Below are 144,179 nucleotides of genomic sequence, written 5' to 3'. Positions count from 1 at the left end.
CAGAGATAAATAAAGAGCAGCTATTGTCCAACAGATGTACTCTGAGATAAGCCTCTATCAATCCAATCATCATTGCATTAATGAAGTGGGATAAAGAGATTGCCCTGAAAAAAGTGACATAAGTCACTTTTCCCATTCCCTAACAATTTCCTTCCTTGGTTTTCTTTTATTGCGGTGTCCCTATTATTGGATGCCAAAAGTTCAGAGGATTTGGCAGACTGCTGCTATCATGTGGCAGCCCCCTTTGGGGCACAGTAGATACCTTGTGGGTTTACATTGTGTATGTCCTTTCCACATGCTTGAGTCAGGGTACTCTTTTTATCCTGTGCAGTGCTGAAACACGGACACAAAACTGCAGCTGGAGCTGTAAAGAACACCATCAGCTTGAAGGCCAGCACTCAGAGCAACTTTATTGGGCAACAAGGCAAGATTTTACAAAGGAAGGAACCAAAAAGGCAAGAAGCATAGCAGGCTTTTTGATTCCATTTATCAAAAGTGGAGTTTTCCAGTAGGGTTGCAGATTTCACTTACCAGTGGGCTTTATTATTCTGCCAATGGTAAGCACCTGAAATACCTCTGATGTGACTATTAAAAGTTCTATTCAGAATATGTCAGATGCTATTATTGTAAGAGAAGATGAAATCAGCTCTTTTCCAGACCCTGCTTGAAGGGATGATTTGACTGTTTGCAGCAAAGTGACAAATCACATCCATTAACTGTAATACCTTCATGTGAGGGATTTTCCATCTTATAACATATCTATTAAAAAAAAAAGAGGAAACTAATAAAGGAGACCATTAGGAAAATTATAAAAACCCATTCTTACATTTAGTAATATAAGTACTTAAAAAGCTGAGGGCAGCAGGGTGTATAAATCCTTCTCTGAAAGACAATGTATTTATACTTTAAATGAGGTTGGTAGACAAATCCAGCTGTGGGCATGGATAGATTCTCATTTTTTCTATTATAATCTAGAGAATAAGATACTTTGTGTCAGAATTAATTTCATGTATGACTGGAATCCTCTATTTTCATCTCTACAGTTATTATGAATTTAATCTTTCTTAAGATTAAAAATAATTCTGTCTGCAGCTTTGTTGTACTGAAAGAGGAGTTTTGAAAAAGTGATTTTTACCTAAATTAAAGATTTGCTTGTCCTTACCATGTCCTTACATCTCTTCAGTCTTGTTCTCATCATATCTGAGTAAATTCAGTTTCCCATAGGCATGAAATCTATTAATGAGTTGGCTGCAGCACAGTCAGGCAATTGCATTCTCTGAGATTCTCTGTGTCTGGAAGAAACAGCAATTAAAGGCAGACTGCAAACTTGAATACAGGCTGAAGGTGTACAAAGTCAGATTTTAAGGGGAAAAGTATAAATTAAAATACAATGCTATAATTTCTATAATAAAAATTATAACATGATGCGAAAAATTATTTCTGGATGCTCCCAGTGATTGAATCAACTTGACTCAGCAAAATTTTCAGTGTCAAAGCAAGCATTTGACACTGGCAAATATTTCTGCAGCAGAAGTTATTATGTCAGATCTATTTTTGAGGTGCTCATGTCACAGAACTCAACTGTACCTCCATAAACGTTCTGTAAAGAAAATACCATTGCAGGTAAATACTGAACACCCTTAATTTTGTCTGATTTTTTTCTGAATCCTGTTTATGCTGAGGACACACAGAACTTACTGCTTTACAATCTTTTACAAAATATTCTGTTTTAAATTCTATCACAGCTAAAATATGGTCAAATTTTATGAGTAAATGTTTCTAGTTTTCCTTTAAATAAAAATGAATTGAAGAGGCCATGCCTGCAATGTAGCCTTCAACTCTCTCTGAAGTCGAGAGAAGTCTCACTTTGAAGGAGTGGAGTCAGAATAGCTGAATATAAGCTCTGGAAGAACAGTCTAGGAAGATGATGGACTTCAACCTTAATTAGACTAGTGTTGTCCTTTACAGAGTCATGACTGAGATCAGAGTCTGACCTGCAGACTAAGGACAACACTGTCTCTCATGGTGGGAGCTGCTTGACTGGAGGCAAGTTGTCAATACTGGCAATAAAAGGCAAAAGACATGTCATTGCCAGGATTAAAAAGATTTAAGAAGCATTAAAAAGGTTTTAGAAAAGCCCATGGGGTAGAGAAACACCAAGATAAAGCCTCAGTGTATCCTCCTAGAATATGAGATAATGGGGTCTAGAGTCTGACTAGAGGTGTGCCTGAAGAAGCTGGACTTGAAACACTCATATTCACACAGAGGGAGAGGATCCCACCCAAGAAGGAGAACTCTGGGTTTTCCTTCCTTCTTCTCAGTTACCATCATCGAGATTCAAAGGATGATGTGACCCTTCTTCTCCTCACACCCAGAAGGACCTTGTGTTTGTGGTGGACACATAAGTGAAAGTGGATTTTCTTCTTCCTGGAGAAGATTGTGGAGTAGCCTCCAAACTGATGAAAGAATTGCAGATTGCTGTTTACAGAAAAGCTGAAGAACATCAGGTTATCACCTGCAGAATACTGAACTACAAGAATACTTTAAAAATGCTGAAGGAGATGTGGAGGCACTTTTCAAAGGGATCATCTTTTATTTTTCTTCTGCTTTAGGAAAAGAAAGAGCTTAATACTCCAGGCTTCTAGATTCCCTCTCTTCAAGCCACTCTAAGAGTCCCAGTCTTGTGGCTAACCTGGACTACCTGTAGGAAAGGGAGGTGCAGGATTGTGGGGTGGCCAAACCCAGTATTTAACAATTATGGATCATGTTGGGGAAAAAAAAAAGAAAAATTAATTAAGATACAATGGAGGTTTAAGGAGACCAGCAAGAACTGAGTGCATGACCCAATATGTTCCTTACCTTCACCCAAGTCACCAACAGAAGAACAAAGTTTATATTTTCAGCACTAACAAATGCTGATTTTAGAGATTTTATCTTCTAAAAACTTTAGTTCACCTTAAGAGTAAGTTAAACACAGAGAACTGCATTATGAAAGTCAAGAAAAAAACCACAAAATGATAGAATTGTTTGCTCTGTGAAGTGCACTGTAGCAGATGAATAGGAGAATATCTATCTGTGAATCTATCAAAGCCCTTCAAAGACCCCATAATAAAGAGCCAGCCTAAACAATTTCTGCAAATTGAAATTCCTTTGTATCTGATTTGCCATCTGACTACAGAAGTTCAGCCAGAATAAAAGTAGATTCTGATGTTCATGTCGTGTGGTGTCTCTTTGAGTTCACTATGAATTAGTTCTCATTTTTTTACATTCAATGCAAGCTTAGATGGTAATGTGAAACATATTGAGGGTAAAATCTTCATGAACTGAACAAGCATAGGAGCTATCTAGAAGCTTGGAGCCCAGAATTATCGTTAGTATTATTTATTTGAAAGTTTAACTGTGTGCTTGCTATTGCAGAAAATATAAATTGAATATTAGGCAGAGATGTGACACTGATAATGCACTTCCTAATTATTTCCTAATGTTATGTTGTTTTGTTATTTGAAATAGTCATTATTTTTATATCTTTGGAAAGGACATACCTCAGCAATACTACAGGTAAGGAACTAATGTTGTATTTTGGTTTTTGGTGGCAATAGCCACCAAATTTTCCATGGATGCTTGCTGGTAATTTCATCATTGTGTATTCTGTCATCTCATTCACAAGGCTACTGTTTTTAAAATGCCAAATTACAGAATTGTGGAGGTAAAAATTTCACTAATCATCTATTTATAGAAACATTAGCAGAGAATTAATTTGAAATAGGGATTTTCTGGACCTAAATGGTAGAAGGAAGAGTCTAGAGTCTTGAGTGCTGGAGTAAGGGAGTTTGGGAACAAACTGTGAGACAGAACCAGTAGTTGAGGATGAAATAAAGGAGATGAAGGAGAGAGAGAAGGACTGGAGAAGGAATTTCTCAGAGCAAAGCTGGAAGGAAGATAGTTGGAATAGTAGAAAATGACTGGGAGTCTTGCCATTGTTCTTCAGTCAGCCCTTCAACAAGATGGTCCCAATAAAGCCCCTCCTGAAGATCATCAAGAGGTAGACACAGAAGATCTCCAACCAAATAAAATCTCTCTCAAACTGTCAATCTGGAAGGTGGCTGTAAGTCACAGGTGTGTTCCAGAGTGATCCTCAGGATGGATCTTGTTCATTTTGTGTCAAAATCCAGTCTGATCCCCTTGAATTCACCAGGACATTTCTGCCTTCAGGTTTTGAAGACACTGAGTGAGAACAGCAATTGCTTTGGATTTGTCTCCTTGGGCACTGCTGGGCACAGAGATATCCAAAAGGAGACCATTTTGTTTTGTGATCTTGCCAGAGCTGCTTCCTTGAGTTCACTCACCCTCCTCTTCACAGCTGCCCTGGCTGCCCCTCCTGGAGTGGGGAGCTTGTGGAGTGTGGCAACCAAATGCACACAGAGCACAACATATGCAAAGCCATGTAATTCCTCAGTGTAACCTCCCTGAAAAAATATAATAATCTCAGTAAATATTTTAGGTCAAATCCTGGTCTTGCTGAAAAGACACAATCCCTGGTGAATTCATGAAAACAGAACTTTTCATCCTTGTGTTCCCTTATGGGTGCATTATATAAGGACAATTAATTAACTGCCATAGAGTTCAGAGTAGGTCTCTGTATGATTTGAGTTAAAATTATTGAAAGAAAGAGAAAGGAATTCTTCCCTTTTTTCCCCCCTTATATTTTTAACTGATCTGGCAATTTAATAAGCCAGATCATTTTGATTTAAAAAAAGAATCTGCTTTAAATAACAACTCATCTCATTTTTTAATAATAGACAGGGTAATTTACCATCTGAAGACACTAAAAATACACTGCAAAGTCTGTCAAATGGAATGACCCAAACCTCCAGAAGTCTGGAAACTCTTGTTAGCGTGCAAAGCTTTGTTCATGAGAGTATTTTTTCATACTTGCCTGGAGTTTTAGTATATGTAATACTCATCTGTGGAACAATAAAGAATTAAGTTAACAATTAGTGTTAAATTGAAACAACGTGTATTTTAAAAAACTTGCTTACTCACTAAGAAATACAGCCATCCACTTTCAAAAACTTGTATTTCAGTCATACCTGGAGTTTAAAGTTTGGAACCTGTTTTGGGGGTCTTGTCTGCAATGCTGCTCTTTGCTAATAGTTTGGCTCTGTTTCACTGTAGCAGATCTGCTCAGGATGAAGAACTGATTGCATTACCTGTGGTAAACATGAAGCAAGGGGGTGCTGAACGTGAACAGCTTTCAGCAGAATCAGATCAGTATTTGAAAACCAGCTAGGGTGAAATGTATGGGAGCTTTTGTTACTGTGTGCAGCCTATTTTGCTGTTTCATTTTAGTCAGCTGTACATCCTTTTTCACTTTTCTTTGAAAGACTTGGTATAAAACACAAATAAACAAGGCTATCTCTGATTTAAAAAATAAGGCCTTGAAACAGAATAATTAAAAGACACCTGAGAACATAAAAGAGTAAAAAGGAAAGTTGTCAGGGTAGATCAAACGGTGTTGCATTTTGCTTCTTGTAAAAGATCTGTGTCCTGTTCAGTGAGAGCTGCTGTCTTTCAAGTTACAGCCTGCTGTTATCCTATCCCTCACACAGGTTTTGGTTCATAACTAAACTCTTCAGACACAGGCAAACACTAGTAATACATAATTATTATTATTTTCTCTTGCTAACAATAGCACTTGCTAGCTTGACATCTCATTGACTCTGGCCTATAATGATATTTACATATATTTCTCCATAGTGTGTAAGTAAATATCAAACCACTGAGACAAGTGAATATCTCAAGAGCTGCACATCTGACTTGCAAGACACAATCAATTGCTTCTGCCATACCATCATCTCCCATGCTTTAAAATCTGTTTCAGAACAGTTTCTTTTCTTCCACAAAAACGCAATGATAACACTGATAACAAGAAATAGGAATTCTCGTGATATACTCTTGGCTCACCTTTTCTGTATCTTTTGACAACAATGAAGTCTTGCAGTAGAAGCATAAATAGTGTTTGTCACCTTTGCATATGCCGTTAGAGCTGAATAATTTCAGACAAGAACAGAAGATAATCTAAATCTGTCAGAGGAATGAAAGACTGAATGACATGACAGCTGTGAAGTTCAGTAAGCACCATGAAAATAAACTGTTCTCAGGGAGTACTAACTACTGTTTCCAGAAATTAGTACTATTATACTATACCAACATACCAATCTAAATTCATTTAGGTCATGAATAAAAAGAGACTCTAGAATAAATCAAAATAATGCCAGCAGAACAGAAGCTGATGTCACCACAAGCAGAACTGCCTGCATTTCTTAGAAACTGTAGAGATTAGTGAAAGCTGGGGACAAGAAGGACAGTTTCTTGGAAATGGCAACAGCAAAGACAGCTACAGCCAAGAGTCAGTAGATTTGGTAAACTATCAGAAAAGGGAATCTGCTCTGTCCCCTGATTTTCTTTGCAAGCTGGATTACAGGGTAATGGATCAAAGTGTCTGTTGCACTGTAGCTTCACTCAACCAGAAACATGAAGGGCACTTCTATGCCAGTACCAGTTCCAGCTACTGCAGAGCCAAGAGCTGCTCTTTAGCCTGACAACTTGCAAAAGCTTTTCAGGAGCCAGGCTGGCTGCAGCAAAACATGCCTTCTTCTCTGTGGAACAGTGTGTGTCCAGCTGTGTGATCAAGCTCAGACTGCAATTTGGTAAGTTAAATAAAGTTTGGAAAGGGCATCAATTTTTCTGAGCACCCAGACAGCTTTACTACACTAAAGGATTGCATTAGTGAATGAGTGAATGCAGAGCAATGATGGAAGGAAATAACACTTCCTTCAGCACACACATGCCTCTCATATCAAAAGAGGCAAGCTCATTTTTGTTCATGTCTGCATATCTTGGATTTCCACACTTTTTTCACTAAAAATTTAAATATTATACACGTTTTAATAATTTTCAGCTAGAGGGTTAAAAAATGTTTCCACTTTTCTGCTGTAACTCTACTAGCATATACAAGTTGCTTTGACAGCCCTGAAGACTGAATTCTGATCATCTCCTGAACAGGTACAGCACAGTCAGAAATGACACATTTTTTTCCACATTGCTGCAACAATAATTTTCAGCTGCTGTTGAAACAGAGTACTTCTAGGAACATAAGGACAGTTTAACCTCCATGTTCATTCAGTTTTTGGCCTCTGTAAAGAGACTGCCAAAAAAGTTGCCAATTAGTGCTAATTGCCGAGAAGGTTTTTGTGATGTGCGATGTGCAATGTGCACCCTTCTCCACTGAAAATTGGATTACAACCATCAAACTCATTTCCTGTGCTGCTGATATATTTTATTTAGGTCACCAGCATTTCTGCCGTTAGCCTTTTTAAAAGTAATGCCTGATCAGACACAAAGAGAACAGAGGTTGAAAACTCATCTTTATATCTAACTCTCTATTCTCTCAATGTGTTGGATGCATTTGGGGAGGTTATGTTAGTTGAATTTCCTCAACCACAATACACAAAAATACAAAATAAGACTTCAAGAGTCTTTTGGTTCTCATGTGGTTATGTAATAATAACATTAATAGAAAAGATTTCCATTTTTAAACATCAAGCCTCTGACAGATGTTTTTGGATCTAGTTGCATTTAGTTAGTCTTCATTATTATGGCACACTTTGATCTGGAGAATTCCTTGTCTGTGATCAAATGTAAAATGAATTTAGATTCATTCCCTTTCATCTCATGTGAGCAAGATGTGTGAACCATTTACTTAGCCCTGCGACTCTGTATGATGAGTATTGTCTTTTTCACTGGTTCCTGGTGAGATTTTTTTCTTTTTCTGGTAGATGAACCAGCTCTTTTATATGATCTTACAAAAGACACAGGCAGAATGTCACTTCACATTTGTCAAGAGCAAGCCCCACAATCTCTTTAACAAGTGATGTTTTACAATGTCTTGCAGGAGATTTTTACAAACTGATGTTAATTAGCCTAGAAAAAAAAAAAAGATAGCAATTAAGGCATCAAAATTGTCTTTAGAAAATCTGAGAGGTTTTACTCAACCTTGGAGAGGTAGATATTATGAAGGCTAACATGACAAAAGACCCCTTAACTCGTCTCCTTATAACTAAGCATTGCAGCAATCAGACAAGAAAGTTTACCCTTGTTTAGGAGCCTTTGCTGACACTATTAAGGCTCTACAGAGAGTGCTGAAAGAGTTTTTCAGTAATATTAGTTTATTTGTTTTCACAGGTTAGCACCATCTCATTATCACAGATTGTGTGCATTTCCTATACCTAAATATTATTATTACAAGGAATATGGAAAAGGTGAAACAAAAGTGCTTTTCCCCTCATACTTTTACCATCAGTAGTTTAAAATGAAGTTTTACTATATGTCAACCATTTAAATTCTGAACTCTCAATTTGCCCATAATATTATCTTTAACGTATTAGAAAAACTAATGCTCATAGAAGCTTTGCAGAAAGAGTTCTTACATATTTATTTTGTACATATGATTTTTGTTACCCATTTATTTGCAAACTATATTACAATGGAGACTTGTGCCTTAGGCCAACATCTTTAAAAGTGAGATAATCTCATGGACTAAAATCCTCCAAGCATTTAAGCATACACATAATCCATAGATTTAAATTGCCCCCTACACAACAGAAGAGGTGCATGTACAGCCCTCGCAGGAGAGACACCTTTAGACAGAACAGGATGGGTTCAAATGTGTGGGCCTAGGTGCTGTAAGCAGTTCTGCTTCAGCTGAGATTGATTTCAGTAGCCCAAAATGAGCCTGGCACTGCTCAACACCTCTGTCATTGTGGATTTCAGAAGAGGGTTTAGTTATATTCTTTCTGTGTTTGTCTTGCTTACAAGGTCCTCAGCTTCCTTCAGCATGGGGTGTCAGCTCAGTTCTCAACTCTGCAGTGCTGCCTGGAAATCAGCATCTCTGCCAAACCTGTTGAGTGTCAACAGCAAGAGTAAGGGCCCTCACATCCACCCATCCCCAGGCACCCCCATGCCTCTGGTTCATGCTCACAAGGTGGATGACTCCCCATTTGAGCTGAAACTCAAAGTGAGCTTTAGATTACCATAGATTGTTAGAACTGTATTTTGCACTTCTGGGTTTGAGCTATGACAATATGCCAAATGTCGGGACCAAAATGGAGTATAATTTCAACTTGAAGATATATTTTTTGCCCAAATTCTTAACCCTTAATTTGGAAGTATCAAATTAAAAGGATTACCTTCATGATAACAGCAGCTATTTACTTGAACATCTGTACAATGTTTTAGCTTTAATCTCAACCCATGTTTATGATATCTTTGCTTGTTTTTAATGTCAGTTTAGTGTATTTGAAATACTTAAAGAAAGCTACTTCTGCCACATATTGTAGGTTAGGAAGGAGAAGTAAAGTTTATTAAATTCTTAAAAAGGTCTGTGAAATCAATAATTGCTGAATTGACCCAGTAGTATAAGCCTGTGGAAGGCTAACTTCATCTTTTTGGCCCCTTTATATCTGTGTGGGGCCTGCTTCTGGAGGAACAGAGATATTGCTGGACAGGCTTTTAGAGTGAAGAGATTTAGAAAGCAATTGTCACAGCTGACTGGACTGCACAAGCAGAGGCCAGGGGTGCATTGTGAGGTGAAGGAGCAGTTTCTGAAAATACATTACTAAATAGCAAAAGGTGAGTTTCATTTCACAAGCAGAAAGATAAAAAAATTATAAGCTCTCTGTTGCTGTCCTTTTGGTTGACCAGAAAGTGCAAACAAACTTCCAGTCTGAGCGAGAAGGGACAATAAGTATGGAAAATTCTGTAAACTTTTAAAATTCTGTTGTTTTTGAGAGTAAATGGCTAAAAATACAACATGAAGGAGCTGATAAAATCACCATATTGTCTGAGACAGCCCAAGAAAGCACCCACAGCATATTGTTGTTGCTGAGCTTACATGGAATTATATCAAGCCATGGTATCTGAGACCCTTGCAAATGCATGGGATTCCAGTACCTGTCCAAGGCAAAGCTGTATTTTCTCTTTCTTACTACTTTATAAAACTTTTTCTGTTTTGGAAGGAATTCAACTCAGTGAGTCCTTCTCCCCAAGCTAAAGTTTCAGCAGCACACATTATACATAGGGTAATATGCAGCTATTACTAAAGGCAATACTTAAATGTAAAGGAATAAAACGACATGTGTGGTACGTATAACCTGAAGCCTATTGGCACATGATTGAAATATCTTTCATAGGTTCTTTTTACTTAATTTATGTGCGCTGCTAAAATCTTAATATCAAACCACCTTAATCCTATCATTGCCTTTTTAGCCATTTTCTGTTGGAATAAAAATTAAATATGTCAAACACATTCCATTATTTCTATTTGCTTTCTGATTGGCTGAAAAGCCTTACCCAATTTTTTCTTAAGGCAGACATTTTTTGTCTCTAATGTGTTGTTCACAAGTAATTGTTATTAATATTAATGTTGGGTAATTGACTAATTCCTCTGGATGGCAGTAAAGAGGCTGATGTTAGGGGAGTTTTTTCACATGGGATATTTGTAAGCCACATTGTGTTGAACATTACGTCAGGCACTTTGAATTCCCAAATGTTGCAGTTCTGGGATAATAGGAAGGCAGGGAATCTCAGTCTTAAACTGAAATGTTCCAGTCTTCAAGAAATATTTCTGGCCCAAAGTTTCTCCTGATAAATCACAACCTTTCTGGCTTGCACATAATTCTGTAGGTTATGGCCAAAAAATTTAATGCCACTTGAAATCACTTAAATGTCATGCATGCTTTCCCAGCACATGTACAGAATAAATTGAAACAATCTGAAAATTAGCCCCTGAAATGCTGGATATGTCTGCTATATCTTATTGCTTAGGTTACTGATGGGCTATTTCAACAGTCAATGGCCCAAAAGATCAATCATTTAAAAAATTAATTCTGCATTTTGAGTAGCATTACATCCTGGAGAAATGAATACACAAAGGCTACTTTGCAGCTGTGGAAAAGATTGCAAATAGTTTTGTTCTGCCAGCAACTGCCAGCCAGAAAGGGCATGCAGTGTTACGGGTTCTTGTTCTGCATGGCCGTGGTGACATTTTTTGTGCATAACAATAAAGCGTTATGCTTGTAGACAAATTTCATTCAAAATAGTAGGGCCCACAGAGGGCCCATAGTTTCATCTCATAAAGGGGGATAGCAAGAACTGTGGGGCAGGCAGACAAGGAGCCTTTTGGTACTCATGAGCACATTGGATTAGTTCACTATTTTCTTTCAGTTGCAGGATGTTGGGATTTCCCCTTCCTTGCATTTTATGGGGAAGAAGGAAGTTCAGTGACTGTCAAAAGTTATCATCTTAAGCAAAGAGGCCCCCAGAGAGCATCAGGGCTGTTGTGTTGAGCCTAGAAACAGTGTTGTCTGCAGCTTCTCCAGAGATACCTGCAAGAAGCAGTGTCAAAGGCCTCTTGGGGATCCTGCTAAGCTTGAAGAGAGAGTTGTAGCAGGCAGGCATCTTATATTTCAATGGTATAAATCTCTAACAGCAAACATCTGTTCCCAAAGGAAAGCGTGATGCATCAGTTACTGCCAGTGAGTAATCATCCAATGACATCAGCCATCCATGCATCCACTGCACTGCACAGTGCAGGGATCCAAGAGGCAGTTTGGGATCTTGCTCAGTGTTGGCATTGGAGTAATTCCTATGCAGGAGAAACTACTGGAGAGTTTGAATTCTTCCTAAGAGCATATCTCAGAGAAATCTCAAAATTCATACAAATAATATCCTGTCTTCTACTTAGAATTACAGCTAGGCAACCCTTCATTTCTTCTGTCACTTGGCTTGGGAGAGCTTGCCTTTTAGAGGAAACCCCAATCAGACTGGGGAGAGATACATGCAAATTGATGAAAATCTCTGACACTCATTTTTGCATATCTGTTTATGTTACTGTGTAATCCCGGCAGTCATTCTTCAGACTCTTGCTAGGAAGGTCCTATGGAAGAAGGTTATTTTCTCTATCTTTAGGCCTGGTCTGGTTTCAGTTGTGATGTATGTATATGTATGTACATATGTATGTATGCAGTCACACATAAAACTTTCTAGCTGGGCTGTTTTTAATGGGATATAGCAAGCAGGTTTTCTACAGTCACCCGTGAAGATTGGTGCATCAGTTGTCAGTGTCTGCATGTAGAAAAATTTAGGAAATGGTTTTGTCTGTTTACTCAACAATGTACAAATCTATCAATATCAGCTTCTGACACAATTTCCAGAATGACTTTTTTTTTTCATAAAAATTGAGAGTGAATTAAATGCCTACAGACATCTTCAGTATGGCACCTTTCTGAGCTTATTTGCTGGTCCTGGTTCCTTCTGCAAACATTGACAGGAAAGGTATCTCTTAAGTGCTGTTGGAGTGGGATGACTGCCTATGATTCAATATAGTATTCTTTGGCTGTTCCATTTCATTTTTCTGCTGCCACAATATGGGCAGCATTATCTCTCTTATATAGATGCCTCATGACAAGGAGGGGAAAAATGAACATATGCCAGTGTATCCTTTTCAGTCACTTAAAATAATGGTGTAGAAAAGGTGCAACAAGTTATCTCGTGCTTAAATAGGCAAGCCTGTTTATACTACTGCTGTTAGAAAAATGTGGAAATTCTACCAGTGTTCCAAGTACTTTCCCAATGTTTTAGTCTTCAGCATTTCAGTCCTCAGCTTTTCAGGGCCTCTTAAGGTTTTCCCTTTCCTAATGGAAGCAGCTACTTAGAAAAGTAACAGCTAATCAGAGAGAGAAGGCTTTGGGGTGATCTAATTGCAGCCTCCCAGTACCTGAAGGGAGCCTATAAGAAAGAGGAAGAGAGACAATTTACAAGAGCAACTTGTGACAGCACCAGGGGCCAATGGCTTCAAACTGAAAAGAGTAAGTTTAGATCAGTTATTAGGGGAAAATTCTTTACCATGAGGGTGGGGAGGTACAGATTTACAGAATTACACAGAATTACAACCATACAAATCAGGGGTTTGGATCTCACTGAAGCACATTCCTCCCATCATGCATGCCCCACACAACCTGTAGTGCATTCAAAGAGGGTGTGAAGGTGGTCTTGCTCAGGCTAGAAGTACAAATTAATGTATCTCTCTAAAGAATGCAAAGCCTCATACCTCACTCCCTCTTCACTTTAACACCATTTCTGAGATACATGCATACTGTGGTAAGTGATATAATAACAAGGTGTTGATTATTTAGCTAAAGACATTTGTGGGAAAGGTATGTTCCTCTTATGTTCAAACAAAGTCTTCAACTCTGTGAACAGTGTTTTCCTGCAGGCCACATAGCATACAAATGGTAGGACTTCAAAATGGGGGTTTAAATTAAGTTTGAAGTTCTGGACAAAGATCAAATGCAAAAGCATGTTGCATTTAAAGTGTAAGACTTTGAACTGACGGTTTAAAATGTGAAGTCCTCATATCTAGACACCTTTCATGGCTCTGCCACAGTTTTCTTGAGTGAAGCTAAGCATTCAAAGTCATTCAAATCATGAAGTGTTACAGTGTTTTGATCTCTGAAATGAGGATAATGACACCTGCTCATCAGGAAGGCTGTGATGATTAACATTTCACTGAATCGTTTTGGAATCTCTAGATGGAACTTGATATATAAATATGCAGTGATCACTGTTGTAACTGGGTAATTTATTTACTCTCAGGGGATGCTACAGTTATAGTTTAGATACTACTTTATACCTTTTGTCTGTCTTTGCAGTGGCTCTTCCTGACTATCTTGGACTGCAAACCCTATCTACCGTAACAAGGAAGTTTGAAGGAATGCTGCTCAGCTGTTATCAAAATTTAAAAAAACTAAATTCTCTCAGCTGCTAAAGAAATTGAGCAGGAGTATTTGGCACTTGGTTTCTAGTATGTATGTGCAGTAACTGCTACCATGAACTGCTGCTTTGTTAAAGATAGTTTAAGATCCAAATTTAGTTGTCTTTTTCATAAGAAGTTTATTCTCCTTACAAGAGAAAACAAGAGTTGTTCAAGTCTTTTTTTTGCTTGTATTCAAAAGCTGCTTCCACATCACAAGCTAAAACAAGATAAGTTTGCTCACTAGCATGGTCTTTTTTTCTTATATCCTCCATCTACTCTGTTGTTTGGTGAGGCCTTAACAGAGGAAGGTCAGTCCCAGCAGTCAGACTGATATAGAAGCTTTTCAGTGTCTTGTTCTTGACAGATCAAATCAGTCTTTTGGTTTGTGAAGATAAAAAAAAGAGACAGGTCTGACCTTTATGCTCTTTCATAAGAAGTGGAAAAGAACCAGCTAGCACAAGTTTAAGAAAAAAATACAGAGAGCCATGTATTTTTTTTTCTTTTTCCCTAGAGCTTCTGTCAGTCTAAAGTTCCAAAGTATCAAATATTTATTTACTTACTTTCTAGAAATATACACAGTGTGGTAGGTAGACCTTCTATGATTACTTAGTATTGAGACTGTACAAGGCAACTTTTGCAGGATTCTGTTGTCATTATTAACTTTACCAGACTTTATATTTTAAAAATTTCAAATAAAACATTGTAGCCATCTCTGATACTTTGATTATGAAAACAATAAGTTGTTTTTCACCTACTGACAAAGTGCTGCTCACCTAAAAGAAACTTTCTTGGAGCAAAGAAATTTGATATAGCATAGTGGATTTGCCTTTCCATTCTCCCAGATTTTGACAAATTAGAAACTTCTGAAAATTCAGACTGCACTAGACTTCCACAATATACAAGCTAGATCCTTTACAGGCTTTTGCCAAATTAAATTTGCTTTATTTCTTTGTAGCTTCTGTGCTGATTAAATTGCAAGTACACCTCACTTTTCCTAAAAGGATACTAGATAACTCCTTCTAGAATTTGGTTTACTAACAATGCAAAGTAAGTTGGAAAAAGCTTTTCAGCCTTTTTCTTTTTAACTTTTTTTCAGCAGAAAAAAAACCCTGGGTCTGTTAAGAACTATCAATTCAAACTGGAATGGCTGTAAGGAATGCTCTCCACAACATAGGGAGATTCTAGTCAGGCTCATGTGGGCTGAGGCTGTTCAGGTCTGCTCTCTGCAGCGAGCAGTGGCTGGATCAGTATTTATCTAGCAAAAGGATTCATTCAAGCTGAGGAGTTGTGTCCTCTGTCACAGGTGTCAGCAGCCTCTCTCTAGCATGGTCCTCTTGCATGAGCACAGGGATGGGGAATGCTGCCTGATCCTTGTTTCTACCACCTCTTTCTGATGATTTAAAGACAACAGCAGTCTCTGACAGCCCCTTGACAAACTTCAGTATCCAGTGCAGAGCTCCCACACTCTCAGCTGAAGGCACCAATGAAAATGCCTAGGAGTGCCAGGGATTATAAGAAGCAGCCACAGTCGCCCTTGCCTGTGTTAGGGAGTCTGAAACCAGACTTTGGAGCATAGAAGACAGTGGCTCTGAGGTGCTAGGGGAGCAGTCCCCTGATGGCAGAGGGTCCCCACAGCTTCTGGCAGTGTCTGATGCAGGAACTTCTGTCTATCTGGCTCTGCTCTGAGACACTCCCTTCATCATCTTTCTTCTTTTGCCCTTTCCCAAGACACGAGTGAACTTCCTTCCTTCCTTCCTTCCTTCCTTCCTTCCTTCCTTCCTTCCTTCCTTCCTTCCTTCCTTCCTTCCTTCCTTCCTTCCTTCCTTCCTTCCTTCCTTCCTTCCTTCCTTCCTTCCTTCCTTCCTTCCTTCCTTCCTTCCTTCCTTCCTTCCTTCCTTCCTTCCTTCCTTCCTTCCTTCCTTCCTTCCTTCCTTCCTTCCTTCCTTCCTTCCTTCCTTCCTTCCTTCCTTCCTTCCTTCCTTCCTTCCTTCCTTCCTTCCTTCCTTCCTTCCTTCCTTCCTTCCTTCCTTCCTTCCTTCCTTCCTTCCTTCCTTCCTTCCTTCCTTCCTTCCTTCCTTCCTTCCTTCCTTCCTTCCTTCCTTCCTTCCTTCCTTCCTTCCTTCCTTCCTTCCTTCCTTCCTTCCTTCCTTCCTTCCTTCCTTCCTTCCTTCCTTCCTTCCTTCCTTCCTTCCTTCCTTCCTTCCTTCCTTCCTTCCTTCCTTCCTTCCTTCCTTTCCTTCCTTCCTTCCTTCCTTCCTTCCTTCCTTCCTTCCTTCCTTCCTTCCTTCCTTCCTTCCTTCCTTTTAGGCAGCAAAATTTAATTTTGCTTAAAAATTGTAGAAATCTTTCAGATGTTTTGTTCCAGAAGAACAGGAAAATAAATAAATTAATAGGATTAGAATAAAGAATTTTTCACTAATTAAATACTTAGTCACATTTTAAAAAACAGAATAATCGTAATGAATGCTGTTATGTATTTATCTCCCTATATTTCATAGTTGTTTATGAAAACTAGCTTTAGTATATTGGATGGTCAATTAAAAATAAAAGGTTTTATAATTTAATCTTTTCTACAGTGCTGCAAGTAATTTTGTGTCTTACACATGCTTTTTTACAAAATGACAACAAATAGGTCCTTTAAAATAAGATATATTCGTCAATAATCAAGTTTTAGCAGCTTTGGAAGCACATTTTAAGCAAGTGCAAAGTTATGTTCTGGTGTTTCTTCAGGACACTTTCTTCTTGACAGTGTTTTATTTTACAGAAGCATAGAAGTGACAGGTTATTGTGTATGCAATCATGGCTAATTTTTAACTTCAAACACTCGTCTGTGATCTTAAAAGCTTTTCATTTGTTCATAGGCACAGGTTTGTACAAGCCCTGTGTAACATCTGTATGCTGTTTTAATAAATAGCTATAGTGGTGGCTCTCACTACCAAAAAGTTTAATTAGATCTGAAAAGTAATTTAAGCTCTTACACGACTTTAACATGGATGAACACCATCACCAATGTTCCCACTTTAAATTGGGAGGTGCAAGGTGCTATGACTTTCGCAGAAAAGTGTTGCATCCCCAAATCCTGCTGAGATAGGTTTCAAGGTAAACAGCATTTCAGAAGATGTGGTCAGATTGAACCGAGAGCGTCTGGGAACCTGGAAATCTAAGCCCCTCATGCAGTCTGGTGCACATGGTGAATTTTGTGCTCAAATACTTAGCTGATATTTCAATGATATTCAGTCAGTAAGAATAGAGTAAATTTTTAAACAGTAATGAAAAATTACTGCTTCAGTGAAACTATACCTATTTATGTAAACTGGTAAATTTGAAACTAATTCTGTCCAAGCAAAAATGCATTATCACTCTGAAAAACATGTGAGTGTTTTTAGGATTCTTTCCCACTTAATTCAATCCCATAGTCCATGATGTTAGTTGTAGAACTGCTGCTCCTGTGCCAGGAGCAGCACCGAGCCCATAAAATTCCTTTTTGTGTGGTTTCTCTTGTGGATCTGTCCCACTGCCCAAAGCACAGGACAAGGGATGAGGCTTACAGTAATACCTATTTATAGCTGCTGCTTGCTCTGTGAGAGAGCAAGCAGGGAGTGAAATGGGATACATCTGTCCAGTTTGGTGGTTGTAACCTTTAGAGGAGACAAAAAGTGAGCATAGGCTGGGCTGCTGAGAAAGGGACATAGTGCTTGAGTCTCCAGCAGACCGCCTGAAATGAGGTGGGGACACTTTCAGTCCACCCCCACTCCCCACTGCCACTTATGTTTCACATTTAATCAGTCTTGCTTTTGCATTGGTTAGTGGATGGCAGTTTTTGATAAAATGTTTCATTTCCAAGTTTCATCTTCCATCTCCTCCTATCAAAGTGCTTTTTGATACATCCCCAAAGGAGCAGTCTTAACTTGCAGTTCAGATTTTGTTACAGATGAGCCACTACCAAAGGTACAACAGCTGCGATAATCCCTCTCCCTGCACTAAAAAGACTAGGTATAAACAAATATTCATAAAGCAGCTGCTTAATGTCTATTTTATGTGGTAAGGCTCTCTTAATTGATTGAAAGTCTATCATTAAAAAAACCTAGCAGTGATGTAGGAAAATGTACTTATTCACTCTACATGGAGATCACCTCATCAATATTTCTTCCTAGCTGCTGAGACAAGTCTGCTGTCATTGCTCCAGAAGTGCTGCAGAGTATCTGAGGGAACTGTGAGCACGTTCTCTAGCTGTGCTGTGAGTCATGATGCGATGCACCAACCTAAAACTGACTTGATTAAACAACATATCCCCTTCTGGCAGGATCTCAGGGCTGTTGCTCACTGTCACTGCTTTAGGTTGGCACTACAGCTTACTGTCTGTCATGCCTTTCTGTGCACTGAGAGGAACAGGCCATGCTGCAATCCTTCTGGCTGCTGCTCTTTTTGGTGGCACCAGACTGCTGATCCCCCAGCATGAGTGTTTTCCCCCTCCATTTTTGTGTACACAGGGGGATTTTTGAGAGGAGAACAAAGTCCTTTAGTTTGGCATAATGGTTGGAATTAACTGCTCCCAGTAGAGACAGTTTCATGCCACTCCTCTATCTTGATATCTAAAGAGAGAACTTTCAAAGCACCAGCAAGAGTTTTGCAGGGCAAAAATAACTCTGAGTATTTTTGTTGATTGCTGCTTCACTTTGCACAAAGGATTTCACCACAAGAGACTTACCTTTCTGCATATTTCCCTGCAGCAAATCAAGGAAGCTCCAAATGAGAAAAAGTGCACACATTGATTTCAAGAATCTGACAATTTGGAAGGAAATATTCACTGCATGCAGCCTGCCCTGCCTTCTAATAAGGGCAAGAACAGTATGCTGTCATCCCTCCTGGCCTCCTGCCCTCTCATTTCTGACATGGATGGCTCTGTGCCTGATTTTCACCTCCACCCTGATGCCAATCCACCTTACCAGCCTTCTGTCAGGTCACGGGGGTAACTGCTGATCCCTCTAATCTCCTGCCAGGCTATTTGGTTGGCAAGAACCCATATTGGATACATAACATTTGGTCTACTTTTACTTTTAGACTGCTTGTAAAAGGACACTGCTTTCCAATTCTCTAATTTTAGGACCTTTCTGTTTCATTCAAATTTGAATCTTTCTGCTGCAACCTACATTTTATTACACCCACTTATATAAGAAGTACATTAACTGAGGTCCAGAGCATTTAATACAATAATGCTACCTAGGAAATACTCTTGTCTAAAAAAAAAAAAAAAAGAAAAAACCACATAATTTATTTTTTCATAAAGTTTTTGTTTTATTTTATATTTTGATGTGTTACACAAGTCTAAATACATTAAGATATAAAAAAATAGATATATACATGGAGGATATATATGTGGATATCAAAATGGGTATGCAAATGGATATATTAAAAAGGGGTGATTGCAACTTGCCAGTGTATAGGCAGAGGCATTTTCAGAAACTGGAAGATTTTGTGACAGAAAGTGGAAAACTACAGGAAATAAGCTAAGCAAAGCTGAAGCAGCATGATCCCTGATACTGTACTGCTATGTGTATGATAAACAGTTCTCATTGATAATTACTACACCATAAGAGATCTACCCAATATATACAGATTTAGTAGTTCAAGGATGTATCTGCTGCCCTGTAGATTTTTCCCCATGGTTAGAGAGATCACATTCTAGCTATTTTATTGCTTACTGAAAGGAATGACCCAAGTGAGGTAGATTTCTGATTGTCTAACAGTCCGTCACAGTCAGTCTTGGCAGCTTATAGTTTCCACCTCTAAGACACTGTAATAAGGTTATAGGTAATTATATTTAAGTGTTCCTCTGCCAAGTATCAGATGATAGATCTGTCTGTAAATGAAAATTATATCAGACAAAGGTTGCTGAGCTCACTAGGTAAGTATGGTGCAATTCACAGAAAGGTTTAGTCCTGGATGCTCTCTAAATGTGGAAGGAAATAATTATTTTCCAAATTGGAATAAGATGCAGTAATAATAGTAGTATTATGCAAGTAACAGAGTTTAGTTTCTATTTCCAGACAGATAATGAGCTTGCCATGTTCCTGAGTCTTTTACTACACCTGAAATATTATATAATTCATTACAGACTGAAGACAAGAGCATGTTGTTAGGGTATTTGCTAATGTAAGCTCTGTCCAAGCAGAGTGCTAAAATCTCTAGAAGATGTTTCCATATATTATCAAAACTGATCTTTTAGCAAATAGAGAACATAATTCTCCATAGTATGCTTTTGAGAAAATTAGATGCAAAATGTTTCAAAAACCAGAATGACTGTAACTACGAGCCATGATTTATGAGTAAAAGAAAATCAAGTGCTAAACATAATATACAGCCTTGAGTCAACTATTAGAACAATGTGTGTGTGTACTTGCTAAAAAAACAATAAAATCAGCAAAATCCTTTAGAAACAGAAGTTTAAAGAAAATTCATTATTGAAAATGGAGTTACATTTTTTGGAAAATACATTATATATAAAAAAATCATTGAGGTATATCTATTGCATTTTTAAAATCTGTTTATTTGTATGCTTACTGAATATATAAGTACATGACCAGCAAAAAAGGAGAAAAAATTTAAATAAATATAAACAAAATACTATAAGTAAAAAGATTCTTTAGAAATTGGGGATTACAGAGCAGTTGACATTATGTCATTAATGAAATATGATTGGATATTTTAAAATAAAATTATCTTGTTGCAATGCATATAGGAAGAGGAGAGTTACCAGCATGGTCCTTCATGGCAATCTGAGAGCAGAGAAATTTGCAGGCACAGATGGTGTGTACACACAGATTCACTAAGTCTAATGAGAGAACAATCTCAGGGCAATGGTCATTAGGCAGACTTTATACTAATTTTAAAGAGCAAATAATAGTTTGAATATTAGAAAAAAGCCCTAAGGAAAGCAGCTAAACAACACTCATATGTATAGTGATAACTATGAATTTAAAGATTACTTGTATAATTTGAGCCACCTTAGCTAGTTGAATTATTTCTGAAATTACTTGCAAAAATTTTATTTTTCTCTGGTAAACTTTCTGATGAGGACAATTTGCTTTTATGAAAAGCCTGACTGATGCCACCACCTGCTAGCTTGGGATCATTGTATCAGATGATTTCCTTCTACCACCTGCTGTATGGAATAGAGATGGAATCCAGCTGATGTTTTGACTTTCTGATGACAATATTGTAACTGTTTCTGTAGCCTGTGTTTTAATCTAGGCATTTCCCCTGGATTATTCTGCTAATTTTAATTAGTTAAAAGTTCTGCAATTATTAATTTAATAAAATGGAGCCTGGTGGCTCTGGTTTTAAGAATTATGCTTTTCTTACTTATAATTCAGGTTGGTTCCACATCCAAATACCAAAGTTACTTTAGATCTTTTACTTTTTTACTCAATTTGTGCTTGGTTTAGTATAGGGTTAATTACCAATAAAATGCCAAGCCATGGAAAATGGCATAGTATCTGTAATACCACCTCATTATGTACGAATTAGGATGTAGAATGTCCATGCCTTCTAGAAACAGAAAGAAGCAGCCATTCAGAAATGACCATTACTATTACTATTTTTGCCTGAATAGTTTCAAAGGAATGCAAGCATGACAGAACCATGTGTAATTTCTCCCTGTGAGCCCTGATTTGACATGGCCAGTTTTAAAGAATGGCTAATTTCTAGGTAAATCACTATATACACTTACCTACAGTTTCTTGCCTTATAGCAGCACTTTTCAGGAGGAAATGTGCATGTGAGAAAAGTACACATACTCCCCTCAGAGGTCTGACAACCACTTATGTCCCTTTGAAGCCTCTAGGTTATTCTGTGTCTGGGGAACAGTCCTACAATTGTATTAAGTACCAAATAAAAGTGCTCATTGTTGCCTCAAAGTGTAATGTGAGAGCTTATCTTTATGCATGTGTGGGAAACATGTTAAAATTACAGAGGAACTAAGGGTTTCTCATCCTTTAGTAATAAATGCATTATTGAGAACAGAAGTTTAATACTTCTCTGGTTTTAGAAATGAAAATGCTTAAAAGAAGAGGGAATTAGTCTCGGGAAGAAAAAAGAGGGAATGAAACTGTCTTGTTGCCTCAAATTCAAAGTATTTTTGTTTAAATTACTGTTATTTTAATATTGTCCATCTCGTGATTCTCCAGGGTCTGAAATCAAATGACCACATGATTTTGCTTCAGTGTTCAGCAAACAGAGTCTGCAACACAACACCCTTTGCTTGGCAGGAAAGTCTTAGAGTTGTTAATAATGGTTATTTGAATTTTGCTGGTAACATTAAACTTTGTGTCCTAGGTTACAGAAAACACACATTCTCTTTCAATACTGGTTTTAGACAAATACCTCTGTTTTGTACCTCTCACTGGCTGGAAGTCACTGTATGGGTCTTACATAAAGGGAAACAGTGGCATCTCAGGAAAGCACTGCAAATGTATTAAATCAGTTTTTAAAGCACTAAGGAAAGTATCCTTGTACTGCTATACTAAATTCCCACAACTTCTAAATTACTTGGTGACTTGTCCACTCAGCAGTATGAACTTCAAATCTGTTCAGAACAGTAAGTATTCATAACATACATTTTAGGTCCTGCTTGACACTATATAAAGTTATTACTTCCTTTTTCCCAGTAACTGAACCAATTTTTTATTTTGGTTCCTTTGTTCAAACTAAATATAAAGTTTTTGTCCTCAAAATGTTTGACTGGAGAATAAAAAAGAATTGGAAAAGCTTTCAGCTTGATGCCATTTCTTTCAAGCTCATGAAAAAGAAGTTTTGCCCAATAACTCTGACTTAGAGACCTCAAGAAGAATAATGTGGGATCCTTGCATTCATTTCTTTCATTGTCTTAATGAGATATGAAACCATGCAACAGAAATCAAATCTAATTGCTACACACCATATATCTGTTATACAGATTTTCTGATAGTGAAATGTTGAGTTTTTAGTGTATGAGGAACATCATCAAGAAAATTAGCAACAAGCATGCCCAGTTTACTCTATTAAACAGTTAATGGAAACACAAGATCAAATTTCCTTTGGAAGAAACAGAATTAAACATAGATTTTCTCCTGAATGAACTCTGTAACTGCTGGATGGGATAAAACAACTCTCCTTATTTTGGTTTTTGTAAACCTAAAACTAAAGTCAGATGACATAATCTTCTGAATTTGTATTTATTTTTCAGAATGACAATTTCAATTAACAATAGGGTAGTGATGCCCTATCTACACAAAAGAAATGGTGCAAATTTCTGCAATGTCAGCATTTTCAAGTTGCCTATCAGGAGATAGTATTTCTGAATTACTAAAGATGGAAACACAATGTAGCTCTTTACACACAGCTTTGTATTGCTTTGCCATGGAAGCCCTTATCCATCCAATGTCTTGATGACCAGTTTGGTATTTTTCTTGTGAGTCTCCCAGCTGGGAAAAATAGTGTCTAAAGGAAGGAAAAAATATCCCATATTTGAGAAAAACCCATAATGAAGATGGTAGTTTCTGGTATGCTAATGCAGTGACCATCAGCTGGCAGAGAGCTGACTACTCTTTTCCTAGAAGTCTCTTGCAAGACACGAAGCATATACTCTCTCCAGGAAAGCCTGTTAGCACTATGCATGATTTTCCTCTCCTTTTTTCTTCAGCAATTTCATAGTCAGAGTTACGAGTTCTAACACAAGAATAGTGTTCTAACAATGAATAACAATATTTGGTCCAGTAAGATACTGCAATGATCCATGAATTTGTGATGTTCCCACATTTGTGTCATATGACTATAATGTCAGAACAGTGAAATTAATGCAAAACAAGCTCACATCTCCTTTTGAAACACAGCACTGGGATATGAGGAAGTCTTATGTTGTGCTCTAAGTAATCCTTTCCATCATGCTATAGAACCACACCTAGCAGAGTGTTTGGAGTTCAGATGCCTCTGGATCTTCCTGGTCTTAGTGCAGTTCACCACATGGACATATATTTTAATGCAAATCTCTGGTTTTGAGAAGTCTAGTTCCAGCTAAAGCCAGCATTTCTGACTGGCACCACCAGCATTTCTGGTGTACCACTGGACAAACACAGGTTTGGGTTAGCACAATAAGGAATCATTTCACTTGCTATTAAAAATGTGATGCCCAACATTATGACTGCTGTTAGTGTCTTGGAATGTTAAATTTATGTTCTCTTGTAGACTCATTTTAGGTACTAACCAGAGTCCAGATTGGGACTCTGAAAAAGGCTGGTAGCTAGGAGAGTGCTATGTGAGCCAAACTATCCTTGGCATAACTAACAGCGTTGATATGAGAGATGAATTGGACCCTGTGTCTCTTTACTTTCACTCCAGCCACTCCAGCCAGAGTAACAGCTGCAGTGTGCTTGTGACTTTAAAAAAAACAAAAAAAAAAAGCATATTTTTGGCAGTAAGCGCACATGCCTTTGCCTTCACACTACAGTAATTCTTATTTTTCTGAATTACTTGTATGGAATCACTTGTACATGTCAGGTTAGAGGTTTTTGTTTTTTCTTGTGCATGCTTCTCTAGGAGTTTGTGGTGACCTACATTTGCCACTCCTTGAAATTCTCACACCCAGTACAGCAGGTGCTCTGTATTGATGGAGCACAAAGATAGGGTGAAGCTTGGAGCAGGATTCCTGACCCAGGGTTAGCAGAAGGCACAAATCAGTCTGCTTCTGTCCTGGATCCCTGAGCCCCAGTACATCCTTGGTACTTGCTTGCACAGTGCTGGGTGCAATACTCTGTAGCTGGCATATGCCTCTTGGCTTTCCCTCTTGGGGAATTTCTGATGATATCAAAGTGCTTGTCTTCACTTGCTAACACAAAGAAATAATATTAATCAATTATAAGCTTCTAAAATTAGTTGTTATGCCTACCTAGTATATATCTCTTTGTGAATAATACTTTTTACCAGTAAGTTAATATTTAATAGACAATGCTACAAAATGATTAATATAAAAATTATTCAGGATCTCAATAAAACTAAGTGAGACAAGTTTAAATTACATGGTATGGTATTGAGTATTTTTCACTCTCTATGTAAACCTATATTTCACAGGATAAAACTTGACAACTTCACATTAAATAATATAAAAGTTATGAAATTTCTGTCACTTTTGATTAAGGAAAAAGTAAATTTAAGGACATTAACCTTATAGTAAGTCACTGCTGTTGAAAAACTACTATAATGTGAATGCAGGTAGTAGCAGAAATGTATACATACTGTGGAGAAAAAAAATAACATTTTTTTCTCCAGCAGTATGTATCAAAATCACATGTCCAGTCATGCAGGCACAGCCCAGCTGCCAACACACAGAGAATACTGACTGACCCAGGCAGACAGCTCCCTCCACCACGCCCAGATCCCGTGGTTCTCTACAGATGGAATTGTGGAGGAGGCATGGTGGGGCACAGATGGGAAGGGCCATGGGACAGGCAGCAAGCCAGGCTCACTGCAAGGCTCAGCGTCTGGACAAGGCCAGCCTGCTCCTGACAACAGCAGCCTTGGGACCAAGGGACTTGGGCCACTCTTGGCCCTGTGCTAGAAGTCAGGTAGTCAGGTGGCTCCATGGGGGGTGTATATATATATATATATATATATATATATATATATATATATATATATATATACATATATACTATATATATATATATATATATATATAGTATTAATATCTCAGGGTAAGTGTGAGATAAGTGGATGAATAAGAGAAGTGACTGCGATCTGAGAAGATTTGTGCAATGTGCTTAGTGTCCTGTCAAGAAAAGTAAATGAGAGCCTGAAAGTCTGATTTAAATTGTATTCCACAAAACAGAAAAATGCCAAGATATATTAATAAAGAAGTAAAATGTATTATTCATAAAGTCTCCTTTTTAAAATAAAATTTGTTCATCTTATTTTTTTAACAATTCCACTTACTTGTGGAATGTTGTCTTTGCCTTTTCTGAGTGACTGACGTTTATAACTCTATTTTCCACTTTGTGATTTTCAGCCAAAACCACTTATAAAAGACCACTTAAATAAAAAAATTGAGCCAAAAACAGGTGAAAGGATTTAATAGCTAATCTGTGGTTCTAAGGAGGAAATGTATTATTTTTTTCAGGATGCATTTTTACAAATCCTACTGTTTTATCTGGTAAGCCTAATCTACTGCAGAATTTCAAATGCACAATACAAATATTTGAACAATCATGACCTAATTGCAATTCATTTTGTCCGTGAAATCCTAGAGAAACCCCAGGGAGGACAAGTTATTTCAGCAAGCACAGACTATCCTTCTGTTTCATTGACTTGCAAAGTAACTGGTGCAACATACTTCAAACATATCAACTGAAAGAGAAAAGTGAAAAGAATAAATATTGTAAATAGATGGATTTATTTCAATAACGTAGGAGGCATTTTAAAGACAACTATTCAATAGCAAGCTTTAATGTCAATTCAGATTTAATGAAGTCAGAATACATTACATCTCTGAGGACTGCATTTGCAGATGCAAACAAGCATAGTTCTACTGCCTTAGCTGGAGCTTTGTCAGTATATAACTTCTAGCCTTGAAAAAATCTTACTAGATATTCTCAGTTGTGTCTCCTTTCTTCTTCTGTTTCCTTGTAGCTGAAGACTATTTTCACCTGATTTTTCCCCTACATCTCTGTTCTTTTAATAGCTATTTTCCTTTCCTTTTTCCTCTCTACTTGAGTATTTTCAGCTTTCTCCAAGAACCTTTTTTTAAATTTTTGTTTCACAGAATCATAGAATAACCTGGGCTGGAAAGAGACTCTGGAGGTCACCTAGGCCTCCTGCTCAAAATAGGACTAATTTAAAAGTTAATTCAGGTTGCTCAGGGCTTCCTGACCAGATGAATTTTGAGTATATAGGAGGATGGAGACCGCACAACCTCTCTGTGTCCTTGTTTCTGTACTTACCCCTTTTTTTTTTTAATTTAGTTTTAATATTTCATTTTTTGCAGTCCTGCTTCTTTGAATAACTTCCATAATTCTTCCTCTTCATTTCATCCTTATGAGTGTCTCTACCCTTCTACCTCTAACAGTTGTAGCAAACATATTATTTCCATGATTTCTGAATTTTCTGATGTACTTGTATTTCTTTGTAACATAAACGTAGCTCTTGCTTTGATGTACAGGGTTATATTTGCTCCTCACAAGATTCAAAGTGATGCCGTATGAGTGGAGGTCAAATGAATGACTGCAGCTTATTGCCCAAAGCCATTCAGGTAACATGAACTGCTAGAACTGCCTTAATCCCCTGCCCTATTGTCCTTTGCTCTCACACAGCTAACCCATCTTGCATTTGAAAATCAGACTTGTGCCTGATACCTGTAGGGCTTCAGTAGTTTTTGAAGGAATAATGGCTGCTAAGTATAAAAAAGTGTTCAAGTGAGGCCTCACATTGCCTGAATCGCTGGATTCATGTTCGGAAATTTACTTTTTGTTTCAGTTGAAAATTTGGAAAAATAAAGTGCCTTAGCTGCCACTGAGTTTTGTCCATGGCACTGAGAGGAGCTACTGGAACATCTGTCCATCTAAACGAAGGTTGTCAATTTTAAATTGTTCTAAACAATCAATCTCAGAGAGAGATAGACCTTCACTGTATACCATAGAAGAGCTGGGGTTCCATTCTCACATAGAATACAGGGAAATTTAAACACAACAAATTTAGGAGATTTAGGAGAAGTAATTTTATTGTTTTTAAAATATCTGCATTTGAAGCAAATGTCTTTCCTAAAACACTAAAAATATATACATTGTTAAAAAAATTGAGTCATCTTATATTTGCTTTGAGGTGGTCTACAACAAAGCTTTGTGCTTTAATTGGGATCACTGAACTGTTGATTTTCCTGGTGCTTAGTGCTTCTGTTTATTTTTACAAAAAATAATTTTGAAAATCATGAACAAGTGAAACGTCACATCTGAATCAGTAGGTATTTGCTTCCATTTAATGAAGTATTGCCTATTTGCTTCATCACTGAAAACCATTTAAGTTGACTAGGAAGGAGAAGCACTCTGATAACTGCTTCAATGAGTAAGATCCATGAAATGAGAAAATTCTAATTTGCTGAAGAAATCAGAGGCGTGTACAACAATTGCTCCTCTCAATTTAATGTCTTACTATTGTGTGTACATTTTATGCCAATAAAATCAAAGCACTCATCCTTAACTTGCTCTACTTTTGTTCTACTCTACTTTGCCCATGTGTGCTCTGCAACAGGACATCTTGGGGTACTGAAATGAATCCTGTATCTTCATGCTTCCATGGTGGACAGAATGGACCTCTCTCATCCCACCTCCTTTCTCATACCCAGCTCTCAGAGCAGGAGTTCTGTTTACCTATCATGATCAGTCTTCTCTGGTGTATGCAGTTTAAAAGAAATACTTTGCAATTCTTGCTTCTTGTTGGATTTCTTTGATATCATGGTATTTGGAGACAGAAGCTTTTTGTTTGCTTTCACTTTGCAGAACTCTTCAGATTTCAATTTTTTTTTCCTTTCATGTAACTGTGCTTATCGGTGACCCCACATAGAGAAAACAGTTTAATATCCATCTGAGAGCTTCCATCTTCTGAGTATTCAAGAAGAAATATGGTACTCACAACAAGACTCAATATTCTCAAGATGATTCTGGATGCGAAGATACATTGGAACAATCCAGGTACTCCTTCTACAATCCTAGACTCTTGACAAGGGATATATGATTTTATTCTAGCAGTGAAGGCTGTTTCCGTACTATACAGCTTCACTCAAGGCCTGATTGGCCCATTCCCTAATTTCAGGAAAAAAATATTCAGGTAAAACAGATAATCTACACACTCCATGTGAGGGATGCTGGGCTCCCTGAATGCTAGGACAAGCAGCTTTATGAAGACTTCACCCAGACAGAACAACCGAAGCAGGGGACGCGGAGCCAGAACAATTCCTGTCCGTCGACACCGTGGTGTCAGTCTCTGCCTTGGACATCCCCTTCCTTCGAGGCAGCCTGGGGAAGCGGCTTCCCCCAGAGCTGAGCGCAGGGGCAGGTGATCGGCGGGGGCTGCGGTTGATACTCAATCTGTGGGACACACACCGCTGGATCTCACGGCACGGCCTCTGCCGTTCCCGGTGGGAATGCGGCGTTGCCAGGCTCCTCACAATCCCGTATTTTGACTGGAGCGACACCTCTCGCGTGCGGTAACGCCGCCTGCAGCCGGGGCGGGAGGCGGCGGGACGGGGCCGAGACCCCGGGGCCGCCCCTGCCCAGGCCGCGGAGGGGAGCTGCCCTCCGCCCCTGGGCGGCCCGTGTCCCGGGGGCGGGCCGGGCCCGCGTCTGCCTGAGGTGCGGGATGGCCCCGCCTGAGAGTAGCGGGCATCTCCGCGCCGCCCCGCCGGCCGCGGGGGCAGCGGCACGGGAGGCGGAGGCAGGGACGGGAAGGGAAGGGAAGGGCCGCCCTCGCCCACCCCGGCGGCGGAGAGCGAGCTGGGGGAGCGGAGGCGAGGGGCGGGAGGAGAAGGAGCGCGGGCGCGGGGCGGCCTCCCGCGAGCGTGTGCGGGGCCGCGGAGGCGGCGGGACGCGAGGAGGGGCGCGGGGCGCATGGAGGAGCGGCGCGGAGCGGAGCCGGCCCGGGCGGCCGGCGGGCGCTGAGGAGGCGGCGGCCCGGGGGCGCTGCGGGCACGGCCGCCGCGGAGCGAGCCATGCGGGGGGCGAGGCGGCTGGCGGCTCTGCTGTGCCCCCTCTCCCTGCTCGTCACCGCGTCGTGGGGAGTCCGCTTCCACCCCGGGCAAGGTAAGCGAGCGGCAGCAAAGGCGGCGACCGGCCCGGGGGTCCTGGCCCTGCGGCGGGAGCCGTGCCCTCCGGGGCAGCCGCCGCTCCCCGGCGGGCGGGCGGGAGGAGACAGCGCTGGCTCCCGGCGGCGGCGAGTGGCGGGGCCGGGCGGCCGCGGGTCTCACCGGGCGTACCGGCGGCAGCCCCCCGCCCCCGGCTGTCACCGGACCCCGGGCTGGCGCCACGAGTGCCGTGCCAGCAGGCCGTGCGGATGCCGGCGGGGCGTTGCTGCTGTGCTGCGGCGTCAGGCTGAGCCTCTTGCCTTGTGTTACAGAGACCTTGGTGAAGCAGCTCTCCTCTTATGAAATCATCACACCTGTCCGAGTGAATGAGTTTGGAGAAGTTTTCCCGCACACGCATCACTTCAGAAGGAGGAAAAGGAGCTTGGAGGCACCGCTGGAGCCCGCTGCTTTTCGAACACATTACCAGCTCAGAGCATACGGGCAGGTCTTCCAGCTGAACCTGAGTGCTGATGCAGGCTTCCTTGCTGCTCAGTACACGGTGGTGCACGTCGGGGCCCCGCAGAAGCAGCCGTCCCCTGATTTGCGCCACTGTTTCTACCGCGGGCATGTCAATGCCCAGGAAACGCACATGGCTGTCTTCAGCATCTGTGGTGGTTTGGTAAGCATGTTGGTCACTGCTTCCTGTCTCCATTCATATTCTCCTCCCTGGAAGAAATGTAGTGGGATGCCTTTGCTGGAGAGCTAAGCTGGAAATTCTTGGGCATCATTCCAAGTAGTTGGTCATGAAATGTCTTGGCATCAGCAGTGTGCAGTCATGATGATACTTCTCTGGTGGGATATACAAATGCCGCTTTCAAAGGATCTCTTGCTGGCCAGTAATGTAGTTGGTTGATGTAACTCCTGACACCAAGAGCATTATAATGGAGGGAAAAAGCATGCCTTAGAAACACAGTAAGCTATTGTCTCGATAAAATGATGCTGTCAGTTGCATCAGTTATGTGTTTGTAGCTTAACACAGATATTGTGGTTGTGGGTGAGGAGTAATGGTAGTTGAGATGGTGAGAGAAGTGCTGGTGTTGATCGGTTTCTTCCTCAGATTTCAACAATGCTGTAAAGGTATGTTGTATCCTAATAAGCGTGCAGCAGTGCTCTCTAAACACATTTCTGCTAAAAGGGAATAGGAAATTTCCTAACTTCAGTGAAAGTGTGTCTGTGAAACCATTCTTAAGAATTGTATTGAGTAGACAAATCAAGACTGCAATGATATACATTCTGTACTTATCCCTTGATAGCATTTATTGTGTCTTCCAAAGTGAAAGGGAGAAATAGTATCACACAACTGTCTTTGAAAACAGTTGTACTGCGTTGCTAAATTTTATAGTTTTGCACCTAGAAACATGAAGACTGGTACCCTGTGCTTTATCAAATCACTACTTATTGAAATGCCAAGGACAAGTTGTTTGACAGGAACAATGTAGAAATACAGCATTGTAAATATTACTGTGAATTGAAGTTGGTGTTCCATTTTTTTTTTTTTGTGGTCACTCAGGAAACTAAAGGTGCATGACTTATTTTTGGGACCTCAAGAAAATTCAACTTCATATACTAGGCTCTTTCTAGTAGCCTACACAAAACAGAATGCAATTGGTTGGATGTATTGAGGAATGTGTGGTGTGTATTAATAGAGGGTGATACACAGGATAGAAGAGAGAACCAGAAATAACTGATATTTGAAAGAAACACCTCTTTCTTGTGCTTCTTGGAAATTTGCATGTGTACCATCTTGTCTTTGGGTTGAGGTGTGTGGACTTTGGATAGTCCTTGGAAATTAGTGTAGAAACAAGCATTTGAAAACAGTAATTCTGTATTCATCCTAAGTTTTATCTATATATCTTGCTTTACAAATAACTGTCCTCGGTTCTTGACTATGTTGTCCAAAACCCAATTCAAAACTATACAAAATATCTTAATATGTTTACTAAGAGAGGGAGTAGTATGTTTACTAAGAGAGGGAAAGATGAGGTATCACAAGTATGGTTGGTTTTGGTTTATTTCTTTCATGTTTCATGTCTTAATAGATGCTCAAATGTCATGTCATTGAGAATGGTAGCATACTTTATACAGAAAAATACAACAAGTTCTAAGAATTTCTACTTTCAACAATCTTTGTTGCCTGTTTGAATTCTATTCCTGTAAACTGTTGCTTTGCATTACTTAAAGGAACCACGTACATTAAAAATAACTTTTCATCAAAACCTGTACTTACTGCTGCTAAAAGGTGTCTCAAATACCTTATTTGTCAGTTCTCAATTTCTTCATTACAGGATCATCTTCTTGCCTGCAACAAGCTGAATGTCTCACTTCTTATTTCTCTTTCCTCTCCTCCTTACTGATACATTACAGTATCATCATGTATGTGTATGGTCAGAAATCCCTGAGTGCCTTTAAATTAGACCTTTGTCTCTCCTAGATAAGCCTTGTGAACTTGTCACTGCAGTTTCCAGCTGTACTTCATGTCCTCAGTCATTGCCTGGCTCACAGAGTGCCTGGTTTGAGCCACCAGCAAAGACCTCTCTGTCTCGCTGCTCTCAGGACTTTCACCTCTCATTTCACTTTCTGCCCAGGCAGATGCAACCTTGGAAGGTATGTAGCATAGCCAGGCTTGTGTCTGCTTTCCTCTCAGTGGTGGAGGTTTTCAGAAGAGGAAGCAGAGCCTCCATGGATGCTGTTGCACTTCTGTGGGTTATGCCTATAGTTTTCCAGGGAGGGATTGTGTGGTGGTCGCAGCCAGCTGGTGGTTGCCTGTAACTGCACAGAGTGTCCTCCAACCTGACTCAGAAACTTCAAGCTAATGTTTTTCCTCATCCTCATGGATTCAAAGCAAATGTTTTCTGCCTTGTGCAACTGCCAAAGGAGAAAACTTTTTTGGAGTTTAGAGAAGAATGAATGTGAAAAGAGGGAACTACAGACCAGGTGGAATTATCCTGTGAGATCTTGTCCTCCCTGAATGCATTCCCTATTCCTAGATGGGACTACCCTCAAAAACTAGTAAAAAGATGTTTTATCCTCAAAGCTTTTAAAATTTCATGGGTTTGTGCATTTAACAAATGTATACCTGAAAAATACATTAGTCAGTTATTGCTCTTTTAATGAGCAGTGCCATACTTCATGAGTGCATCCAAACATTTATAGTCTGACTGCTGCTGAGGTAAGATACTATTTATTGGGAGCAAGAGGGTAGAAACCAGGCTAGTGACTCAGTAGCCTTGCATTATATTTATTTTAGGTGAAGTCCTTTCTCTTTGTAGGATCACTGAACTTGAGCTTAGTATATGGAAGTTATGATACTGCTTTAAACTATCTTCCAGCTTTGCATGTAAAAGAGAACTGCTTATATTTGACCAATGCTGGAAAAGCTAGGGAGGAGAAAATGACTTGTACTTAGTTATAAAGGTACAGGAAGTGTAACAATGGAATTTTAAAAATTGCTCAGGATATGTGCCTGAGTCATGTGAAGTGAGACAAGAAACTTGTGTTCGCTTTATCCTGTAGGCATCTATCCCCAAGGTCTGACTGCGTTCATTCACAGCTTCATTTCTCCTCAAGTTCCTTCTTTCCTTTTTTTGCATTCTCAGGTTGAGTGGTTGTCCCCCTCCACCCTGATTTGCCATTTCACCCTCTGTTAAGCCTTTTCCTGCATTTGCTAAGAGCACCTACAACCCAGAGTACCCATGGAACATTGCTTAATGGCTCCTGACACCCTGTATGCAGTTTTGTTGTGTTACATTTCAGAGCATGCCCTGGGTTCAGGGGTGCAAATGGCACAGGGAGGTTAGAAGGTCGTCAGGGAGTCTGTAGTAATTGCAAGGAGGGAGTGTATAATTAGGGAACTTTGGGATCCATCAAAGGCAGAAGGTCATTTGGAGTGATGGCCTGGGTGCCTAGCTGAACATCTGATCACATACAGGTATATTTCTTGCATCTTTAGAGTAATTTTTGAGATTTCATGCTTTATTTCACTTTATTTTCTGAAGTTCCATATGTTTTGCTTTTATTGCCTTAGTCAATTATAGCTTCCTACAAACAGGGAATGGGATCTGCTGAGGATGTCCCTGGATGCATGTAGACTAAATATACCTTTCAAAGGTTAGGCACACAGCAAAATCAAAGAGGTAAATCCCCAAATAGTTAAAAATCATTTCACTTTTGAGAACATGTGACTTATGAGCTTAATGACAAATACAAGCTAATACCAGTGAATGAAGTGTCTTATAAATGATGATAACTCCCTTATTTTAACTAGAATGCGCCTTCAATTCCTAGCAGGACCCATCTAAAGAAAGGAACTTTTTTGGTTTTGTTTTTTTTTAAAATCAGTTTTTGTGAGCTAGAAGAATGCTTAAGTGCCAAAGGTGTTTTATGTGACTACTGTGAGAGATGGAAAGGTAAGAAAGAAGGAAAAACTACATTCTTTTGGGTGTCTGGTCTCTCGTGTGTAGAGCAATTTCACATGCTCACTGGCTGGCAGTAGTTAGGAGTAGAAAAGTACACATGAATCTGTTCTTGTGTGGATTTGCCTGCAGTCCAGGAAGGCAGGACCACTTTGTTCTAATGTAGCTTTGGTGTGTGACAAGTTTCTTCCTCAGCAGCTCAAGGGAGCCCTTTGGTAATGCTCCCTTACTGCACATCAGACTTACTTTAGTCTGGAGAAGGGCAGGAGTATGAACCTAAGTGTGGGTCTTCACAATCCTCAGTACAGGAGGTTGTGTTTAATTTTTATTAATCCAGGTCAGTGAATCACCTTTCTCAGAGGTTTTGAAAACATCTCTGTCTGCTGCTATGGATTGGTAAAGTGGCTCCTTTTAGGGAAAAGTAAGCAGTCTTGGAATTTGTCTTAAAAAACTGTGATTTTTAATTGGTTAAAAAGTCCAACAGTCCAAAGCCCAAAAACTTGCTAGAAGCTACTGCTAGCATAGCCAGCATCCAGTTTCTTGTGCAGATCTAGTGCAGGGGACAAACCCCAGATATTTGCTGCCTGGTTTTGTGCTCCTTAGTACTAACAACCTCAGTGAGTGAAACGAAGTTGTTTTTTCCAAGAAACTTTAACACTTGTAACTAGAAAATATGCTTACCTTGAGGTAATTTAATGCTTTAACTTCTAAGCTGTCACTTCAAAAAAGATACTTTCTAAATCTGGAAGGCAGGATAGTTTTCGTATTTGGGTTACATTTATAATGTTATGAATATCCATAAGGCACATACTGGATTTTGTAGTTTTTTTAATCTTAATATACTGATTCCATCATAAGCTAGGAAAACAAACCTATTGAAATGTCAGCTCAAGGCAATTGATTCTTGCTTGAGCAAACAAAGTCTTATTACTACTGGCTGGGTGATCTGAAGACTTCCACGTGGTAGTTCTGGTTTCCTGTGTCATACATGTATATAAGGTGAGACTGGCTCTGGATTTGCAAAACAGAAAGAGTTTCAGTGCTTCCATTATAATCCTGAGCATTTGCTCTGTCTCTGATCAGCACAAAGGGGTTTTAAGTAAAAGATTTTACTTTGCAAGTTTAAGATAAAATATTCTTTCTTTTTGGCTTGTTGCAAAATAGTGAGACAATTTAGGTCCCCTCTACTGTTTTAAAAACCCTGAATCTTCTCCAGTATGTTTTTCTCAGGCTCTTTGCATCTCAGCTTTTCCTGACAATACTTCCACAGATGCTATACCTTCACACATGGACCAGCACAGATCAGCAAATACAGGTGGTAATTGCAGTTATAAACTGAGAAGATATGTGGACTTGCAGATTGTGCAGCTGAAGGTCTGTCACAGAAAATCTTTTATCTAAAGCAGTAGGACCTGAGTATGTGTCCTGCTTGTTCACCAGTAAAATTCTGCAGGAATTGTCCTCTCAACAGAGAGGATGTGCCTATGTAATGTTTTATGTCAAGGGTGCTGAGCCATCAGTGGGCTGCCTTCTGCCCATGTCCTGTGTCTAGTGGCCTTTCATTGGTTACTGCTTGGGCACATTCTTTGCCCATATGTTGCCAAATAATTTGTTTTGATGGCTGCAGCTTGTTCTCAACTGCTGCTTTTATTGTTTGGATCTATGTGACCCAGGTGAATTTGCTGGTATGCTCTGGGCAGCCAGAGGAGCTTTGATTTACTTTTATCTGTTTATATATATACACAAACATATGTTCATTAAACTTTGAGGAAGTACACAGAAGTTTCTGTGTCAGGGAAGGGCAGAGTACACAACATATGGCCCTTTGCTGTCCCTAAGCTAAATTACTGGTGTGCAAATAGGTGGGGGGGAGGGGTTGTGTGTGGGTTTTCTTTTTTTGTCTGAAGTTAATGCTTCCAGTCCCAGGTGGCAGTCAACATCTAGCTGTCATGGATCTCAGGAAACTTTGTACTCTTGGGGAATAGATAGGCTTCCCATATGAGATAGTGTATCTGCAGTAGTCTCAATTCTCATTCTGTTTCAGACATACCCTCATGTAGAAAATGGCAAGATTAAGATAGCAAAGCCAGACACTGAGAGCAGTTAATATCTTCTGGGAATGCACATATTTACAGAAGTACTCAAGGTAGCTTACTGTGTGGCTGACTAAGGTGAAAATCTAACCATAGCTTGTGTGCTCTTGAGTGATAACTGCCTGTGATGGTGCTTATGAGTCAAAAGGACTGTATGGAGCTATTCATCTCCCAGTGAGATAAAAAGGTGGTTCTGCATCTATTTAAAAACATCAAACTAGGAAGTTCTCTTTAAGCAGAGATAAGTTGCAAATGTAAATTTGCTTGATGTTTTCTGAGACAGGCGAGATGATATGGTGGAGTTTCCTTCAAGATAAAGTGTATGGATCTTCTAGGTCTGTGTTCTGTCAGAATACTTAGCTTGATGATAGTTGAGGTGTTAAAACTAAATCCCCTAAAACTCAAAAATAAAAGCCAACAACTTACTCCCTCCCAAAGTAACCCCCAAACAAGCAAGAAAATCCCCTATATGTATTTATACATTTTGTTTTGTCAATGTCAACAGGCATTGTACAACTGCTTTTCTGTAATGGAATCTCCATGTATATATCTATTAAAAAAAGTTATGCATATTTTTAGTTGGCTTGTCTAGCTTGTTCACTGTGAATTGTATATAAATATAAAAATAAATAAATAAATGACCCTTCTCTCTTCCTTCCACTCCACTGAATCTTGTTTATTTCCATGAACCAATGCTCTTTCCAGGTGGCTTTGAGATTGTTTTTTTAACATTCTCTCAAGTTTTTTTGCTGTTTAGCCCCTCTGTTTTGGCTACAGATTTTATTTAGAAACTCATGGCTATCATATTTTTATTGGTAAGGCATGGTCTAAACATACAAATAGGTAAAATCCCTTTAAGCACTTACATGGAACTTAAGTTTCAATTTGGAATTAAGAAATTTAATCTCAGGTGTCTTTGCAGACCAGGACACTTCCAACCATAGGTGAATGCCCCATCAATTCTTTTAGTGGTGTGATTATAGTCAGCTCATGCAATCTTAACATCACAGAATTTGTAAGATGTAGTTAGACACCTATAGCAAACTTCTAGAATTTTATTCTCCAAGAACTTCAAACATAATGTTGCTTTCAATCACTTCTAAAATGTTTCCTACCAGAAAACATTTGTGAAAGCTTCATCCCTGGTGAGGGAAGAAATAAAAAATTATGATTTTATTACTATTTTCTTATTTCAATTATGTTAGCTCTGATTTTAATACATTAGCTTGAACTGCTATCTCTTAATTTTGTTTCTAGCTGAATTATTTTCTAGCAGAAATACTTTTTCGAAATGTTGACAGTGTACTATGATCACTGTAATACTTTTTTCTTTAATTAGTCAACATTTCTTAAGTCTTTCATCATAAAATATTGTAACAGTGAAGCAGGAAGAAAAAGAGGGAGGGATTCTTATATGATTCAAGAGATTTGAATAATCAAAAGAGGAGGGAAAGTAGAGGGGAAGAGAATAGTATAAAAGGAAGGGATTTTGTACGTTACTTTGACTGTTAAAGTGCTCTTGCTATAAACTACTTACAGATTTTTAAGTGAGTTAAGAAGCCATACTTTAAGAGCATGAGACGTACTTGAGCACAGGAGTGGAGCTTACCTGGGAGGGAGTCTGCCAGTTTAGAGTCAAGTTTTCCAGAGCTTCACTTGTCCTTTTAGTGTTTTTATGAAACAATTCCATTTGTGCTGTTGGACATACAAATTCCTCATTTCTGAAATCTGCTATATATCCCTTATGTTTTCCATGTGTTCTGAAAACTTTATAAACAAAGATGTAATTTGTATATGGGCATGGTACATTCTTTAACCATAATTTTGCAATATTTACTTCTATAACTCTTGCAATAGAGTTAATATTGGTTAAGATTATACAGTTTTAAGCCACTTTAAACCACTAAGTCATACCATATAGTGAGTAGCTGTGTTGATCCCCTGAACCTTGATTTAATCTTAAGTGTCTAGATCATCCATAATATTTTAAATCCAAAATATAAATTATCATTCTCATGTGGGCTTTCTCATAAATTTTCTAAAATCTATGCATATGCATAGTTCTGGGTAGCACTCCTTCTTTGGACCACTTATTTATGATGTGCAAGAGGCTGTTTTCAATTTTGTACTCTACTTCGACTGAAGAGATCTTTTAAGTGTACTTTTATCTCTTTATCTGAAGAACAGAAATAGAATGATTCAGGCAGCTTTCATGTTAGATGATTTGAGAGGCATCTGTAGATGATAAATAAATCCAGTTCATTTCTGATTTAATTTCCTGCAAATGCTTGTGCTCCTGTTTCAGCAACCTACCTCTGTACATCTAAGTGGCTTTTCTTTATTTCATTTTACCAAAAGTATTCTTCATTTGGATCTCACAGCTCTTTTCCTTGTGTGTCCCAGATGCAGCAATAGTTCCATTTGTATCAGCAGAATCTGTAGCCACATGAAGTATCACTTTCCTGGCAGGAGGACTGTGAACAGGCAGTGTAACTGGTGACTGAATTTTTGTAGATGCATGTATTAGGAAAATGAGGAGCAAACCGTGTAGTTTCATGGCAGATTTGGAGGATTGGAATCGGTGGCTACAAGTTCAATGTCTTCTTTGGCTTTGAATGACAAATATCAAATACCTTTCTTAAGATAGAGCACTGCTTGATCTCTTAAGTTTTGCTCTTTTTCCCATACAACATAGTGTGTTCAGTGATGTGCAAAAATTTTTCATAGACTACAGATAGGAGGCCTTCATAACTACTCAGTGGTAGTAATTGCTTCTTTACCCATACATTGTTGAAGAGGAGAGAGTTCATTGTAGAAAGAATGAAAGCTTTTTGCATTCTAGATTTTTGCTCAGCTATTTTTTTCCATATCTGAACAGGTCGTTGATCCTGGGATACTGTCTGAGAATCAGTGGGCCAAAGAATGAGCAAAAGGAAGCTTGACAGCTTGAGACCATTTTTCTAAAATGGTTGTCCCAAGGATCTGTAAAGGTGGACTCTCTAGTCTTAAGGACACAATTGTACTGTCTTGTGTTAATCTTTTGACGTGAAAAAAAGCTAGGAATAATTTTGAGGCCAGGAATCATAATGAAGGATTCTGCCCATCCAGCTGGTCTCTTTTTGGCCTGTAAATTTGTGGTCTGTTGTTGTGAAGTTTTGAAGCGAGGAGACTTGGTCAAAAATGTGTCTTGTGTTTGGGAGTTTTACTTTTTTTTTTTTTAATCTTTATTTTTAGAATGAAATCATAGAAAAATAATATAGCCTTGTTGCAGTTGTCTTTTCCAGTGGAAGTCTGATATTCTGGAAGTTTAGTTTAGAATGTAGTACGATCTCTTTCCTTGTTAGTTCTGGGGTATTGTTCTTACAATCTCTGTGTTGTAACTGAAACCATTCCTTGTCTGTTTGTTGGAAAAGCTCTTGAGGAAACAAACCCAGATTATCTGCTCCACCTGTTTGAAAGAATAGGAGGGAAGTAAAATGTGTGTGGAAAATAAAGTTCTTGCTTAAATCTGGAAGAACATACTTTAAATATTTATTATGTAGAAATACGGGTTTTGGTATATCAGGAGAAAATAATTAATTAGCATGTGAATGTTGACAAATAGTATAGGGTGAGATTTATGACATTTTGTTAACTGGGACTTTATAATAGTATATGTAATAAAACATGAATCTTAACAGGAATTGATGCTTAGTCCCTGAGTCACAGGCTCTTGTCTGTCCCTGTCATGACAAACCTAAAAGGCTGTACTTTAAGACTAACTGACAAGCTGTGGCATGTCTCTTTTCCTGAAGCCCTTTCCAGGCTGGTCTTGGTACACTCGGTCTGCTGTCCTCTACAAATTACATGCCCTGGAAACACTGCATGTGAGAAGGCTAAACTGAATGTACAAAGGATCCAGCATGAAGACTACTTGCAAAGAATTTAAATGAAACTGAGGGGGAAAAGTGCTTCTGTGAGTTAGATTTAAACAGTCTTGAAATGAAAATACTATTTAGATTTTTTTTCATTCTGCAACAAAGCTGGTGCAGAGGATTCATCCACAATGCGTTGACATGATCTCTAATAATGTTATATATCAGACAAGATTGCAGATGGGCTTCAGCCATGTGTCAGACTAACAGACTCTTACAGATCGACAGCTGATAACTGCTTAGAAGGATCCCAAATTCAAGGGGAAATTATAATTCCAGTACAATACCCTGGACACTAAAGTAGTCTGCAGCAGTTAGTAGGTTAGAAGACTTAGTACATTGTTTGAAAAAGCCCTATTCTTGATTCTGTTCTCATTTATCCTGCTCTGCCACTCTCTCTATAACCCTGAGTTTCAAGGCTGACATGAACATTTAATCTCTTAAACCGTATTATGTATGTTGTTGCTTATGTCTTTTTGGTCAGTCTTATGCTTTAGTGGCAAAACATCTATCAGGATGCAGTGTACCTACTCACTTGATATGTTTAATTGGCTGAAGTGAGGAAGTTGCTAAAAAGTTTGAAAATAATTTGATGAAATTCTTTCTTCTTCCTTGTAGTCTCCTGAGGTGGAGTACTTAAGCCATAGGAAATTATGAATTCAGTTAGAAGTGCAGTGAGAAAGAACAGAGTCTGCTTTAGGATTTCATAATTGAGAGGATTATGGGGCAGGGGGCTGGGGGAAAGGAGCTTAATTTTTTTCTTTGTGTATGTGCCAGTGCTTTTGTTAGTAATCAAGTTACTGTGGCTCCCGTTACATAGTTAACCATGTGTGTCTACGGTGGTCAGGGATGGGGTGTGTTTTGGGGAAATCAAGGATAAAAAAAACTTAAATGGTGTCAACTTTGACTTTCTGGTGCTCCAGTTAAAAATCTTCAAAAATAATACCATGTTAACACTGTTTCTAATCTATGGGGGAAATGTAATTTTAGAAGAAGAATACTATGTAAATTATGTTAAGGACAGAAGCAACAAATCCGTCCAGAATCTGGACAGCAAATTCTGAATTTCTTCATGGCCTCTGCTCTGCTTTGCACAGCTCCCAACGGGTCCTGCTTGGTTATACCTTGTTTCTCTATATTTTTGTGATCTCCTTTGTTTCATAACTCTTATTGTAATTACCTTACCACTGTTAATATGTGAGGTAATCTGAGTTATTCTGGTGGGACAAGTCCCTAAAAGTAAACTTCTCTTGCCTTACCTTCCAGGTTTTATTGGAGTTTCCCCTGTTTCACATGCATGTGTATGATCATTAACATCAAAATGTTATCATAAATAGCTTTTATTTCAATGAGAATTATTTTTACATCAGTATTTTCAGTGGAAAATAATTAAATTACTTCTGTTGCTTTCAGATGGGCACCTTCAAGGCACACGATGGTGAATACATTTTAGAACCTCTGATGAAAGCGGATGGAGGTGAAGATGAAGATGAACATAACAAACCACATCTTATATACAGGCATGATGAACTTAAAAAAGAGTATCAAAAATCCTATAAACCTTGTGAAGTTTCAGGTAGAGTCATACTTTAAATTCCATTGTGCCTTTTCAAATGTCAGTTTTTCTAAAGAAAAAAAAAAGCAATATTTTATTTCATAAATAATTTTTCTCCACATTGCCATTAGAACCTACACATTTCTTTCACATAAGCTTGTCAGCTTTTCCTTTTGTTTTGTGACAGTGACAAATTCAAAAGTAGGACAGAATATATATAAAAAAACCCATGATGTTGCAAGAACTCTGGTGGGGGTTTGCTTTGTCCTACATTGTCCCATATGTAAACATTGAAGGAATAGATCCACAGGAGCTGTTGCTTATATTCACAAAAGATAATGAACTAACTGCAATTCTAGCAGATAATACATGACTTCTGTCTTCCTGAATAATGGAAGTATCTAATATTACTCATTAATTTAATACAATCTAATCTTACCCATTATTGTAAATGTTTGTCCTTGTGGGTATTTTAATGATTTATTTACGCTACATATTCATAATGTTTAGTATTATTTAAGGTTAAAGGAAGGGTGTCAACAGAACCTCTGCCTTTGGCCTGTTCAGGGCACTGGTTCAAGGTGTCCTTTGGGAAACAGTCCTTAATAACAAAGGGGAACAGGAAGGCTGGACATAATTTAAGAAAGAAATTTTGCAGGTGCAGGGGAATGCCTTCCCTATGTGCTGAAAGCTGAGCCAGCAGGGAAGATCAGCTCCCTGATCAGTTCCCGGGCTGAACAGGGAACTTTGACTGGAACTCTTCTTGAGGAATATCTATGTAGATGGTTAAAAACATAAAGATTAAAAAAAAGCTTGGGTGATTAGTGTTATTAATTTTAGAAAATTTTTATAACATATTTTATAGTCGAAAACATTCTTTTGAGAATTTTGCTTTCCCATAGATACTAAGGCCAGAAAATAACCATTACTTCAAGCAAATGTTCTTATTCCTATGCCTTTTTTTATTAAATGATAAATAATATGTACTGAACCAAATTAGAGGTCTTTCAGTTTGTTTTGTGTCTTTTTTCTTTAATCTAAACAAGCAAGTGTGACAAAAAGGCTTCAAGTATTAAGAACATAGTCATTTTCTCCCTTTTCATTTTTTGGAACAATTATAAAAGATTGTCAGCTAGGGCTTACTGTCAGTTTGGGGGCAGTGAAGCTGCAGAAATGTTTATGAAGAAAAGCTTTGTGTTTTTATGTTTCTGTTCTAAAAATGATGTGGTTCCTTTAATGCTAGTCTTGCTTGGTTATTCATATATTTTCTTCACAGAGGAACAATTTATATCACTACTTGGAATCATGAAAGTTTCTCTTTCTCTAGTAAGGGAACCTTGACAGACGATATGGAAGAACATACCAGTCAATACATATTTTTAGTTTGAAATTGGGCCATGGTAATTCTAAAATTGTCTAACAAATCTTTTCTCCACTTTGTACTGTTTTCTTCTAAAACTAGTTTGCCAGTGAATAAATTTTTTGCAACCCTAATATATGCCTTACTCAGTTCAGGATAGGATACTTATTGCATCTCCTCAGTCCATAAGTTCTGTTTCCTTTAGATGTGGAAGCTCACCAGAGTTTGCCAGAATAGGTTTTGGATAAGTCTCATAGCTATTACTTATCCATTTGTTGATTTCTGGTTTTGGTAAACAAAGTTAATTTGATTTGTTCTTGATTTGTTTGATCCATAAATTTAGATAATCTTTAAACTCTCCCTTTAAATATGAGTATTATTTCCCATTTTGCCAGTAGTCTGGAATCTCAGACACTTTCTGTGACCTAGTAAAGATTGTGTATATGAAATTGCTTCAGCCAGTTCTCTTCAGTGCATCCAACTTAGTCTAAACACATAAGAGTATATGTGGATACTCTTGAACTAGTACCTTTTCAGAGCCAGTCCCTGCTTTCTCCCCTCATTGTTAGTGCTAATGGCTTCACAATTAGTATAGCTTTATTTTGTGATTGAGTTTTAAACAATTACTCAGTAAAGTAATTGCTGCTGTCTCTACTGTTTTTCTTTCTTGCCATATTGTACCCTAACTTTAAGGAAGACAAACTATGGATCTCTCAAAAATACCTTAAAGTTTAGACATGAGGGCTCATCCCTTGAACAATGGAATGTGTAGATTTAAATCCTCTCGAGGGTGACAGAAGTGTGGTCTCTGAATTCTTGGGTCAGTGCTGTAGTCACTAAGTCATTAGAATAAAATGATTAGGAGACATAGCCTTTGGCTACTTCTTAAGAGGGAAATCGAGTTTCCAGAAAGACAGTGGAGGTTTCTTCTGAAGGGGCTGGAGTGCCCAGTTAGCTGCTGAAGTGCTAGAGGGTAGTGAGAATTCAGATATGCTTCTCTGTTGGGTATTTTTTATGTGAGCTAAGATGACTCTGGTAAAGGCATTGTTTTTCTGTATCAGACATCAGAAGCATTTGTTGGCTGGACTACACAGTATAATTGGATGTATTACAGTACTTAGCTTGAAGATATCTGAGTAGATTGTGTATTTCCTAGAGCCTGATTCTACATAATGAATGTTTACAAAACTGTCAAAGAGGTCACTTAAGGCTTTTGGTATTTACTTGCTTATGAAGTTAAACTCCATATTTCTTTAAATATAATGTTATGTAAATTTGAAAGTCAGTAAAGTCTTGAATTCAGGAGTTGGAAGTAGTTTGATTTTATTTGTTCTGCTGGTGCCAAAAGTTTGTGTGTAAAAATGTGTTTTGTTTAACTAACTTGTGTCCTTTGTTGTACTGAGTAAGCTGTAGTGCTTATCTCCTTCCAGCCTTCCTGTTTGGATTATACTGCTTTCTAGGAATTGTGTAGTATTGCTGTCTCTTAACTAATTTGTAAGAAATAATCCATTTATGATAGAACTATATAAAAATATACAAGACATCTCATTTGATGTTCCTATTACAATCTTCTGTGTTTTTGTTGTTTTTTTTAATGCTTCCACAGTTTCTCTTGGAAATAAGATCATAAATACAAGATTTTCTATTTTGGGCAGCCTTTTGCCTTTGTACTATTTAGCAACTGCATTCAACAATAAATCTTTTTATTTTACAGAGAAAGAGTTGCAGAAGAGCACTTTATTACATCCAACCTTCAGCAGTTTAGATGAAAAGAGAAGCATTTTACAGAAGTCTCTCAGTTTAGAGTATGCTTTAAATAACATCTCTGTAGAGGATGGTGGCAATCCACATTCCAGGAAGAAACGTTTTCTTTCCTATCCAAGATATGTAGAAGTGATGGTCACAGCTGACACCAAAATGGTTCGTCACCATGGGCAGAATTTACAGCACTATGTACTAACACTGATGTCAATAGTAAGTAAGTTCTTAAGCATTAGGAATTTTAATTATTTCTGTTCTGTTGTTTTCTTTTCTGCAACTTTCCTGTCTTCTGGTTTGATCAAATTCTGTATAATAAAAAGAGTTTACATAGACATAAATAAAAAAGATGGGTCAAAATTTAAGATTATGGATCTTTTCAGTTTAATGCAGTGTATCATGTGTATGTGAAATTATGAGATCCATTTCCTGATTTTCTGTTGCTTTAGAAGAATTCTTAAGTTTCAGGGTGTGAAAAATACATATTAATTACAGCAGACAGATATTAAATGGCATTGTGAAAAAAAAAAGCTTGGTTATAGTAATCCTAGTTTTTCAATTTTTCAAGAAACTTCAGATTAATATGGGTCAGACTTTGAGTTGGTATAATTTATTTGTGATCTTTATGTGGTAAATTGTTTCTTGAACCAAAAATGATTTAGAATATAGTACTGTAAGCTCTAAAATCAAAAGTTTTACCATGACATCACTTGAATCATCTGTTAGGAAAAGGCATGCTAATATATTCTGCATTGTAATTATTCCTAGATTTCTGTCCTTACATCTATTCAGGAAGCTTAATTTATATGAAACTACATCTAGCTTGGGATAGGAAATTAAAGCACCTATCACATAAGTATCTATAGAGACATCTGCTTTTAGATGGCTTTTAACTTGACCAGTTACAGACATGTACTTTTGGATGAACAGAATAGCACTGTAGTTTTACCATGATTAATTAACTTGCTTCATAGAAGTGCCCCATGCCATTTAGGATGTTGTAGGACATCTGATGTGGCCTCAGCTGCTGCTTCAGCAAGCTGTGCAAGTCTCCTGTAAAACATGTGTTGCATCTGCCAGTTGTGCATTCTGATAACCTATAGTGTGTGAAGGGATGCCTGGTAATAGGCACTTAGAGAACTGAGCTGAATTCTGCTCACTCTAATATCCACAACTCCAGCTGATGACAGTAGAGCTGCTGCCATCTATTACACAGATGATGTAGGTAAGTAAATTTAGAACATGGAGTTTCTTTTAATTAGTTTGTAAGAAAAATAATGTTTTAAGGGAGATTAGCATATGTTATTGTAAGTCTTCTGAATTTTTCTACTTTTAGTGGTGTGAAGGTATGAAAGTTCATGTATTACTAAAAAAATCCATACTGAAAGTTCTTTTGCCTCTTACAGTACAGACTCAGTTTGGAATTCCTTTTGAAACAATTAATCCCCAAGATGCAATTTTTCAATAGTTACTTCCTTTATTAAAGAGGTTTACTAAGGAACAAAGTGAAGTGGTAAAGACATTACTTTAAAATAGAAGCTGTTTTTTAGAGAAATTTACAGTAAGATGAAATGGAACATTTATTATATCTTTTTCAGGAGGCCTTGTTGTGATTATAGGTAATTCCTGATGGTTTTTTTTAAGAAGAAATCATTATTCCTGCATCTGTAGATATTGTACATTCAAGTACTATTCCTTACAGTGCCATATTTGTCTTACACAATTGGACTTTTAGGTGAATAAGATAAGCATTGTATAATTGCTATTAAAGATAGCCTATACATGAACTGTTTTTAAGATCTAGTATTTAACATATACTGTATGAGTGAAAGAATACCAGTTCTTTTCTAAAAAACTTGTAATTTCTTTCTTGTGCTTTCCTATCTGTACTGTAAAACTAGGGTTTTTCACTTATTGCTGGCCTTAGGGTAATAGCCTTCTATAGGCCACTGCATCTTTAATGTGAGTTTAATATCTCTGAATACCTCTGCAGGTGGTAAGATCTATTGCTTGCATCTGTTGGCAGCTCTATTCCACATATATATATATATATATGCAGAAGACAGTAATCTTGAAACAAAAATTTCTTAAGATGTTATTTCTAGTAATGTTGAGCTTTTATAAATGCAGATATCAAAAGTATAAATTCAGTTCTTATTTTTAAAAGATTTTCTTTACAGTTCAGTTAATTTGGTGCACTCTCCCTTCTGCCTCCATTTCCCCACAGAATACAAATCCCAACTTGTATTCCTTCTCCTTTTGCTTCCTTCCAAGCATTTTCAGCAATGGCTTGGAATCACAGAACAAGTGGAAGTCATCTAATCCAACCCTTTCCTGACACAGATATTAGTCACACAAATAATGTGAATGAATATACAGCCTTCTATCACTTCTTATCCATAACAGTTATTTTTCTGTAAACTAGTAAAAAAAATGTGAAGGATAGGAAAACAAGTGACTACCATTCTTTGCTATGTAATCTGCTTTAGAATTTATCAGTATGCTAGTGGGTGATTTCTTGACCCACAGCCTCTTAGTGTTTGAAATGGAACCATTTTTAGTCTTATTTGATAGCCTTAAAGGAAAGAAAGGAAACTTTTAAATTTTATCCTTTCTGCCATTATACAGATAGCTTCGGTTATTAAATTTTACTGTATCTGGTCAAGCAACTTCTGTTATGGGAAATTGTCAGGTTGCTGGCATTTTAATTGAAGCAAGCATTATACTTTACTCTTGTAATAATTCTGAAACTTTTAAGGTTTTTTGGTTCTGGCTTGGATATTAAAGAAACCTAAAAACTTTAAGCAAATAAATCACATTAAATTTAATGAAACTTAGACATCTAGTTCCCAGAAGAACCTTTGAAATCCTCGCCCATTTTTCTTTTATTTTCTTTGGGGCTTTTTTTAGCATCAACAAAGCCACCAAAAGTAAACTTGCTGCTGATTTATGAGTGGAAAATAAGAACTGAAATATACTGCTAAGTATTTTTAGGGTTTTAAGTGTCTTGTCACTCATCCAATTCAACCTGAAAAGGTTTAGCTCTCAGCATGCAAGTCATCTCATTTCTTTAAAACTGCATAAATGTTAGCAATATGAGTACTCACATTACTTACTTTAAATCTTGGAAATATTTACTCCTTCTGATTGAAATATGTACTTCAAGATAGGAGTACCTTTGCCATAGGATTTTATGAAAAACTTTATTGTATTTCAACACAAAGAGTGGCATTCTTTGATGTGAAACAATAAATAAAACAATAAGAATAAGGTAATTGCTTAATTTGCACAGTTTCTTCTTGTTTGTCTAAGTATTGTATCAGCAGAGCAGCCAGTAGGCACTGCCTGGATAGATTTAGTAACTGGAGGACTTACACTATGTTCTGAAAGTTCAGAGCCCCAGGCATGAAGGCTTGATTTTAGCAACTGAGATAATTCATTAAAACACTGGAGTTTACTGTAAAATTCAAAACCACCTGAAATTTGGTTCCATTAAACATTTTGAGGTACTGTCCTCATTTTCTGAATCAATAACCTGATTATTGACATCCTTTTAAGTACTGTACTGCTTATATAGTTTGTTTGGTAGTGAAAAAAATCTCTACTAGGTCTGTTCTTAGTCTGCTTGCAGGAAAAACTTTGTAATCTTGCCTTTTTGAAAAGAAGTCATGACATATAAAACCACCTGTGGTAGGGCTGCAATGGCCAGCTCTGATTGTGAACTTGGCTGATGGCCTAGTCATGGGAATGCTGAAGTCAGAGCATGGGAGGGGAGAGCCATGCATTCAAGGAGAGGATTGAGACAACATCAATTTAAATCATTTAACTTGCAGCCATAAAGGGGTGTTGTATCATGGTAAAACAGTACTATTATAATATGGTGTTAAAAGCTGGTGCTTTTGATTTTCATTAAGACAAAAACTTTAGAAAAGTTTTAGGGTTACCATCTTTTACCTTTCTATTACATATGTAATAGAAGGCAGCGATTAGTAGGTCTTAACAGTAAAAAATTTTTCTAGTTAGAGTATTGTTGATGCTTTTGTTTGCAGTCTTAATCAGCAATGATCATGAAGTATTTCCTATATGGGAAGAGTGTGTGCACCAATGTGTCCCATCATTAAAACCAGACAGATTATTTTATCTTAATATATATAGGGTGAATTTAAAGACTGTTTTTATACTTCGCAGTTCATACTATACAATAGTTAACAGTTCATCTTTTCAGAACACACTGGGTAAACATTGATGCCTTTAAGAATATTTGGCATACTGATTTTGCCTATAGTCATCATTTGAAAATAGGCAGTAGACCTAAGTAGTTTATAGCTTAATAATTTAATTTGTATTGCTACCATCTGAAAGGCAATGAATAAAGTTACATTCAAAATTTAGGGGTGAATTATGTTGTTCCTTGTATCTGTTCCTTTGAACCTCAGTAGTGTATTTTCCCCTTTCTCATTCAGATCATTGCATTAGTATTAAAGCTACAGGAATGTTTAGTGCTTTTTATCTCTTATCCAGTAAAATCTAGAAGGCCAGCACAAGGCATATTTTTCTTGGCACAAGCCAAGGATATACCTTATTATGTTTCTTCTGTGTATATAAAACCCCATGATCTTGTGCATTTGGCATGGTTAAAATGAAAGTGGGTATTTGTTTATTCACCAATAAATATGTATAGCTGGAAACAATTATTTTCAAAGTATCATTCATATAAATTCTCCGAACTGGACTTCTTATTTGTCTTGACATATGGGTATCTGTGGGGGTATAAAAGCCAGCTGTTCTTTAGTTGTGACTGTCCTTTAATTGCATCTCCAGGATGCCTGTATATGAAGTGTCATAATGATATCTCACTACATCTTGAGGTTGACCAACTAATACAGAGATGTTAATGTGCCCAGGTAGCCAAGAAGGCCAATGGCATCCTGTCTTGTATGAGAAATAGTGTGGCCAGCAGCACCAAGGCAGTGATTGTTCCCTTGTGCTCAGCATTGGTGAGGCTGCACCTTGAGTGCTGTGTCCAGTTCTGGGCCCATCACTCCAAGACATTGAGGTGCTGGAGCATGGCCAGAGAAAGGCAACAAGGCTGATGGAGGGTCTGGAGCACAAGTCATATGAGGAGTGGCTGAGGGAGCTGGAGGCATTTAACCTGGAAAAAATTAGGCTCAGGGGAACCTTATCACTGTGTAAAACTACCTGTCAGGAGATTGTAGTGAGTTGGGGAACAGTTTTGTCTCCCAAATAACAAGTGAAGGACCAGAGAAAATGGTTTCAAGCTGCACCAGGAAGGTGTAGAAAAAATTATGTGATGGAGAGGGTTGTGAAGCATTGTAACAGGCTGCCCTGGGAAGCAGGGGAGTCACCATCCCTGGAGGTAAGTAAAAGATGTGCAGATGTGGTGCTTAGGAGTAGGTTTTCATAATGGACTTGGCAGTGTTTGGTTGAACTCAATAATTTTAAGGGTCTTTTCCTAACTAAGTGATTTTATTTTGCAGTATGTGGGCAGGCACATACTTGCCTGTCTTTACATTTCACTACTGTTAGTACTATTTACTACTATTTTTGTCTGGGTGGTGATTGTTGTTGTTGATTCAATAATTAGACTTGTCTCTATGACTTTCTCTTCAGTAGTTCAAGAGGTGTTCCTAAGGTGAAGTCTTGGTACTGTCCAATTATGACAAAGGCCTTCCTTTAAACTGCTTGGGACTCATCTCATACAAGAATAGGAATGAGGAGTATAAGGAGACAATCTTGCCAAGCAGCTCAGTGTTTCTCTGAGTAGCTTCTAACAGCTAGAGAAGCCTGTCAATGGCTGTGTCTTCTGAAATGATCTTTGAAGGTCATTTCTTTTAGATTCTGAAAGGAAGGATGCATTGACATTGTTCTGTACATGGTGGCATTTGATGTGGTCTAACTGTGGTATGTGTTTTCATTGAACAGTTGTAGATGGTGATGATCATGACTGTTACCATCTTCTGAGTTACTGCAATATTAAAGGTCTATCTTTACACCCATCTCAGTTACAAGTTAGAGGTGAGACAGAACACAGGAATTCTGATGGAGTGTCCACCAGCTGGCAACTAAGCTCCACACAACCACTTGCTCACTCCCCCGCCAACAGGATCAGGGAGACAATCAGAGGGGTAAAAGCTAGAAACTCGTGGGTTGAGATAAAGACAGTTTAATAGGGAAAGCAAAGAATTTATTCAGTGCTTCCTATGGGGAGGCAGGTGTTCAGCCATCTCCAGGAGAGCAGGGCCCCATCACATGTAATGGTTACTGGAGAAGACAAATGACATCACTCCAAATGTCCCCCTCTTCCTCCTCCTTCCCCCCAGTGCTTACACTGAGCACGATGGCACATGGTCTGGGATCTCCCTGTGGCCAGTTTGGGTCACCTGTCCTGGCTGTGTCTCCTCTCAACCCCCGAGGCACCCCCAGTCTCCTTCCCAGTGTGGCAGTAAGAAAAGCAGGAAAGGCCTTGGCTCTGTGTAAGCTCTGCTCAGCAATAACAGAAACATCTCTGTATTATCAACCCCGTGGTCAGTAAAAATCCAAAACACAGCCCCATACCAGCTAGGATGAAGACAATATTTCTACCCTAGCCAAAACCAACACAAAAGACAACTCAGGCTTTAAAATGCAGGTATGTATTCTTTCCTTTTGCTTCCACTAAAGCACTCCATGAGGTGACATGTAGAACCTCTACTTGATTAACTGAGGGGATAGTAGCTTGAACAAGACTTGGGTGAGGGGGGCAGTAGATGAACTAAAACTTAGAGGGGAAAAAATTGGGAAGTCTGAGGCATGGGTATACTTGTTTGCATGAGAAGTCTTTGCTGCCATTAGGATCTACTTGTGGAAGCCAGTTTTGTACAGAAATATGCATGCCACAGAATAGGAGTAGCACCAACAGAAATAACATGGTTCTTTCTCTGAAGCAGTAGCTGCTCATATATCTCATGACTTCAGGCAATTTTTGGGTCTTATGAAGTATATGATAGAATCAGTATGACACTGGAAAAGGTGAAGGAGAAATCTTCCCGATCCTGGATATCTTACATGCTTTCAGCACTACAGTGATACATAGAAGATTCTGGAGCCTACAAAAGACATACAAGCTATGAAGTGATGCTGTGTTTCTTTCAGGGGATATGAATGTATTTTCTTGGTACCATGCTTGTGTGTAACAGACAAGAGGAAAGAAAAAGAGGTCTTGTGATACAATGTTTAGGAGTGAAAAAAAGGAAGGAAAAAAGAGCTAAACAAGATGTATCCAATTGGATTTGGATATATCATTTACTTGCCTTCCAGCCTCTAGGTGTACTTGCTTGTTTATCATCACCTTTTCTAAATAGGGCATTTTGCCTCTATTCAGTCACACTTTCATGGACAGTTGAAACAGGATTTTCAAGAGAAACTAAACTGTGTGACCAAGTTGCTTCCAGTAAACTGGCAGCCACAGCTGTCTGACTTAATCTTTCACACTTCCTTGAAAATAAAAGCTGTGATCCTTCCACTAAAGTGTAACTAGTTTCATTTATATTTTTTCCCCATTCTTTATTGTATTCTGATGTGAAGGCTGGTTTTAAGAGTTTGAAAAATCTTTTGAAACTAATTTCACTTTATTTTGGCTATTACCTCCTACTTCTCTAAAGCCTGTATTTAGATCACTGTAAACCAAGGGGATCTGGAAATTATAAAGGAATGGTATATGCTATTAAATTCCTATCCCATTTCATCATCCCTTTTCAGGAATGCCTCCAATAAGAGATGACTGAGAGGAGTATCCTTAGAATACAGGAACAGGGAGTACTTACCTCTTAATTTTTTTTCACCTAAAATAAGGATATTATATTCCAGATCTTTGATAGTTTCCTGCATAATTGTAAAATTTCAAGTCTCAGTGGATTATTTTTGTCTGCCTAGTTCCTTAGGTAAATCTTCAAGTTTGATTTGTGGTTATCAGTTTTCAGGACTTTTCACAGTTGTTCAACCATGCTGAGAATGTATACTGAACTTTGCTGGTAAGAGCATCTTGTTATCAGCATACAGTCTTGCTCTTGTTCTTTTGAAAGCAGTGGTATTAACTAAATGTTTGGAGGTCATGCTCATGAGGCAAAGGATCCACAGTTTGACTCAAACATAGGATTGAGAGCAGTGTTATTTTACATTTATCATGAACTTACTCTCTCTCATAATGGAAACAGGTATGTTTCAGATTTTGGCAGGAACTGCAGACCTCTGGCATCTACATGACATTATTTCAGTCCTCAGCTATTCTGCAGAGAGATAACCAGTACATAATTCAAATGGTGCATAGATATAGTGTTGAAAGTCCTGCAACAGATTCTCTTCAGGCATGAAATGAGATATTTTTCTCTCATATACTTACTCAGCCTAATGCATCTCCTCTGAGGTATGAGTAACTAGTTTTGTGTTTTGAAGATACAATCTTGCTCAAATGTTTTAAATGGACATGGGGTCAACAGGCAGGAAGGAGGACTCTTGTCTCTGTGTTTCGTGTTGGTTTCTTTGCCTCCTTTATTTTTCCAGATTTTACCTTGACAGAAAGCACTTTCACAACAGTAAAAGATTTTTTTCAAGGAACTATTAATGTATATGAGGGAACATCCATCAACTACAGTATAAGGACTACTGCAGCCATGAACAAGAACTGCTAAGTTTTAGTTACGAGTAGGCTCCAGCCTTAACTCCTTGCTTGGATCATTCTAATCACCCAGGAGCAGAAATTATCTGTACTATAGCAGAGGAGGCATTTGGGAAACTTAAGGCTAATTTTGCACTGCACATTTAAAGTCACAGTTTAGGCATTCAGGCAATATTTGGTGTTAGCTCATCTAGTTAACTCTCCCATTCAGTCCTCAATCCCTTTGCCTATTCTACCTGATATATATAGCCTTAGAGTACTGGACAAGTCATGTATTGGTTTTTGTTGATTGTGTCACTATCTCAGATGACCTGCATGCTCTTTACTTGACAGCCAGTGAAATGCATCTGGTTTCTGAGTTTCAGAGCTTTCTGTTCCAAAACCAGACACTAACTAGACTGATTTACAAGTTAATTAAGATATGTTTCTAAGCTAGTGGCATTCTGTTATGGAGTAACTGCACCAGGGGCAAGGAAAGAACTCTGCCTGGTCATCTGTAAAGCCTTTGATAGAGCCCCCCACTGCAATCTGGCCAGTAAATTGGAAAGATAAGGATTTGATGCATGGACTGTTAGATGGATAAGGAATTGACTGGATGGCCAGTCCAAAGAGGTATCATCAATGGCTCAATGTCCAAACAGAAACCAGTAATGAGTGGTATCCCTCAAGGGACCATATTGGAGCCAATACTTTTTATTATCTTCATCAATGACACTGACAGTGTAATTGTGTGCACCCTCAGCGAGTTTTCAGGTGACACCAAGTCCAGTGATTTGGCTGAGTTGCTTGAGGGAAGGGATGCCTTCCAGAGTGACCTTGAGAGGCTTGAGGAGTGGGCCTGTGTGAATCCATGAAGGTCTACAAGGTCAAGTGCAACAACCATGTCCAGTGAAAAAAGTCTCTGTTAATGCTATACACATGTAATCTTCTTGCATAGGTTTATGCTGTAACAAATTCTCAGTTGTAAGTGCCTCTTATATCAACCTAAATGGTATTAGAATCAATCCTTGGAACACTTATTCCAAGTGTCTTCCAATTCTTGGAATAAGCCAAAGATCCTCCAGATCTCATTTCAGATTCCTCTCTGACATGATTTTGGAATGCCATATGAACCCATATTCTGTTTCTTCTTTGCTGAAGAAAAATAAAATTTGAAAGAGCTGGGCTGGAATTAATCTGCCTTAGCCTCATACATCTGAAAATTAACCATCCTGTCTCTTTCCATAGTAAAGGGATGAAGAAATGAAATAGCTACTCTTCATGTCTTGTATGGAAATGTATGTTTAAATACATATCTCTATATAGTCATGTCTACAGAACAGTTCATCCCTTCTCCTTCTCAATTGACCATTGATGGAATTTGCTCCCTATAAGTTACATGAGTTGAGATGGATGTGATAATTGTGCTATTGTAAAATGGCAGTTCCTATAGGAACATACTTTGACTGTGGAGAGGATAAATGTCCAGAAATATCCTTTCTAAGTTTATCAAAGTAGATCTCAAAGTATAAGAACACAAATTATGGGCTTGATTGTGGTAATTTTGGTATTAGAAAAATGATAGTTTATTCCACTCAATTCTGCCTAAATTGTGCTTGAGCATTTCAGATACCTTTTGTAAAGGCTTCTGAGTTTGTCCATGCCCAGTGGATTCAGCCCTTTTGAGAGTATTTGTGAGTATTTGTATTGTGAGAGATGTTCCTTATTCCCACCTAAGACTAATTGGCTACTTGCTGGTTAGTAGCCAAGAAAGGAGTCTGTATGGAAAGAAGCAAACAATAGCTGTACTTCTCTGAAATATGTTCTCCACATGGGTTCTGAAGCTCTCTGGCTCCTCCCCTACTCTTATTGAATCCTCTACTTCCAGCTTGTTTATAAACAAAGGAATGAAGGACAGTGCTGCATATTGTGTTCTCTCCAGTTCAGAGAAAGGTGGGGCATGAGTTGGGAGCCAGTGCTCTATCAGTTCTAAGTTTTAGCAGTATTACTTGACATCAGGTGAACAGAATTTATACACTGCAAGGCTGTGGTTTCATAAGCGATTTGAGCCAGTTCAAGTGGCTCTAATGACTTCTGAAAGAAGTCTGTTCTTCTTCCCCTTTCCCTCTGTCAGCACTTGTGTTGGAGACTGCACAAGAAATGAGAGCATATTGACCAGTATAACGTGATTTTTAAAAACCCCAAAAATTTGCAGTTGGATCAGTTCCTTGATCATTTTATAGCCTTGCAGCCTTAGCACAAGCTTGAAGGGAGGAAGGGCAGTACTTCTGTGTTTTGTGGCAACTCTTGTTTACATAAGGCTGTCATTCGACTACTGCTTTAAGCCAGAATTCACGTGGATGAGATATCTGAAGCTGTTACTTGGAGTGCATAAATTTTTATACTGTTTTTATGAAAAATAACTTTCAAAGTAGTTCACTTTGGTGTATGGAATTGACTCATGAATTTTACTATCTGTCTGCAAGAGTATGTATAAAAATGCCTGTTGGGTATATAAATTCAAATTTTATGAATGCAGAAAGCTACCTTTGTATATGTCATGTTTATTTTCAATACAGTTTTACAGCTCAGTCTAGCTTCCATTAAGAGCAAGATAAAAACTTATTTGTTCAAAGTTGCTTTCTAAGACTCTCTAATATTTCAGGTATTGATTCTGCAAATCATCCATATAAAGCAGCTTATGCCTCTCAGTCACAGTAACAGTACTTTTTTCCTTTCTTTGATATTTTATCAATAAATTGTATAAGTGTACTTTTTACATTATTGGGAAGTACATAATTTCAACATGTCTGTCTGCTTGGAAATGACAATAGAAGCTATTTGGGTATTAAAAACTGAGAAACTGGTTTTTTTTTGTCACCATGTCCTTGGGTAGAAGATACAGTTGGATGCATGAGATACCTGCTGTGTGGTGGCTTGGTTTGCTTTGGTAATTTGTTTGTTTCATTAAAAGAGATAGTTTGCCAGGTGAGTTTAATACTCTAATCTTCTTTTTCTCTTTAGGTTGCAGCTATTTATAAAGATTCAAGTATTGGAAATCTTATAAATATAGTTATTGTCAAATTAATTGTAATTCACAATGAACAGGTAAGAAAAAGAAATATTTAAAAGATTTCTTTCTTATATAAGAAACAAAATGCATGAACTTACATTGTACTTACAAAGTTTTTTTTTAGTTTAAATATAAAATACTGTTTTAAACTACATAATTTTGTTTTAAAATAGGAAACAATATGTCAAATGCAATGTTAACTTCAAGGCCTGTATTTAATGCCTCTATTTTCCTGTCTGTATTAGTACAGACCTATACTGACATAAATCAGATAGTATATGAAAGCTTATGGCAGAACTACCTGAAGTGTGGTTATGCTCATGGAAGCATGGTGGGAAAATGGCAGTTTTTATAGAGAGTTTTGATGGCACACTTTCAGCCCTAACAGCTGTAGTATTTTAAGATTGTAAGAGGTACTTGCTTTTCAAATACGTGGATTTATATTTATTTATTATAAATGTCTTGTCACTATATTTTCTAATACTGAACACATGGTAAATGCTCACATACATTGTTTAGAATAATGGGTTCTTATGACTGATGACTTGTAGCTGAATTCAGATCTGACCCTTCAAACAAATGTGCTGAGGGAATTCTTATGTGGGGTCCTGCTGACTTTCTTTCCATGCACAAGTCATTACTTTGTAGACTAGCAGCATGAATGACAATGCAGTAAGTGCAAGTGCATGAATATTGAAGCCCTTATTTGATGTTTTTGGCCATTTCTTGCTTAGGAAGGACCAGCTATCACTTTTAATGCAGCTACCACTCTGCGTAATTTTTGCTTATGGCAGCAAGCACAAAACACTTTGGATGATACTCACCCTTCTCATCATGATACTGCTGTTCTCATCACTAGGTACAGTATCTAAAAGCCACAGTTACCCACCTAGGTGAGACAAATGCTTCAGTTTTGTTTTTACTATAATCTTTTAACCATTCCACTGACATTATTCATAGATAAGTGAATAACACTATCTTGCCCTTCCAAAACACTGATTATCAATATGTGAGGCATTGCTCTGACATTGCTATGTTGATAGATAAGCATCTGATTATCCTTCCATCAAAGATAATAGAAATTAGTTAGACCTGAAAGCATTGCAAGGAAGTTAAATCTCTAGTTTTGGTACATACATGTGATAGGGGAGGAGTATTGTTAGAGTCAGCTGAAGGATGCAGTGACAGACAGCTCCTGATAGCCCTGATATAATCAGAACTATGAAAAGCTTAAAATGGAAAGCATATAAATATTAGTATGTTTTCTGCCTGTACAACAGTCACCTTAGTGAGGGTTCTGATGTTCATTCACTGGAATAGTCTGTTTTTCACTGATTTTTCTCTCAATAAGGTTTCAAGTATACTGCAATTTGCATGTTTTTCAGCATCATTTCATACTTAAGCTACCTTCTGCATTCTAGAGAAAGAACATAATAAATTTTTATTCTTTGCATGCTAGATAAAAGGCATCACTGTGGGCTTAGTCTGGTGAATTTAAATTACTTCTTTCACTAGAATACAAATGGTTTGAATGGCCTGTAACATTAAAAAATGAGAATCAGATTTGCAATTGCTGTAACTAGTCTAGCAACAGTGAAATACTTTTCAAATATTCTTTTATATACTGTAATGATTTGAAATAAATATTTTCTTTCAAGGGAAGATATCTGCAGAGCTAGAGAGAAGTGTGATACTCTTGGTGAGTTACTCTCTTTTTCATCAGTATGATTTTACATATATAAGAATATCAGTGTCAATATTGGTTTAGGAATAGTCAGAAAAGAGATACAAAATTTAAACCACACAGACAAAAATAATGGTTTCCCATTTCTTGTTGCTATTCTCTCCTGGCATGTACTTTGGTGCCAGGTGGTTGTTTGTTTTGTGTAAATTTGCTGCATACTTGAGGCACAACTTTTGACTTGAGTGCCATAACATTCACTGTAATGCATGGCAACATGTGAAAATTCATTCCCTTAAGCTTTTATATAAGGATTCAATTTTGCAGGTTTAGCAGAGCTAGGTACAATGTGTGACCCACTACGCAGTTGTTCTGTAAGTGAAGAAAATGGATTGAGTGCTGCTTTTACTATAGCACATGAGCTTGGACATGTGTAAGTACCTATGACTTGGCAGGTAATTTTTTTTTTTTTTTGTTTTAAATTTGCTTTTAAATGTGACCAATTTTCAGCAGTGGGCTTTGCATTTCTAAGAGGGTGCAGTCTGATATGGCCTTTTAGAAGAGTTATTATTTTTGCCCCTTGTGGTGAGCCTGGTTAAGAAATTGTGAGTTTTATAATTTGGTTGGTATCCTGAATTCTAGGAAAAGCTGTCCAAAAGATGAATTCTGTCCTTTTGTCATATGAACTGGTTGGGACACTGGGACATACCCTAGATAGTGCAACATAGTCATGTTAACTCTTAAGTGTATTCTAGCTCTGTTAGGAATTTACCTTTAAGAAAAGACAATTGTTAATATAACACAGAAATATTCTTCCTTGTGTTTGATCCTTTCAGAGTACAGTAGAGTAACACAAAGAGAAATACTTTACACTGAAAATTAAGAGGAGATGACAGCATTTTATTTTATGAAGCATACCTCATCAGTGATGGCAGAAAGGTGCTATACTCTAGCTCCATGAGCATGCCACAGTGTAGGTAACGATGACGTTACAAAGCTCAGTAGCTAGCTTGTTCATTTTCTTGTGCAAGTCCACTTAGACACATGCTATTTGTCTTGGTACTCGAACTGAGATAGTAATGTAAGATGTTAGTTGCATTGAGTATGATATTGATGTGCTCTGCAGTTTTTGTTTCTGAGTAGTCAGAGTTATGATGTGAGTGTTGGGGTTGCATGTTGTGAACAGACCAGCCATGGCCTGTATATTCAGTTGAGGACATGGGTTGTTCCTTTAAAGTGACACACTCCTAAAACACTGGAATTTTTCTGGTAAGCTAAAAAAGTATGTTACTTGTACATTTTTTCCTGTACCCACCACTATACAACTAGGAGCATTTGTATAGGGGGATAATTATGTAAGGCATTTTAAAGATACCTGTTGCCAAAAGGCCAGATAGATGTATTGAGTGAGTCCCATTAAATTTTAAGGCATTTTCAAACTCAAACTTCAAGCATTTGCTGCTGCAGCAAAGAAAGTTTCAGTTAATTATTGCTGAATTTGTTTTGGAGTTTATCTCTTTTGCTTTTTAGGTTTAATGTGCCTCATGATGATAGTTTTAAATGTAAAGAAGCTGGAATTAAACACCAATATCATGTGATGGCTCCAACTTTAAATTATCATACAAGTCCATGGACCTGGTCAAAATGCAGTCAAAAATACATCACTGAATTTCTTGAGTAAGTATCAATATAATGCTATGGTTTGGAGTGGAGTTTTTTGTGTGTTTTGTTTTTGGTTTTTTTTTTTTGTTTTTGTTTTTTTTTTGTTTTTGTTTTTGTTTTTGTTTTTTACCAATTTCATTTATTTCTGAGAAGTATTTAAAGATATTGCTTAAATATAGTTTTTGCCCTGTTCTTTGGTTTAACCACTGACTTGCAGGGCCTCAGTCTTCCAGAAAAATACATGTATTTAACTTTTTTTGTGAATGATAACCATTAAAGTTGCACTGAACATATAAAGCTTAGAAAATTTTTTAAATGTAGTGGTACTTTTTATTGAAAATACCTTTAGGATTATTTTAGTAGGTTAGAATAGGCACCCTTTATTTTCTAAAGTTTTTATGTTAAAAATAAGTGATGGGTATAATTTAGGTATTTTTTCCTTTTTTAAAAAATGAGAAAAATCCCACTTAATTTTGTTTGATGGATCTAAATGCAAAATACAAAAAAGCAAAATCAAGTGACCTGGTACATTTCTTTATTCATTAATTCATTTAAAGTCATTCTACAGGCAAGTAGGCATGCAAAACCATAACTCCACTGTAAAATGTTGTGTGAATAGTGAGAAGGTTCCCAATGAGTTGAGTGATTTATTCACATTTTGTTCCTGTTTTACAACAGTACTGGTTATGGTGAATGCCTCCTTGACAAACCTAGTGAAGAAACATACCATCTCTCCTCTCAGCTGCCTGGGTCAATGTATGATGTCAACAAGCAGTGTGAGCTTACATTTGGTATTGGGTCACAAGTATGCCCTTACCTGGTAAGTGAAAACCAAACAAAGTCATGCTTAATCTAGGCTAAAAAATTACTGAAACGTACTGGTTTTGGAATGATTTTATCCTGAAATAACTAAAATTTCAGGTTATATTGTTTTGAAGTGGAAGAGTTCAGTATACAGCACTGCAATTTCACATGTGAGAAATCTATAGCAGTAGAAAATAGGTTTAATTCATTTTGATTTCCACATCTATGAATGTGAGAATTCGTTTAAAATATCTAAAGCTGCATATACTAAAGTTTCCTGCAACAACTTAAAGGGATTTATTTCAGCACTTCCTGCAAATGTTTTCATCATATTTTACATTAGCAGGTCTTGCTTCTCTGCTTCTTTTAATGCTTTTTAGAAACTTATAACTTAAAAATAGACTATCTCAAACATTTCTTCTAAATGTTTGTTCCAAATTGTAGATTCCCTCTACTTTGTCAGAGTCCAAAAATATTTTCATGCCTGGCAGTTTCGTATACAAAACTGAGATGCGGAGAGAAAACTCAAACAGATTAGTACTGAAACTTAAGTTGTATTTTCAAAACTTAATGTGGCTGTTGCAATATAAACACAAATATAACACTTTATTCACTGCTGACAAGATTTCAGGTAGAGTTAGATTTTGGAGCAACTTGTAAAATTCCTCTACCAGCATTGTATGTCTTGTTGGAGGTGTTTAAAGAGGAGCATTTAAGCTCAAATTCAGACTGAATTGAGTGGAGCTTTTTGGTGAGGTAAAATGTTGTATAAGAGGGGTCAGGCTTTGTGACAATATTAAAGGAAAGGAAAAGGGGATTTCAAACACCTGAAGATGGTGTTACTGAAAACTAATTTATAAATTTGTTTAATCTGTAAGGGTTATTTGTCTATTAAGAGTCTTTTAGCAATTTGAAAATGAGGCTTTCTGCTTAATTTTCTAGACACTACATTTAACTCCTGTTAAATTCACTTAGGGTCTTCTTCTGGGGGATTCAATGGAAGCTGTTGTGTGTAGTATTACCCATAACCTCTTAGACTTTTAAATAAAATTTTCTACTGAAGTAGAAAATGAAGTTATCTATTAATCTGATGGGATCAATTTCAGAAATTCCACATTCCTGCTTGGCCTTAAGCAAAATCTGTTTTGGTCCTGTGGAGTTTTATCTGTGAAAAAATGGTAGTACAATAGCAAACCCTAAGCCTGCATGGTGTGAGAAAATAAAAATAACACAATCAATAAAACAATAAAATAATCACAACTAATGTCTAAAATGGTATTGCTGGTGCAAAAAAAGTAACCTGGTTTTCTTTTTAGAAACAATGCAAACGCTTATGGTGCACAAGCACAGAAGGTGTTCACAAGGGTTGTCGTACTCAGCACATGCCTTTGGCTGATGGAACAGCTTGTGGTGTAGGCATGGTAAGCCTTGTTTTGTTTCTCAGTACTTGAAATTTCGGATGTAGGTAAGAAAGATGAGTGCTTGCTGTGTGGCAATACTGTGCCTATAGACTTCTGATGGTGTGAAAATTGTCTACCTGACTTTACATGCAGTTTCTCTTAGTTCTGTAATCTTGTGACATAAAAACCTCCGGTTTGTCTGTTCAGAGTAATTATGAAAGTTTACAGATGCCACACTGGTTGAAAATAGGTGAAAGAAGTCAGGGGAAAGTTGACATCTTTCCTTCTGTTTGAAATGTTCAGCATGCATAAGTTGTTTTTTTCTTGATTGGTAGTGTCCTAAGTAAAATTATCTGAAATATGACATCCTTAAACTGTGTTTCCCCCAATTCATCTTGTAGAGGTTGTTTATTGAACTAGCACAAATTAAATATGAATCACTTAGGTACAGGTGTATGCTTTTTGAAAGAGGGAGTCTTTGGATTAGAATCTGATCTCAGATATTTGTATCTGCACTGTATCTGTTTCAGAGAAAATATGAAAACGTGTCAATAGCTCTTCACCTGCTCCAGGAAGTGCCTTAAGCACACATAACTTGGATTCATTTTCTGTCTTTCCTATTGTAACCTAATTCAGGATACTTGGGTCTGTTCAGTGCTAGAAACAGGAGCTCTCTTCTCATTTATACCCCAATGTGTAAGACTACCTGGCTGCTTGAAGTGCAGATTAAATGCTTTGTCAGATTAAAAAAAAAGAAGTGGAAACTGTGTTTCCTGTATTCTGCTCATTGGTTTATTTGGTAAGGAGTTTTTAGGTGATAAGGGTGCCACTCACTGCTTCTTCATTTGCAAGTGTTTGAATGCTGATCCTGATCTGTAAAATTGGACAATATATCCTTCCTTGGGATGTCCATAAGGGTCATGACTATCTTATTAGTAGATATAGTCAAGGCACTTACAGAACCTCGGTAGAAACAGAAGCAATGGTGGAGGCTAGGTGTATGCAGTTTCCAATGAAGATTTGAGGCTTTTAGTTTTGGATTTGTATGTGGTTTGGGAAGTGGATAAAAATAAGGTGCTTAAGTTCTTTACCGGTCTAGTATTTGTCTTCTTCATGTCTTACTTCACCACCAGCAAACAGAAGTGTTTTCTTATTTGTCAGGGTATTGTGAGAATAAATATTTTTGAGATTTTACATGGTAAGGTATGACAATGATTTTCTTAAGTGTGGGTGGTTTATTATTGAGCTACTTTTATATAGTAGTGTGCTTCAGAGGCTTCAGGGGGCAATGTGGGAGTAATGTTAATTTTTTAAAATAATTGTATATATTCAAAAATGATTAAAAGCTCTAATTTCATTTCCTTGTATAATGGGCAGCTACATTTCACTCAGTTATTTCTAATTTTTCCCCAATAACTTTTAATCTTAAAAGATTCTATGTTTGGAAAGACAATATTAATGAGGAATTTGAAAAGAGTGTCTTAATGGAAACAAATATAGTAGGTAAACTGTTTCAAATGGCTTCTTTCTGTTTTGCAAGATTAGAAAAAGTTACTTGAAGGCTGTAGTGGAAGCTTTGCTTGATTGTAGCCTATGCATGCCGTTGATGTTAAAATGTTTAACCCATTTTTCAATCAGTCACTCATCAGAAAGGAAGTTCAACTTTTATGTAAACTTCATTTGTAATCTTCAGTTAAATTGACTCTAATTTGCCAACATCAGAGAATTTCTTCTATAGAAGAATACAAAAACCTTTTTTATGTAATTAGCGGAGTGGAACCATTTTTCTCTAGGAAGTAAAGAGCTAATTACAGTCATTACCTCTGAAAGATGTAAGAAAGAACAGCAATTAATTAATCTGACAAATTGTCATCTGTTCCTGACTAAGGGACAGCTCTTCTCAAGCTCAGACTGCAAGTCGCTGCTGATGTTAATGGGCATAAGAGATGGTGACTATTAATTGTAATTAATATTTTCCAGCAAGCGAAAGTTGATTTATTTTTGGCATTTACAACATTATTGCTGTGATGGATGCAGAAAAGATCCATTTAAGACATTTGTTATTTTAGAATCAACTTTTTAAGCTCAGATTTCAAACATCATGTATTGTATTATTGGATCTTGCTCTATGGACTGCTCTAACAGTTGGATTTAGTGAAGCATATCTGAGTCAAAAAAAACCCACCACCAAAGAAGAAAAATTGTTGAAAACACCTCTCTTCCAGGAGTGGCATTCTCAGAAAAAGTCTTTATTGATATGAAAATAACAGCAAAAATACCCAGTAAAGCATGAGTGGTTTATTACTGTTTTTTTGAGGCACTCCAAAAGATTGCACTCTGATCCTTCCTGGATTCCTGAGGAGTATAGAAATATGCCCATATTCTTTTGATTCCTTGAGCATTGGAATGGAGAGGTAGGACGTAGCTATATGATTCTGACCCAAGCTTTTCAGTGTCCTGGGGATATCCAGTGTTCTGCATAATGGCAGTTTGCTACTTGAACACTGAAAAAAAACTAACTGTCACTGAAGTTTGGAAAAATCTCTTTAACAACAAGAAGGAATTCACATGATACAAGTAACAGTTGGATTGGAAAGAATGTGCCTTTCTGTGTTTTAGAGACATGTTAATCAATTCTATTCACTGTAGATATGTAATGGATATTGAGCTAGCAACTAAAAATATTCAGAATAGCAATCAAATAAATTAAGATTTCATCCTAGTCCTTTTGGCATAAAAGACAGGAATACAGGTACAACTGAGAATGGGGATGCAGAGCAACAAAGAATTGCTTTGAACAGTAAAAGAAATACCCTTCTAATTCTGAAGTATGTTTGCTATTCTTGACTGGTAGTTAGTACCCAGTAATGATTATTATTAAGAATTTTGCATAGCTTGACATAGCATTCATGACTACTTCATCAATGTAATACATGAATATATTGAATCTGAAAGAATAAATAATTTTATGTGTATATATATGTAAAGTAAGTATAAAAATCAGATGGATTTTATCAGAGTTGGGATAGGGGAATATGTTCACCATCTGGAAAACAGCAGCAGATTTTTTGAACTGTAAGAACAGAGTAAAGTATGGGCTCAAGTGATAAATTTTTTCTGTAAACTGGGATTTCTGTGAAATATTTTTCTATGAGCTATAATTTCAGAAAATTAGAAGTTTCAAGGGAGAAAAAAAGAATGCAGTTTTTTTGCAAGAAAAAGTTGAAAACATTGAAAAAACTTAAATAGTGTGGGTTTTGTAGATAATGTCATTTGAGTAATAAATGTAGACTTGTCTGAGATGAAGACCTGAGATGCTGTGGTGACACCTTCAGTTTGACGTCTTTCCAAGCTCCATTTCTTCTGCCTTGTATGCTCATTTTATTAACTGCTCTGGTTTAGCTCCTTTTATGTACCTTAGGGTCCCACTTCTCATCTTGGTGGGCTGTGTGGGAAGTGCTTGATTTCAGACGAGCTCTAGTCCTGTTCTGCGTGCATCCACCCCTCTCCTTCATTCAGTCAAAGTTGAGCATAGCCTGTCAAGTAACGCTTTAATAATTTCTTTCAAGGTTTCTTTCCTGGAAATTTAGAAGTTTGGTTGGAGATAAGTTGAAAGATGTCAAAATCAATTTATCAAGTCATAGGTTAATCCATAGGAAAGACTCCAAGTGCTTATTATAAGGAGGTTATTAATAAAAAACAAGTTTGGGTACCCATAGGTTTACTGATTCCAAATTTGAAGCATTTCTACGTTTTTCGACAGAAAACCAACTGTTGATCTTGACTAGAGCACCCTCGCCACTTTCTTCAATTGGTATGTTTGGAATTATGTGTCATACCCACTTTACATGACACATACGCTGTATTTGCCATAAGAATGTAGAAAAAATTGTTAGCAATTATATTTAAGTTTATGAAAGCTCTGTGTATCATAGTATTCTCAGTGAAGCAATGATTCAAGTGAACACAGAGGAACATCTGGAACATGTCTGGTGCAGGAGTTTTCTACCATGACTTCATCATGTTGCTTCTGTAGGAATGCAGCCGAATAATAGCTGAGACAAGTTTGTTGAATAAGCTATTAAAATCCCAGATGTAAGCATATGCTTTGCATTTTTATGGATCAAAATTGTACTGTTGAGGCTATAAAATTTTGTTTAAAAACTCTTTTCTTGAAATCTGCCTTCAAGTTATTGTAAATGTTTTTCTGGACGGACAAAGAGCCTAAATGCTAGATCACTGTCTATATTAGAATGCAGTGTTCATTTTGTGAAGGAGGATTTAGACTCTTCAGCCTATAGTGGAAAAAATTATTTCATAAGATGGTAAGGACAGTTCTTGGAAAGGCAAGTTCTTAATGTTCCTTATTATGGATGGACTATGTAGAAAATCTACCATTGATTGCTAGGGATTTGACATTAGGTACTAGACTGATCCATACACTATATTTCCTGCAGGGAAAGATGGGATGAGCCACTCCCTCTCAATACAACTAGCGGAATCCCTCCTGACAACAAACCTAATTAATGGACAATCTAATCCTGAGTCTGCAAACAGGCATCTAAAATAAAGAATTCTCTCTATTATGTATGAGGACTGACCCCATGTATTCAGTCCTGGCCAGTGTCTTGTCTCCAGATGAGGGCAGTCTTTGATGCCTCAGAGGGTGTTTGAAGTCAAGGACAAAACTGACACGTTTCCCACACAGAAGTCAGCAGGATATGTAATGCTGAAATTATAGTATCTCCTAAATATTCTATTTTAGTATGTAAACTATTCCACTGTGTTGTGATCAAATATACTACTTGGGATTTTCTAAAGGATACAAGTGAATTAGAATTCCAACTGCTGTAAGTCATCAATAGGATTACTCCTGGTAGTTCCTGTGAGTTCTTTGGGAAAAGTCACACATGCACCCATCATAAGATTCTCATTTATACTTTTTAGTCATGTACTTTTTCAATAATCACTGAAGTGGAAACATATATGCAGTCAGGAACAAGGATAGTAAATACTTAGAAGCAAGAGGTTGATGCTTCTGGGGAAAAAAAGGATAATTACTTTCTATAAACAGTAAAAGTGTACAATTACAGTGTGGTAAAGTCTCATAACTGGCATGACCACAACAAAATAGTCTTGCAGTCTTTGTCTTCTTAATAATGTAAATCCCAGCAGATGAAATGAAAATTCCTCCTTTATGTAATTTTTTAGTGGAAATAGGTAATTCTTCACTGAGAATGAGATGTAAAGTAACATAATAGGCATTGCAATGTAGTATCTTGCTCTAAGAATTATTATTTCTTTACTATTCTTTTATAAAAATTTAACCATTAATTCCATTTTAATGTTAATAGCTTTGTTAAATTAGTAGTAAATTTAAAAATGCATAAAATGTTAATAAATTAAAATATTTTACACCTTCTGTTATAGGTATGAAATTCTAGGTTCAAGTATGAATCTATAGCATCATCTTGCTTTACATGATCAAGGTCTTACATGCTTGTCTGCTTTTCCCAAACAATCCCACTAGATAGTTAGCTTTTGAGATGTTCAAAACACCCTGATTTCCTTGGTGGTTTCTTTTAACTTTTCACTTTTTGTGTCAGTATGAATTCAAAATTAAAGTGAAAAATCTTGTATATAAGAGACAGTTGTAAACCTGTTTTGAACTTTATGCATGAAAATGTATCAGGAATTCAAGATCTTTTAGAGATATTTGAATAAAGTGACAAGACAGATAAGTATTCAATATCCAGTAGATTTCCTAGCTATCAAAGTACTCTTGATAGCATTTATTAAAACAAGACTACTGGGGAAGTTGTCTAAAAGGAAATGGAACATTTTAGAAAATATCTAGATTCAGATAAGAGTAGTGAATGCTTAAATTTTATTCTTTTTCTGCCCTAAAATAGACAGTAACCTGTTTGCCTGAGTTACAAATTTTATTTTGTTTGTCGACTGTGCAGCACTGCCGCCATGGAATTTGTGTGAGCAAAGAAATGGAGCTGCGCCCTGTAGATGGAGAATGGGGACCATGGGGACCTTATAGCTCGTGTTCAAGAACTTGTGGAGGTGGAATCAAGAGCACCACCAGGCTGTGTAATCGACCAGAGTGTGTTTTTTTATTGTGTTTCACATTTTTTATTATGTTTTAATGTGTTTTACATTGTCATAATGAAGGTATTAAAAAATTATGCGTTGCCTCAAAATAAAATAGAGGTATTGTGGGCTGTGCAAATCAGTTTGAAGCACCAGCAAAAAATGCTTGTTTCAGCCGTGTTTGGAAAGAGATAAGTTCAAAGACTTTATTATGCAGAGGACCTTTAGATTACTCATGTCTTTCTGCAATATTATCCATTCGTGCAGATGTTTCTAAAAAATTAGTTTGACGGGGTCTTTTTTCCTAGGTTTACTCTAACTGTTGAAGTTTCTTTAAACATAAGATGCTTTTTTTGCAGTAAGAACTGCAAAAATAAATACATGTATTCCCTACTAATCTGTTTAGTGAAACACTTGATTTGCTTTGATTTAAGGCTTTTCCACAATATCACCACCAGTAACAACCCACAAGGAGCAGTGGTTATAACAGAGGCATTTAAAACTTCCCTTTATAATTAGAAAATTACATTGACTGGATAATTCCATGTGGATTTTTGGTCTCTGTAATAAAAGTCAAGGAGAACTTTACCCATAACTCGTCCAGAAGCAGAACTACAGCTGGTGCCTGAGTAATCTCAGTGTTTCTCTAGGAAGTCATGTCAGCTTGATGTTATCAGTAGGGTAAATGAAATTCAATCAAATGGCCCAGGTTATTTTATTTTCTCTGATGAGTAAGAGGCAGTAGACTAGATTGCCATTAGATAATGCCTCTTTCAGTCTCTACTGATTGATAGTATCAATTTTTAGTTGATTTAATCTTTTTGTCTTCCCCAAGAACATACAAATTCTGAATTATTTTGTGTCAAGGTTTATAACTGTTAAAATGTATTTTAGACTTTACAGTAAATGAGGTGTTTTCCGCAATTTCCCTTTTTTATTCTTTTGATCCCCAAAGTGAAACCAATATTAAGAGTACAGAAGAGACTGTGCCAGCTCCTAATTGTCATCTTTCTCTGTCACTCTGTAAAGTAATAATTTCAAATTACAGAGGGAGGTGCTGCTTGTGTAGAAATATGACTCTAATCTCAGCTAAATTGAAAAAAGCATTACAATTATTAATGCTTTTACTCAGGGTAAATAGTTATAGCTGTAGGAGAAGTAAAAGTAATAATGCATTAATAAACATCCGCAGTGAGATTACCACCTCAGCAACAGTATTTTACAAGGATTGAGTTTATTTTGGGCATAATTGAATGCACAGTAGAAGCTGAGCATGTGTAAATCAGTTACACAGCTGACAGAATGCTGTGTGAGATTTTCCTCTTTAGATTAGTGGCTGAGGCCACTTTTTGTATAAAACAGCAATTTTAGAAAATGAGTGTGTTTTACATTTACCTTTTTTTTAGACCAAGAAATGAAGGAAGGTACTGTGTTGGTCGCAGGATGAAATTTCGGTCATGTAATACTGATTCATGTCCAAAAGGCAAAAAGGATTTTCGGGAGCAACAGTGCTCTGAATTTGATGGCAAACACTTCAATATCAATGGTCTTACCTCTGCTGTTCGCTGGCTTCCAAAATACAGTGGTAGTAAGTAATCACACATCTTTTCAGTTAACACAATAAAAATGTTACTTTATTTAAACTTTTAAAACAGACAAGAAACCTCTTGGATTTTCTTTCCAGTTTCTATGAAAGATCGCTGTAAACTTTTTTGCCGAGTTTCTGGAACAACTTCCTACTATCAGCTGAAGGACAGAGTTGCTGATGGTACTCCCTGTGGAGCAGAAACCAATGACCTTTGTGTTCAAGGCTTATGCAGGGTATTTAAATCTAAACTTATTAATTATTAAAATCAATTTTAACAGGTGATAAAGTAGATTTTAAATATTAATACAAATCAACATTATACTGAAAATATGGTGTTCTGAGTTCACTTAAGCTAATCTTATTACCTATCAAATTAAAGATCTGGAAACGGAAGCAATTAAGTTAAAAACATATCATTGAATCTGAAGACCCACAGTCTTGCCTCATTAAGCCTCACATGTGGAAGAGTAAATATTGTTCAAGTGAGCAGTGAGAAACCGATCCAAAATTAGGATAAAGGGAGGAAAGAAGCATGCTGTGTCATTACTAGCATTTTTTTTTCTGCTACCAAAGAAGTAAATAGTCAATAGAAAATCCAAGGGTAAATGGTTTATGTAATTATTATTTTACTGTAAAATCAGGAGGAACTGACCCTTAAATCAGTTCAGTACTCTGCTTAATAGCAGCTATGGCATTGCCACAAGATTTTGTTGGGAGAAGCAAGGTGCCCTATTTTAACAATTCAAGACTTTTTTATTGAGCCTTGTTGAGGTTTTGCTGATTGCAGTGAAACTGAGCAAATTCAAAATGAGGAGAAAATATAACTTTTTTTTTTTTTATGGTTGAATAAAGAGGAAGTGCCAGAGAATTGTCCTGTTTATCATAATTCAAAAAAACCCATGAAGTTTAAGTAAAGATACATAAACAAAAACTGTGCTTATGTTAGTTTAACCAACACAGTCTGTGTTTTATCCTGTGCTTCTTTTCAGTAATGACAGAGTTTAAATGAATTGATGACCATGTATATATACATACTGCTTTTAGACTTCCAAGACTTCTAATGTAAATATAAATTAAAATTTATAAATTATGTTGATTTTTTAATACAAAATCTTTATGTGCTGTTATACATTCTTATGCAGATCTTGACATACAGAGTCTGTTGGGATTGCACCATTCTATTTTGTCCTTACATTGCAGAATCCAAAACCATTGATGGCTTTTAATGGATTGCCAAGGAAGACTAAATATATATACAATGAACAACAATATTATGGGGTAGTGGGAAGCTTATATTACTTATTTTCATTGTTTTCCATTGGGCTGAGTGACACTGGGCCTTTTTATTTTTATCATTATCTTTAGCAAGCAGGCTGTGATCATGTTTTGAATTCAAAGGCAAGGAGAGACAAATGTGGAATCTGTGGTGGTGATAATTCTTCATGTAAGACACTTGCAGGTACTTTCAACAGTGCTCATTATGGTATGTTTCTTTTGCCTTTTTTTTAATCTTAATGGACACTTCACTATGGCTTAGAAATTATTCTTTACATTTAAGGAAGCAGAAATTATTGTTTACATTTAAGGATTTCAGTGTATGTTCTTTAGGGCCTCTGTCAACAAAAATATCTTTGATTTTCAGTGACATTTCATCTCAAGGATACAGAGGCAAGCCCTATGACATACTAACTCATTCTAGTGAAAAAAAAATCAATCTCCTCAAAAGTCAAAGCCAAAAATAAAAGAAATTATGAGAGTAAAAGTACTTTAAAAGCATGAATGCTTCCTGCTTTGTACTTTGCATTCTCCTGTCTGAAACTTTGCAGCTGAAGAACATATCCCAATGTTTCATTTTGGTTGTGTAAAGAGATAGAAAGAAGTTTGTGTTGTGAGCAGCTGATGAAGTTCCTTTTCTACTAGAGTGAAAAATTCAGCCTATGAAATGTGACCCTCCTCCTTCCAGAGAACAGGGGTAACAATATTTATGTTTTTCCTCCTCATTGACAAGTGAGAAATGAGAAAGTTTTGAATAACCCTGGTATTTCTTATCGATTTGATTTAGTTTCTCTACAAGAGCTACTGTTAGTTCTTCTATATGTAGTCTTTTCTGTGAAGCATGGAGACACTACTGTGTGTGTGTAGCAGTGCAGTTAGGTAGTTTAGAGCATAGAACATAAGGACAGCAGTCTCCAGATTAATATCAGCCTTGAGGCTCCTTCATACACTTCACTGGTTGAAAGAGACCACAGGTGAAGTGAAAATGATACCTGGAGAGTTGCCAAATAGGATTTTCATAGAACAAAGGGATTGCTGCTGAAGAGGGAAGTATGCCAAGTATCCTGTTAGATTTTCTTTTCCCCTGGCAGAAGGCACAGACGCATCGAAAATTACCAAAAAATTTATACAACTACCCTTCCCATACAAAAACTTGTATTTTTTCTTGTGTCTGTTCTAAGTTGCTTATAGATAGCACATGAATTTTGTCACACTCACATTTGTTACAAGTCAAGTGACCATTATGTGAAACTGCCATTGTGCAAATAAAGTCAAGACTGTCACTCTGATTTAATGACTTCCCATTGTCACAGACTTATTTGCTTCAAATTGAAGTTGAAGGGGAAAAAAGCCCCCATGTTTTGGGATGAGGAAAGTTGTTGTTATTTGGTTTTCTAGTTAGTAGAATGTTTTAAATTATGTTCAAATTCTTGAATTATAGCATGTAAGAGAGAATACTGAGTTATACCAATGAACAGTATGCTGAACATTTGGGATTATCATGGGGTGTGCTCAAGTTGGAATACAGCCATGCAAACAATAAATTGTATTTAGCTGATAACTAAAGCTCTCATGTCCATGGGAGGTCTAAGACATCCCTAGGCTAATGACTGAAGGTATTGTCTGAGGAAATAAAATTTTCCAAAAAAAATTCTGAATTAGGATCACAAGCTAAGTATGCTGATGTGCACTTGATCTTTTTCTTTTAAGTTCATTTGGTTCCCTTTCAAACTGAAATGAGCCATTTTACTAAGGCAGAACTTGGAATTGATAATAGCAGCCCGTGGTGTGTGCTTATAGTCATCCAGTTATGATGTTGTCAGTAACTGTGTAAACAGTAGTAAAGAAATAATCCAAAATTCATTACAGCAAAATAGTAATTCACTTGGCTTCCATTTTAGGAGATGGTAATCTAATTATGTACACATTATTACTATGTTGGTTATTATTATTGCATCAAATTAGAGTATCTGAGCCTTTCCTGGACAATGGTCATTCTCAGCATCCTGGTGTGTGATTTCTTCTCTTTGTGTATCCTTGACAACATACCATGCAGTTTTAATTATAGTTTCCTCCTGTATTTTTTCTTCTTTCATTCTATTACCACAAAGTCTTGAGTGTGTGAGATGAGGGGCTTTTTTAACTGTGTTTTGGTTTTCTTCCCGGTATGTTGAAAGATTGACCAAACTGCGTATTTATCCAGAGCATGCATTTTGTCAATTTGCAATTGCAGTGCTGCCCCCAGCTGGTAAATGTGATGGACGTGTAATTCGATTAAATCTTCATTTAAATGAATGGCATAGTTTTAATAGATTAAAAACACTTGGAAGTTAATGAATTATTAAATTTGGCATGGCTTAGCCCCAGCTGGAACCACAAAGCCAGTCACTCACACACTACCTCCCAGTGGGATGAGAGAAAGAACAGGAAGAATACAAGTGAGAAAATTCAGATGGTTCAGATAAACACAGTTTAATAGGTAAAGCAAAAGCCATGCACACAAAGCAAAGCAAGAATTGGTTCACCACTTCCCATGGGCAGGCAGGTGTCCAGCCAGGAAAGCACGTCTCTGTCATGCAAAACAGTGACTTGGGAAGACAAATGCCATCACTCTGAACATTCCCCCCTTCCTTCTTCTCCTAGTTTTATGTGCCCAGCATGATGCCATATGGTCTGGGATATCCCTATGGTCAGATGGTGTCCATCTGTATGCCCTCACAACTCCTTGTGCCTCCTCGTTGTTGGAGTGGGGTGAGAGGCAGAAAAGGCCTTGACTCTGTAAGCTCTGCTCAGCAATAACCAGAACATCCCTGAATTATCAACATTTTCCAGCACAAATCCAAAACACAGCCTCTACCAGCTACTGTGAAGAAAACTATTGCAGTCAAACCTAGTACAAAATGAAAAGGATATTGCCATTTAAATTTTTACCCACAGAGGTGCATCAACTAAAGCCACAGTAATATTGTAATCACAGTGAAATAAGTGAAAAAATTGCCAAAATTTTTATTAATACCTCAGATTACATGTTTGTATTTGTTAGTTGTTTCCGATGTTTGCTGTACTCAGTTTCTCTCAGCCATAAGTATTTTGAATTCATGGTTAGCATCTCTGAGAAACATGTTTGGATTTTTTACCCTAGATTTATGTGCAGCATGATTTTTTAAAAGTAGATCTTGATGCAACATTGTTTTGTTACGTGGTGGAAAGGCTACCATAATATTACTTGGAGATAACAAGAAATAGTTACTCATTTGTGAAGCATTTGTATTTTGAAGGGAGTGCACTCAGTATTTTAGGCAGAAGAAGGTGAATCAAGCATGGCTAGTTTAACAGCTGTATCTGCCTATGCATATGGCCTGCAACACTGCAATATTTTAGTATTTAATACTCATTCTTTAGTGGGCTGTCGTGGAATACTCTTGGAGAGAAAAGCTATCTCAATCATGTAAAGAGGGAATGGAGATATCTCCTGTTAGCTGACTTTCACAGATTTCTGTAAAATTTTTAATCTGCTTTTCACAGATTTCTGTAAAAGCAGTCTCAGTGTTTCCTGAGTCCCTCTTGATATACATGACTGCTTTCTAGAGTTGTTCTGCTCTGTAGGGATTTTTCTGAGTAGATTGGACTTATGTTAGTGGTGAAGAATTGCATTCACATATCTGAACAGAGAACCTAACACTTCCTAACACGTGTAGGCATTCAGTATTGGTTGTCTCTGGTGCAGTGTAGGGTTTTGTGAATGAAAATGTATTTTCATATTTACTAATACTTGGCTATTTTTGTATGTAATTAATTTGCAGGTTACAATTTTGTAGTAAATATTCCCAAAGGAGCAACAAACATTGATATTCGACAGCACAGCTACTCAGGGAAACCAGAGGATGACAACTACCTTGGTAAAAGCCTCCTGTGTACAATATTGATGGATAGGTTTTGTGCTTTTGACAGAGATCTGCTCTGGATGTATATTATGAGAAATCTGATAAAGACATTGGAGAAAATACCTAATTGTTTTTTATATTCATTGGCCTGGGTCTGTCTGGAAATCAGTAAGATGTTAAGGTTTCTAGTTCTTAGATGAGTGTGTTCATTCATCAGACAGTAAGAATTATAGCACTCTGCATAATTTTGTCAATTCTTTACTTTGTTGCCACAATGTTAATTGAAATGCCACAAGTGAGCTCAGGAATAATGCAGGTATTTGTTGTTTTAAATCTTGGAAACATTTACTTTGTTTATGAACAAAACAGTCTGACCATCAGCAAACGTACCATATTTCTTACTTACCAGTTGTCTCAAATTTCTCTTTTTCTATTATGTCTGGGACATAAAGAGTATAAAGGTTGTCACATGCTGATAGATTTGCAAGTGTGTGTAAGCAACAAAGAACTCATAAGTAGGTTCTACCAAAGATCTTGGTTGTTCTATTTCACAGTAGTCACATTGTATCTGAAGTGCCTGAAAAAATGTTGAAGCTTATTTGCTTCCTGTCTCTTCTTCCTTTGTCATCCTAGCCAACAAACTGAAGAATTCTCAAAATGTTTTCCTTGTCACTTGCTGCCCAGAAGCAACCTTTGCCCCCTGCCATTAGCTTCCATTTCAAATGTAGTAATGTGCCTGAATAGCATCTTGTACTACAGATTTTACTTTATTTTAAAAATGTTTAACTTGTCATTAATCTTTATTATTGCAAATGGGTCATTGTATTAAATTACTATCACAAATGCTTAATAATTTATTTCCAGTTTACTTTTAAAGCCCACTTCTCTAGAAGCAGCTGTAGCGAATACAAGGATTTGGGCTGTAGAATAGGGCAGAAATACCAATAATTATTTTTTCCTTCTTCAGTAGCAGAACCTAGCAAATTTAAAAGTTAGGGCTGCAGTCAGCTATTCAGAAGAACAAATATTATTTAAGTACTATAATGCAGAGAAAATGCATAACTTAGAAAATCCCTGACCACTTCTCAGGTGAAAGGTACTGATTATTAGGGTTGAATTCATTAATTTGAACTGTTTGATACCATTTTACATTGACTACAATAAAGCCACGTGTTGGTGAGATTTTATTGATAGAACCTTTTAACTAAATAGATGTCCAATATTTTATTTCACTTGCAGCTTTATCAGATGCCCATGGAAATTTTATCTTGAATGGAAATTTTGTTGTAAGCATGTCAAAAAGAGAAATCAATATACAAGGAGCCATTTTCGAGTACAGTGGTTCAAACAATACCATAGAACGAATTAACAGCACTGATAAAGTTGAAGAAGAGCTAACCTTACAGGTGCATGTTTACTTTTCTCAGAAGTTTGAAAATTTCCTACATGATCATTATGTTCATAATTTTATGTTCAGATTCACTGAAAAACAGCTATTATTTTATCTCAATCAAGGTTTTGTGTGTAGGGAATTTATACAACCCTGATGTGCGTTATTCATTCAATGTCCCGATAGAAGATGGAAGTGATCTGTTTACATGGGATCCTTATGGACCCTGGCAAGATTGCAGCAGGATGTGCCAAGGTACTGTGAAGTATTTTTTTCACCAGAACCAAAGACCTGATGGGATTTAGGAAGGGACTCTTCTTAAGTTCTCTGACTTTTCACCATTACTTGTAAGGGAGAGACTTGTTACCCTCAGTAACCTTCAAGTTCACAGAGCCTTTAAGGACAGAACAGCTTCTGATTTTTTTTGGCTATTTTTACTACTTATGCAGTACAATTCTATATTCAAACCTACATTTGGAGACATAGGAGCAGTTTATTAAAAAACGGTTGGATCAAATCGAATATGTTCTTATAAAGTGGTATTGTATGTCTATTAATATTCATTAGGCTTCCATTATTAGGCTTCCATTATACCACTTCCAGGTGATCACTGATTTGTCTGGTGTCTTTCATACTCATTTATTTATCTTTTTTTGATTATCATTATCCCATCTAAATGGGACAATGCTGTTTAAAGATATATTTGACTATTTTAAGCTGTTATGCTCTAGGCCATTCCAGTATAAAAATAAAGCCACAGCATTTATGAAATGCTATATATAAAAGTGTATGTACACAGATTTTTGACAAATACTCTTCTTAGTGGGTGCTAAAAAAGCCTGAAAATATGTAATGATGAGATTCTTCTGATTGTATACATGCTCATGTCCTAGAGAAGCAGAACAGCAGTCAACTGAGGTATTTCTCCCAGAACTCCAGATCTTTTAGGTGATCAATTTTTCTGCTTCTTTAAGGGAAAGGATCACAATGTCTAAGTTAACATGTTGGTTTAGGAAATATGTTAATTAGCAGGACATACATGATGCGCTTGGAATACTTAGCCTGATGAGTAAATGGACTGTTGCACTTTTGTAGTTCTCTGGAAGTTGATATCCTGTGAGACCACTCTAGGACAGCTGGAAGGTGGAGAAGATGACTGGAAAAGGTTATTCTCCACCTGGAATATAGTGAGCTGCACAAAGGAGCGTGTTTGTGCAGAATCTGCTGTGTACAGCAATTTGTGTTAATGGGGCATCTCAGTTCCTAGCTGATGAATGGAACCCATAAGGCAGTCTTTCTAAGTTTAGCCCTTTATTTACTTCTTCTGATGCTTTTTGAAGGTATTCGAAGAAGAAGAATGACATGTATACGTAAAAGTGATCGTGTGGTAGTGTCTGATCAAAGATGTGAACTTATACCCACTGTACCAAGTGTCTTTGAGGAGTGTAATACAGAGTGTGAATTAAGGTAAAAAAGGTTCCTAACTGATGGAGTTATTGTGGTCTTAAATGGTTTTATTGATTGACATTGAAGCAACGTAATTCAGATTGCTTTATCCTCTGTCCCTTCATCCCTCTTTACCTTCCTCATCCTTCCCATCTCTCCTTGTTTTCCTTAAATCTGTTGGTGTAGTGGCTTTATACATGACATTTACACCTTCAACTCCATATAGAAGTAGGGTAGTTTTCTAATTTTTATTGGTAAAGTACAAGGTCTCTTGTTAGAATTGTGTATCTGTTCTATATATTCTGGCACAAAAACTTGTACTGCTGCATGAAATACATTTTCCACCAGAATTGTATCCACAACTGGAAATAATTTGAAACAGACTGGTGTTTTTGCATTCCAAGATAGCCCACACTGAAATATTCAGAGGATGAAGAGTTAGAATTATAGCTTACATTTTTCAAAGTCACCTAGGAGATTAGGATAAGAGATCCTTTAAATATAAAGAAGTTATTTTAAGCCTATAAGTCAAATTCTTTTATATTGCTTTCAAAATTCAGTCATGAGATAGAGTTTACAGTTTTATTTGTTCCCTAAAATGCGTATCTATATTTACATTATGATTCTTGGTACATTCTTTGAGTGCTGTAATTGCCATGGTCGTGTTTTTTAAAACACAGCTAGCTTTCTGTAACAGTTTGTCATTTTAGGTGGCACAGTGTTGGCAAAAGTGACTGTACATCAAAGTGTGGCCCAGGTCATCGGTCTGTTGAGATCCACTGCATGAAATACTCAATTGCAAGAGGACTCAGTGCTCCAGTGGAGGATAAGTACTGTGCTGATCAGCAGAAACCACCAGCCAGAGAGCCTTGCCATGGTGACTGTACATTAAGAAGTTGGCACTACACAGAATGGTCAGAGGTACAGATTTAAAACTTTATAATTGTACCATTACAGTTCTGGTTAGCATTCATACAAAATTTTTAATCCTCTAGATTTTTTTACTTTGATAACTAAGAGGAAACAATGTTTGATAAGTACAGATATGTAGAATCATCTGATACCACCCTTTATATTTCAGCAACTTCCTTGTATTTTTATAAGAGTGGGCAGCTTGTCTGCAGTTTGGTTTTGGATGTCAGCAGTGAAGATCTGGTAATTGAAGGTGTATATTTTATTTACTTAATAATTTAATTCTGTACTATTTTGGTTTTATTCTTCCTTAGAGCTTTATCTTGGAACTATTATATAAAGTGCTGAATTTATCTCAAATGAACATATTAGCATTCTGTGGATTAAATGCAGGACGCTTTTGTCTGGTGCAATCCTTAACGTCTTTTTACCTTTAAGACTGATAATGTATTTTGGCCTGGTTTTATTGTCTTGTTTCCTGTTTCATAACTATGCAGTGTTCCAGGAGCTGTGCAAGAGGTGTCAGAACCAGAGAAGCTTTTTGTATGAACAACTTGGGACGTCATCTTCCTGACAGAGAATGCCAGGAACTTCCAAGAGTTGTAACACAGAGCTGCAATGAATTCTTATGTCCAAGCTGGTCTGTTACTGACTGGAGTGAGGTAATGAAACTTTGTAAAACTTAAAGTACATTTGGTCCTGGTCATCAGTATTAAAATAAGCTGCATTAAGTGCTTAGGGGTTTTGTTCTATATTTTGGGCCACATGGTTATGAAAGTTCTTAAGTCCTATGATTTGTCTGATATACATCACACATCTATGACTGGCATGAGAACTTCTGTAAAACACTCCTAGAATTTATTTTCTCCTTAATTTTGTTACATTTAAATGAGGTTGTGAAGATATGTAAAGTAAATGTATTTGCAGTAATTTGCATACCTTCCTTTTTTATGAAGCAATGACAACTATACAGCCAACTGTTTAATAGAATTGTAATAATTTTATTATAGGTTAGATGGATATAAAAGAATTGTGGACAGTTTAAACATTTTTCCAGTGAAAGCTGTGATATATGCACTATTATTGTATTGGAAATAAATGATCTGCACATAGTTTTCATAATTTGCAGCTTTAGAATCTTAATAGTAATTTCTTTGTATTAGCTTTTGAATTGAACAGGAAATGAAAAGTTCATTAAAAAGTAGGGTTTTTTGGACTACTTACATTCATGGAATATTTTTGTTATTTATGTGATTTATTTATGAACAAGTTGCTAAAAGAAATTGAAGCCCTAATGCAGATTCATATCTCTGCAAACTGGTGTTTATAATAATTTTACAGTGCCCTGTGACATGTGGCAAAGGAATGAAGCATCGTCAAGTCTGGTGCCAACTTAATGACGAACAACTGAGAGATGATTTCTGTAACCCAAATGACAGACCAGAGTCAATAACACCATGTGAACTTCATCAATGTGCATCTTGGCAAGTAGGGCCTTGGGGATCAGTGAGTACATAAGGATTTCTGGCTTCTTGTTTTATAGCTCAGGCCATGAGCAATCACGAAACAATACCTTTTAAAAATTTTACTTGAATCTTACACATTTGTTTTAGTTGAATTGATTCACATATTTGTTTGCAGGGTCCTATTGGCTATCTAACTTGTAATTTAGGAACACCCATAAAGAAGTTAAATGCCTAAAATAGTAATTGGTCCTGAACCTTAATATCAAAGATGTTTTACACATCAGTGTATTACATCACCAGAATAACAAAAATGAGGGTAGCAAACTGTCAGATGAACGAGACAGGTAAAAGACCAAGTATTTATAGGTAAGTGGGCATATTCAAACGGTAGCTTTAATTAATATAGATCAGTCTTCGATCTACAATATACTTCAATTGGTACAGATCAATCTTCAATCTACAATATACTTCAATCAATCATAGAAATGTATATGCTAATAATAGCAGGGAAAAGGACTTAGTATTTTATTGTTACATTTTGTTTTTATCTTCAGTGATATAAGATCTGCTATCTCTTTATATGAAAGCGCTGTTGAAAAATATATTCCTGTGTGACACTAATCGCATGTAAACCAAAGTGGATTTAAAACACTAGGAAAAAGTGAATTGATTTGTGAAGAAAACTTTTGTCAGTAAATAGATGAGAATTAATTAAAAATATGAGGTACTCAACTTCATGTGGCATTTATAAGATCAGGTTACTCAAACAAACAGAAGAATACTTATCCAAGAAACAGTGTTTCTTGGATATTAGTGGGAAATCATAACCAAATAGCAGCTGATCTTTATCTTATTATATACAACCTGTTATTAAAATACAGAATAAATATACCTTTGGAAATTAAGTATTTTTTTAATTTAGACATTTCTTTTACTTTTTTACCTTAGAGATAAGCATACTGTTATCTAACATAATGTAATCTTGTGATCACTGGACCATGAATTTCCATTCCTACAAGCTAAATGCAAAAGTTAAATAAAAGATTAATTCAGTCCCATGATAGAATCCTTATGAGTAAAAATAGTTTTCTGAAATAGCTTGTATAAGTAATTTACCAATCTATGTCACCGGAGTAGAACTTTTCATTGCAGTTTTTCCACTGTACCACCTGGTAATAGCCCTTCACAACAAGTGCTTGGGCTTGAACCACAACATTTATAGGGATAGGATTTGTGTCATAATATTTTCAGCCATCTAATGTTTTAGGTGGCAGCTTTGAGTGTACTCTGGTCAAACTCTGTAGTGAAGGGAAAAACATTTAACAGCTGCAGTTAGTGATTCATTTGAAGCTACTCCTTATTCCTCTCTTTCCCCTCCTCCACTTTCTCTTCACCAGTTTTTATTGCTGAGCATGACATAATGGAGCATGGATTGTCCCTTTGATCAGGTCAGGTCAGCTGTTCTGGCAGTGTTGCTTCCCAGCCTCCTGCCCAACCTCCAGCCTACTCACTGCAGGGGCTAGAAAAGGGGAAAGAGAGAAAGCCTTTGTCCTGCACAAGCACTGTTCATTGGTGTGCTATGAACACCGGTTAAGTATCTGATGGTTTGCCACAAAGGAAGTTAACACCATCTCAATGGTCCTTTCTATTCATTCTAGAAAGAGTTCCAAAGCAGAAAATGTAATTAAAAATGAAATTTGGTTATAACTAGTTCTATTTCAAGTGTATGAAACTGCTGCCTTCAACAGTGTGCTGTAACATGCGGACGCGGATACCAGGTGCGCGCAGTCAAATGTGTTACTGGGACGTACCGCATCATCCTGAGCGACGACAGGGAGTGCAATGCTGCCACTCGTCCTAGGGACAGCCAAGTAAGTTAAGAAACACCTCTCTACTTCTCTGTCAAAAGTGTCTGAATACAATTCTTTTCTACTGACTCTGTGTGGGAACTTGGAGGGCATCACTTCTAAAATGAGAACAAAATACTGAAACTCTATGCTTTTCTTCACAAAAGTCGAATTTTGCCTAGGGAATTAAGTAAAAGAAGAGTAATTTTGAGAGATGTTTGAAAGTTGGTATGTGATGTTGATAGAGTATATGGCTTCAAGGACTCCAAAGGCCTGTGATTATTTGGCAGTAGCTCCAATGTGTAGAATATTGTAAGGACACTGCTTGCCATCCTGCTTAATCAATAGTACCCAACTGGCTTCTTTAATAAGCTTCTAAACATAAAAGCCACTTAATTGGTGTAGTTTATTTCTGCTTAGATGTGCAAACACTGGATTTGATTATCCTTGGCATTTTTAATTGTGGTACCTGTTAGCTACTGACTGAAACTGGGCAAATTTATATTCTCAGTAGCTGAAGGTATAAAGGACAGGATAGCACAGCCACTGTCTTTGCTTGGTCCTTCTGTGCTGCCTGTGGCTCTGAAGCAGGAAACTGTAATGTCTATGCTCCTTCTCTCCAACAAGTTTGCCAAAACTGTTCTTTCTCAAAATGCCAATATTATTAGTTATTGCCAATGCAGTTTTAAGAGCAAATAAATTTTCTTTGACACTCCATTTAAAATGAAACAAAGCAATTCAATGAAAGGTCTTTGAATAATTCCAGGGAAAATGTAAAAGATGGTATTTACATGTTAATTAAAAGCTAACCATTTACTTTACATTTGGCTCTTCCAAAGTGTATATTTCAAAAGTGTTTTTTTTCCTCACCCCCACAGGAATGTGAATTGCCCTCTTGTCCAGAAAATACAAAATTATGGACTACTTCACTTCCTCTAGTTCATGTGGGGAAGATGACCCAATGGAGATATGGATCATGGACCCCAGTATGTAATATAGCAGTCACACCTTGCAGGGCAGCCCTCCACTCATTCACCCATTTTTCCATGGAGCTTTCATTAAGATATTTTTCAGACTGAAATCTGCTTGGGATAGATTAAAAAGGAGTTCTTAAGAAAATAAGCTGTTTCTTAAGGAGCAGATAGACACTTCCAGCAAACTGTGTGCTTCAAATTCCACCAGGAAAAATAATAGGAAAAAAAGCAGAATTCTAGGAGCTGGGGTTCTGAGTGAAATAGTTTTTGTATCATTGACAGTGCACAAGGAAGTGGTTTTTTTAAATGTAATTGATCCATTTCTAAGTATTTGGAGCATCTTTGATGTTAAAATATTATTTAAATCTTTTATGTGATAGTAGTACTAAACAGCTGGAGTCTTTAAAGATCTAATATGAGTTTTTTTGTAAAATAAGCGTTAGTAAAACAGTTCCTACATAAACTTTCTTCAATGCGAGGTTTTTATTTTGATAATGTTGAAAATTAGTTTTACTTGATAACGATGAGAAAATTTAAAATTTTCTATGAAGTGTGGATGTGTCTGTTAATCCCTTGAGATATTTAACAAAGCATATAATGCAGTTATATTTTTGCTCAGCTATTTTAACTAAATAGCAGTATAGGGTGCATAAACTGAGGCTACTCAGCAGTTCTTCATTAAGTCCACCTTGAACTTCTCAGCTATAAAGGCATCAGAAGGGGATCAATGGAATCTGCTAATACAAACCATAATGGCAAATGGATTGTTAATATCTGTTTTTATTTTAACACTTCCTGAAAATATTGCATCCCTGTGTAACAACTAAAGTGTTCTGAAAGTTACTGATGTTTCTGTTGCTTCTTGCAACTGCATAATTATTCTATGTTACAGTTTAAATGCTGTCAGTTTATATGCACTGAAATGCTTCATGAGAATTAAGGCTACGCAATTCAGTTCCAGGCCTACAGAAACTATATTAATATTTTAGATGCTTGCATGATCTTGTTTTAGTCTCCTAAAATGTGATGAGCTTGAATTGTTCACTGACAGTGCTCTGCATCCTGTGGGAAGGGCGATCGTGCTCGCTATGTGAGTTGCAGAGACGCTCATGGGGAGATAGCAGATGAGTCTTTGTGTGCTCATTTGCCACGACCAGCTGAAATTTCAAGCTGCTTTAGCCCATGCGGAGAGTGGAAAGTTGGAAATTGGTCCCCTGTAAGTATTAATTGTAACAATTTTTTAATGTGTGTATTTAGATTATTGGCCAAGTCTCTGTTTAGAAATTGAGAGTTCATTTTTCCTTTTTTTGCAAGCATGATTGAAATTGCATCCCTTGAAAAAACAAAGTATATGTTTGTTCTTGTCAAAAGTAAATATAAATGTATTTATATTTATTAATCATCAATGTTGTGTGACAAACACTGTGTTAATCTTTTGGTCAGTGCACGGTTACGTGTGACAGTGGAATAGTAACAAGACAAGTCATCTGTGTCAATTATCATCAGCAAATCAGTGAGAATTACTGTGATCCTGAAGGCCGACCTCCTAAGGAACAAGAATGTAACATGCCACCATGCCCACCAGTTTATCATCATGTTCCAAAACTACATGACCATCCAAGCCATTTTCCAGAAACAGGTTACCTCCCAATACACCCTCCACAAGACAATTTAAACCAGTGGAACCATCCTTCCGTGGGAGGATATCAATGGAGAACTGGACCCTGGGGAGCAGTAAGAATTTTTTTTAAATATATTAATTTGTTCTGTCACATGTGTGTTAACATTTCTAGAAATGTTATTGCAGTACAGATCTGGTCAAAACAAAAGCACATTCATTTTAAAAAGTATTGTTGTTCTTATTATTATTCAGAATATATTAAATTCTAAGTGTAATTTTTCTGTGATTTCAAATTTAAAATACTTCTACATAGTTGTCATTTTTATTTGAAAAGTTCAGTTTTGAGAGTTAAGGTTTAAAACTAAGCTGCTGTTTTAACCAACATATTTTACCCTTCTTTGATCATGCAATGGCAAAATGTATTTTTACCTGTTTTGGTAGTGCTCTAGTACTTGTGCAGGTGGATTTCACCGCCGAGTTGTAGTATGTCAAGATGAGGAAGGAAGAAGTGCCACTAACTGTGATGAGGCAACAAAACCTTCAGAGTCAAGACACTGTGATTCTGGACCCTGCCCACAGTGGAACTTTGGGAACTGGGGAGAAGTAAGAGCATTTCACTTACAAAGGGGAACGTTGTTTACTACATAAGCTTAGAAGTAGAAACATAATTATGTGATTGTGAGTGGAACTGAACACCTTGTTTTTACTTATTTAATAGAGTTTAAAATTTAAAAAGAATGAGTTTCAACCTGTTTATCTAAGCTTTATTCTTTGATCAAATCCAGAACTGTAGTGGAAATATGAGTTACGTAAATATACATCCAGAAGAAGTAAGTATTGTGTGAGGCTAAGGATATACAACATTGACAAATCATATAGTTGTATGACATGTATCTTGAGATGCAGAAAATTATGTTCTGTTACAAAAAGCTGGATTGTATGCAGAAAAACCACAGTGCAATAGCTAGTCTAAGAAAAAAAAAAGATCATAAGAAGCTGTAGAGAAACTTTATTCCATGTAGTTTCATAGGTACTAACAATAGTAACTGCAAGTAGTAGTGGTTACTGGATTGTAGTTAGAAATTAGAAATATGGAGATAGGATCATGCATCTAAAAGTTGTGCCTGGGTTAGAACATTTTGATGACACATTTGATGTTATTGGACATGTTGATCTCCATGCTGTGTGATGTCATATCTTGACCACACACTCCTGCTCAAATGCTGCAGAAAGAGTTAAAGCTGATTAGTTTTTCATTTATTCTAATCTAATCTATTGTGATTCTTGCCCACTTTTCTTACTTTTGCAAATCAGTTACTGGAATAGAAAAAAGAATTAAAATTGGTTGAGTGACTTTTTTGTTTTACTTTTTTTCTCCTTGTTTTAGCCAGATTTAGCCATTCAGTTCTCAGGGTCAGTCTAAATGTCATATTTTTTCTGTCCACAGCCATAGGCTTGGGATACAGTTCATGCAGATTATACAGTTCTTTTCCTAATATTGAATCATTGAGAATACCATAAAAAGGTTTGAACTATTATAGATTGACTTTCAGAGTTCATTAGGAATGAGAACTGGTATTGAAGAATTGCAGGCTAACTGAAACCCAGAAAACACATCCTATAAGTATTTTACACTTAGTCTGTATAAACTGGACTATGTAAAAGTGTGCCCAGTATCTGACTTTTCTGGCACTGTTTGGCAGGGAAAACTACTTTTAAGAAAGATTTCCATATTTTCCTTGTATTAAAGAAAGAGATACATGCACATCTATTCTCACAATTACTTCTCTTTAATGGAGTATCTGTTACTGAGACTTTCTGCAGAAAATCACTTGATAAACCATAAAAGTGTCATTTGGTAAAGGTTTTGGTGAGGAAATTACATGAGATTAGACTTTAAGTCCTTATTCTTGAATAGAGTGTTCAGGGAATATCAAAATAGACATAGTAAATAATATGATGTACTGATGATTGCTATATATTTTGGTTTGATGGTATGTGATGACTCTGTTAATAAAATTATTGCGTATAAAATTCTGTGTTTCAGTGTACTCAGACTTGTGGAGATGGAATAAAGACAAGACTGGTGATTTGTCAGCTTCCCACTGGCCAAATGTTAGGTGATCAAAGCTGTGAAATTCTAGACAAGCCACCTAACATGGCGCAGTGTAATGTGCATTCTTGTCCTGGTGATGTTTCTTGGCATCGGGGACCGTGGAAATCGGTACGATAGCATTCAATAATATTTTTTGCTTTCTTGTTCTTTCTGTCTCTATTTCACCATGTCTTTTCGAAGATTTTATGTAATTTTTTTAATTTGATAACAGTGAAATAACAATGCATGTGGAATATAGTCAATGTAGTTTTATAAAGAAATTGTTCCTGCAGCCACAGAATTAAATGAGAAGCAGCCATTTCCTTCAGCAGGAACAATATCATGGTCTGTAAAACATCATAGGGAGTATTTTGAAAATTACCAGAAATCATCATAACTGATAACAGGTACCTAATGTTGCTCCATTTGGAAGGGTTACAGTTTGATATGTGTTTAAATTTACAAGTTTATGCTGTAAATTGTGCTGTAGTATTATTTATGTATTTATATTTGCAAAAACACCCTAAACTTTTTAGTGCACAACTTTTTTCTTATAGTATATTTAAGTATAAAATAACTCACATCCATGTATGTTATACTCTGTCATCAAACATTTTGCTCCATAATACTTGTACATTTGTGTATAAAAGTTTATATTAGTGGTTTTAAAACAGGGACTAATTGAAGTTATCTATGTATAATTATGTTTGTAACTATAATATGTTATTGTCTACATGTCACTGTCTATTAATGTGTAAAAATGCCTACTGTAATCACCATTAATCTTTAAAATTGCCACTAGCAGATTATTAACATACTGAAGTAATCATAGCAAGCTCTGCAGTATAGACCACATTATAATTCCCAAGCTGTGAATTTGATAACAATATTGATTATTGTGCTAAGTTCTAAGGGGAATAAAGGCAATCAATGGAGGTTGGATCCAGTTCTGGTTCTATCAAAATTAGCAAAAAACCTGTCATTGACATCCCTGAGAGATGGTCTGGGACAGCACTTACTTGGGTTTTTTTATTAATAAAATTATGTAATTTGTCTCTTTGAATTAATATGGCAGCATTTTAAAAAAATGTCCGATTTCAACTATAATAATTGCTAATATTTATATAAGCTATTCTAATTTATTGCAAAGAGACTGTAAAATGTAAGTTTGATTTAATGGTTTACCACAGTTATCTCTTTCTTCCACTACACAAAGCAGAGTTTAGGGTTTGTGTTTAGCAAACACCAGAGTATCCTTTTTAGCCATTTTCCAAATAATTAGCGGTGACTTGCTAATTAATATTCATCAGGTGCTGACAGAACAAGCAGAGTTCAGCATACAATTGCTTTTGAACTCAATGTTTGTTTTCCTTTTAGATCAAGAATTATTCACAACCTGTTTGTTCCCTGAGTAATTCAGTTTGCCCTACATTAATAGATTACCTGTAAGATCTTGAATTCTAAATGTTGTGTATGGTTTAGTTTTATAAAGATTTTCATGTTGGTTTATTTCTCAAGTGACATAAAAAGCCATTTTAATCCTTCAAAAACTTCAAAAGTTTAGAATGGATTCTATTTATGAGACAGAGAGGCCTCTTTTATATATAATTGCAAGCTCTATGGTTAAGCCATAAAAGATTTAATTTCATCTCATGCCGCAGAAACAAACATAGCAGATTCAGGAAATAAAAGCAGGCTCACATATTAAATATGCTGTCATTTAAATAATTTAGCTAGTTTGAATGCTGCCAATACAGAGATTTGGTTGGTTTTTGTTGCTTTTTAAGCAGAGCAGAATTTATTCATTAAGGATGACTATTAGGAAGGAGCAGGAAAACTTTAGTCACAGGAACCCTGTTGCAGCCTACTACAAACAGCTTTTTTTAGCCATGGTTGACTAGTGATTTTTTAGTTTGGCAATAGATCATGGCCCTGCTTATCTTACACATTTCTGGCATAAAATATGCCCTAATATAGGGAACTGTTAATGACTACATGCTCTCTGGCTGCTGAAGTCCTCAAACCTGTCACATCTGCACTTCCCCCGTCTCTGTAAGATTGCAGGAACCTGACAAATAACTATTTATATTTTTCACAGAAGTATTGAGTAATATTTCTGTGCCAGGCGAGCAATGCATCAAGCTTTTGTGTCTACAAGTGGGATTCCAGTGTTAAAACCTAAGCAGAAGCTGTCATGCAAGACTAGATGATCTTGGAAGTCTTTTCCGACCTCTATAATTCTGTGATTCTAACTTGTCCACTAGCTATCGCTATATATTTAAGAACAGAGGACTTTTAGCAGTATCCTTTCTAAGTAAGTTTGTTTTATTATTATAGTTATTGATTAATTTTACATAACATAATTAACATGAAAACACATCTTTTAAATGCACAAAAGGGCCCTTGCAAGGAAGGTTCAGTTTATGATTGGAAGCCAGAATTTTGGTTGATGCTTTCTGCAGTTTAGCAGCTGTTGGCTGTTACACTTTATAGTGTCTGTCAGTGGCTACTGGAGCTGACCCTCACAAAGCTTGAAGGCTGTGTGCTCCTCTGTTCCTGGTTGCTGCAGTTGTCCAAACGGGTGTGAGGAAAGGAAATCTCAAATTCTAAAGGTTTATTCCTTTAATTTTTATACATTTTCTAAAGATTTTAGGAAGCTTGGCCCAAAATTACACTTGAGGAATAAAAAAAGCTGTTCACATATAGGAAGACAATACCTTCAGGCTTTGCATAGTGAGGAAAGTTTTCTCACATTTTTAGACAACAAGAATTCTGATTAGATTTTGATCTTATTTTTGGCCCTGTTTACTTTTTCAGTGCCTGCAAAAACTCAGAAGATCCAGGTACCAAACAGCAAAGGTTTCTACTTAGGCAGTTGGTGCTGTCAGTTGATGTTACTTTGGAAGCTTTGTATTTCATTTGGACAATCAGCTCTTGTATGAGTGTTGGTAGTTACCTAATTTTATAATGAAAATTTTAACCAGATATGTCTCAACTTGAAATATGTTTGGTTCTCATCCTTTCTTTTTTTTTTAGAAAGAATAGATAGCTCCTTAAAAAAGATAATTATATTTTATTTGTCTGAAATGTTTATAAAATAACGGCTTTCATTCTTTTCTTTTCTTCACTCTTAGGATTTGTATGTAATTCATAAGTATTACTTGTGATTTCAGAGAAAATAGGCATGAAAGTAATGGATTATTTTCAAAGTTACCCTGAAATCTCAGAAAGGTGTTACTGCCATTTCTTACTCCCCTTCAGACATATGATGTAATATTCTTTAAAGTGGCTGTCTTTCTAGTGCTTCAGTTTTCTACTTACTTGCTCCAGAATAATTTAGATGTAATTCTGTCTTTGCAGTAGGTGGAAGAAATCTACTATTAATTTTTAAGTATATGAATCTATTTTTTAGAAATAGTCCCAGTTCCCTTCCAGTGTTGTTACTGGCAGGCATCCCATTGACTTCTCCAGGAGCAGAAGCAGGCCAAACTTTCATACGTAAAATATTTATTTGTTTTCATTTTAATGCAAAAATTCTTGCTATGTATGATAAGTGCCTTCATTCACCTTTTCTAATGTGTAAAAAGTATTTATATCTTTAAAAATAATCTTTTATATTAAAAGGGAATTCAGAATCAGTGAACTTGGTTTTCAAAACCACCTTCAGGTTTTACCTCTACTTCTGCTGCTGCCTAATGTTGAACTTTAAAATACCTCATTGCCAATACAGTACATTAAATTAATATCCCACTGCCTGAAATCTTGATGTTAGCATCTGCTATTCATTTTTTAAAACTTTGGAAGTGGGAGGGGGGTCTTATCAGAGATAACTGATAGCAGATGTCACTGCCCAAATAATGTCATAAAACAGTCTTGGGGTAGTGAATTTTATTTCAGGTCATTCTGATAAAAATGTTTTCAAAACTTGTTTTCAACATTCAAAAACAAAATATTTGTGTAATGTTCATCAAGAGAAAAATCTCAAGTTTGGTGCTATGTTGCCTGTATAGCTTGAAATAATAAATAAGTTATAATGTATGTGTAATAATTTAATTTAATGACTGTGACTTGTGTCTGTGAAATACAGTTGCATTTTAACCCTTCTTTTTCATGCATGTTGTGTGGCTTTGTGTTTATATTTATTGTGCTCTTTATTAAGGAATGTTAATGTTTAAAACCCTTAAAAAAATAAAGGGTGGGACAGATACTAACCACTTTTGCTGAAAGTGAGGGTTTTCTTTAACCTGTGTATTGATATTAACTTCATACTATACTTCAGTGATGTTTTCATGGGAAAAGCTCTTATATTTGAACACAAAAAAAATTGTTACTGATACAAGCAGTGTTGATAAGCCATTTACCAACTGGACTGAAATAGATAGATAGTCTTTGATGGTAAAGCTGAAAGATCCTAGCTCCTCAATCTTTTGCTGGAGCTGTAATTTTGTGGCCCAGTCCTCTCCCACTTAGTGAGTGACAAAACACAGAGAAGAATGAGGATCACAATATAATGCTCAACTCTTAATATCAAAGACATAACATGGTTTTTACATTCCTAAAATACTTTTATCAGGAAGAGGTTTGCAGAACTTTCAGACCTTCCACTTAGAAAGAGGACAAGTAAGAGTGGGACATAGTCAAAATAAAAACAGTAAATAATAATAATAATGAAATCACACACACACCAAAAAAAAAAAAAAAAACAACCAAAAACCCACACAAAACCCCAAAAACCAGAATATAATGAAAGGGGAAAAGAAGCAGGTAATGCATAATACCATGCCTAAATACATAAGCCATTTAATGAGAATGAAAGGAATGTGAAGCTACTGGTGTATTGATTAGAACTTTCAGAAAAGCTGAAGGGTTCTAGTTGGTCAAATCCTTGTGAAAATCATTCTGAGCTGCCTATGTGTGTGGCAGCTTCAAAAACCCCAGCCAGAGCTCATAAAGTTGGTTCAAAGTGGTTTTGGAACTCAGATTAAAAAGTTATTAAATATATATTAAAGTATTAGCATTTTCAAATATTTGTGAGGGTCTATACATAAATATTTTTATTAGGTGGAATGGGTTAGGAAATGAACAATATGTTCTGTACTGCATGAGTTCCTAGTCCTTTCTTTGAAAACCAGTAATTGTGGCAGACTGGTGACTCCCCTATGACAGGCTGCTCTGTTGATCAGTGTATGTTCTAGCACTTGTGGCCCTTTACCTTCAGTGACAGCAGAATTAAACACTTAGATTTCCTGCTGAATCAGTCCTTCAGAAGCTTCCATGTCTGCTCATATTTATGTACAGGAAATGTAATGTTGGAAATATTGTTAGTAAATTGAAAATATACAGAAAAGTGGTTTAGGTTGAAAGGAAACTGGATTTCAACATGTGAAGGTAGGTAAAATGTTGCATTTCTCATCCAAATTAGACTCATATTTTCATGCTAAAATAATATTTAATATAAATTGGGGGGGGGAGTGTTAATTCATTCAGTTATATTTAGTTAAGTGCCATAGAAAAAGTTGTATTTTCTATGCTTTTGAAAAGTTTTAAAAGTTTCTGACAATACTATATTGTGCCAGCACATATTGCTTTTTATTTCAAGTTTTTTAAAGTTTAAATACAAAATCTTAGATTTTAATCAAATGAAAAAAATTATATGATATGATGTTTTTTATAGAACAGAAAGGCACATAGAGCTTATGTATTTGCCATTCCTTTAATTTCTGAGCTACTCTTTTGCTGTTGCTAACATGATGAAAAATGATAAATCAGAGCTTGCACTTGCTGGGAACCAGCATTTATTTTGCTCATTTTTAAATTTTTGCAAACTCAGCTGAAACTAATTCACCTACTGTGGTAAAACTGTCTTATGTCTACTTACTTTTTTAACTGGTTGATTGAAAAGGCCCTATCCCTTAAGATAATGAAATGAAGTTTTAAATAGTTAAAATATTACAAGAAAAGGCTTTTTAACTGTGCAACCCCTTTGTGGAAATGTAGCTTCCATAATATCATCCTCCATCATATTAAAAATGTGCTCCAACTTTTATTGTGAAGACCTGTGAACAAAATATCCCTATCAAGGGGCCAAAGATACTTTTCAGTGAGAGTGCAGATTATGTCATTCCTGTGCATTTATTTGGTTTTCCCCAGCTTCACAGGAGGCTGGAGGCTAAACTACCTGTGATAGAGTCTGTTAAACTGTGTCCACTTTTTGGAAGCAATAAATAGACTAATTTTGGGTTGCTGTTTGGTTTTCATGGAGGTTTTTGAACACAGCTGCTGGATGGACACAGATACATCTCTATTTGAAAAATGTGTCCGGAAATTTATCCGTTTATTCGAAACAGAGAGAAACCCCTGCATTTCTTTTTCTCATGGTGGATTTCCTTAAGGTCTCCTGTCTCCATTTCTGCCAACCTTGATGCTTGCACTTTACTCACTGCCTCCAGTGCTTTCATGTAATTGCTTAAAAGTGTTACTAGTGCTTCATGGCTGTGGGGTGCAGAAAGATGAGTCTTGCTGAAGTCTGGCCAAGTCAGCAATTTGATGTCTGTGATGCTGTAATGGTGAAAGTGCCCATTTGAAGCTCTTGCAGAAGGTATCAAAGGCACAGGGCAGGACTGCAATTTTGTAAATTTGACGCAAATTTATACTTGTAGATTAGATTTTCAAAAAGACCTAGTGAGAGTCTAGCTCTGTTCCTGTCTGCCACTGATTTCAGAAGGAAAGGTAAGGCAGAATTATTTGTTAGGAGTGTTGGTTTTTTTTTTTAATTTACTAATGCTTCTGTATTTTTAATTATGATTTGTCTCAATCTGTTGTATATGTCATTCAGCTGAAAGATGATAAAAGGTACACATACCAGATAAGCTGCTGCAGGAATGCTGGCTGAACACAGTAGTTTATCGGTTCTCTCACTCCCAGCAATTAATAAGCTGATCATACTTTTCATTGTTTTAATATATACTGTCATGAATGATAGTTTCAATATTGCTTGAATGGGGCTGATGGTAAAGTTTCTAGCACAGATACAAGCAGAACCTTCAGTGACAAATTTAAGACTGCACATGAGGTAGCTGCGCCTGCCAAATTGCCGCTGAAAGGAGGCAGAAATACCTCTTGGTTCCTGATTCTCAGGTGGTAACCAGACAAAGACTCAAATCAAGAGCATGTAAGGCAGGAAGAAAAACTAGATAATTCAATTTTTACTGTAATTGAGAGATGAAATGGAAGATATGTAGGAAGAGGTAAATGAGATAGCAAATGTGATGTGTCATGTCACCACTGTTGAATGAGAACTCATGAGAAATGGATTATTATTTTTAAATTTCCACCCCCATCAACATCTCCATAATCCATTGTTCTTGTGTTATTGTAATAGCTAAAAGCTTGTTTGAAAGTCTAATAGTGTTATATGAGTCATGTAGGTAAAACAAAGAGAAGCTTGCTGACTGGAAAAGCTCAGTCTCATGTATGAATACATGTAGACAGTGTAGGAATACAAGGCAGTGTGGAGCCTGTCTGAGTATCTCAGTAGGTGGGGAGCTGAGCATAGTAACTCATGGGGAGTTGGTCTGCCCACAAGCATGGTCTGGTTTTCAAATGCTCTGTAGTTGGCAAGAAGGATTTCAGGCTTTAGGCAGTGATGGGCAGAATAGTGATTCTCAGCTTGTTCATCCTGACATCAAGGAAAGTCCTGATCATCTGTTTTATTTGTTCTGAACTTGGAGAAATGCATAGTATTTGAGATGTCAGAAAGGTAGGCCAAATTAAGACTTACTCACAAATATAACTGGAATGAATAAAAGACATTCTGTAAATAATCATTAAGTGGATTCTCAAGGGTTCTGGTTTTGATTTTTTCCAACAGCTGCAAACAGTATGGTTGTTCATCTGACATCCAGGCAGATTGCTATTTTCTGGCAGTAAGGATACAGCCAGCTGCACTGGACAGAAGAATTCAGACCATGTGGTGTCAACTTAAAAAAATATCATCTAAAGTTTCTCAGCATCATCAGTAGAGTGTGGCTTCTTCAGACGTGAAATCCTTTTACTTTCAGTGTATGTGCTGATGGTTCTGACTTTGTTTTAGTCAGGATGTCTTTATGTTTAAGAGGAATAGCACATTCCTAGTAGATGCCAGATATATCCTCTCATAGCAGTTTTTCCTTGCTGTAATCCACATCGATCCTAAAATCTGCCTTTAATCCTCTTTATTCCCCCATCATTCCTGCTTTTTCTGTGTTTGAATGTAGATGTATGTAATTTCTTATTTATGTCCATCTGTTAAATAGATACACTTCAGCATGCTTGGAAAATGGTTATTCAGGAGTTTTTTGTTACACTTAAGATGAAAGTTGAAAGAAAATTAGCTAAAAAGGAGTCCAGTAGAAGCAGCTTTTTAATGGAGCATACAGTGCTCAGTCCTGACAGAAAAGGTATGGCTGGGGACAGTGGCCAGTTAGATGACCTCAGAGAACCATGGCAGTCTCTGTGCTCAGCTGCCACTTGCAAATAGCTCTGAGGTTGTACTGCAGTGCACTCTGGTGTTAACATCCCCAGTACACACCTGGAAGCCTCAGAAAACAATGTGGATGGTAAACACTTGGTGTGTGCTTGCTTCTCAGCTTGTTACACAGCCAGAATATGTAGGTAGATTGAAAGGGGGATAAAAAGTAGAAGTTTCTCTTGGGCTGATTGGAGAAAGGGATCACTGCCTTCTTTTTTTTCTGAATTAAAAAATTCCAATATTAGATGATGTTACTTGGAGTGGATTGTCCTCTGGTCCATTCCACTCAGGGCAGTAGGTAATGGCAGTTCCTTGGCGCAGGGCTTGTCCTTCCTGAGCTGCTGTGCTAAAGAGAATGGCTTCTGAAAAGTAAACTTTTAAATTTCCCTTATAAAAAATAATGAGAACTGACCTTCAACAGCAGGAAAGCCATTACAAAAGTCATGTATACTACACCACACTTGTGATTTTTTTTTATTAATTACAAGTAATTGAGGTGAAGTCACTGGGGAGGTGTCCTAAAAGGTGGTCTTCAAATATATGCTTTTGAAGTAACATTATAAATGAGTTTATAACTTATAAATATAAGTTTATATTTAACCCAGAGCAGTACTTGTACTTGGAAGCTATCGGAATACAGAAGAGGTGGTGTTGTAAGTACTGCAATTCTGATGCAAAAATAATATCCAGTGATACTTTCTGGATGAAGTTTAGGCCAACATTAACTAGAAAGACACGATTGCAATCTGAAGAATCTAGTTATAAATAACTCAGGTCACATAGGAAGGCTTTCTTCATATGTTAGAATAAAGTGGCTCTGGGACTCTTAAGCTTCCCTACGTTTCCTTGTAATAATACCCTGAAGCTCACAGCAATATATTGCTTATATTGGATTTATAAGGATCTGGGGTTGAAAATTAATTTCAGAGTCTGTAAAAATTTTTCTTAATAATTAAGGTGAGGCATGGTGATTGTGGAACCATAATCCAGGTTTAGCAAGGATTCAGAAAGGACTATCAGGCAGCTCTAACAGGTGCATTGAGGGTTCAGTCTAGGACAGATAATCTAAATCTGTACTTTTTAAACAGAAGAATATCCACATTTTTGACCTCCCTCTGGCTAAAGCCCGGGAAAGAATAAAAGATGAACTTCATGCAAGTGAGAGTGTAGCATCCCTGTCATTGAAGACAAGACTGACAAACTGCTGTTCACGAATGGTCCGTATATAGCTGATTCAAACTGAGCAGCATTGTGGATTCGATGATGTCTGTAGGTCCTTCTTAGCCTGGCCTTCTTCTCTTCCATTTCTATAGCTGCAAAAGCACAGTCAGAAAAGTGGCAAAGCACACTTACAGACTGCAGATGGAAGGAGGACTTAATCAACATATCTTCTCAACATCAGAGAAATGTGATATAACACTGAATTTTTGAAATCAAGCCATGCTCAAAGAGGGAACTTAAAAATTCTTCAGTGTAAGTTCTGTAGTTGACATAGGTGTAACTTAGATGTAACAGTAAATAATACACACATTTCTTGGAGTTCAATCCACTCTTTCTCGGGAGTGATGGAATGTTTGATCCTTGGTCCTTTTTGGGTGCATGAGCTAATGGTATAAATGTTTGTATTTGTTTTATCAAAGAATTACTGACTCTGAATAAGCTAATTCGGTAGGATTTAATTACAGAGTCTGTGTTGCTTCTTTACAGTTGTCAACATACTTTAAGCAACAAACAACTCTTTGAGTGCTTTTATCTGAAAAATGTATATTGTGCTCAAGCATTGCAAAAACCCCTGGGAAGATGAAGCAAGCAGTGGAGGCAGACAAAGAAGATCTAGTTCTAATACAGCAAATGAAAAGTTGAAAGCAATTCTCGACTAGGCAATGCTCAAAATATTGTTTTATTAATTGTGCAGTTGTGATCTCACTCTACTTCTAGAATATTAAAAGAGTCCAAACAGGCTTTTGGGCCTGTTAGAGATCATGAAAATGAAGTTTGCCAGACAACTCAACCAGCTACCATGTTTAATCCCATTTTAAACTGAACTTCCTGTCCAGTCAGAAAAGTCCCTGACCGAAAAAAAAGGCAGAAAAAAGAAGAAAATATCTTTTAACATTTATAATATGTTTTATCCTTTTTCTGTGCTGCTGTTCTGTCTTAGCCCCTGTAGGTATTGAACACCACACAACCACTCCCTCCCTCCCCCTTGGTGGGATGGGGGCAAGAATTGGGAGGTTAAAAGTAGAAAAAACTCATGGGTTAAGAAAAGTTATTTTTATAGGTTATGCAAAAGCTGCACCAACAGGCAAAGCAGACCAAGGGATTCCTTCATCACTTCCAATGACAGGCAGGTGTTCAACCATGCCCAGAAAAGCAGGGCTACATCATGAGTGATCATTTTTTGGGAAGAAAAATGCAATCTCCCACACACCTCTGCTTCCTCCCTCTTCCCCACACCTTTTATTGCTGACCATGACATTACTTGGTCTGGACTGTGTCCCCTCAAAACTTTTGCACCTCCAGCCTCCTTGCTATCCTTGATGCTGTGTGACACTGTTCAGCAATAACTAAAATATCCATGTGTTTTCCACACAAATCCAAAAACTTGCACTAGCTACTATGAAGAAAATTACCTCTATCATCTTCTAGTCATGCATTTATATTTTAAATCTCTGTATATCTAAAACAAATACAAAAAGAAGTTATTAAATGCTTTCTATTTACTGGTCTGCTTTTCAGTATCCAGAAGCCCACTAGGCTACCAGCTAAACTACACAAAGCACTTCCTATAAAGAAAAGGTTATGGAAATTTGGTACAGAATTCACCAAATAATACAAGGTCTTCAGCTTTTCAATGAAATAATAATAGCAAAAGAATCAAAGAGCTTTTAGTGAAGTTGCATGTCTGCTGCAGAAAGAGCCTTAATTTAGTAGGAATTGATGATGGCATGCATGTCTGAGAGTCCATCTGTGCCACAGAAAGCATGAGTTTTGTCAGGCTGATCCCTACAGAACTTTATTGCTATGAAGAAAAGACAAACAGATGAATCCTAGTTAGCAGTGTTATGGAATGACTTTGAACAATTGTAATGAAGTCCAGCTTTTACTGCAGATTTATGTTTTTAAAAGAACATGGCATATGGGAAATATTACTTTATCCAATGTTGAGACAAGTGCTAGAATTTCTGTGTAAAATGCTGACGGGATGGAGTTTTTTCAACTTGCATTTTTTTTAGGAAATGTTCATATTTCTTCTAAGATTTAATGTTCTTATGGATTGTTTCTTCCTATGTGGTTAATCTGCAGAAAATATATGGAAAATTGTGCTCTCTCACCATAAACCTCCAGTTGTGTGGAATGTGATACAAATGAAACCACATTATAGACAAACTGAGCCGTGAGGACCGCTCTCAAGTAGCCAAGGACCATGTTCAAGTTAGAGTGGAGGGTGGTCAAGCAGCCAGAATTACTGCAGTTGTACTTTCCCTGGTCAGGAGAGTGAAGCCTTGGGAAGATCACCACCACATCAGGGTGGGCAACAAGCAGTGAGAGGACCATATTCCACAGAGAGTGTGCAATAACACGTGAGGAGCTTCGAGAAGGAACACAGGCTCATGGAGGGGAAAGTTCAGCCCTGTAGGAGATGTGCTGTGGGCTCGATGCACTGAGAGGACAGGAGTGGCTTCCTGAGCACAGAACAAGGCTTTGTTCCTGCACCAGTGAGAATTTGACACTTGTTAATGGCATTACTGAGCTGAAGGGAGGCCAGGCAGGCAGGTGTCTTAGCTCAGTGTTCAGTATGCAGCTCTCTAAAGAAAATACTGACTGGTGGGGTTAGAGCTCAGTGCAAGACATCTCCCTGTAAGCTGCATTTAGATGCCTTTAGGCACTTCCAATCCCACTCAGATCTTCTATGGAATCTATATTTTCATTCTAGGAACTGAGCAGGATCTATGCTCTGTCCGTACACAAATGCAAAGACATTCCCTACTTGATATTGATGAAATGTTTTTATTCATCATTTGAGTGATTTGGTGTTCTGTCTTTGCTATTTGTTCTCTGTGATGGAGGACAGGCAACACTTACCTACTTGGTCAGGAGTCTCCCATGAGCAGTGTGTTGAACTGAAAGAGTCTCCTCTTGCTGAAGGTGGGTCACTATGCAGTAAAGAACATAGCTGAGCCTGCCTGAATATGAATCCAAAGCACTTTGGGAGAAAGTGATCCTTTTAAGAACTCTTTTTTTATATATTATCTAAGGAATGAAGCCAGAATATACCAAATTTCAGGAGAATACTATACATGCAGAGTAATCTAACCTCTGAAACTTTCCGCTGATGATCCTGAGTCTTCTCATCCATGGCAAGTGTATTAGCTTTCTCATGTGGTTAAAAAAATAAAATTGGAGCATTTTTTTTTCTTCAGTTGCACTAAATATCATTTATCACTGTGTTTTGCAGTGTGCTTCACTCATCTGCTGTGCACTCAGTGTACACTTAGAGCAATTTCTTTCTTTAACTTGTTATTAGAAATAGAGAAAAATGTGTTTTAAGGATGTTAATTGTCCTTATGAGTTTGTAAAGCCTTGAGTGGGCCAATCTGTTAAAAAGGTTGTGCATGTAGAATTAGACTGTTACCACTTTTTAAGGTAACTTTTTTAAGGTCCTTGGCTGTGGCTCAGGGCAATCTAGGTGCTTCTGTAACTGATATGCTTGCAAGGCTTTAATAACAGTCCTTAAATCAGTTGCCTAAATTTTATTGATGTCTCAGTGAAATTGTAAAGGATGTGGTCTTTAGAGATATTTAGGTTTCTACTCCTCACACTGTGATAGGTGGGAAATGGTCACTGCAGCAGATGTAGGAATCTGGCACTGTGGAAACACTCTGAAGTGGGCAGGAGCTGCTCCATGAAATTTAAGGAGATGCAGTACCCCAAGAACTTGGCTGTAGCAAAGCTGCTTAGAGGCACATCTTGTTTACTGCTTTATTTGTTTTTAAGTGTTGGCAATTATATTTAAGCAGAAGTTTACAGATACTTAATATCTGTGGGGTTTTCTAGCTTTTACAAGCATCAGGAGTTTCATTCCTTCAGAGCAAAACCACATTAATATAATGAATTAAACATCAGTGTTCTCTCATGAATTAAGTAAAAAAACACCCAGCCAAAACACAAAACAACAACAAAAACACACAGACAAAAAACCCCACAAAAAATCCCCAGCTGAGAAGCTCTGAAGTTGAAACCCATAAAGGATGCAAGTGAATCACTTCTTGCAGAGTGACAGTCCTTTTTTTCAGTGCAAGATATATTCAACAGAAGGTTTGGATACATGTGAACAGAGAATCAGATCGTGATGAATATGGGAAAAAAGGAGATAGCACATCTATATGCGGAAATATTGTCTCTGTACACTTTTAAGGATTTAATGCATTTAATGCTTTTTGATATAGTCCCAAAATGTTGAACATGTCTTTTTAAGTTTTAAACATAATATTAAATTGATATGGAATGAAAATCTCCCTGGAAAAAGTTATTTAAATGTGGATATTTACATGATATGAGTTAGCAGTATTTTTTAACTTATTGTCTTTTACAGCAAAGGAAAAAATAGATCAGTTTACTTATTCAAGTTACATTACTGAAAAGTTATTAAAAATTATAACTTATAAAAAAGTTATAACTTATATTTCCTATATTTTTTAGTTTTTAAAAATATGAACATTCTTAAAATAATTGAAAGTAATTTCTGCCTTCAGATTTTAAGCATCTTTCATCTGAATTTCTGTATTTTTACATTAAGATACCTAGGTTTCAGCTACTTTTAGCCATCAAAGCTAAACAGTATTTAAGTGAAGTATTTGTAATAACTGTTCATAAAGCCTCTGTTATTTTTAACATCTAAGCTGGTATTTTCCTTTCTGAACTCCCTCTTTTAATTCCTGTATTCTAATTACAAGAGTAAGAAGAACATCCTTATAAAAGAGAAGCAGGCATTTCTGTGGAACTGGTAATTATACCTTCTAATAAATTAATGCAAAAATCTTTAGTTTTTTTCTTTAGAAGTAATAGCACAAATTATAAAGATCAAATAGGGACATTTAAATATAACAGAGATATAACTCAGTTGAATTTGAACCAAAAAAGAGGAAAAAAACCAGGCCAACCACAGAAATTCAGATCAAGTTCTCACCTGTGTAGAAGTAAATGTGTAATGCTGTATCTAGTGAGTAGAGATATGGGAAGATCTTTCTAAGGCTGGGATGCAGGATAAGATAATGCATAATGCATAGTCTGTTGCTGTTAGCAGCCATGAGCCCTGTACAAGAAATAAAACTTCTGTTGAGTATAATATATCTGCACAAGGTATATAAAAAAAGATATGAATCTGCTGAAAAGTGTTGTCCTAGCACTTAATTTTGAGGGCAACAAATTAGAGTGAGACTGTGCCCTGCTGTGAGATTATTCTGTGTTGTGGTAGCCTCACCTCCTGAAGTGGAGACTTCTTAGGAGAGTTTCTTTGGTTGCAGCTCTCAGCCTGGAATGCTGTCCCACAAGAGGGGCTCTCCTGGGAGCTCTCTGGAGCCTGATTTATTCTGCAGTGGAGGCCATTGAGGAAGGAAGGACATGTAGGATTTCTCTGACACATCATGGGAGGAGGTTAAGTAACTGTGAGCTGCGCTTCACTTCCTGCTAAAGAATTAAAGGGAAGAACATTTAGAGTTTAGGAGTCCTTCATGTCTATAGTTTGTGTCTGAAATTCTTGAAAAAAGCTTTAAGGGAAGGTAGAGTCAATTATCAGATACTAACAGAATTCTAGTTTTTGTGCAAGTTATCATGCCTTCTTTGATAAATAAATCCTCTAAATCCAGAGCTAAGTCTTCTGAAAGGGTTTTATAATGACATGATTTAAACATTTTAAGTTTTATGACATACATTAGTCACATATTAAATTTTCAAGTACTTTTTGTTATTTTCCTATCTTAAAGTATTTTCCAAATTAAAAAAAAAAACATAAATTGTAAAACTACAAGAACATTATTTTAAAAAGATACATTGAAGGGTTTTGATGAGAGCAAAATGGAGTAATTTAGGAACAAGCATTCTTTTCATGAAGATTTTAGAGTAGACATGTAAAAGGCAAACTGTGGCCAAATCAGTGTCCTTATCTTTTTTTTAAGTATTGTTGCATAAGAGAAATATGCCACCCGTTTTATTGTGTGACAAATGTATTGCTTCATTCTGCAAAGTTTTAATTTTAAGCACAGTGGCAGTTTCAATTAAACCTTTAAGATTATACATATAAATATTTAAAGACATAGAAATCCTTGTGATATTGAGGACAACTGAGTAAGCTGAGATTCTGTTTAACAAACTGTTAAACAAAAAGATTTCTTACCTAGCAGAATAATTTATTACAGCTACTTGATCTCTATTTTAAAAACTTTCATCTGTAGTTCTCAGGCAAATATTTACCAGGTTTTGTAGTGAAAGGTGAATGACCTGAACTTAATTTCCTGAAAATAGAAGATGTATGCATTCAAAAATGCTTCATTAAGTTAGCATGTAATGATAATGATGTAGATGATGATGATATGACATACAGGGAAGAGAAATATCTTAATTTCCTTTGAGGAAATCTATATTTAAATTTCTTTTCACATCCACTAAAAAATTCAAATTTTATTGGACTATTATTTTTCTACCTGAATCAACTATCTTCCCATAGGAAGTGCTTTTTCAAGCATAAAATAAATCATGGATGAAATCCTAGATCAAATTAAGCATGTTATCTTTCCAGACAGAAAAAAAATTGTCTCCATTGATCTAAACTTTTATATAGGACGATGTAAAATAGGATTAATGACAATATTTAAGAAGGAAACACTAAAGTAGTTATACTCGTGTTGTTCATGGTTCAAGAGAAATCAGCTGAGTAGCCAGCTAATGTGGAAGAAGTTCAGGTGATTGACTTTCTTGTTTTACTGAAAGCTCTTTAAGCCCTGTAACCCTACTCTGTAGGTGCATAGGATGTCCCTGATGTGATGAATTAAAATCCAACCTCACTGAAGTCTGACAGCAGTCCAGCAGTTTAGCAGAGGAATGGCCATTTCTGCAGCAGAGCCTGATCCATCAGGCACGCTGTAGTCTCGGCTAGGGCGCCCTGCCAGGCAGGGTTTCACAGAACAAACCTGCAGCCCCCACAGTTTGACATTGGAGGAAGGAAGGAAGGAAGGTCCTAGAACCAGCTCTGTATCTTGTAGCAGCCTTCTGAAGAAATGGGATACTGGGGGGGTGGGGCAAGCCCACGCCTCCAAGCGCTGCTCTAAAACTGGTGATGTCTACTTCATACCTCTTCTCTTGCCTGTTTGCCACATTCCATAAGATACCCAAAGCTCATGGAGGGGAGTTGCCAAGCAATCATGACTTTGTAGCCTACTAGCTAGACACATCACCATGATATTGCATTTTCCTGTCTTTGGTGCTTGTGATAAGCATCGTGCTTGCATGAAAATAGCAGTACACATCTGGAAACAGCTGCTAGAGCATGTTTCTGTGAGATCATAGTATCAAGCTGTCTCTTGCATGGATATGGATGGCTGAGCACAGATATTTCTCAATGATGACATGAATGAACATGTGAGAGATATTTGGCACCTGATCTGTAGTGGTCAGTATGAGAGAGCTCACAGAGAAGTTTCAGACATGTATAGCAGATGTTGTGTCATAATACAGAAACTCCTATAATGGCTGAGTCCATTTTGGCTGGTTTTCTTATTGCTCTGAGACTTTTAGCAAAGTAGTGAAATAACACTTCTCTTTTCAGTGCTCTGTTTCCTGTGGAAAAGGTTTGAAGTTTCGTGATGTGCATTGCATTAACAGCTTCCAAATAAAAATAGAAGAGGACAACTGCAAACATTTGAAAAAACCACGAACATACAAAATATGTAGAGCTGGAAGATGTCCTTCTTGGAAGGCCAGCAGATGGAAAGAGGTATGTAAAAGCTTCCATAATTATGGTCTCCATGAAAATACAAGACAATATCATATTCATGACACACTGCTTCACTGGGAAAAATTGTGAGTGCACACATTGCAATGAAATTCACAAATTAGCAAGTACTTAATTGTATTTTCTTTTTCTTTCTTTTAAGAGTAATGAAAAATAAATGTATGTGAAAACTGAAATTATTTGCTAATCTCAGTTTTGTACTGAATAGCTACTTAGGACTTTCCTCATCTTACCTGGTATATTAACAATGAATTTTAAAGCTTACTCCTTACCTTCTGCAATGAATTCAGTAATATCACTATTTGCTATCTAAGTCTATATAGTGAAATGGAGCCAAGTTTGTGGGAAAAGGACAAGAAAAAGGGTTTGTGGGCACAAATACTGGCCTTTTCCCTGATTTGGTCTTATAAAACATCTGTCACCTTGCTGTAAAATTGTGTGTAACTGAGCACATTGCAATATTTTGTATTTCGCTCACTGTTTCAACACAAGATTCCCCACACTGGACACAGTACCACTCTCCACATTTTGGCCAGGCTTGATAGAACAATATGAACTTTATGACTGAGCTTGGGCACTTAGGTGGGCTTTGGGACATAATTGTGCTTCTGCCTGGTGTAAAAGGGAATTAGATTTATCTCAGCAAGCATTAGTGGGATGGTGAAATTCCTTTGGCCAAGAAGAAGGAAAAGAGGCATTTGGAATTTAAGCTCTTCGGGGTTCGAAATTGTTAGTACTACCTGCAAAAGATAGTGTCCTCAGAATATTACACTTTTTGCAAGATTTTCTAACCTGAAACACTGAGATTTTTTTTCTATTTTATTGTAGTATTTGTATTTTAAAACAGACAAGACTGTCAGTCTCTAATAAAGACAAGATGTAAACTTAGAGCTTCAATCACTGATCTTGCAAAAATGTAAACTTTTGCTTTGCATGTCTATCGTGATAGTCCCTACCGTGAATTAAGGTAGGCAGAGAGCTCAGTTAGGTACCTCAGATGCAATTATTTTCTGTATTTTTAAAATGTCTAATTATAGTTTTGCATTTTCAACATAAATTTCTTCAGGTATTGTACATATCACAAGGGCTGTGAAGTTTATTTTAAATAATATCCTAAGAACTTCTAATGACAGCTATACTCCCTCTGGGGGGACGGTCTCGTTTCACAGTGCCACAACTAATTTTGATCACTTTTAGTGCTCTGTATCCTGTGGAGAGGGGATTCAGCAAAGGGACATCTCCTGCCAGGTGTCAGGCCTGGGGCCAGGTGAGTGACGCCCTGTGCAGCCGTGACCGGCGCCCCGCCAGCATGAGGCACTGCCAGCTGCCCCCCTGCCTTCAGCACCACTGGCTGGCACAGGGATGGGAAAATGTAAGTAAGGTTTTAACCTGTATGACTTCATCGAGTCATACAATATGGCATAATAAGTTTGGTTTCTGTTCTTTTTAAAATTTTTCTTTCCCCCCCACATTTGGATGTATTTCTGGTAGCTGTTGTGTTGCAGAATAACAAATGACCATGCTGGAAATTTTGAAGGTCAGGCTTGCAAAACTTCAAAAGTGACAAAAAATGTCAAAGACTTTATTTATACTCCCTTTTTATAATCTCTACAGGATTTGCTTGTCTATTTTTGTAGACAAAAGCTCTGGTGGAGTTCTGAGCAGGTACTTATCGACAGGACTATCTCTACATACTTCTCTACATAGTGCATAAGGTGTTTATTGAATCCTTATTATGAAATGTCTCTTTAAAAACCAGCTTTTTAAGAACAGAAATGCAGAAGAAATGTCTTGTGGAAGTAAACACTACAGAGGTAAAATCCTTGGACGACAGTATTTATAAGAAGTTCTGTATGGAAGATTTAAACCATCTAAAAAATGTGAAGCATCTTTTCTTGTCAGAGAAAAGAGAAGAAGCAAAATAAATCTCATTATTGTCCTACCAAAGAGGAAGCAAGATAAGAAAATAAAACTCAGCATTCTCTTACCCTATATTATTTGCATATTTAAAAACATTTACAGATACCTTCAGGAAAGAGCTGTCATTTCTAAAAGTGTAATTACTATTTTCTACATGCTAAAAATTTAATAACTTTTGTTATTTTGCACTACAGACATATAAAGATGGGGAAGAGAAAAATCCCAAAAATTATGTATAATATCTGAAATGATGTGCAGAAGAGCCTTTCTCTAACATTAAACAAAAAAAGATTTTGTGCATTTGTGTCATATTGATAATCTGACATGCTAAATTTTCTGGGCTCTCCCTCTACCTGTCCATCTCCCTCTCCCTCTTGTTCTGTTTTCAAGATCAACTTGTTTTGTTTTCAGGACCAACTTATCCTTTCATATTTCACTGAAATCCTTTTCTGTCTCTTTCCTTTTCATATGGAAGGGTTTTTACCCTCAACCTATTATCTTGGCTTGACCTTTTCACTTTCTCCTCTTTCTCACCCAACAGTTACTGTGTCATTGTTACTCTATGCAGTTTTTTGGGTTTTTTTCCCTGATTAGAAGTACTTTCAGTACTTCTAATCAGGGAAAAAACCTGATTAGAAGTACTTTGAAAACAAAGTAAAATACTCTGATTCAGTGAATAATTTAGTCTGACACTGATAGCAGATGTCAAAAGGTATTGCTGTCTGGGTTTTAGTGGTGTATGCCAATCAGCAGGTAACTTCCTTCTGTACATGTCTAGTTGAACTGTGATTAACTTTCTCACTTTTAGTGTTCAGCATCATCTAGAAGAAAGGAGATCTACAGGAAAGTAAAATGTGTGAATGAAAACCAGCTGCAAGTCGATGACAGTTTCTGTGATCCTGCCACAAAGCCTCCATCATCCAAAACCTGCGGGCTATCTCCCTCTAAATATGTTGTGCTCACAGGAGAACTGTCACAGGTACACTAATTGTACTGCTCATACATCTTTTATATATCTTTACATCTAAGAATGTTATATTGCTGTAAAATTTCAGTTACATATGTGGAGAAGAAGTATATTTACATTTGAACGTGTCTAAACTTTCTCCACATTGGCCTTCCAAGTCAGCTATGACTTATTGTAGAGTCTGTTATGAGTCCTCCCTTAACCACCCAGGACCTATGATCACTAACTAGAGGAGAGCTGCCCCTACCACAGGATTTCTTTGCTGGTTCCCAGGAAACTCTCTTGCAAGCTGACCTCGCTGAAGTAACCAAAAAGCTTTCCTTGATTTCTGTGAAGTGTTTGATCAGTGCTTTGTTTCCCTTGTACATCGGCACTGCCTGTGTGTGCATGTCTGTGCATGGGTCACAGCTGAGAGGGAATGGCTCTGGAACCTCTGAGAAAAGGGCACCATGGGCCTTTGTGGCTCCTTGCACACGTAGCAATTGCAGACCTTCACTTGTGTGCACTGCTGTTCCAGCCCAAGGCGGCACGCCTCCAATGACAGGCTTTGCCAGAGCAAGGCTCAGAGCTGACTTACCTGTAATGCAATTCTGCAGAAACGTCCCAGAACCTTTCACAGCAATGACGTCTGTGCTTGGGGATTTTATTTCAGTGCTCAGAGAGCTGTGGGTTTGGTCACCAGCAGAGGATGCCCTACTGCGTTGGAATCCACTCTGTGCGAAGGCGGCACAGGCACGGCCTTCGGGCTGTAGCGTACCCAGAGTGCCCGGTACAGCCATCCCCCTACATTTACAGATGCAACGTCAAAGGATGTTCCCAAGCAGCTACCTGGACCGTGGGGAAGTGGACCAAAGTGAGTACAGATGTGCAGGCTCATTTTTATAGCTGCCTCTAGCATGAATAAATGCCAAGAATAACTTGCTGACATAATGGTGTTAATTATTTGCTTCTTTCTAAACTAAGTCTTAATGGTTATCTATGTCTAGTGCTCAGCATCTTGTGGAGTGGGGATAAAGCAGAGAACAGTTGAGTGTATGACTGAAAATGGCTTATCTAGTGACTTGTGCCTGCCCCATTTAAAACCAGATGCCAGAAAGATCTGCCATGAGAAAGAATGTAAGTGATAGCTGTGATTTTATGCAGTTAATGTTTTCCCAGGTTACTTATATTAAAGCTATAAATATATTTGGAATGCAATTATGGGAAATTAAATCCTAAAAGTAAGCTCTGTTCCTAAAATATTAATATGATTTAATCATTCATTTTGAAGGTGAAATTCTTACCACCTGCAAAGATATGCAGATTAAAAAAGGGATGAGAAGGGATGGTGAATACCTACTTAACGTTAAGGGAAGGATGATAAAGGTACTATTAATATTTATGAGTTTTTATTAGTACATATTTTTATGAAATAACTCTTTTCTAATAAAAATTTTGCTAAAGGGTTGCATTTTCTCTCCCAGATTTATTGCTCAGGCATGAACTTGGAGAATCCCAAAGAATATTTGACATTGCTAAAAGGTGAAGCAGAAAACTTTTCTGAAGTATATGGATACAGGTACAGAAGTGGTTTTGTAATGTTATGAAGTGCATTTATTCCTTCCAAAGTAAGATAATAAAATAATACTTACTTTTTGTGAGAAATTAGAGTAGGATTTTTTTTCCTTGATTTTCTGTTTTAAATATCCAGGTATGTGAGCACACATACAGAAATATGGATACTTCCAGCCTGAAATTATGTTACTTGTACTAAATTATTATAATTTTTTTCTGCCTTGACTTTGATAGAAATCCACATTAGTGTTTCAGTTGAGCCAAGATTAAAAGTTGAGCTTGTTGTTCAGTAAAGGTTGTCTAATATTTTTATGTGGCATAGTGCAGTACACTTATTTTTCACTATGATATTAAGAAAAAAATCTCAAAATGAAAACTAAATATTTGCTGTTCTTCAGGTTGCAGAATCCATATGAATGTCCCTTCAATGGAAGCAGAAGGCAAGACTGTGCCTGTCGAAATGATTACCTTGCAGCTGGCTTCACGGTTTTTAGCAAAATAAGATTTGATGTAGTTTCTATGCAAATTAAAAGTAAGCATTTTTTTAGTTTCAGCCAATTTGAGCATTCTATTGAAATTGTATGTGGCCACAATTGCCAAATTATATTTTGATCCACTTACAGATCCAGCTGTGCCATCTTGGGGCAAATAAAATTCTTATTTAAGTTAAAAATTCAATGTCAAATTAAAAAAAAAAAAAAGAAAGAACATGACTACTTACCTTGTTTAATTGTCCCAAGTGATCAAGTGGCATGAATCTCAGATTCATATTTTGTATGTGAACTACCCTCATTTTCTAAGGTTTTGTTCCCATTATTTCATTTTATTTTAGTCCACAGCATTTTGTTTTCCTGTGGAACTCTGCTTAGTACCTTCTCAGACCTTAGCAGAGACTAAAGAAATGGACAGGGAATCTTGCAGTGCTTTAAGCCACTGCCTGAGCTGGCAAGCTGGCTCAGATCACTTGGTGCAGTGTCCAAGTGCACATCCATCTTCCTCCTAACCCACTCATATCTCCGAGAGAAATCTGGCCTTGTAGGTTGGACTAGTGGTGCAATAACCAAAATTCAAACCATTGTTTCTCAAATCAAAACACACAACCTTCCTTTCCAAGGGAACAACAAAGAAAAAACCCCACCCAATGCAAACAATAAAGCACCCATGTTCCCACTTTTCCCTGTTTCCCCCTGAACTTCAAATGCAGCCGTTAGTGTTGAGTAATTTTCTGTTTTCTAGCTACAGATTTTCTTTTTGCTCAGACTATACTTGGGAGAGCAGTACCATTTGCTACAGCTGGAGATTGCTACAGTGCAGCCAGATGTCCACAGGTATTTATGATTTCTTACTCCCTTGAAATGTTTACATAAGAGGAGGAAAAAAATATGTGAGACTTGTTTAGATCTGTAAGGCTCTAAACCAGTCTCCTATTCTGTGAGGTAAGTGTACAACATTATTAAGTATTTTTTTTCTTACTCTCTTCTCTCCTGTTCCACCATCCCCCCCTCCCAGTTTTTCCCCCAAATTGTTTATTACACCCTTTCCCTGTAGGCTCCATGTATGTGTCTCCTGCTTTCTGTGTGTTTCATGTACTGCTCTGCCTCTCTGGATTTGATGTATCCTGTGTTTCCCCTAATGCTTTCTCAGTCTTTGTTCTCCTCTAGTGACTTTTCTATAATCCTGCATAATTTTCCTAATCTTTTCTTTGTTTCTCTCCTGATGCTTCATGTCTTTGAAGACTACCAGAGGAAATATTTTTTTAGCAGGTTACTTTAAAATTTCCACATGGATTGTTGTGTCTACATTAGTGTTCTAGTTTTATTGGGTGGTGCTTTTTAGATTAATCTCTATATTGTCTCAGTTTGCTGTTTGCTGTTTCACATCAGAGAGTAGTTTGGAAAGACATGAACCGGATCCCTTTTGGATGAAGCTAAAGCCAGCAATGAGCTTCAGAGAAAGGATCTTAATACACTCTAATGCTATTGAGGATTGGGACTAGGGGAGAGTTAGTCCAAAATAAACCCCTAATTTGTGTACTGTCTGCAGACTTGGGCTCTCTGGGCCAATTTTTACTTTACAGGTCTGCTTATACTGCATTGTCCTTCTTGATGATGCAGACGTAGTCCTGGTCTGAGCTAGTCGACCTTTGCAGCCCCATGGCAGAAACAGGATTCCTTAGAAAACACTTCAGCTTACCTTACACTATTAGACAATTTATGATGAGGTCAACTGTCCTCTGGAAGTGAATTTCTTTTCACTGGTTATAAAGGAATTAAGACCAACTGGCTCATGTGTGCTTGGAATTAAATCCCTGTTGCCCATCTCTCCTGCTTGCCTAAACTTAGGACCAGCTGTGGGTGGGCACAGCCAAGGGCAGCTAGAGATGGTTCATGTGCAATTTATGTACAAATGAAGTGCCTAGGTTTGGCAGACTTAAACTCCTGATAAGAAAACAGTTGAAGTTCATTACAGTATTGGATGCCTTCAACCTGCAAGTCCTTTGGGTGCAGCATGATACAAATCTGTTTGCTGTGTGTAGCTTCTGTTGGGAGGTCATTCTGCTTGCATGGCTCGGCACTGACACATTTATTTCCATCTAAAAGTTCTGACTGAAGCTGACACTTTTGATGCAGTCAAAAGGTTTCCATTCTGTACTTTCAGTCCTTAAAATCTGTTCCTGGCCTTGCACATGCTGCATGATACATCAGACAGCTATTGAGCTGTCATTGTAATTGTAATAGCGTTTCTCATTTATTTTTGCAAAATGATGTCACTGTGAAAGAAGTTACTCTGGGACTGTTAATAATGGAAATCAGTCCACACCATTTGTATGAATTTCCTCCTTCATTAAATGGAAGTCTTCCACTTTGTGGATACTTGGAGAACAACCTACCCTATCCATATAAGTTTTTATTAGCTCATCCTGAGCTACATGAGTGCTCTAAGCACAGCATCTTTACATAGAAGTGCTCTCAAAATAAATCTGCCACACTGAGCAATGTAACTGAAGTTTTGCAACAGAATTTAAATGAATCATCATAATAAAAGCTATATATATTTATATATGTATGACATTATTAAGCAATAAAATAGAGAAGCTATCATTTGCAATAAAAAATTACTAGGTCTGAATATAGAAATCCAGGCTTTCAGTGAATAATGCAGAGGTGTGCAGTTTTCTGATTGTAATGTTGCCTGAACTAATCATTAGGCTCTTTGTGGGGGCAGTACTTCTTTGTAGCATATAACACTTCTCTGTGAATGAAATTTAATCATTTTCTGTATCCCAGTTTGTTTATCAAGGTAGTGAAATTTGTTACTTTTAATATATTTCCTATTCTCATAGGAACTGACTGAAGCTAGTTTTCAGAGTCTGTATTTGTGTGGGTAAATGTTTTAGAATCAATAGCTTCTATATCTGTTGTGAATGGTTTGTATTGCAAAACGTTCCACTTAAAATATTTATTTTAACATTCACTTTTGTTCTTGTTCAGTTGTGTTATTTATTATACTGAAAAAGCAATGGAACATGATAAGATGATGATGCTTACATCATCTTACAGTGTGCAAACATTTCAAAATTAGATGTCCAAGTGATTTGTCTTTACAGGCAGCAGTAGGTTTTGATCAATTTATTTCCAAAAAATTCAGGAACTTAAAAAAAATAGTCATTCAAGAAAACCAGCTTCATTCTTGCTTTTGAAAGTCTGTACTTTTTGTAAATTAAAATTTCATTTGTAGAAAGGGCAAAAATAATTTCAGTTGTCAGATGTTAGTTTTGTCTTCATACTCAGATGCTACAGATCAGCTGATGCACAGCTGGTGCTTATTGCAGAATAACTTGGTTTTGTGTTGTGAATGTCCATAGAAAGGGTGTAAGGCAGCATATCCAGCCCATATTTTGTACACACCTTTGAGTACTTAATGTTTAGACATATCCCAAGCAATATGTGCAAATATGCCAATATAAAGTCTTTTAGTGTTTTGAGCTCTGTTTATCAGATCTGTAATTTTTTTTTTACTTTTTTTTTTTATTTTTTCCCTAGGGCCATTTCAGCATTAACTTGGCTGGTACAGGTCTGAGATTATCCAGTACAGTGAGATGGATTGCTCAGGGCAACTATGCCACTGCTGACATACACAAATCCCACGTGAGTCAATGTTGTTTTCCTTTACCTGCTCTTACAGCTTGAACAAGAGGAACAAGTGTTGGCTGTAGTGAAAGCTACAGTGATTTTTGTGAATCAGAAATAGCACTCAAAGTCTCTGACCCTTTTAAGTTTTCTTCAACAATGTTTAATCATACTGTCCAGTATCTAAATCAGATCAGCACTCCCTGCCTACCCTTCACTTAACTGATTTTAAGAGGTTATTGTATTAATTTGGTTTATTAGAGGCTTTGAATATGCTTCTAAAAAATACACAAACACAACACCCAAGCCTCCACATTTTGTTCAAGATCATCCTACTACAGATTATCCTTTTTGTTTCTTACTCTGATCTTTATTAGCATGAGAAACCCAAAGACCAGTTAAACGAGAACAGTAAGTGTGCCTGGTTTAAGACAACATGGGATGGTAAGCCTGGGAATGGTGGAGAGCTGGGAACAAGGTGTAGAGTGGTAGTGATAAAGGATCTCTGTTCCTGTTTTGCTAATGCTGCTGTCTCTTGATTTAGTGTTTCTAGGTATGATTTGTCAAAAGGTCTGTTGTGTGCAAACCTCAAGAAGCATTTTGTGCAACTGTGATTTCAATCACTTTTCTTGATTGACTCTTCTCTTTGTCTAATTCCTAGGATGGTACTAAAATATATGGAAGATGTGGAGGATTTTGTGGAAAATGTGTTCCTAACACAATTATTGGTCTCCAACTTCAAGTACAGTGAGAACTCTGATGTACTAGGAGCATCAAAGCAGGGACATTTGCCATTTAGGCTCAAATTGTAGGTGCTCTGTATGTGTATAGTGTAATTTTTTCATGTCTGTAGTGATCATTACTGTAACATTCACTAATAAGAATTCCTGTTTTCTTCAGGATTAACTCAAGGTTGTATTATCTGTTTGTGGGCTAGCAAGTGTATAAATCACAATCAGAGACCAGGTTTTACTGGAGAAGCATTTATTCAGAGTACAGTATGTACTAACAAGTAAATTGCACTGGGATTACTTCATGGGTAACACTCTAAATTTTACCATAATTGTAATTCTTTACCTGTAACTTACCAGTAATTCTTTATGCAGTATTCAGTAAAATTTATCCTCTACTGATCTTTTATGACAGATTGTGCTAAAATATAGAATCAAAAGCTTTACTGCTATATAAAGAGACGGGTAATTTCAATACTTCCAATTTTATGCAAACTTGTAGGGTTTATCTGTCAATAACTTACAGCTGAAAAGTACATAGCCAAAATGCTTGAGATAGTTTTATAGATCTGTGTGTTTCTCTGTCAGTGAAAGCATTTTTCCCCATCCCTTTCATTATATTCTTTGTGGTGCTCAAATCCTAGCAGAAATACTGAGAATTGTGGTTAACCTCTGTAGTCTCTATAGCACATGTTAAACATCAGGTCTTAGGTTTGCTGTGGTTACAGGAAAAGAAAATATGGAAACAAATTGCTTCAAAACCTGATTTTAAATTGCTGCCTCTCATCCATGTATACTGTGAAAGCAGTGCATTCTGTTTACCATGGGATCTGGTGTATAATTGCACAAATATGTATTTGCTTAAACACTTTCCATATCCACCTTACTCCTTTACCCTGGCCAGTGGCACATTACTAAAGGCTGCAGTAGTGTGCAGCCTTCAAAGCCTGATTCAGTATCATTTTCAATAACCTTAGTAAAAATCTGAGGCAACACCCACTGCGGTTTTGGTGTCCATCTTTGACTCAGTTTGGTTTTTCAATGTCTGTAAATACAGTTCTAACATCTGCTATTTAAAGAAGAGTTACAAGGTTTAAAAAATGATCTAGCTCTTTGATTTGTTGGTTTGTATTTTCTTACAATCCAGAACTGTAGAACTATATGCATATACAGATAATGTGTTTTAGGGGAAATGCTCAGGTATTCAGAATAAAATTTTCTACCAGATAATTGTACCAGATAATTATAATGTACCAAATAACTATACATGCATTTTTCTGACCACACACATTTTGTAAACCAAATATTTATTTTGCAAGCCAGTATAATTGGTAGATCAAGTGGCAGCTATATCACATTTTTATCCACAAATTAAGTTAACCATGCCTTAGCAATATTTATTAATTAAAAACAATACTGTACCACAGAAGTGTACCCAGCTTCTTTTAAGATAACACATGTAGGTAATTATTTGTGATCTCTGCATCAGAAATGTATTTTTGCACTATGTGCCTTATAATAGTTGTAAACATTAATAAGACTATAAAACATTATTTTCCTAGAAGTGTTTACATTTGCAATTAAAATCTTGTAATTTATAAAATATTTATATAATAAATATGCTTGTGTGAATGGTACCAGGGTACTTTTGTTTGGGTTCTTTTTGGTATTGTACTCTAAGTAAAAAATGTTGCAAAAACATTTCAGCTTCTTTAAGCTGAAATAAGATAATTTACAGAATAATTACATTCTTAATGCTCCTCTACAGTGGTATACATTGACATGTACTGGATTAACTGGAGGTTATAGTTACAGGAATAATTTATATTGAAGCAAATCCTGCTTCAGAGAGAAGAACTCCATGTCTGTCTGCTCTTTCCAGTTATCCTCCCATGATTAGCTCTATTTTTGTGGCGGGGTTGCCTTGTAAGTTTTTAACTGGAACAATGTAGAAATCTGAAATAGTTTTCCTCTCTTTTTCCAGCTTTTATAGCATAGTCCCTTGCCTGCTGCTTTGGCAGAAGGGCAACTGCAGTTTGCCTCTATCCCCATCAGAGCTTTTTTCTTTTCAGCTCGTCTAAAGGCTACAAAGTGTTCAGCTCTGCTGCCACAAAGTCACTCTGTAAATCCACTGCCAAACAAAGTGACTTTTAATGCAGTATTCAATATATCATGTTTTTCTTGGATAGTAAAATGTATTTTTGAGTAAAAATGTATTTTCTATACTTCCAGGATATCATGTGGTACAACTTTTGCATAGAACAGCACTATATTGTATTGTGGATTTTTGCATCTTTTCTTTATTATACCCTTGATTTAGAGTTTCAGCCTACTGTAGGGAAAAAGTAACCCTTATGTTTTGACATTTTGTGACTTCCCTGAGTAAGATTTTTTTTCTTTTTTTGAGGAAGAAGGGCTCAATCAATCATCCCAATTTCAAGTTTCTAACTTTTTGTCCTGAGGGCAATTTAAGAAAGACGTAAGCCTAATGATCAGTTCTGAAGAAAATGGAGATTTGATGATGCTGACATGTTAGGAGGCCATGCAAACAAAAAAGAGGATCATGGGCTGTACTCGCAGTAGATGTTTCCATATACTCTAATTGAAATTGCTCTGAATTTCCATCCCACTGGGGAGCCAAGATGCTTGCCAGAATGGCAGGGTACTCCATGACAGAGCTATGGGCTCCACCTCCTGGGTCTGCGTGTGCTGAGCTGCCCGTGGCTGTCACAGTCACACGGCTCTCCTGCTTGGGGTCGTGCTTAGGAAATGAAATGCTCAACTGCCCTATCACTGTTCCATAGAGAAAAGAAATAAAGGTAAATGGTAATAGCTAAAGAGGATTGTAACCATGCTTTGTTAGATGGCTTCTAGGATCTTTTCAATCCCATCAATGGCAGCATTACACATTAGGTGACAGAACTGTACTTGGCTGCATGTGTGCGCTTAACTTACCTGTGTGTGTACACGCACATATTTAATGCTTATCTGATTATTAAGTGCCAAAAAGGGACTAGGTATGAAAAACCTTTTTTCTCACATTTCTCTAACAAAATGTCACTTGACGTGTGACAGTACCTGTGACTTCTCTTGATGAATTCATCCTCTAGATGTCTTCTACTTGTATTCCCCTAAAGGTTATTTGTGGGAGGTGGCAGAGGAGATGGAAACTTTGGCTCTGGGTGCACTAAGAGTTGTCTGTTCTAGCAGAATTCATCCTGGTCTGTTGTGCCACTCTCCCTCTGCAGAGAAGCAGGATGTGCCCAGATGTTTGATCTGGAACCCGGGTGTTGTACAATCATTCTGACATTCATGGGCAGAGCTGTGACTGAGTGATTTCAGCACATGCAGGTTTCTGATGGACAGTCATGGGTTTTCTTATCTAACTGAAAGGCTTTAATATCCAAGACACACTTGACAAGATGAAGGAAATGTTTGGGGTTTTCTTCCACTTCTGTAACCTGGAATATGTTCAGTGTAACTTCTGTGTTTGGTCAGCTGTTTGAAAAGACAGTTCCATGTAGCAGGGAAGGAGGTGTCTTTGCATTTTTAATGCAGTAAAACATGAGATTCTTGGAAAATTCGGAATATGAATAAAACACTACTATCTTGCAAGTGATTTCTATAACTTGCAAAGCTTTAAATAATTAGGAATAAGTATTAGTATAAAAAATTAGGAAGGAGTATGTGGGGTTGTTTTCACAGTTTCCATAAAGAAACAAATAGATATGTGAAAGTTGATGTTCTGTGGCTATCAAAACTGAACTTGAATTATAAGTGGATCAGAAATATGCTGTAGTATTTTAACTTTAACTTAGAAAAGATAAAGGAAAACGATTTACAAAAATAACTTTGAAGGAAGATAACTGAATATTTAAATAAGGAGCATTAAAATAAGCATAATCTATAAACATCACAACTGAGATTTCAAAGTAATCCATGTTGGCAGTAATCCATGTTGACAGTAAATCCATGTTGGCCTTATTTATAAATTGAAACAATTTCCTACTGCACACCAAAGAAGCCTGTCAAAGCATTTTTCAATAATTAGTTTTCATTATATGATAGACTTCCATATTTCTACTTTTGTAGAAATTGAAGCATGAAATACTAAAGGCTGCACTTAAATGCCTTGAACAGTTGCATGGTATCTTACTTGATGCAGAAAAAGTATGAGTGGAGGTCACCATGGCAGAACCAATATGAAAAATGTCCTTTAAAGGCTAGAAAGTGGCAACTCTGGAGAAGTATTTGTATCTATAGACCTCCTTATGGTCTCTCTTGTGTGGCCTGTTTTGCTCTCCTATGGTATTTGACCATCATTTCCTGAGCATTTATGATTTTTCAGGATGGTCTCACTAATCATAATCTAATCATTAAAACATGGAGGGAGGCCCTCTCTCTTTCTTGTGTGCTTTGAAAATAAGCTTTATAGATCATAGGAAAAAAATACTGCTTGTAAAGGGCATTCCTGTTTCACAGTACTGGCTTTCCTTGAGACAGAGCAGAACTGTGATAGTAGGGGTAAACTACCTGCATTTTGTTCAAACAGAAATACAAGCTATCTGACTTGGAGTTGGATCTGACATTTAATATTGCCATCCATAGAAGGTGGTTTGCTTTTGCACAGTTAAGTTTATTTTGCAATACTATAGGTTGAGAGGCTTTTTCTGGGCTTTGTTTATCCTAGCTTTAAAGAAACAATCTCTGTTTCTGATAAATTTCTCCTTGTGTTCAGTTATGATAGATATTCCTTTGAGTTGATTGTATAAAAATACTGTAGCAGCAGAGCAGAGCAAAGATCTAACTGTATTTATGTCTATATTCTGCCTTTAAACATGAACAGCTGTGCATGCATTCATCTGTCTCATGTCTGACTCTGTGCTGCCATCCAGAACCTTTTCCTTTTCAATAAACAAATGTTTCCCTCTTTAATCTGTGTGTGTGTTTTATCTCTGTTCCTGCAACAAAACTTTCTTGTCCACATATGTTTTTCAAATTTTATTTGCATAATTAAACAAAGCATGCAACATGGAGAATCTGAGCTGTAAATTGTAACAAATGACTCTCTCTAAAGAACTGAAATAAACCAAGCTTTTTCTGTCTTGCTCATCATTACTATTTTGTTTTGGAAAGCAAAACCCCTCATTTATGAATACTGAAAGGCGTTTTTTGAAATAACTGTATGGGCTTATTTTGCAGTCTGGTTTACAGAAGCAAGAAACATTCAAGGAGAGCTCATGAATTTTCTATTTGCAGAAGACTAGAGTGATTCATAGCAGCAGCATATATTTACACCTTGTAGGATGAAATCCTGTTTTGCACTTCAGCTGTCTCTGGCAGTCATTTGCTGACCATGGTAATGACATTCATGGTCAGTTCATCATTGTCCATGAGCTTTTGAATTTACTTTTGGAAGATGGAATAATTAAAAATGTGGTTGCACAGAACACAAATTGAAATTTGTGCTTGTAAAACCAGAGAGCAGAAAGTTTCTTTTTAGTGTTTTGTATTTAAAACATCTCACAGAAAAGCTTGTTGTAAAAACATTTATTATACACCTCAGTAAGGAAAACAGCAGCCCTGGTAGTGTTTGTATTCCTGGAAGCTCTGCAAATCAGACAGGGCTAAGAAGGCTGCCACCAGTAGCCCCTTTCACCAGGGTTTACAAGGTATTTAACTAAGAATTCTTTTGCCCTTCAATTATTGTTTTCTGTCTTGTGTTTATTACTACCTTTGCCAGAAAAGTAAGTGTCTCCAGATCCTTAGCTGAATTCCCACTTCTAACTGCTGAGAGAGAAGGGAAAAGAAGTAAATTCATAGTTCTTACCTCAAAGGGAAACCACATAACCTGTAAGCTGATATAAAAGCAGGACCAGAAAGTGCACAGCGAAGAATGACATTATTGTGCTTCTAGAAGCCTCTTTTCCATGGCAGGATTAGAGTCATTGCTGCTTTTCTTTTGTGGACAAGTGAATTTTTGGTATCATGCTGCCAAATATTTACTGAGAGATTATTTTGAGACAGATCTCTGTGGAATGCAGATAGGCAGGCATAAAAATGGGAGAAATTCTTTGGGCTGGAAGCTTAGCCTCCTGCAATGTGTTTATCTGACCAGCTGTCGACAGCATTGCCTCATATGAAATTCAATGTTCAGAGTATTTCCCAAGCAGCAGAGGAAGTGAAGAGTGGAGCACTGTTTCCAGCAGTAACTTACACCCTGCTTAAGCAGAGGGAGAGAGGGGACTTTAATAAGAAAATGTGCTTCTGGCTACCTGAAAAGCTTACCTAGCCCCTATGCAAGCAACTCCCTCACCATTGTTACCAGTGTTGTTTTTTTGCTGCCATATTAAATTATATATAAGCTGTCAGAACCATAAAATTTTAATTAAAAAATTGTATCTACAGGCAATTTTGCACTGCTCAGCGACTTTTTCTCTCTGTGTTTTTCTGTACGCTGCAAACATTATTTCATACCTCTCGAGTGTGCTTTACTTTTCTAACCAAAAAATAACTCTTCTGGAGATATCAGTTCTTAAAAATTTTTTCTTTCTGCTTTACTCCCTGAAAAATTGAGGTCTCTTATTTTAATGATATTGCCCTAGAAACACACATTCAAGTAACCAGCTATTTTAGTATTTTAATATTTTTAACCATACCCACATTTACATTCTTGATCAAGCCAGTGGCATCTTCCATATCAAAAGGCATAAGCCAGCTCAAACATGAGTACCAGCCTGGCAAAGTTGTTCAGGTTTCTTAGTAACATGGTACATTACAAAAAATGCATGTGAATTGGCATGACCATTCTTCAGTGCAAGAAAAGACTTCTGGGTCTGATTCCACAAGTCACCACAGCAGGCCACGCTTCCAGCCCTTCACTGAACCCCAGTAATACCCATGTAAGTCTGCACTGGTGCACAGATCTTCTATGAGAATCCAGTTCCCCATGCTTGAGACCTCAGGCTCTGGGGTTTTTTTGGATGTTTTTTCCCAGCCATATACATTCCCCTAGCATTTTGTTCATGACAAAGCATGTGGTTATTTTTCAGAATTGTTATTTTTCAAAATGTGCTACTGCTGAGAGAAATACAGGATAAATGTTGTAACACAGTTACTTGTGTGGTATTTTTTTCATCAGGAGTTGCTATTTGAAACTTCTGTCTTATTTGAAAGGTTGCCAGGTAAATTCCCCATAGCTGCACAAGAATCACTTGCTTTGAAAGCAGAAATTTCATGCGAATCTGAGGGCACATTTTGCTTTAAAGATCTAATTGCATACTGTGCTGCTACTTCATGCTGCTTTTACCATACGAGCCAAAGCTAAATGATGTGATCAGTGCTATGCCAAGTATGTGCTAAAGATACCAGAATAATAAATATGAGGACAAGAAAATGACCTCTTGGCATGCAGAAGACAGGTTGTCATCCCTATATAGTTTCAACTAGCAGATGACAGTCTCAAATCTAGATCTTCTGCCTAAAAAAAAGCATGATCCCATTTGCTGAACTACAGAATATTTCCAAGAATCTCCCTTGCATGTATAAAATACCTGCTTGTTCATCTGGGAAGTGATCCTCACTCAGCTCAGTGACCCTGTCCTTTCTCCAGTGATAATGTGCTGATTCTTTGTCATCACGAGGGCTTGGCCATGAGGTGGGAGGCAGGGAGCTGCTTGCTTCCAGCCTGGGCTTCAGCAGTCAGCACAGAGCTCAGGCTTCCACATCACCAAGGGACACTGTGGTAGCTGGTTCCCCAGAATCAATCTCATAGCTCTTCCTGCAGGTGCTGCCAAGGAACCCAGGTGTCCTGTGTGCACCTCCAAGGCTGGGCACTGGGGTGTTTGCTGCCTCCTGCTTGGGACAGACCTTATTCTGCCCTGCTGAAGGTCAGGAGCCAGCAGCCTTTCAGCCCATTGGAAAGAGAAAGGCACATCAAACATGAAAGATGCCTTCTTCAAACCTTGAGTTGGGTGGTTTAGGATCCTTGACTGCTCGTAATATTTATTACGTGTGACAAATTTTACAAGTAATTTTACTGGAATAACAAGATGCTCCATCTGACATCAGTGGTCTATTTTATATACCCAGAGGCTTTGGGACAGGGGGCTGTAAAACACTGAGCAATGAAAGACATAAGGTAATATGCTGTTAAAATCTGGGAAATGATCTGATGATTTCCCATCCAGCTCTCTGCATAGCTGCATTTAGAGTCAAAGGTGCTTCTTAACAAGAAAATGTGACTCAATGCAGACAAGAAATATTGAACAGGTCTTGCCAAGCATCAGCTCAACTCTTACGTTCATGGATGGCCTCATCTGCCCTACTAAGTAGTAGCACAACACAGCACAGATAGTTCATCTCCGTATGTCTATAGGTGTAAATCTATACCTACTCCAGGGTCCCTGCTTGCTGCAGGGGGCCTCTGGCACATGCTGCTCCAAAATGCACCCACACACAGTCCAGAGAACAGTAGAGGCCAAAATAGCACCAAGAAATGTGTCAATAATTTGATGCCAGAGCCAGAAAGACAGAGGTCACTTAATGTCCCAGCTCTGTTTCATTTGCTGGCCCAGGAGCCCTGAGGCTGACAACAACTAGATTCTCCTTGTTCCTCTCACATACAGCTTACACCCTTCACCTTGGCCCCAGGGCATCATTCCTAGAGACATTTGCAGCAAAAATGCAAATTTACCATTTGGGGTAAATGCAGTGAAGATACTCTTGCTAATATGTTTCCAATGCACGGTGTTGCGCTGGGTCAATATCAGCCTTCCCTCTTCTCATAAACAGCAATGCTGAATTGGAACACTAAACTTCCCTGGGTGCATTTTGAAGGGGGACGATGCTCACTTGATGAAAACATCTCAAATTTTTAAGAAGTTGCAGAAGTGCCAGTAATTCTGGCAGATTATGGGAGAGGGGGATTTCATGGTTTTGAATAACATAAAGTGGCGCCAGATCCTCTACTTTTATTTCAAAGGAAGTTTTATTAATAATTGGGAAATATGATCTGACTCCAGATTTCTCTATCACAGACCTCTCAGATGTGATGTCCTTGGCTATCACAGCAGCAGCAGCCTGTGAGGTGGTTTCCATGGGTAGAGCTGGCACAGAGGGATTGCCATAATGAGCCCACACAGACTTGGCACCTCTCCTAGAAACACACGGTATGGTGTGTTTGCTCACTACAAGTGTATTTTGCCATGCTGGGTGTTGTTCAGTGGCCCTAGAAAGAGAGAGATTTGTGTTTTGGTGGCCAAGCACAAGAAGAAAAGTGCTGCAACACTGAAGGGTGTCTGGAACAGCACACTTACCCAGACAGCCCTTTACTGCTGAGCAGCTCCTTGCACTGCCTCAGCATAGAAACCTGGGGCAGAAGTTCACAAATTAGGACTGGGAAACATCTGGTTCACATTTACCCAGAAAAGTCTGCATCAGGCACCAACTGTTTGGACCAATGGAAAGAGGGAGCATATTTCTCAAGCATCTTCAGACTAGGCACAGTTTCTGAATTTGAAGTAATAAATTAGGGCTTAAGGAAAACATTTGAAATTAGATGCTGAAACACAGACATTCTCTGAGAAGACATAGCTGTTTACATTAGCAATCTGATTTCTCTCCCCCCTTTATTGTGCCAACTTTTATAAGGATCTGCATACTCCCTTTGAGAGAATTATTTGACCTGCAAATTGGAAAGTTTGCTCAGCAGCACAATAAAGCTACAGGCGCCCTAAAGCGCACTTGAAGTGATCTGAAATTTTGCAGTATGGTGTGCTTATATTACACCAGTGTAATATTAGAGCAGTCACTTTCTCACCATTTTCTTCAGCACACATTGAACACAAAAACTGAAATCAGGAGACAGCCAGATGTTACCCTAATGTCCCACAAGATGGTGACTAAACAACTCTAATAACACATCATTTTGATTTGTGCTCTGTACAGTCTTAGCGACTCCAAATATTTTCTTACCATGCAGTTGCACTAAAGTCTGCTTATATAATATACTTTGGGCATTTTTAATGGGTTACTCATTTGGCAGATTTCATTGTTTTTAAGTACTTTGTTGATTGTATTTTAAATTACTTTCAGGACTACATAGGAAGTTTCAGTCCATCCACATTATGAATTACAAGTTCCCTGGATGCTGAAGAGGGAAAAGTACTCTTATTGCTTCTGATCCATCCCTTTGCCAGACTGCTTCCTTTCCCTCCCCCTGCCCACCCTCCCACCCCCTCCAATGATTTTTTTTGTGTGAGGTCTTTCGGTCAATAACTTCCTTCATTTCTGAAGTAACCATGAAAAAGTGGCATGGTACATTAGGCATAAGAAAGGTAGCCACTGAAGAGCAGTGCTCTCCAGAGACAAGGTCAGGAAAAAATTTGATGGGAAAGAAGTGAGGTGCTAGGAAGGGCTGGTAACACTCTCCCTTACACTTAGTCCCAAAATATTTTATTAGACTTTCTTTTTTATGTTCAACTATGGTCAGTTTGGGATAGTTGCTTCTTTGGGCAACCAAGCAGAGGAACTGAATGGGGCCTGAACTGCAGAATTTGCTTCTTGGTAGCTGTGCCCTCAGACTGGGTACTAGACATGGAGAAAGTATTCCACATTATAAACTGCTGGTGTTTGAAGACTGAAAGTATTGTCCAGTATTAGAAAGCTTTTTTCCAGGGTCCTACTGTTTTAGAAACAATAAAAATTACATTCTCAAGGTACAATGTAAATACCAGCTCTTTATTTTGGTCAAGGTGGGAGCTGAGTTTAACAGACTGAATGGCTCCAGCCCTTCAGGTACCTGAAAAAGATTGTGAGGAAAATACATTCCTAGCTGTACCTGTGAGTTTCTATCAGTAGGTGACAAGATCAGATTAATCCTTTGGCTGAGACTTACAGAGGCATTTCAGTGACTTGAAAGCCACATGACCAGATTTGCAAAGGTCTTCAGTCATCTAATTCTCAGTGATTCAAGTATGAACTTGGTGTCTAAATATATTCCATTTCTGGCCAGAAGTACCACTTTAAAATTATTTATGCATGCAGGAGCCAAAGCTTTTGTGGTAAAACAGGGTGTGCAGAGAGGCTCAGCTTGTTCCAAACAAGCTTGTTTGACTATCAGACATGATGCACCCACGTGAGCCCGTGCAGGAAAATCATCCCTGCTGAGGCGTGTACTTAGATCGCCTCCAAAATCTCACCTCCCACCCTCTGCACTGCAAAGACATTTGCTGTGAATTTCTTTCCTATGGATTTTGGCCACAACCAACACAGACTGATTGTGATATGCTCATGATTTTTAACAGTACATATGAGTTTCAGTCGGATTTTTTTGTAGCAGTAACTCCCAGACTGGGAGATGGAATGCAGGCATTTGCAAAAGCACACTTTGATGGCAGTGTAAGTGGCAGCAAGTGCAATGGTTTGAATCTGGGGACAGCCCTGTCCTCAGCAGCAGTACCTTAGTAGGTCTTGGTAGGACTTATAATTTTCCCACTTTAAATCTAATTTTAAGGGTTATTCTCCCTCCCTCCCTCTCCCTGCTCTGTATCTCTCTCTTCAAATGCCAATAATCTCCATCCCATACCCGCTCTGTGACAAATTCCCACGCAGGTGCATCCCCATGTTGTAGGTTCCACACCTCTGCTGTTGTTTGATGCTGCATTTGAAACCTGATGGTGGAGGAAATCTTGCCTTCCCCTGCTGGCACAACCATGCTGCATGAGTTCCTGCTGTCCACACCCACTTTTAGCATGTTTTTGCATAGGAGCAAAGATGATCACAAGCATAACCACGCTTGTCTGGAAGTGGGCTATTCACACTTGTGTAATTTTCACATAAGAAGCTAGATGCCTAAACCCATGTTCAACACATAAATAAACATGCCCTATTTTTAAGCATCTGCCATTCTCATGGTCTTTGCAAACATTATTTAAATGTGCAGTCTTTGACGTCCAGCTGGGAAAGTTTTGGCTTATGTTTCCAGAGGCCTGTAAGAAAGACCTTAATGTGTGCCATTATTTTTAAGGCATAAATGCAGTGATCTGAAAGCAGGCTTCTGGGCTTGCCATCAATCCTGGGCAAAACATCAGAGTTACTGATGAAAAGTTCTCTTTGCAACTCAGTGCTATCAACCATGCCACTTGATCTGGCTTTGTGGAAAACAGTTCCTCAGGCTCACACAGAATCCTCTTTCAACCTATTTTAAAACAGAAGGTTAAACAAAATAAGGTTGATTAATAAAGGTTTTAAGATTATAAAGGTTTAAGATTATAAAGTTATTTAGACTTCTTTAAGAGCATTTAACACAATCATTGTGGGATTTTTCATTAGCAGAAGCAAGGGAAATGTAACTGTAGAAGAGAAAACACCCACAGATGACTCTTTTTTAAAATCAGGCCCCACAGGGGCTACTTCTTGGCCCTATACAAGAATGAAGGGGGAAAAGAATTAAGATGTGAATGAAAAATACCACACAAAATGCAGAGCCCCATCTCTTTGTTCCTACTTGGCTTTCCAACTAGAAGGCCAAGTAAATCAGGTTGCTCAGGATCCAATTGGATATTTGAGTTTTGAATATCTTCAACAATGGAGATTTCACAGTCTCTGGGAACCCTCTTCCAGTGTTTGACTATCCTCATACTGAGGAAAAAATTTCTGTCTTGCTATCTAGTTGGAATTTGCTGTATTGCAATTTATGTCTGCTGCCTTAAACACTTCCAAATAGAATGTGGTTTCTTCTTCTCTATGACTCCATTAAATTTTTGCAGACAAGAATAAGATCCCTCCAAAGACATCTCTTTTCTGGACCAAGCAAGCCCTACTGGTCACCATTCAATGAATGAATTTCCACATATCCTGCACTTGAAGGGCCTTGCCCATGCCTCACCAGTTTGGCTCCAAGGATACTGTAGAAAGCCTTGCTTTAGTCAAAGAAAACAGCAGGTCCTGCTCTCCCCCTGCCTGATTCCCAGTCACCTCAGTACAGAAGTGATTACCAACCAGGCTGTTCATCACTCGCTCCACTCTGGCTGTTCCCAAACATTTCCCATCTTTTGTGTGCTTTGGAATATCTTCTAGAAGGAACAGCTCCATAACCTTACAGTATTTAAAAGGCAGCTACAAAGAGGATGGAGTCTCTCTCTTCACAAGGAACCACATAGGGAGACAAGGGACACCAGGTACAAGTTGCACTGAGATGTTTCATCTGGGTATGCAGAAAGAATTATTCCAGTGAGAGCAATCATTTATTGGAATAACCTCTCCAGGATGTGGTAGAGAACTCTCATTAGAGAACTTCAGTATATGATTTATCAGGGTGCTACTTACATCTATAATCTCCCTTTCCCACAAAATGTTGAACCAAATTATCATTTCATGTTCCTTCCAGCCTGGGATGCCCTATGAATCTATGATTCTGATTTACAGGCATTAAGATGGGCTGATGATGCAACAGCAGGAAAAGTGGTTCATGTCCTTCTACTTTCTGTCAGAGCCTGGTGAAAAGAGCAGCCTTTTCCTCTCTGGTTGCAGGCTGGAGGTGAAACCCAGTCCTCCACACCACAGCATCCCAGGCAGCAGGACAGGGACTTGTGCAGGGGAAGCGGATGTAAGGAGGCAGAGAAGGGACAAGCTGTGACCCCTCTAACTGCCCTGGCAGGGTCTGGCAGTGCTCTGCTGGCAGAGTCCTTCAGCATGGCAGAGGCCAGGCATGGTGTAGCAATGCCATTCTCTCCATGTCTTCAAAAATGAGCTCTGTCATCACTGCTGCTGCTTCCCTTGCCTCTCAACTAAAGAAAAAGGGCTTCTTTCTGAAATTTCTGGAGCAAGATGTTCTCTGAAAGCTGCCTGTTTCTGATCCCACCCTGAAAACACATAATGTTGAGCGTTTCAGAACATGAGTGAAGAAGAAAAGCTCAGTGCTGGATTAAAGCCACTTTTGGCAGAGGATAAAAGACAGTCTCTCTCTCCCTCTCCCTCTCTCTCTCATGCACACACACAGACAAACAGGAAGAAAAGCTCTCAGGGGCACAATCAATTACAGTTCATATCTTTTCTGAGCTGTCAGAGATAGTCTCTGGCACAGGCCCTGCTGGAGTGCAAACCCAAAAGGGATTTCAAAAACAAATCCTCAGCTGATGTATACCTTGTATACCAGTACAGCCCAGAGCAATTTGTGGAACAGGAGGAAGACGATTAATACATGATGATACATAAGCACAAGGAATATTTTTCTCTTAACTGAATTTCCTCTGGCCTCTGTAGTGAACTGACTGAAACAAAGGCTGTGCTGTTTCATACTGCTCATGAAAAGTTTAAGATTTTTAAAAAATTTGATTCAGCCCCAACCAGGACAGGCATATCTTTGCACATAGCTGTACATCTAAACACTGACACAAATAGGAAATTCTAAAAATATTTAACTTTAAAAATTCAACATCCAATGTGAAATGCAGACCTGCTGCCAGTGTATGGGCTTGTCCACTCTGCTGCTGCTGCTGGAAGGGGCTGTAAAAGTAGCCAGAGTATGGATTGCAAACTCACAGAGATATCCCTCGGGAAGGTATCGAGAAAATGTCACCAGACCTTCCTGTACAGAAATGGCAGCACTCATTTTATCAATTACAGCTGGGAAGCACAACTCCAGTGCAAATATTTGCAACCAACCCAGACTTAAATATTTGCTCTCTTATCAGGGGATCAGCACTAGGTTATCATGGCAGCCTTGTAAATCCTGACTAACGTGGCTGACATGAACTATTGGAGCTTTGCTGCAGTCGCGTAGGAAAATGCGTGTACAAAGACCTTTATACCCTAGACCCCAAATCACCATGCAGCAGCTTGTGAAGGTGTTTCTAAAGGATGATTTAGGCCCCTGTGGCTGCAGGATGCCATCCTCTGAAGCCAAATTCAGTGGGAGGCTCTGCATGGGGTTGTTCATGCTTGAGCAGACCAGGAGAGCATTAAAATGCTCCTCATGGCTCCTTTTGCTCTCCCTCTGAGGCTTTCCCAACATTTCAGGCTGTAGCCAGCAGGTAGTTCAGGGCTGTGTGATATTGCTGTCTATCTTCAGCAAGCTCCCCCTCCCTTCCCACCCACCCCTTCTCAAGCCTGATGCAAATATGTTGCTTATTCATTTTGATGTTTTATTCAGTTTATCTTACACCCTTCTGAAATATTAATTTCTGGCCTCGCAGCAGATTTTTTTGTGATCCAAGCACAGAAGTGCTGTGTGTGAGTGCAGAAATTAAGAACCCTTCTAAAGGGACAGCAGGGGCAAATCTTACCCAAGGGGGCCTGGGGAGAGGCTTTGTTTTTTAGGATTCCAGGAGGCCTTGGCCAGGATGGTAGAATTGCAGTAATAAATTACCACCCCAGTTTAAAGCTGCAACAAAGACAAATTACAAGTGTAAATTAGAAGTCTAAATCCTTCTCAACAGCTCTTTACATCTAGAGCAATGATTTGAGCCACATGTCATCCATTACAGCAATGGAATGTTCTAGCATTGCTTGCTGCTAAGCTTCACCTTCAGTGTACTTGGTACCTCAGGGTCTGCCCAGGGCTACGAGCCTGGGCAGCTGGCATGGGCAGAGGAGCCCAAGGATGCTGGTCCAGGGAATGGGGTCAGGATCTGAACCCATGGCTCCAAGCTGGGGCTGAAGGTTTCTGTGGGTATACAAGAAGACAGAGCTGCTAGAGCAATTAACAGCCTGGTTTCTGATGCTCTGACCTTTCTAAGGGCTGTGGAGTTGTGGCTGAGCAGCCACTTCAACCCAAGACGTGCAATGTTGGTGGATCCCATTGCCTGCTTCAGCTCTGCTCTGCAGAGCAGGACTCATTTACCAGGAGCCAGTCAGGAAGCCAGGGCTCTGTCTGTGGCTACAGACATGTGTCTGTCCCAAGGAAGAGATTGCAAAACTTCATTCATTCAAATTTTCACTAATTGTTACTGGTGGTTGATAGACACATGCTTCAAATGTTGCTGGGTGTGGCATCTTTTTGCATTGCTTTTCATGTGATTGCCACGAAGTGTAGCAGGAGTTGCTGAATCCAGAGAGGTTATTGCAAAAGAAGCCATCTGAGGTATATAGAGAAGAAGAAATTGGGAGGGGGAGCTCAGGTCTCTCCTTTCCTTTCCTTTCCTTTCCTTTCCTTTCCTTTCCTTTCCTTTCCTTTCCTTTCCTTTCCTTTCCTTTCCTTTCCTTTCCTTTCCTTTCCTTTCCTTTCCTTTCCTTTCCTTTCCTTTCCTTTCCTTTCCTTTCCTTTCCTTTCCTTTCCTTTCCTTTCCTTTCCTTTCCTTTCCTTTCCTTTCCTTTCCTTTCCTTTCCTTTCCTTTCCTTTCCTTTCCTTTCCTTTCCTTTCCTTTCCTTTCCTTTCCTTTCCTTTCCTTTCCTTTCCTTTCCTTTCCTTTCCTTTCCTTTCCTTTCCTTTCCTTTTTCCTTTCCTTTTTTTCTCTTTTACTTTTCTTAATATTTTGGAGCATGTTGTGGAAAAAAAAATTAGCCATCTGTCTGACAGATATTAGTAAAGTGGAGACTGTGTTAAAAATAAAGTGCCAGGTTGTCCTCTGCAGAAAGTTAATAAAAAGAAGGAAGTGAAAGGCTGCTCATTATTTTTAATGACTTTGCTTTCCAGCAGTGTGCCTGTATCTCCCAGCCTTTACATTCTGCCTTATTTCAGTTCATTACGGCACATTCAACTGCCCTGGAGAATGATGGCTTTGTTCTAAAATACCAAATATATCAAGAGGCCCCTGGCCTAGGCTGGCTGGGCTGTTAATCACAGCTCCAGTGCCAGGAGGAGGATGCTGAGAAGAGCCTGTTGCAGGGCAGTCCAGCCTGGATGGCTGGGAGCTCTTTGGCAGGCACTGGTGCTGCTGAAGGCTCCGTGCAAAGCTGTCAGCAGAATCGATTCCGTGGTGCTTGGCAGCTGCCTGGATGTTTTCTGTGTGCACATCCCTACATTTGTCTCTCTTACTGGCTCTACCTGGCATTAGCCTCTCATTCCCTGTCAACAGATATTTGCTTTATTAAGTTTAAAATGTAGGATGTGTTTTGCAGTTCAGAAGATGAAGATTCATGAGTGTGCAATTCACAACACAGTCCCAAGCAAAGCACCCAGAGCATCCAGCTACATCTGCAGGCCCCTTGAACCCAGCAGGTAGAAAAGCTGAAAGCAGAAGCTGCATTTCCAGATTTGAAAACAACTGGCTTTTCTCAAAAGGTTTGCTTGAAAAAAAATCCCTGCTGTCATTCACTTATATTTTTCTGATATGCTCTTTGATAAATCAAGGCCCATGTTATAGCCAGATTACAGTTGCAGTGATTGGTTTGGAAACAACATGCATAATTTCTATGGCTCTACAGGAAACATCTAAAAGAGGTCCAGAGCCAGCCTCCAGGGTCTTTGCAGGTTTTTTTCTTAGTAACTCCTCAGAAACTTATTTCCCAGCAGATTTTGGTCTCGTGCTCTGCCTCCTCTTCTCCCTTCCTAATGGCTGAGGCCCTGCAGCAAAACCTGCATCATGCATGTTGCATGAAACTTAGTGCAAAAATTCCAAACACCATGGAGAAGCCCCTGCATGGCTTGGGACAGTAGCAGGGGATGCAGGGACACCTCACACAGCTGCACTCACAGCTGGATTGCTTCCCTGGTGCTTTCCATGCCTCTCCTGTAGCTGCCACTCCCAGCCTCAGCTGCTGTTCCTGGGGGAGCAGAGGCTCTGGGAAACTGCAATGGGCAAATTCATAATCCTAAGGGTCTTCAAGAGCAAATGCCAATCCTTTGGAACCACTGCCCTCATAAATCAGCCTGGCAAACAGGAGGGGGATTGGAGCAAGGCTTGGATGTGATGTCGAGGAGCCGGTGCTGATCCTTTAAATTCTAGCCACAACAAACTGGCTGATATTTTGAATTTGCTTACCTTTTAACACAGAAAAAGGCCAAAACTCATTTCTATTGGCTAACCACATTTTTTTCTTCCTGTCTTAATATAGGAAATTAAAATCGTGACCAGAAACTTTTCCCCATCTCTAAACACTGGCCTGCTGGTGTTTATAAAAGAGATCACCATGATTCTTCCCAACAGCTAGAGGAGTGAAATGGGAGTGTCAGCCAGGGAGGAAAATGAGCTTGGTCCTGTGTGAAAACTTAGCACAGGGTCAGGCAGAGTATTTTTGGAGGTGGGATGGGTTTTTGTTTGTTTTCCAGCTCTACCAGACACCAAATTTGGCTGTAGCCTGACAACATGCTACAGAGTACTATTTTGCCTTTAAGTTAGTAAGAGAAATGCTTGATAGATGGCTACTGGCAAGCTAATTAGAAGAGAAGGGATTCGATAGATTGCAGAAAAAAAAAGCAAAAGGAAGGGAATTAAAATGCTCAAGAAGATCCTTTAAGGTCCTCGTTCTGGGAGAGAGAAACTAACTGGTTTCACTTCCCAGAGGCTAATCCTGCCCTAATTGACTTATTATTGGAGTCTGAAGGAAAACAATCCATGTGGCTGTGATAGCAGAGCCAGGGAAGGCATGATTGTGGCTGCTGAGGGGAGCCTGGGGGGACAATAGCTGCAGTGTGTGAAGTGAGACAGGATAGCATGTGTAGATCCCAGCAGGGTAGGAGCCCTAGCTGGGCACACTGCTCAGTGTTACAGGGTGGATGGAGAGCATTGAGAACAGGCTCAGGATTCATTTCCACCCAGTGGTTTCAAATACTTCTGTGAGAAAAAGCCCAACCTCTTCCCAAATGCAGACCAGACACTCAGGGTCCACATGTTACCAAAAAACCAATGTGCAACCTATAGCTTACTCATGAACTACAAAAACCAAATCACACATCTACAGCCCACACTCAGGACAGTGAGATTCTGAGAGGTGACTCTATGCACATGATAAACAGAGTTCTAAGATGCAGCAAAATATAGTAAGTCTGGGAACCAAGCAAAGGCTGAGGAGATTTGCATTTTTTCACATTGGGAAAATCAGTTGTCCTTTCTGTTAACATGGAAAAATTACTTTGAGTCCCTAGTTTGCATAATTAAAATACATAGCAAGAAAGGAATTCAAATTTAGGCTAAATTACACTGAGGAAACTACATTCAGTTTTGATCATTTAGCTTGACATGGACTTTTTTGGTATTAGAAATGCACAGAAGGTATAGAATTACATAAATAAGAACTATTATGGAATGCCTGAGGGATTGCAATTCATTATCCAGAAAAACTTTCAAATAAGGAGACACAAACTCTTGCTAAGTTACAATGAAATTCCAGTGGAATTACAGCTTTCTTCCATAACAGGACAGATGACCTCATCTCATGAATGTTATTACTGTGCCTCTCATGGTTCTTCAGGGAGCCTGAGCTTTGATAGTATGAAAATATGATAAATTAAAGAAATCAAACACGGAAGAGGGAAATCTGGCAAAAAGTAAAAATGTGTGGAAAAATACCTTCCTCCTCCTCAGATAAACTTTAATCTAAGTATTTTCCTGACTGAAATGGGTAGAAATGCCTTTTCTCCAGAATGGTTTGATGATCCCATCAGATATTTGATTAGTAGCTGTGGGTTGGCAAGGAAGGTGTAAAAATCTGGCATCTTCTCTTGAACCAGGTTTTCTGAGACTTTGGGCCAGGCTTTTCAAGAAGAGTTAAAAAATGAAAAGTCTAAAATTAGCTAGACAGAAGTATTTTAGATTGTTGGAGTACATCTATGTGCAGGCAATGGGCATTGCTAAGTAAAGAAGATCATTGGGAGGCAAGGAGATGAGACATCACTCAAGTTTGCAGTTTCTCCTGGGATACAGATACAGCAAGACCAAGATGCTCCTCTCTGAACACAGCATGTGCTACAACCCTCCCTGAAGCAGGGCTAGCTGAGGTTCTTGTTACTAATATGTCCCTTGGGGTGCACCAGAGAGAAATGACACTAAGTGATCAGCGGGTTTATTTCCTAATGATCTGCTTGAAATGGAAAGGGGGTGTTTAGCCATTTTGCTATCTGTAGAAATACAGCAATATAAAAACATAAAAAATAACTCTTAAGAAAATGTATAAGGAAAAGAAAAGAAGAGGAGAAGAAGAAGAAGAAGATAAGATGCCACCACCTGTGGACCCAGCAGTGAGATTGCTGCAGTTTCAAGTTCTGTTGGTAGAAGTGATGGTCTCATTTTCATCCATCAGGAGTGGGGGAAACCCACCAAATACAGGAACTCGATGGGTTTATATAAGTTTGTGTTTATGGAATTTCCATGTACCCCCCCAGGGCAGGGTAGAGAGTTTTATACCATCTGATGCAACACTGTGTGTCACATGCAGTCCTCTGGTGGAAGGCCCCAGAAATGAGTCTGGAGGCACTTTGTGGTGCTTTGAGACATGACATGACAGCTGCCTCTCACATCAGTGTAGCTGAGCCAGTTATGGCCCATCAGAGGGGGCCAGGCCTATGTGGGAATGCCCTGACACTTCCCCAGAGGGGAGTTTTCACATCTGAGCCAGTTGTGCAAGGGAGGACATTGGCATGGTAAAAGCACAATCCCACCAGGCAGGACCTGCTTCTGTCCTTACCTGGCTCTAACTCCAGCGTGCAGCCTCTGGTGGTGGGTGCTCATACCCTCTGTCTTGGGCTGTTACCTGTCAGCAAATCCCTGCTTTTGCAGAAGTTGATCATTTGAGTCATTACAACCCTTAATATTTCAGTCTCTCCCAGCCTGTTGCAGACAGAAAATGAGATGTGTCATCCAGGTGTGTTCAGGAGCTCATTTCACTCCTCTGATTCAAGGTGGGGATGCTTCTGCCAGCACTTGGGGCTCTGCCTGATGACTGGATCAATTGTTACATCTGTAGTTTGTCAGGGAGGGCCTGCAATTCCAAGAGCTGCTCCAGAACCATGTTTTTGGGCTGTACAGACAAAGAAACATATCTGCAAATTTTAGTAAAGTACTCTGAAGTTAGAAAATTTCGGAAATTCTAAAAATCCTCTCAAACCTTGGCCTTATTGAAGACTTTTTCATGTGAAACAACCATCTGCTGTACCACACAGTAAAGTAAAAAAAAAACCAAAAATAAACACAGGTGGTAGAGGCAGGGATAAAAGCTCTCAGACAAATTGGTGCATTTCTCACTTATTAGGACATTTCCTTCATTTTAAGCATAATTTATTCTGTTTCAGCTGCATGGTTTCTGCACATTTCCTTTGAAACATCTGTAATTCTTTTTGGCAGAGATCCGAGGCAGTGCAGCCTCATCTGGGAAGAGTATCCTAGGAAAGTGTAAATATCACAAAGCTGTAAAGAAAATAAAAATAATATGTTAGCATTGAAAGGCTTGAAAAAAAAACTGGGCTAGATCAGAGAGAAGTGAAATCCCCTCAGTGGGCAAGGAGGAGGAGGAGGAGGCTGGTGTCAGCCCATCCCGTGGGCCTGGGAGCAGTGTCCTTCCTCAAGCTGCTGGAACTCATCAAACGCCATTTCTGGTGGACTCTCCCTTCACAGATGACTGATTTTTAACTCAATTATAATAATAGTGAGACATGAACTCTCTCCTCAATGGAATCCACCCAGGAGACAGAGACTGTGACTGAGGAGTCAATTATTTGGAGATTACTAAGGCAAAGCCCTGAAATATATTTTGGTCCTGCCAATTGCTGCAGGATCATTCGCTTCCCCAGGAGAGAACTCCAGCATGAGCAAAGCACACAAGCTGCTCAGTCAGACCAAATCTGGGGCTTCAGCAAGGGCTGAGCACCAAACAAACACCACGAGTGCACTGTCCACATCCCTCACAGTGCAGGGTGGCCTCTCAAATCCCATCAAGCTGACAGGTCTGTGCAATGCAAAGATGTGCAGAGACACTTGCTGAAGTCCCAGCGTAGCCTGGTCACATTAGCATAGCATCCCGGCTGGCCTAATTAAAGAATTGGAGCTAATTAGGCCAGGCACAGCACAGCACAATATTGATTGCATGGTAAAGACAAAGTCCTGACATCTAGATGAGCTAGTGGGAAAACAGAGCATTGGTCTTGCAGGTTACCTGTGAAAGTCAGAGCCTCTATTCCCTGCCACTGTCAGTGTGGCCCTGCTCCCCAGCGCTGCCTTCACACAGATTTCAGTGCTGCAATGCAGTTTTTTTAAAATTTAATAGTATCCAGAACTCAACAGTCATCTCCTTGTTTTGTGGGCACAGTTCCTGAAATAAGATTAACTTTGTCTCCAGGGGTCGCTTTCCAGCCAGCAAACCAAAAGTTGTGCAGGAGAATGAAAACAAGGCAAAGAGAGAACAAAAATCAGGCTGCATTGCAGACTTTCAATTAATGATACAAAAATATTTCAGGGGTTTTGGGGGGAAATATTTAAACCCATAGTTTAGGATTTTTGTTTTCAAGCCCTACATATTCTCCATATTCATCTAACAGCAAGGAGCTGATGATTTCAGCCCAAGGCCATTCTGGAGCGTACAGATTGCAGGAATCCACCTCCCAGTGGATCCTACCCCACAGCCTTCTCTGTCCAGAGCCATCCTGCAGCCCAGTGCCCTGACAGAGCCCTGCTCTGCAGACTTGGCTCTGAAGATGACAGCCCAGCTATGGGAACCACAGGGGATCCGTGCTCTCGCTAGTTCTTTGTGTGGCCTCCATTTGCCACTTCCATTCCTATCACCTAGGACATTTCAAAAGGATAGAGATATTTTTTTCCTTTATTATTGTAGAGGGGCTGTAAGAATGTTAGTATTTATGGGTGTGACTAGCTGGGAAATCAGACTTCTTCATATTGCAGTGTAACCATTTTGAAGAAACTGTTTCAAGGAAAAGTGAATCCCAAGGTTCAAGCAGGGCTGAGAAAAAAGGGAATATTTTATCATCTATGATCTTTCTGATCAAAGCAATACCAAAAGCATTTCTCTGTCTGCAGAGAAAAAACTGAGGAATGTGGAGTAGGCAGAAAAACTAATATTACATGTGCCTTTTGAATCTCCTTCACAGCCAGGAGAAGGGACAGCCCAGCCTTTCATGCCGCAAGTATGTGTAGGCATCTACATTTATCATGCTGTGAACTTCTCTATTTTATTCCATTTCAGTCTGTAAAGAAATGCAAATGGACTGATTAAGCCAAATGATTGTATTCTCCTCTCCCTCCACTGAAAAGATGTCAGAGCTGTTTTACGGGAAAGCAGACGAGAGGGGGCACTCACAGATTTCCTACATCAGGGCTTTGCTTTGTGCTGTGTCAGTAGGAAATGTATTTGAGAGACTCCTTGTCGGAAAAGGTTCCAGGAAAAATACCAAATTAACATAACACCATAAAGAAGCAGAAAAATTTGTCAGAAAGGGAAAGAAGAAAAATGGGGGTGGGTTGGTAATGTAGGAGGACACCCTGGCACACCACACCAGAAGCCCTGACCCCGTAAATCTGCTTGGGTGGGAGGACTGAGTGCTGCAGGAGCAAGGCTGGAAGTGAAGATCCTATGGCAGTGAGAAGAAGGCTGGGTCCAAAGTGTTGTCCAAGCAGTCAGCTAAAGCTGGCTTCAGGACCCTTGCAAAAATTTACATTTGCACAGTAATGAAAAACTGCATGATAGGGACTGAGAGAAGCTGTAAGAGATACAGCTTGTTGGGCAGTCCTCATTTTTCTAATTAAACATTTTGTATTGCCTACACAGGGTCACTTGGGAAAATTAAATAAATCAATCAGCTAAAGGTGTGAAGTCAATTTATGTAAGTTATAGCATATTCAAGCTGCATGTGAATGGTTTCATTCACGGTAAATGGCCTTAGATTACTGCAGCTTAATTTTCTAGATTAGCAGAAACAAAATATGTTTTGATAGCAAAGTAAAACAAGATGGAGGGAGAATAAACATCCAGTTAGTAACTTAGCCCTGCATCTATGGTCCCTCTTTGTTTTTAGCAGCAGAAAACCCAAAGCTACCTAGATGGACAAATAAAGTTTACCATGTATTATAAATATTGTCCAATAGCCCTGGCTGCCAAAGGCTGTAAGAAGCAGAAAGTATGCTACCACAGCAAGTACAAACCTCACAGTGTTTGCTGTGCCCCCACCAGCCCCTTCTGCTGCCCATATCACTCCATCAGCAACCCACTGGAGCTGAACCACATCCCTGCTGCAAACAGTGGAATCAAGTAACTATGAATTAGCTTCTAACTAACACAGCTTAACTAAATTACCAGAGACAGGTATTATCAGAAACATAACTGTTCTATTAAAGACTACGTTCATTTGCTCAGTTAAGTGAAGTATCAGTCAACCAAAAGCTCTGCCTTGCTCTGTGAGCCTCCCTTCCCTGCCTTTCACTCACCATTAGGGTCTCCTCAACTTCATTTTGAGCCAGTAAATGGAGCCATGCTTGTGTCTCTTTTGCCTTTTGTAGGCTTCTCCCATTAATCTCATCATTGCTCCATTGCACTTTGCTGTAAAAATGAAGAACTTCTGGTGTTACAACTAAATAAGGGAAATCAAAATCAGGTAAGTGTCTGGGGAAGGTATGTGTTAATGGACACCAATTTCTGAACTGTACCTGTGTATCTGCTTCACAGGGAAACCTGAATTGTGACTTCCAAAAACCATCCGTTCCCTGCTACATCTTTGTAGACTGCCCATTAAAAACAAGACTGGGATTTTCTAAGCAAGTGAGATTCACCGGTCACTTTAGACACCTGAATCAAATCACTGCCTGAGGCTGAAATTGGGTTAGATAAGGAAATACTGTACAGCATAGATGTGATAGCATTGTAGTTCTGGATTTTTTAAACTACTGGCCATATGAGAATGGGTTTTTCATAGAACTCCTTTAAGGTTGAAAATAAAGTCCTACTGCAGATTTTTCTCTAGAACCTCCTAGCTACAAATGTGTTAATATCCTCAAGGGTCACATTTTCCCTTTTGAAAAAGGAAAAATATCAGGCTTGATTTAGTAAATTTCTGACCTATTTTAACAGGATGGGTTTGGAAATGTATTGTTAAATTGAGTATTACACATTTCTGTGACTATTAGGGGAACTTCCACAGGAGTGTGAAAATGAGTGCAATCCAATGAGAAAATGAAGCATTGTAGCAACGCTGAGACATTTGGTGCATTCACACCAAAAATGAGGTAGACTCCTGTTAGGGGAGAAAAGTCAGGCTGAAATTATATTACTGAGATTTAGAAACCCCAAACGTGGCCTAAAAGGATACAGAACCTCAAGTCCCATGGTCCTATTCCTGTTTTAGAGACTATTTGTATTCTCCATGTAACACACTTGCTGTGTGAGACTGATTAGATACCCTGCATAAAAACTATGTTACTAAACACATGAATCACTTAGGAAAACCATAAACAGTATTTAAAACAAGAATCATGTGTATAGTCTTCGCAGTAATCTAAGAAGAAAAGTGTTTCATCCTTAATTCATCCTTTTCCCCCAATAAACTGGTAAAGTGTTATGCAGTATACAGTATTTTTACAGCAGAAGACAACTGGGTTGAGGAATACAGGCTTTATCATGTCACCTAATTAATAATTGGGCTATTTCTCCATTTTATCTAACAGTTGGGTACTAATATAATCATTATTGCTGTAAACTCCCATTGCCTTGAAACCACAGAAAATAATAGCAGAAATATCATTTATTACCAAAAATCCCAACATTTGAAATGCATTTGTGAATGAGTTTTCCAGGCATTCCAACAGTGAACTTGTTCCTTGATTCAGGGAGAATTCACTCGATTCAGGAGCCTACTAGCTTAAAAACCATCTTCTTAAGGTCTGGGGAGAATGCTTCAAAAGACTTTATGGGAGAACAAGGTCATGCCATGCTAAGCAATCAGGAGGATTTCTGGAGAAGAGAATTTACATCTGCTGAAACATATCTAAGGGGTGAGGTTAAGAAACTAAAACAGGGCCAAACCAGAAGTCTTTAGATTCCATAGGGAAATTACTTTCCTTATCCCTATAATTGCCTTCTGGAACTCAACAAAATAACAATGTATTTTATTTGTTTGGATATTTTAAGGACAGTTAGTTGCCATTTAAAACAAAGATATTTTAGAAATACTTGTAACCTACAGACAGGCATCTTTGAGGATTTATGCCCCTGCTTCCAGGCAATTAGCTTTCTAAGATCTCTTCAGCACTTGCTGAGATTTTTCTTTGACATTTTCACTCAGCCACAGCCTTGCTGGTCTTCAAGGCACCATCCTCTGGTATTCCAACCCCATAGCACTGGAGCGATGTTCTTGGTGCCACAGACCCTCTAGTTTGGCCAGAGTTTAGCAGTGTATGCTCGAAAAGATCCCAGAAGGGCAGGTGCAGCACAGCCTTCCTTCCCCAGCCTTCCCTGGGAGCCCACGACTCACGGCTCTCTGCGCTCTCACAGCTCTCAGCCTCTGGCAACCTCTCTCACGGTGCCATGCCCATCTCCTTTTGGTTCAAGAGTGACAGAAAGAGGTTTTCGGAACACAGTCAGCCTGCTCAAGTTCCAGTCCTGGGAGATGGAAGCCCTGAGACTACAATTCCTCAGGCTTGGTTTCAGCTGCAGCAACAAATAGAACCACAGCAATTTTCAAGAAGAGAGAGACCAAAATATCTTCAGCAGGGAAGTAACACAAAAAGGTGTTTAAATCCTTTACAGGACAGCTACATGACTATTTGGTGAAGCAGAAACCTTTTCCTCTAAGAATTTCTTCAGATTAAATCCCTGAAAATTCAACAAGCTGGAGAAGAACCATGGAAGGTCCTACAAGTTACAGCAATGGATCTGCTTTTTAGCTTTTACTCAACCTTCAGCATTGGGTATGCAACAGTCCCTTCAGAGCTTAAATTTATTTCCTCGTGGTTTTGTCCTATCCTACAAATTAGACACACTTTAAGAAGTTAAAAGATGGGAAAGAAGAAATAAAAAATTAAGCCCCTAAGAATAAGAAAATTTCTCCATTAGCAATATGTTTATGAATATATTTGCACAAAAACAACAAAAGGAAATTCGTAATACTGCACACAATGTTTTAAATGCTATTGTGAAAGCAGGCCAAAATGTTCAATCTCCTTAAGCAGCAGTTGAAACAGGCTTTAAATTAATCAGGATTCTTAGAAATTCTAATAAGAAGGGACTGATGAAAAACAGCTGCACCCAATCCCTATAAAAACCTTCAAAAAGAAGGGAATTAAGTGATAATGCTGGTGGAAGGGCATAGCATCACAAGATGGCCTCCTGCTGCCACAAAATGCCAGAGCAAGACCAAGTATTTTTCCAAGGAGAGATAATTATGATGAGCCTCAGCCCTGTTTTCTGGGGCTTGACTTCCAGTCTGTGGTGCAGTGATAGAGCTCTCATTTGAGTAGTCTTTAAATTACTGAACAGTGATAGAAAAAGCATCCAGTTCTAATGCTTATTAGAAGTGGTATTCAAAACATCTCTTCCCCCTCTACAGCAATTTGTGTGAGAAAGATGTGTTTCCAAAGTATAGCTTTGTAAAGGAAGAGAATAGAAATTAAAATAAAATATATGCTTAAGTGTTGAAGCTCCTCTGAACTGTAGACTCAATAAAGTTAAATTACAGCCCAGTATTGGTGAAGGAGAAAGTATCCCACAGAGAGGCAGGATGTTAAGTCTGGTCTCAGGAAACCAGTTGTCTGCACAAAGAATCCCTTGTGGAATACCAAGAGATGATGCTAACAGGTTCTAGTAGTATTTCAGAAAAAAATAATATATATATTTTGGCAAGATTAATGTTGCAACAAGGTGATATTATACAAAACCAGTAGTTTATGAAAACAGAAAGGAAGGAAGGAAGGAAGGAAGGAAGGAAGGAAGGAAGGAAGGAAGGAAGGAAGGAAGGAAGGAAGGAAGGAAGGAAGGAAGGAAGGAAGGAAGGAAGGAAGGAAGGAAGGAAGGAAGGAAGGAAGGAAGGAAGGAAGGAAGGAAGGAAGGAAGGAAGGAAGGAAGGAAGGAAGGAAGGAAGGAAGGAAGGAAGGAAGGAAGGAAGGAAGGAAGGAAGGAAGGAAGGAAAGAAGGAAAGAAAGAAAGAAAGAAAGAAAGAAAGAAAGAAAGAAAGAAAGAAAGAAAGAAAGAAAGAAAGAAAGAAAGAAAGAAAGAAAGAAAGAAAGAAAGAAAGAAAGAAAGAAAGAAAGAAAGAAAGAAAGAAAGAAAGAGAGAGAGAGAGAGAGAGAGAGAAAGAAAGAAAGAAAGAAAGAAAGAAAGAAAGAAAGAAAGAAAGAAAGAAAGAAAGAAAGAAAGAAAGAAAGAAAGAAAGAAAGAAAGAAAGAAAGAAAGAAAGAAAGAAAGAAAGAAAGAAAGAAAGAAAGAAAGAAAGAAAGAAAGAAAGAAAGAAAGAAAGATTTTTTGCATGACTCTCAAAAAGTGTTAAGGGGGTTTTGGTTTGTTTGGGTTTTTTTTACAAAGAAGCAGTCAGATCTCAGTAACTCCCCTTGCTTTGGGTGATGTGACTTCTGAGTGTCCCCCAGCACAGGCAGACATGCTGCCCACGGTGGAGCTGCAAGATCAAACTGATCTCCATGGGTTTATAGCAACTTCCCCCAAAACTCATGGATTTATGCAACACTGCCAGCATGCAGCTGCCAAATCTCCCTCACTGAACTGACGCTTATAATGTTCACTGAATTTGATGTCCACTGAGATTTAATCACCTGGAAACTGAGGTCTGTGTTTTGCTCAAAAGGACTTTTGAAGACTGTATGAAAATATGTGCACATGGGACTTTTCATCTCATTTTTTTGCCCTGGAACAAATTGCTTAACTTTTGTTGTCTTCAGTTTCTGTGGTTATAATATTGTCTTAATGTTCATAGTTTCCCTGGAGAGTCTGTGAATGCAGAGTTCAGGGCTCCCATGTGGAAATGTGCTATTGCATCAGAGCTGCTGCTCCTCCTCTAAGCCAAGTCATCCCCACAGGAGATTCCTCTGGGTAGGAGACATTGCATAGAGACACACATCCAGCATTCCTGCAGATGCTCATTTATGTCTCTCTGATCTAATTATATTGCAAAGGTAAATCTGGCTGTCAGTTATCTGCACAACAAAAGGAGTTAAAGCAGGAAGATTTTTGCTTGCCTTGACAATGTGTAGAGACAAATAGAGGTACAGGCATTACAGAGAGGCCATCAAATTCATCTTATGGGGAGGCTGCTAAAACTGCTCAGTGTAAGGTCTCAGCTTTCTCCATTTGCTGCATTCTGCAATCCCAATGTCTGTCATTTCCCAAGATAGCTAAATCCTGAACCCTGAAAAAAAAGGCTTAATGCAAATGTAGTTAGCAATGACAAGTCATTCTGAGGACCCTGTAAGAGTCATAAACATGTTTGTTTTAATTGAGGTGGGGTAGGGTTTGTAGTGCAATAGAGCAATGAAAACAGGCCCAATAAACAACTCCTCTCATCTCCTGCTCTGACAGCCCCTTTCTCAAAGCACCAATATTACCCACTTAGAAAATGGATTTATGCCAAGTTTAAAGCATTTCTTCCTCTTTCAGCACACCAGATGGTACTAAAAATCCAAAATATTTCCTACAACAGCTGTATCTTTGACAACAAAATTAATACAAGCCGAAATACCACTGTTGTGTGTAGGCCATAATGACCACAGTCCTCAGTTTTCTGTCTAATGTAACAAGGCATTTGATAGTTAAAAAATCTATCTGATAAACTCAGCATTGCGTCAATCATGTGACTCTGTCTGGGTGTTCAAACCTGGCTGCAAAATTTAGTGCCTTTGTAGTTTAACAGCTGGTCTGATAAGAATGTAAAATACACCTTTCCCTAGAGCTATAATAAATGTGTTAACACTTTCTTACAACCAACACTTTCCTACAACTCATCATTTTCTTGCCCCAAGATCCCTCTTTATATATTCGGTGACATAAATCTTTTAAGCTGATTTTGACCAGAAGCTAACTTCCCTTACTCTCTGTATTGGGACTTTTGAGAAACACATGGAGATGTGGTTTTTTTTTCCTTTGGTGTTTAAAGAGGAGGAGCGAGGAGGTGGAATACTTTCAGTGCAGACAAAACAGAAAATGAAAATGATGGTGATTGCAATTTCCATCTCCTTAACACAAATGTGTACAGGAAGGTTTTTTAATTATCTATTTGTTAGATCATTAACTAGATCATTAGAAATGACATGCAACTCTTTAGTATTTTAAACAGTGTGGTGGCTTTGGCATATCCTGAACAGTGAGCAATAAGAGAAGGAAACATGAAAATAAAACTGAAGTCAAGTAGTTTTCCCATCAAAAGAGCATACTATACAAACACTGTAATGAACACAATTCTATCTGCATATGTTTCTACATGTATATGAACATTCTTGATGATAGCATGTGGACATCTGCTAAAAAATTCAATTACTTAGGAGTGCTGTGAAGCAAGAAATAACTGTTAGCTCTTGTAGTGGTGAGGGAGGATGGTGTGGTGGTTATTGATGCTGGACAAAGCCTAGTCTTGTCTTGTGAGACACTGAGCCACCTCCACAGGGAGTTTTACATACCAATCTTGTGTAAGGCCTGAGGCACATGGAGAAGCTACCATGGGAACAGAGAGTCAGACCCTGGGATCTGAGTTCCAGACATCCTTTTCCCAGTCAGACCTCGCCTGAGGTAGGTGAGCACTGCCTTCCCCACCCCTGTGTGACCGCCTTTACTCCCTGACAATCGC

At 37.8% G+C, this 144,179-nt stretch overlaps 1 protein-coding gene across 1 annotated transcript; it reads left to right on the top strand.

The window, feature by feature from the left end:
• Positions 1 to 29,600: 29,600 nt before the first annotated feature.
• ADAMTS20 (ADAM metallopeptidase with thrombospondin type 1 motif 20) lies at positions 29,601 to 115,151 on the top strand. The gene is given in 40 exon segments (XM_036401473.1): positions 29,601 to 29,691; positions 30,005 to 30,351; positions 41,565 to 41,727; positions 44,781 to 45,040; positions 56,502 to 56,585; positions 57,285 to 57,409; positions 58,209 to 58,249; positions 58,559 to 58,664; positions 59,762 to 59,908; positions 60,572 to 60,713; positions 62,014 to 62,118; positions 68,064 to 68,209; positions 69,603 to 69,784; positions 69,881 to 70,017; positions 71,150 to 71,267; positions 74,863 to 74,958; positions 76,183 to 76,349; positions 76,459 to 76,588; positions 77,674 to 77,800; positions 78,490 to 78,700; positions 79,189 to 79,353; positions 80,033 to 80,197; positions 81,906 to 82,028; positions 82,883 to 82,990; positions 84,030 to 84,194; positions 84,422 to 84,712; positions 85,041 to 85,202; positions 86,647 to 86,823; positions 104,028 to 104,195; positions 105,411 to 105,473; positions 105,475 to 105,585; positions 106,942 to 107,112; positions 107,753 to 107,953; positions 108,087 to 108,216; positions 108,371 to 108,465; positions 108,564 to 108,658; positions 109,053 to 109,186; positions 109,891 to 109,982; positions 112,698 to 112,802; positions 113,446 to 115,151. Coding segments are annotated over 40 exon segments (5,736 nt in total). The 3' UTR covers positions 113,536 to 115,151.
• The last annotated feature ends 29,028 nt before the right edge of the window (positions 115,152 to 144,179 follow it).

Source organism: Molothrus ater, chromosome 5 (genome assembly GCF_012460135.2).
Source record: "Molothrus ater isolate BHLD 08-10-18 breed brown headed cowbird chromosome 5, BPBGC_Mater_1.1, whole genome shotgun sequence".
Taxonomy (NCBI): domain Eukaryota; kingdom Metazoa; phylum Chordata; class Aves; order Passeriformes; family Icteridae; genus Molothrus; species Molothrus ater.
The sequence above is the reverse complement of the archived record's forward strand: the minus strand, read 5'-3'. Positions and strand labels throughout refer to the sequence as shown.